This window comes from Pristiophorus japonicus, chromosome 3 (genome assembly GCF_044704955.1).
Source record: "Pristiophorus japonicus isolate sPriJap1 chromosome 3, sPriJap1.hap1, whole genome shotgun sequence".
In the NCBI taxonomy this organism is placed as follows: domain Eukaryota; kingdom Metazoa; phylum Chordata; class Chondrichthyes; family Pristiophoridae; genus Pristiophorus; species Pristiophorus japonicus.
Genome location: NC_091979.1, coordinates 273,499,877 through 273,621,772, shown reverse-complemented (window position 1 = coordinate 273,621,772; position 121,896 = coordinate 273,499,877). Strand labels below are relative to the sequence as shown.

General features: G+C 43.1%; 1 protein-coding gene across 1 annotated transcript; it reads left to right on the top strand.

The window, feature by feature from the left end:
* The first annotated feature begins 22,121 nt into the window (after positions 1-22,121).
* chst15 (carbohydrate (N-acetylgalactosamine 4-sulfate 6-O) sulfotransferase 15) lies at positions 22,122-112,583 on the top strand. Its single transcript, XM_070876718.1, has 8 exons — positions 22,122-22,514; positions 69,236-69,966; positions 72,651-72,990; positions 89,833-89,976; positions 93,256-93,412; positions 97,937-98,093; positions 102,635-102,782; positions 111,504-112,583. The coding sequence occupies exons 2-8, from the start codon at positions 69,466-69,468 to the stop codon at positions 111,689-111,691; spliced, it is 1,635 nt and encodes a 544-aa protein (XP_070732819.1). The 5' UTR covers positions 22,122-22,514; positions 69,236-69,465; the 3' UTR covers positions 111,692-112,583.
* Positions 112,584-121,896: the final 9,313 nt, after the last annotated feature.

Genomic DNA, 121,896 nt, shown 5'->3' with positions numbered 1-121,896 from the left:
TATGAAATGGGCTTGGCAAACCTCACTCTCCAAGCAGTTAGAAAATACTGAACAGTGTATTATTTCCTCAATTCCATGTTTTGCTCCTCCCCTCCTCCCTTTTCCCATGCTCACTTGCACAACGAGCACACAGGAACTGAAAATCTCCACTTTATTTTCTCATAACTTGGAGTTGCTCATGTTAAGTGAGGATAGGTGCTATTTTATAATGATAAGTAAGTATACAATGTACTACACAATGTATTATTTTTCTGCTATAATGCATTTAAGGCAGGGTCACAAGATCTAATTGCTATGCCTTCCTGAGATTAGTTCTGAGTAAAGGTCATCGACCTGAAACGTTAACTCTGTTTCTCGCTCCACAGATGCTGCCTGACCCGCTGAGATTTCCAGCATTTTCTGTTTTTATTTCAGATTCCAGCATCCGCAGTATTTTGCTTTTGTAGAAAGGATGTAGTGCTAGATCAAGTTCGGGGCAATGAAGTGGGGCATGTTTCTGTGGGAGAGTATTTGGAAAACAGTGATCACAAATTCATTAGGTATAGAGTAGTCATGGAAAAGAACCAGGAAAAATCAAATGGCCCAGGTGGATTGGAATCAAAGATTGGCAGGTAACACATTAAATAAGTATTGAGAAGCCATCAAGGAAGAGATAGTTCGGGTAGAGAATAAACACATTTCCACGAGGGAGAAAGGAAGGGCATCCAAAGCTACAGCTCCCCGGATGACTGAAGTTATAGGGCTAGAACCTCCACTTTTTTTTACATGCTTAATGACCCCTTAATGCCCATTTTACCGCTGAAATGATGTATAATGCCCATATATCTCCCATTTTGCACAAAATGGAAACTGACGGGCTTTTTTAGGAGACTTATCGTGGAGCGTTATTTTCCCAATGTGCTTAACGCCAGGAAAAAATATTACCTCCCAGCCACCTGTTTTGGGTGGAATCAGCAGATTCAGCCCATAATATCGCCCAGCGTTACTTTCCACATGGAATTAACGCCGAGATTCAATATGAACGCCCGCCCACTGTTTTTTGTCGTAAAGAGCATATTTACCCAAACTAGCAGCCATGGAGATCACCCATCGTCAATTTCATCACCTCGCACATATATCACCCAGAATATTGCTCGCTCAAAAAACTACCCACAAAAAATGGAACTAACCAGAACGATCGCCAGTGGTGTGGCTGGCATTTGTTAAATTCCACTCTTACGTGAGGAGCTGATATCGGAAAGATTTGCCTGAAAGAGTACTGATGTGAGTGACAACGCTGACACACTGCTGTGTGTGTGCAGCTCAGACATCAATGGTGCCCATCACCTTGGTACCAATTAAAGTTTACGTTGATTGATGTAAAGTTGTATTTAACCCTTTCATGGTAAGGAATCACCAGTGTGTAATGGTCCAGCTATCTGAGACAATGCACAACAAGGTTATGTTCAATAACAAAAGTTTAATACCAACATTGGTCTGAAATCATAAGTATCACAGCCAATAACACCCAACACCCGCCCACACCCCACTTTTTCCACCATTGACATAAATCACATGTTCAACATCTCCAGCAACACAGAATACAAAGGCAAAGCAGGAGCGTGGTCCCCAGACCCCATACATTACAACAAATTGCATACACCCAGATGGATATATAACACAGCCATCACCTACGCACATGCACCTCATTTACCTTGCCCCCCTCCTTCTTCCCACATCTACCCCTTCCCCTCCTCACTCCATGGCACCTGGCCAAGGAGCTCCTCAGGCGGTACCTCATTGGGGGCGATGAAGGCAAATGCGGTGGTTGCATGGGTACGGGAGCGGGGGATGCCGAGGGGGCAACATTCTCTGATGCAGAAGCAGGATCTAGGTCCTGGCTCTCATCTGTTGTTCGCAGTGATGGTGCGGAACCTAGGGGTGGAGTGCCGTGCTCGGGGACCACTGGGAGGCCTGTGCCAGCAGTGTACCTGGCTATTGCATCCAGGGACTCCGCCATGCACAGAATGTACTCGGTCATGGTGGGCAGCTGTTGGGATATGCCTCCCCAATGCTTTGATGAGCTGGTCACCAATGTCTACAGTCCTCCTGGACAACTGTACCATCTCTCTGCTGTCACGTGGCGCTCGTTGAACAGACCTGCCACGTCCATGAGGCCTCCGCAGGGTCAGCACTGTCCTGAGGACAAATGGGGTGCCCTGTGGAGAGGTGCTTGGGGCCGGTACCTCCAGAGTGGAGGCAGGAATGATTGGAGGACCACTAGATGGCCTTGGGGTGGAATGGGTTCTGGAGCGTGGTGATGCAGGTTCTTCGAAGTCCGTGCTCTCATCCGTCGAGAACAGACCAAGCAGATTGACGGGTGAGAATCAGAGCTCCTCAGCACCAGATGTAGTAGGATCATCTGCCGACTCCTGCCCCGGGCCCCCACCTTCTGGCCTTTGTGGTCTTGCCTGGGGCCGCGCTGCTGGCTGAGCTGCAAGACACAAATGAGGTAATTAGAAGAGAAGGGGTGCTAGGGTGACAAGGTGAGTCCAGCGCTACACACAGCATATGCACGACAAAAGCACCACCATTCTCAAAATCATCGCAGACATCACATTTCATGACCATCAACACATTGTGCATTGCAATGATTTTCATTAGGCCGGCATTACTTCTATGACACTTTTAGAAATCATCTATCATTTATGATTGTTTGGATATGAGTTGGTGTTGCATCTATTGACTTTACATCATGCAATGGTGTAAGCTTTACTCACGTGGCATCACTTCAGGATCTGCAGATGCGTCCGTGGCTGTCCGGGGGTTCTTCCCCACTAGTGCGAGCATTTGCTCCTCCATCTCTGTGATGTCGCTGGGGAATGCTGGCCCCCCACCCTCTGCATGGATCTCATCGTCAATAGCTTCTTCTGTAAAAGGTGACAGGAAGACATGGCATGAGATTATTGCATGATATCATTGCTAGGTACTGTCACAGAGACTGATACAACACATAACTGACAGATGTAATCAAGATTATTATGATTATTATCATTCTTTACCTAAAGCCGTACACTCTGACCACAGGCTTTGAGTAAAACATTCCTGGTAAAAGTGCAAGACCTCACATCTGCTGATAGTCACTCATGCCTTCTACAAATCAAAAGATATAAATACATAAGTACATGTAAATCAATGTAGTACGTACTCTTGTGGCTCCCACAAGATTGTTCCATCGTTTGCGGCACTGGTTGTCCTCATGCACCTCTTTGGTCACCGACGAGACCACCTCTGCTATCTCGGTCCATATCCTCTGGTAGGCCTTTGGAGTGGGCTTCGCACGTCCTCCCTGTGTCAAATCACCCCAGCGTAACTTGACCTCCTGCAGGAGGGAGGCATTTGCCTCGTCCGAGAACCTCCTGGCTCTTTTGCGGCCTCCAATGTGCTCCTCTCCCACCTCACTGCTCTCTCCAGCATCAGTCTCCACAGTGTGCTGTGATGTCTCCTCCTTTCTCTCCATTATAGGGCAAATTTGGTCAAATATCTGGCTGGTAACAGCTCATTTTTGTTTGCCTACTTGCTGTGAAGCTCTAAAGTCTCCTTCCTTCCTCCCAAAGCAGCCACACCACACCCAGACACGCTTTCTGTCTCTCTGAGCTCCCTCTCTCTCTGTCTTCTCTTCTGCACATGTCATGGTTACCCTTGACCTCCAGAATTACGGGAATCGAGCGTTGCCATGCCGTTGCTAAGGACGGCCACACTTTACAGCAGAAGGTCAAAAAAATTTAACGCTACCGCCCATTTAATATCGCTCGTGGTAACGCCCATTTTCAAAAATGTAAACTAGGTGTTTGAGAATAGGTGAGAAGCCGCTGATCGAAAACCCCTTTTTTAATGCCCACGCCGGAAATAACGCTCATTTTTGGCCGATAAGCACAAAAATGGGGGTTCTAGCCCATGGAGATTAAAATGAAATAGAAAACAGAGGTTATTAATAAATGTTGGGTTCCTAATTCAGTAGAGAACTAAGCTTAACACAAAACATACAAGGGAAAACTGAAAAAGGAAACATGAAGGGCAAAGAGAGTGTATGATAATAGATTAGCTTTAATCTTACTGATGATAAAAATACCTTCATGTCATCTTTTGAGACTATGATGAACAACCTGCAAGGGTTGTGAGAGAATTTGTAGCACAGCACATTTGACTTCTCTGCAGCAAACCGTCACAATTTGTAGGATGAGTATCTCGTAAATTAACAAAGTGTGCCTTTGAGCTTCCTGGAGGAAATACCTAAAATGAAGTTTTAGCTTGAAAGATGACCACACTAAATGGAGTTCAGCTGTTGAGCTGAATGCTGGGAAAATACTTTTAGCTAACACAAGACCTCAGCATATTCAAACCATCACCCAGGATTTTGGCCATGGAGTTTCCCAGATATAGGGCTCACGTTTCTGCCTGAGTTGCTCCTATTTTTTTGGAGCAACTAGTTTAGAATGGAGCATCTTAGAAATTGCAATTCGAGGCATTGAGTTTGCTCCAGTTCTAGTTAGTTAGAATAGTTTCATTTTAGAACAGATTTTTTTTTCAAAAGGGGGCGTGTCCAGGCACTTACGCCTGTTTTGCAAGTTTAGGCAGCGAAAACTTACTCCAAACTAACTTGGAATGGAGTAAGTGTAGATTTTTGTACGCTCAGAAAAACCTTGCCTACATTTTATAAATCAGGCGTAGGGAACAAGAAATGAAGGGGGGGGGGGAGGGGGGGGGAGGAGTGGGGGAAGTTTACAAGCATTAAACACTTCACTTTTACAAATAAAGAGCCATCATCAATAATAAATGATAAATAAATCAACCAATAAATCAATCAAAAAAATTAAAAAATTAAAAATTAAAAAAAAAATAATAAATCAATCAATAAATAAAAAATTAATTTTCTACTCACCTACTGCAGCACCAGGAACCCTCCAACAACCTGCTGAGACGGGCCCCCCCCAGGAGATGCCAGGCCGCCGCCGAGGACTTCGGGTGGGGCCCGCCCCCAGCGAGATGCTGGGTGGGCAGGCCCCACCGCCGACGAGGTAAGGGCAGTCAGGCCACTCAGCCTGGGATAGGGGTGACGTCCCTTCGGCCAGGGATAGGGTCGTCGCCCGGAGACAGGACGCGCTGGGAGGGCCAGGAGCTACTGCGCATGCGCGCGGCTGCCCGCTCTGTTTTTGGCGCAGGGCTGTAGCTCCGCCCCCAGCATCTCCTGCTGTGCCGTGCCGAGCTGGAAACAGGCCTACAGATATCGAAGAATCGCGAGGTAAGTATTCGGCGCAATTTCTGTTCTACAAATTAGGCGGGCCTCTCCGATGTGCGCCGTTCTAGCGGGATCAGAAACTTGAGCCCATTGTGACCAAAAATCTTCTAAGCTAATCCTTGAATTAAAGCCATAAAACCTCTAAGTTAATTGTACCAGAAAGCGCTGTATTTATACTACAGGCTTCCCTTACCAATATGAGAAGCCATTATCCCTAACCCGAAACACTTGGGTAACACCTCATGGAATATAATGGTGTCACCTCTTCCCACTTGTTGGTGAAAAAAACTCTTGAGAAATGCAAGATCAGTAGAGGGGGATGGATTCCGTAAAAATCGTAGGCACAAAGGCTATCCTGCTGGGGGAAAAGTTATGCTTCTGGGACACAATGATAACTACAGGCTCCACATTTAGCAGGTTTGATTGGAAGAATAGGGATCAGACTTTCTGGCGCCCATGTCACCTTAGTGTGTAGGGTGCCCTCCCTTTAAAATTAAGATTTAAAAATAAAGGGTTCTGCATCCCTCAGATTGATCAGTGTTCGGCAGTCAGGAGTAGTAGAAGTATCTGTTCATTCCCTTAAGTTCTCATTGTTCTGCAAGAACCTTTACCTAGCAGATGCAGAAAGCTGCCTTTACAGGTAAAGCATAATAGGACAAGGAGTAAAACATCGAGTTAGCTTGTGAGGCTGTATCAGCCAAGTGCAGGCAGAGAAAAATATTACTGAACTTTATAAGTCCCCGAGATCAGAGAAAGGTGAAAGTAAAACCACCTCAGATATCGTCGCTCATGCGCCTGATGGGTTCAGTTGGAACCAAAGGTCCAGGTGGAATGGATAACCCCATGGTCGAAAGGGGGTTCATCGACTCGACACCCCAGAAGCTAAAAGCTGCAGCCCAGGGAAGCAGGAAGAGTGACTCAAACACAATGCTCATGAGAATGGGACCATGTAAGCTCTGAACATTGTCAATCACATGTAGACTTGAGATATTTATTAACTGGCTAGTCAAATCTGTTAACTTGTCAGCTATGCAAGGAATTATTTTTAAAGTAATATCATCAATTGATAATCTTAGACTGGTTACTGCTATAAATGCTTAGCATCCGTTAGTGCTGATTTACAGTGATACATTGAATTGCCAGTGTAACTTTTGCTACTCGTTTTATTCAGTAACCATATCCGTTAATGATTTTCCGCGCAACTGTTAGATAACTGATTACTCTTTTTGACGTCTATTAGGCATTCGTGTACCCAACTATAACTTTAAATTGTGATTTGTAACCAATAAATGGTGTTTACTGCATGACTTGTGGTCTGGTTTCTTTTTTGATGATTTGGCAAGAGATATTTCACTCACTCAGCAGCTTGAGGATAACCTAACCAAGGGTTAATAACTGGGTTAAATGTGAGACAGTTCGGGAGCCAAGTCACGCATCACTCACCCCTCGACTTACACTGGGAGATCAAACCTCAGACGGATCCTTGATGAGGAGTTAAAGGAGGTAATTAAAGATTTGTCTTGTTCCTCGGCATGTATTTGTCAGGATACAGAAACCCAGCTTTCTTACAAATTTGACTGTACCTTGTGCATGTGCCAACTACACAACATCTGCAGGAACGCCCCTAAGGTTAGATGGACCAGGCCCAGACATACATTTCCTCACAAACGTTTAAGAGTGTTTCAAAGATCTTTGGCTGCCACTTTCAGGAGGCAAGTCTGTTGGAGCTGCATTGGACAGGCTGGAGATCAGCTTGACAGATTCACATTGATGAGGTTCAGACTCCTCAATGGAAACTTTGTCTGCTTTCATGCAAATTTCTAGTTAGGAGTACCCATGTGACAAAAATTAGGTAGCTTTATCTCACGCTAACTGAATATCCAGCCTGCCTCCTCAGAGGATTTATTAAGTGCCAGTTCGTGGGCAGGTGCTTTCAACTAATGCTGTCTCAGATGTGGTCCAGCTACAGCAGGGCCAGCTCATGACGCCTACACTGGAAGCACTCTATCATCGCCATCCTTTGAGGCAAGGAACAACAGGCTGCCACCACACACACACCCACCAACACAACTCAGAGCAGTTAGACACTGCATTAGAAGTGACAGTTGATTGGCTTAGTAACCCCTAAATTAGTTTATCAATACTACTCTAGTAAAAGGTAATGAGGTTATGTTACATAAACAACACCTTTTCTGCTTTTTGAAGATGCCCTAGTTTTGTGGGCATTTTGTAATGCTCCTATTCATCATACATTTTATTGTGATGAATATGTGTGGTCATATTTTGGGCAATTGCAACATTATTAATGTAAACACAAATTGCTTCTAGGACTTGTCCTTCTTTATAAATCTCACTGTTTTCTTTATTGGTCAGAAGTTGAAAAGTAATATTTGATGCAAACCAGCAGTCAAACAAGTAAAATTATAATGGCGGTACTTGCTATCGGTTGCATGTCACTGTAGGGTCTATATTATATACACAGCGTGGCAAAGCTCAATCGTTTCTTAAGCAAATGCATTAAGGATAATTACTAGAAATATCTATTGTGTGCAAATTATATTTTAATCCTCTCAGTACTCAGAAGCTCTCATTCACTTTTACAAATATGCATAACTTTTTAGATGGAGTCTTTGGCAGCATGGGTAACAATTTACATATGCACAAGTCCTCAGGTAACCAGTGAGGCATGTTAATGATATGAACGCTGTGTATCCCTCGAACTACCTAAATTTGGTTGTGGAATTCTTTTGAAGGTTTACATCTGTGTATCAGATGTACTAGAGCTGCTGTATTTGTGCTGTAAATTTGGGGAGACCTAGTCATGCCTAAATTGAATTTGGAGATGGTTTCCTTTCTGAGGTAAACTTTATCCCACAGATTCCCCAAATACATGAGAGCCCACATAGGCCAACATCTTTGCTTGATTTAATGGAACACTGTTAATGTAACTAACTAGTCATGGTCTGTACAACAAAATGCCATAACACAAAAGATGCTTTACTTGCCATTGCTTGGTAAGAGTAGCCGTCAATTGTTCTCAATGGTTTTAATACATTAGACAATTGTCATTACTAAAGATCAAATGGAACAGTGGATAACCAACCCTCAGGTTTAAGCACTGGACTTCATTTTCCAATATTCTAATTCACTCTTACTTTAGCACTAATTATGTGTAGGCTCAGAATCATACAACACAGAGGGCACCCATTGTGGCTGTGCCAGCTCTTTGAAAGAGCTATCCAATCAGTCCCACTTCACTGCTCTTTCTTCATAGCCCTGCAATTTTTTTCTGTTCAAGTATATATCCAATTCTCTTTTGTAGGTTATTATTAAATCTTTGAAGACAAAGCTTCTCCCTCTCCATGACCAAGCACTCCCTTTCTCCTGATGACTCCTATAAGGTGTCCAATAAAGTGGAGTAGCCCAGCATTTACTCTTTTTAGGTGAAGTCTCAGAGAATTTCCAGAATAAATTTTGATAGAGTGTAAGTGGAGTCTTGACAAAGTGTCCCAGAAAGTCTCCCGATGTGTTTCAAAAGTCCTCTTCCATACCTCCAGCAGCAAGTGAACAGTATAAGTAGTTCTTGAAATCCTCAGCAATGATTTGTTTATTCCTATGTAGCTGGTCGCTGTTAGGAGAAGGAGTTAGGTCAAGTGCTATCCGCCAAAATGCTATGCAGCCTTGTTAATAAGCAATAGCAGGCAATTTAAATGTAAATCAGCCCCTTACCGGTCCTTCGGGTGGCTGTTTCTAGTGCATGCTTCAACACCTTTACCAAGATGGTGTCTTGTGCTAAACCATGGCTACATTGCTGTTTCAGCTCAAGACCCCATCTTGGCCACCTTGCCTAAATGAGCTGGCAAAAATTGCCCCCATCGTCTTTTTTGTAGTTGTGACTAATTCTCGTTGAGCATAGAAAACTAAAAAGAGGTTTAATAAAGGCTTTTAAAGTTAAGAGTTTTGATATAATGCATAGAGAAAGGCTACTTCCTTTGTCTGGGGAGTTAGTAATAAGCAGTCATTGACTTCAAATTATCACAAAGTGAAGAGAGAGATTTGGAGGCAGGGTTTACACAGAGAAAATAAAGACTTGGATTTATATAGCGCCTTTCACGGCCACCGGATGTCTCAATGTGCTTTACAGCCAATGAAGTACTTTTGGAGTGTAGTCACTGTTGTAATGTGGGAAACGCGGCAGCCAATTTGCGCACAAGCAAGTTCCCACAAACAGCAATGTGATAATGACCAGATAATCTGTTTTTTTGTTATGTTGATTGAGGGATAAATATTGGCCAGGACATCGGGGTTAACTCCGCTTCTCTTCTTCAAAATAATGCCATGGGATCTTTTACGTCCACCTGAGAGTGCAGTTTCATGTCTCATCAAAAAGACGGCACCTCTGACAGTGCTGCGCCTGCTCAGTGCTGCACTGGAGTGCCAATTTAGATTTTTTTGTGCTCAAGTTCTTGGAGTGGGACTTGAACCCACAACCTTCATACTCAGAGGCAAGAGATGCTACCTATTTAAAAAAAATATATTAATAGTTATTGAACATTAAGAACACTTACAACATCGTGATCATTCCATTGTATCATACAAATCTATTTCGCCCCTCTGCACAGCCGTTCCTCCAACACATATTAACATCAAAACCTGAAGTTTAATTTGTCTTCTGTAACATATAATAATCTATTGTACTTTACAAATTGATCATAGACTACTATATTTAAATTATTTTCTGAATAAAACATCCACAGAGCCTTTAAAATACTTTTAGGTTTATTCTCCTCCCCTTAAAAAACAGAGCATTCCTTTTTTGCATAATCACAAATCTAGCCAAATTGAACATTACATTAATTGCCGCTCCGCTAGACTCGGACAGACTCTCCTGCAATCCCCATCTCAAAATTAAGTCCCATGGGATTCCCATTCTTGCTCTTCGGTCCTCACCCAGCAAGAAAACCTCACACAACTGTCGAACATAGGACTTAAAATCCTTTAACTGCGGACATAACACCATCAAATGGGACAGAGTCTCATCCCACGTCCCACTCACTGGGCAAGTTGCCACCTCTACTCGCCCAATCTTACACAAGACTATCATGGTAAAAATCTGGTTATGAGCCAGTTTGAAATCCAGTTCAATCCACGCTGGACATTTAAAATTTGCCCACACTCCTTTCCAAATCCTGTTGAAATCCAGCTGTGGGTATATATTCTGCCAAAACTCCTGACCAGCAGGTGTCTTAAATCTCCATTCTCTAAATACCCCATAGAAATCTCGAGTATTACAGTTGTCAACTTGAACCAACTCCTCCCCTTTCTCTAGCAGAAAGCTTAGAAAAGCGGGATGCATTATACCTCCTTTGGAGATTTGCGTATTTATTTCTTCCATCCAATCCTGTGTCATCGCCCTCACAATCTTCTCATACAGGATCTTAATTGCTTTTTCCTCTACCTCCTGATCCTCCTCCCAAACTATGTCCCTCACTACCGCTTCCGGCAACCAACCTGGAATTACCTCATAGAATACATCTTTCACATATATAATGCAAGCTTTTATAAAAGCTTGATTAAATAATACCTCTCCTTCAATGTTGATCCACCTGTTCAAAAATAAGGGCTGTTCTAAAAATTCCTCAGCACCTTTGGGCATAAACTGCACACTTTTAAAAAATTGGGCCCAAGTGTCTACAACCTCCTTATAAAACCAAGGGAGAGATTTAATCGATTTCAAAAACATATTGTTGTATTCCATATAAAATATTGCCTGTCCTCCTATCCCATTTAAAAAAATGCTGGACACAATTCTTCCAAAAACATGTATTTGACTTCTGAAGAAATCTCTTCACTCAATTAATTCTAAAGGATTTTTTCTTCAAATCAATATCTGGGAAATTGAGTCCTCCCTGATTTTGCTGTCCAATGATGGTATTGTAAGCAACTAAGACTGGTTTCCCGTCCCATAAAAGTTTTACACAAGCCACCCACCCAAGAATATCCTCCATCGTCAATAAGTACCATAGTTTAGATAGCAGGAGAGCTGACATGACTGGCCTCTTCCTTGCACTTTCAAACATCTTCTTTCCAATCTTCCCAAAATTTTCTTAATTTTCATAACCTTCGGTTCCCTATTTAGTTGATCCATTTCATCCCGATCCTTCTTGCGTCCCATATGCACCCCCAGAACTTCTAAAACCTCCACCCACTCCCCCTGTTATATATGTAAATTTGTATTTACTCTGTACAGCCACCAGAGGGCTCATCCCTTGGAGTCCCAAGGGATCCCACAATCCCTTGGGACCGCAGGTATTTAAGGAGGCCTCACAGGTTGGAGAGGCACTCTGGAGACCAGCAATAAAAGACTAAGGTCACACTTTACTTTGAGCTCACAGTGTTCAGTCTGACTCTTTCTCCATACATAACAACTGGTGACGACATACAGATAGCGAACCCAAAGATGCAGAGAACAGTGGGCATCCTGGAGAAATTCTCGGAGAGAGATGATTGGGAAACTTTTGTGGAGCGACTCGACCAATGCTTCGTGGCCAACGAGCTAGATGGGGAAGAGAGTGCTGCCAAATGAAGGGCGATCCTCCTCACCATCTGTGGGGCACCAACGTATGGCCTCATGAAGAATCTGCTCACTCCAGCGAAACCCACAGAGAAATCATACAACAATTTGCGCACACTGGTCCGAGAGCATTTGAACCCGAAGGAAAGTGTTCTGATGGCGAGGTACCGGTTCTACATCTACAAAAGGTCTGAAGGCCAGGAAGTGGCGAGTTATGTCGCCGAGCTAAGACGCCTTGCAGGATATTGTGAATTTGAAGGACATTTGGAGCACATGCTCAGAGACTTTTTTGTACTTGGCATTGGCCACGAAACCATACTTCGTAAATTTTTGACTGTAGAGACCCCAACCTTGAGCAAGGCCATAGCAATAGCCTAGGCATTCATTGCCACTAGTGACAATACTAAGCAAATCTCTCAGCACACAAGTGCTGTTACAAGTACTGTGAACAAAGTGATGTTGTTTTCGAATTGCAACGTACAAGGCAGGTCACACATGCCTGCAGCTGCACGTCCACAGATGTCTCAGAGCCCACCATCAAGGGTGACGAATGCAAGGCCATTAACACCTTGTTGGCGCTATGGGAGTGATCATCATTTCCATTCGTGCCGATTCAAAGGGTATGTTTGCAAGGGCTGTGGAACAATGGGACACCTCCAGTGTATGTGCAGGCGAGCTGCTAATCCTGTTAAACCTGCAAACCACCATGTTGCAGAGGAGGACAGATCCACGGAGGATCATGACGAACCAGAGCCACAGACAGAGGAGGCAGAGGTACATGGGATGCACACATTCACCACAAATTATCCCCCATAATGCTGAATGTTGAACTAAATGGACTCCCGGTGTCAATGGAATTGGATACAGGCGCAAGCCAGTCCATCATGGGCAAAAAGACTTTCAAAAGATTGTGGTGCAACAAGGCCTCAAGGCCAGTCTTAACTCCAATTTGTAGAACTTACATGAAAGAACTGATTCCCGTAATCAGCAGTGCTAATGTAAAAGTCTCTTATGATGGAGCGGTGCACAAGCTACCACTCTGGGTGGTATCAGGCGATGGTCCCACACTGCTCGGCAGGAGCTGGCTGGGAAAGATACGCTGGAACTCAAATGACGTCCGAGCGCTATCGCCCGCCAACGATACTTCGTGTGCCCAGGTCTTAAACAAATTTCCTTCGCTGTTTGAACCAGGCATCAGGAAATTCCAAGGAGCAAAACTGCAGATCCAACTAATTCCGGGGCACGACCCATCCATCACAAGGCGAGAGCAGTTCCGTACATGATGAAAGGGTAGAGATCGAGCTAGACCAGCTGCAAAGAGAAGGCATCATTTCACCGATTGAGTTCAATGAGTGGGCCAGCCCGATCGTTCCTGTTCTCAAGGGAGACAGCACCGTCAGAATCTGTGGTGATTACAAAGTAACTATCAATCGTTTCTCCCTGCAGAACCAATACCCACTACCAAAGGCCGACGACCCCTTTGCAGCACTGGCAGGAGGAAAGACGTTCATGAAGCTGGATCTGACTTCAGCCTACATGACGCAGGAACTGGAGGAATCATCGAAAGGCCTCACCTGCATCAACACGCACAGAGGTCTTTTTATTTATAACAGATGCCTGTTTGGAATTCAATCAGTGGCGGCGATATTCCAGAGAAACAACGAAAGCTTACTGAAGTTGGTCCCGCACACCGTGGTCTTCCAGGACGACATCCTGGTTATAGGTCGGAACACAGTTGAGCATTTGCAGAACCTGGAGGAGGTTCTTAGTCGAAGTGCTTGAAGTGAATTTTCCTGGTGCCTGAAGTGGAGTTCTTGGGAAGGAGGATTGCGGCGGAGGGCATCAGGCCCACCAACGTGAAGATGGAGGCAATTGAGAACGCACCGAGGCCACAAAACGTGACAGAGCTGCGGTCGTTTCTGGGACTCCTGAACTACGTTGGTAACTTCTTACCAGGCCTCAGCACACTGTTAGAACCATTGCATGTATTACTATGAAAAGGGGATGACTGGGTTTGGGGCAAAAGCCAAGAAAATGCCTTTGTAAAAGCGAGAAAATTGTTATGCTCAAACAAATTGCTTGTGTTGTATGATCCATGTAAGCGTTTGGTACTAGCATGTGATGCGTCGTCATATGGCGTCGGGTGAATATTGCAACAAGCTAATGATTTCGGGAAACTGTAACCGGTTGCTTATGCATTCAGGAATCTGTCTAAGGCTGAGAGAGCCTACGGCATGATTGAGAAAGAAGCGTTAGCGTGTTTCTATGAGGTAAAGAAAATACATCAATACCTATTTGGGATAAAATTCGAAATGGAAACTGACCATAAACCACTTATATCCCTGTTTACCGAGAGTAAAGGGATAAATACCAACGCATCGGCCCACATCCAGAGATAGGCACTCACGTTGTCCGCATACAACTATGCCATCCGCCACAGGCCAAGCACAGAAAACTGCGCCGATGCTCTCAGCAGACTGCCATTGCCCAACACGGGAGTGGAAATGGTGCAGCCCGCAAATTTAGCCATGGTAATGGAAGCATTTGAGAGTGAGCAATCACCCGTCACTGCCCGGCAGATCAAAACCTGGACGAGCCAGGACCTCTTATTATCCCTAGTCAAAAGCTGTGCGCTTCACGGGAGCTGGTCCAGTGTCTCAGTGGAAATGCAGGAAGAGATAATGCCGTTCTATCGGTGCAAAGATGAAATGTCTATACAGGCAGACTGCCTTCTATGGGACAATCGAGTAGTGGTTCCCAAGAAGGGTGGAGACACCTTCATCAATGACCTCCACAGTACCCACCCAGGCATCGTAATGATGAAAGCGATAGCCAGATCCCACATGTGGTGGTCCGGCATCTTAGAGTCCTGCGTTCACAGATGTAATACATGCTCGCAGTTAAGCAATGTACCCAGGGAGGCGCCGCTAAGTTTATGGTCTTGGCCCTCCAAACCGTGGTCTAGGGTACACATCGACTATGCAAGCCCGTTCTTGGGTAAAATGTTCCTTGTGGTTGTAAACGCGTACTCCAAGTGGATTGAATGTGAGATAATGTCGGCTAGCACGTCCGCTGCCACTACTGAAAGCCTGAGGGCCATGTTTGCCACACACGGTCTACGCGATGTCCTGGTGAGCGACAACGGGCCATGTTTTACCAGTGCTGAGTTCAAAGATTTCATGACCCGTAACGGGATCAAACATGTCACATCTGCCCTGTTTAAACTAGCATCCAATGGTCAGGCAGAGAGAGCAGTGCAAACCATCAAGCAAGGCTTGAAGAGGGTAACTGAAGGCTCACTGCAGACGCGCCTATCCCGAGTCCTGCTTAGCTTCCGCACGAGACCACACTCACTCGCTGGGATCCCACCTGCTGAACTGCTCATGAAGAGAGCACTTAAGACAAGGCTCTAGTTAGTTCACCCTGATCTACATGAACTGATAGAGAGCAGGCAGCTTCAACAAAGTACATACGATGATAAAGCAAATGTGTCACGTGAGATTGAAATCAATGATCCTGTATTGTATTAAATTATGGACAAGGTCCCAAGTGGCTTCCCGGCACTGTCATGGCCAAAGAGGGGAGCAGGGTGTTTCGGGCCAAACTTTCAAATGGACTCATTCACCGGAAACACTTGGACCAAATCAAACTCAGATTCATGGACTATCCTGAGCAGCCCACCTTGGACCCCACCTTCTTTGATCCCCCAACATACACACCAGTGGCACCACGGTTGACCACGAAGCAGAGCCCATCATCCACAGCAACCCAGCAGGACCCAACACACTATGCAGCCCAGCAAGGCCAGCTGCACAGCAGCCCAGCGAGGGCCTAACAAATGATCCAACAACACCAGCTTTTACACCGAGACGAATAATCAGGGCAAGAAGGACCCCAGATTGACTCACATTGTAAATAGTTACACTATTGACTTTGCGGGGGAGTGTTGTTATATATGTAAACTTGTATTTACTCTGTACAGCCACCAGCGGGCTCATCACCTGGAGTCCCAAGGGATCCCACAATCCCTTGGGAGCACAGGTATTTAAGGAGGCCTCATGTTGGAGAGGCACTCTGGAGACCTGCAATAAAAGACTACGGTCATACTTTACTTTGAGCTCACAGTATTCAGTCTGACTCTTTCTCCATACACAACACCCCATCCCTACTCCTTCCCACAACCTGGCATTGGGGCTTACTATAATTTATTCTGGTTCCTGAAGCTATACAATACTCCTCCATTACTCCCATAGCTTTCCTCACTGACTCCCCATCTGTCAACGTTAAGGTTGTGTCATCTGTATATTGGTAGGTATCACCGACACCTGCCCGGAACTGGGTACCGCAATCCTGACTACGCCTTGCTCCTTTCACATCATGTAACCTAATGGTTGTGCTGCCAATGTGTACAACAATGGGGACAGGAGACAAACCTGTCTCACTGATCTCTGTATTGGAAAATACTTGGATAAAAATCCATTCCATTTAACACTGCTATATGTGTTTGAATAAAAAATCCTTATCCACTCAATGACATTTTTCCAAAAACCAAATGCTTCCAAAACCATCAATAAAAACTCATGAGAGACTCTATCAAAGGCTTTCTCTTGATCCATCTTTAGCACATAAGCTTCCCTCCCACTCTCTTTTATGAGTTCTATCGCATCTCGGATTGAGACCACAGAGTCAGCGATGTCTCAGCCTATGACTTCATAGGACTGACAGGGCGAAACTATCTGCGCCATCACCTCCTTCATATGATTTTCCATAACCCTCGCCAAGATCTTATAATCCACATTTAATAATGTGATGGGTCTCCAATTCTTCAGATCCTTTCTATCCCTTTTATTTTTATAAGTTAAGCTTATACCTCTCCTCATAGATGGGGACAGGCTTCCCTCAGTTTTAATCTCCTTAAAAACCTCTAAGACCAATGGACTTAAAATCTCTAAAAATTCTTTATAAAATTCTGCACTTAGTCCAGCAGACCCTGGGCTTTCCCCCCCTATTCATTCGACTTATTGCTACTGTTATTTCCAATAATCCTACTTCTTTGTCACACATGCTTCTCTCATCCTCCTTTAAACCTTCTATAAAAGCACTAACCTTTCCATCGCCAATTTGGAAATGTCTCCTTTTGTACACAGAGAAACATAGAAAATAGGTGTAGGAGTAGGCCATTCGGCCCTTCGAGCCTGCACCACCATTCAATATGATCATGGCTTATCACTCTTAATAAAAGCTACTAGCTGCCTACATAATCTCCCCACTTTCATTAATGATCTTTTCCCCAACCTTCAATTCTCCAATTAATGATAACCTTTGTTGCAACTTCTCTTGCTCTAGGAAATATCTAGTGCATCTTTCTCCCTCCAATGCATCTTTAGCCTTTGCGCGGAGAATGGCCGCCTTGCATTTTTCAGCTTGCAATAATTCCCACTCTTCCTTTAAAATCTTCCACTTAGTCTCTGCTCCCTTATCCCCTGTCAACTGCTTTACAGATATCTGTAAACCTTCTGTTTATATTCTCTTCTTGACGCCGTTTAGCTGTTGCTCTTTCTTTCCGGTAACGAAAACACTTTTACCTCATATTTGAAATTGTCCCACCAAACTCTTTTTTCTTTCAAGAATAAAAGTTCCTTCCGAGCATTCTTTATTATATTTCAGGTACCGATTGTTTAAAATCCACACCCCTGGATTGATCTTAACTCTGCTGTTCCTAATTTTAAGAACCAAAGCCGAGTGGTCACTAAAAAATACTTTTTTTTAATAATAAAGTACCATCACCTCAGAACTTAACCCTTCCCGCATTAACACAAAATCCATTCGGCTCAGTTTTAAAACATCACTCACACAACCTCCTCTGGAAAACTCCCTTTTTATGGGGTTGCGATCCCTCTTTCAGTCTCTCAAATTTAAATTTGCCATCATTTTTACAATCATCTCTCTGGACATCATCCTTAAAGGTAATCTGGGCTGAAATGTCCATCCGACATAAAAATACATTAAAATCCCCCACTAATTCAAGGGTTTTCCACCTCTGCCACTTCTGTGAATAATCACCGTAAAAACGCACGATGCTTGCAATGGTCATTCGGCGCATAGATATTAAAGAGATCACAATTCAATTCATCCATTTGTACCTTTAGCTGTAAAAATCTCCCCTCAATGTCCTTGTCCACCAATGCAATGTTTTCTTTTATGGACAAACTCACTAAAACCCACCCATCTACAGTTATGATTTGCGCAACTTGCAAACACTTCTCCCTTCCAAACCTTCCAAACTCTTTCTAGGATATCCTCAACTCAAAAGGTTTCTTGCAGACACAACAGGTCAGTCAGTGCCTTATAAACATTGCAACAACTGCTGCAATTTCTTCTCCCCCCTCAGTCCGTTCACATTAATCGAGCCCAATGTAATCATTGCTCCTAATAAAAGCAATATACCTGATAATCCCCCAATCATCATTTAATCTCTGGCCCTTCCCTCCTCTCATGCTCCTTCCCAAACTTTTGGACAGCTGCTGCTTTCTGCTGCAGCCTATGGCTCTTTTTCATCTCCTGTTTGAACTTTCCCTGCAGTTTCAGCCTCTTCCTAACATTAAATTTAGGCCGCGGAACTGCCCCTTCTCCCTCCTTCTGCCCCTCACTAACCTTTTCCTTTCCACATGATGCCCACCCCCCAATTCCATATCTCCATCCTCCTCCGACTCCTCACTCTCGAGCTCTTCTGTAATCTCCCGTCCCTGTACCCCGTCAGATACAGAATCTCCCTTAGAGAGTCCTGCTAACATGGTTTCTTCAACAGTGCCACTTGGCTTCACGTCCACCACTGACCCTTGCTCCCCGTTTCTTCTATGTCTAGGACAATGGCGCATCTCCACCCATCTTGCTCCCTTTTGCCGTCTTTGGCTCCCCGCTCCCATCCTGCTGCCCCTTTAAGGCTCCTGCCTCTTGCACCCTTTCCTGGTCTTGCCCCCTCCTGTTCCCCAAGATGTACAACTCCCCGTCTCTCTTTGGATTACTTACACTTACCTCGCACTCGTCTCTGCTCCCCCCACAGACACCTGAAGGCGAGCCATATTATGGCTCGACTCTGTCCCTGACCTATGATGTCCGCCGCTGACTTTGTCCTTTTCCACCATACTTGGTGTATTTTCCACCATCCCCATCTTGTTTTCTGCTCCTTCTTGTGCTCTTTCCTCATTCCGTTCGGCGGCTGTGTCCTCCGCCTGCTCCGCTCTTCTGGCCACTCCACTCACACCTCCTTCTCCCATCTCCTTGTCACTCAAGGAGCTTCCTTCTGCCTCACACTCACAGCGGGTGGGGCCTTTGCAACAAACTGCACAGCTCTCTGCCTTGCAGTTCCGAGCGATGTGTCCAGACTTGCCACAGTTATAACAGTACAGGTCTGGACAGCTACTTACTAAATGGTCGTGTCCAAGACAGTAATAGCAAACCTTCACCTGGTTATCATGCAGAACCCGGAAGTACTGCACTCCTTCCATTGTCTCAAATTTCATGCTGTAGGATAATGTAACTTCACCCCCTCTGGGAACCGTACTTTTACATAACGGGATCCATCGGCTACCCGTGTTCCAGGATAGTATCTCCTCTTTATTACTGAGCAAAGTTTAATGTCCCACGACTCCAACTTTTTTATCAGCACATCGTCCTCAATATAAACTGGCAGGTTTAAGAATGAAACTACCACCTCTTCGGAATACAACAAAGATACATCCAAGTACTTCTCACCAACCTTCAGGCTCAGTAAAAGTCTTTCCACCTTCGCTCGGCCACTGACCATCACTTCGAATCCAATATTCTGCTTTGGTCGGCAAGCAAAGTAACTTCCCTCACTGCAGTCCTCATGCACTGCCTGGATAATATCCCAAGCTCGCATCTCCTTATCCAGGCAGTGAACCACCAGCGTGTTTTCTTTTCCAAACCTCCTGGGGTGCTGGCCCAAATCTTTGGGTTTTTTATTCTTCCTTCTCAAGACATTCTCTCCCCTGATTAAATTCACATTGGGAGCACTGTCCTCTGAGACCCCCGGCACTCCAGGCCCCTCAGCAGCTATCTGGTTGATGTTTATGGGTCAAAAAGGCCCTAAAATTTGAAAAAAAACCCCTAACAATCCACCAGCAACTTTTTACAAATTCACTCCAACTCCTGCAGTATTCAGCATCACCTGCTCACTCCTAACCCCTCTCACCTAGAGAGTGCTACCCACTGAGCCACAGCTGACACATTGGTTAAGGGTTGTTGGCGTATGGGCGAGAGGTGGGCACTGGAGGGACTGGAGTGCATCATCACCTCCGGCAACCAAATTTTAATTTGATTTCAGTTTACTGTCAAAAGTTTAATTTGTTTAATGTGTTGGTTTTAGTGCCCCCTTTAATCAGGTGGCACTTGATTTATGGTTATCAACTAAAATAGTTGTTGGAGTATTGAACTGCTCCTGGCCGTGGCCATCAACCGTTCCAGGCAGCGAGTGGTCGAGGGGGTCATTCAGCCCGACTGCCTGCCTTTCTTCCGCGGTTACATTCGAGCCAGGGTGTCCCTGGAGATGGAGCATGTGGTGTCCACTGGTACGTTTCCATGAGAGGTGGGCGCCAGAGGGTCTGGCATGCATCATTTCAACAAGGAACAGAATTTTAATTTGATTTGATTTGATTTGATAAAGGTTCCCTTAATGTTCAATTGTTAATTTATGTTTTTTGGTGCCCTCAAAAAAAAGGGGTACTTGATTGAAAGTTACCTTAAAATAGTTGTTGGGAGTATGGATTGCTTTGCCATAGGGAGTGGACTATTGAATCTTTTAACGGCAAATTGGATACATTTTCAGGGAAATAAACATACCGGTCTATGGGGAGAGAGCGGGGCAGTGGAATTAGTTATGAATTGCTATAGCAAAAAGTTGGGACATCTACATTACCAGCTCCTATTGGCAGGTTACTGTATCACACAGGGTATACATTTTCATAACTTTACTAATAACCAACCCTTATAAGCATGTAATGTGTAGGTACCACAAGTTTGAATAAAACTACCCAAAAAACAGAGACAAGTTCCTACCTCAGCATCTTCCTAATTCTCCAGACTTTTAAGACTGAACATGGTTATTTAGAGGTCAAGAGCCATGCTTAAGTGTCCAATGCCATTAATTACTTGTCTACAATTACTCCATGGCTTAACTTTCAACCAGGGTGAATCAAATCTTGATACAGTCAAAAATGGGGCAGATACATTGATATCTACTGCAAATCGACATAAAGTGTCTTTGTGGGGGAAAGTTTGAAAATTAGACCCTAGTAGTTTAGTATTATGTCGTATGACTCTTAACAGGTTCGACAGAGGACAAACAGTTGGCTGCTTATCTATTGGGTGGGGAGACTATGAGTTAGTTGCTGGAGCTGTGTAAGGAGGACTATGAGCCGGCTGTCTGTTGTCAAGTTGTGTCTGGAGGACTGTGCCTTTTTTGATGGACCAATAAGGGTGACACTGGGTCACCAAACAAATATCATCACAAGTCCCTCTTTTGGGGCACCACTAATATGGGATGGTCCAATCAAAGGAAAAAGATGTGCAAATAAGCATTGTGCCACCGAAACAAATGGATATCTTCCCAACTAAATCAGGGTTTTATTATTGATGTCTTCAATACACTCTCTGTACCCTGCGGTGCCCACTGCGGAAGGTGTCTGCTGTGGGGTTGTGTCTGGGAGCGCTGGGAGCTATGGGGTTGTGTCTGGGAGCACTGGGAGCTGTGGGATTGTGTCTGGGAGCGCTGTGAGCTGTCTGTCTGCTGTGGGGTTGTGTCTGGGAACACTGTGACCTGTCTGTCTGCTGTGGGGTTGTGTCTGGGAACACTGTGACCTGTCTGTCTGCTGTGGGGTTGTGTTTGGAAGCACTGGGAGCTGTCTGTCTGCTGTGGGGTTATGTCTGGGAGCACTGGGATTGTGTCTGGGAGCACTGGGAGCTGTGGGGTTGTATCTGGGAGCACTGTGACCTGTCTGTCTGCTGTGGGATTGTGTCTGGGAACACTGTGACCTGTCTGTCTACTGTGGGATTGTGTCTGGGAGCACTGTGAGCTGTGGGGTTGTGTCTGGGAGCACTGTGAGCTGTCTGTTGTGGGGTTGTGTCTGGGAGCAGTGGGAGTGTGTCTGGGAGCACTGTGACCTGTCTGTCTGCTGTGGGGTTGTGTCTGGGAGCACTGTGACCTGTCTGTCTGCTGTGGGGTTGTGTTTGGGAGCACTGTGAGGCGGCTGTCTGCTGCTACGCTGGAGGTAGGTGGAGGAGGGGGCTGTGTTGCTGCTGTATTTGGTGGCTGGACTGCTGAGCCTGTGACTGGAGATCGGCGAGCCGGGCTTTGCCGGGGGAAAAAGCGAGTGCCGCTGCACAGTGAGGTGGAGGAGTCGCCGGATACCGGAGCTCACCGCCTCTCATTCAGGAGCAGAGGAACAACCCCCACCCGCCACGGGAAGTTTAGACAGAAAAAGCCAGAAGGCAACGATAAAAAGAAAGAGGGGACAGAAATACAGGGAAATGAACTCTCCTCTGCCCTTATGCAGCGATGTGGAAAGCTCCTGAGACGAGGACTTCACCGGGAGAGGGACATTATTGAGAAGGTGAAGGAACGGTTCTCAAAAAACCAAAAGGGTGAGTGAGTGTGGCACCGCGGATGCGGCGACTTGGATCGAGTTATTGAATGAAGTTGTTAAACGGGCAGCTCCGGGGCTGAGGAAAGTGCCGGGAACAAGGCTGGGTTTTGTTTGAAGCGCTCTGTGAATGACCGGGCTCCACACCTTCCTCATCGCTTCTCTCGGCCATCCCGCCTGACAGACAACCAGCCCGGGACTGAGCCTGGTCCCCCGGTCACTGAGCCCCCGGGACTGAGCCTGGTCCCCGGTCACTGAGCCCCGGCCCCCGGGACTGAACCCGGTCCACAAACCCCCGGGACTGAGCCTGGTCCCCGGTCACTGAGCCCCCGGGACTGAGCCTGGTCCCCGGTCACTGAGCCCCCGGGACTGAGCCTGGTCCCCGCTCACTGAGCCCCCGGGACTGAGCCTGGTCCCCGGTCACTGAGCCCCGGCCCCCGGGACTGAACCCGGTCCACAAACCCCCGGGACTGAGCCTGGTCCCCGGTCACTGAGCCCCCGGGACTGAGCCTGGTCCCCGGGACTGAACCCGGTCCACAAACCCCCGGGACTGAGCCTGGTCCCCCGGTCACTGAGCCCCCGGGACTGAGCCTGGTCCCCCGGTCACTGAGCCCCCGGGACTGAGCCTGGTCCCCCGGTCACTGAGCCCCCGGGACTGAGCCTGGTCCCTGGTCACTGAGCCCCGGCCCCCGGGACTGAACCCGGTCCACAAACCCCCGGGACTGAGCCTGGTCCCTGGTCACTGAGCCCCCGGGACTGAGCCTGGTCCCTGGGCCCCGGGACTGAACCCGGTCCACAAACCCCCGGGACTGAGCCTGGTCCCCGGGACTGAGCCTGGTCCCCGGTCACTGAGCCCCCGGGACTGAGCCTGGTCCCCGGTCACTGAGCCCCCGGGACTGAACCCGGTCCACAAACCCCCGGGACTGAGCCTGGTCCCCGGTCACTGAGCCCCCGGGACTGAGCCTGGTCCCCGGTCACTGAGCCCCCGGGACTGAGCCTGGTCCCCGGTCACTGAACCCCCGGGATTGAGCCTGGTCCCCGGTCACTTAACCCCAGCCCCCGGGACTAAGCCCGGTCCCCGGTCACTGAGCCCCCGGGACTGAGCCTGGTCCCCGGTCCACAAACCCCCGGGACTGAGCCTGGTCCCCGGTCACTGAGCCCCCGGGACTGAGCCTGGTCCCCGGTCCACAAACCCCCGGGACTGAGCCTGGTCCCCGGTCACTGAACCCCCGGGATTGAGCCTGGTCCCCGGTCACTTAACCCCAGCCCCCGGGACTAAGCCCGGTCCCCGGTCCCCAAACCCCCGGGACTGAGCCTGGTCCCCGGTCACTTAACCCCGGCCCCCGGGACTGAGCCCGGTCCCCGGTCCCCAAACCCCCGGGACTGAGCCTGGTCCCCGGTCACTTAACCCCGGCCCCCGGGACTGAGCCCGGTCCCCGGTCACTGAACCCCCGGGATTGAGCCTGAGCCCCGGTCACTGAGCCCCCGGGACTGAGCTTGAGCCCCGGTCACTGAACCCCCAATCCCCGGTCACTGAGTCCCCGGGACTGAACCCGGTCCACAAACCCCCGGGACTGAGCCTGGTCCCCGGTCACTGAGCCCCCGGGATTGAGCTTGAGCACCGGTCACTGAACCCCCAATCCCCGGTCACTGAGCCCCCGGGGTCTGGGGTCCCGGGACTGAGCTCGGTCACTAAGCCCCGGGGTCTGAGCCCCCGGTCCCCGAGTCCCCGGTCACTGAGCCCCCCCATTCCCCTGAGCCCCCAGGACTGAGCCCGGCCCCCGGTCCCCGAGCTCTCCCCGTACAACCCCTCGCAGACTAGACTTCCTCACACCACGGCTCATTACTTCAAACGCTTTTAATTCACCGTGAGAGGGATACCAAAAATAAAGTTTCATCCGTATTCATGCTTCCAAAAGAATGATCCGGTAAAGCTGTGCAGGGACATTACATAAAGGGACTGGCCCGTTATAGCCAGAGTCAGGGCGTGCCCAGGTGTTGGGAATGGGGAGGAGGCAGTAACCAGGGGGAGGTGGGTGGGGAGAAGGGGCAGTAACCAGGGGGAGGTGGGTGGGGAGAAGGGGCAGTAACCAGGGGGAGGTGGGTGGGGAGAAGGGGCAGTAACCAGGGGGAGGTGGGTGGGGAGAAGGGGCAGTAACCAGGGGGAGGTGGGTGGGGAGAAGGGGCAGTAACCAGGGGGAGGTGGGTGGGGAGAAGGGGCAGTAACCAGGGGGAGGTGGGTGGGGAGAAGGGGCAGTAACCAGGGGGAGGTGGGTGGGGAGAAGGGGCAGTAACCAGGGGGAGGTGGGTGGGGAGAAGGGGCAGTAACCAGGGGGAGGTGGGTGGGGAGAAGGGGCAGTAACCAGGGGGAGGTGGGTGGGGAGAAGGGGCAGTAACCAGGGGGAGGTGGGTGGGGAGAAGGGACAGTAACCATGGGGAGGGGGGGAGAAGGGGCAGTAACCATGGGGAGGGGGGAGAGAAGGGGCAGTAACCATGGGGAGGGGGGAGAGAAGGGGCAGTAACCATGGGGAGGGGGGGAGAAGGGGCAGTAACCATGGGGGGGGAGAAGGGGCAGTAACCATGGGGAGGGGGGGGAGAAGGGGCAGTAACCATGGGGAGGGGGGGAGAAGGGGCAGTAACCATGGGGAGGGGGGAGAGAAGGGGCAGTAACCATGGGGAGGGGGGGGAGAAGGGGCAGTAACCATGGGGAGGGGGGGGAGAAGGGGCAGTAACCATGGGGAGGGGGTTGTGGAGTGGGGAGAAGGGGCAGTAACCATGGGGAGGGGGTCGTTTCCCTGCCTCCCCCCTTATCATCACAGATGGTCAAAAGTTGTCCTTTGGCCCCTTCAAGCAGTTTTTTTACTTTGATGTAACTTGAGAGCTATTTTTCCAGCTCTGGCTGGAAGCAACTAGCCATTATATTAAAATGTGATCGTTTGCTGGAAATGAATGTCTGCCTGTTTGTGGATCACAAGGCTGTGATAGAAGCCGCTGAAGCAAAAGTGTCTTGCAACTGTTTCATAAATGTAGCAATTAGATTCCCTCCCCAACCTCATTAATTTTTAACAAAAGACTTAAAATGATTTTTTGGGGTAAAATTTTCATCAGAGACTTTTACTTATCATCTCAGTGTGTCTACTTTTAGTGTTCATCAAGGTGTTGGTCAAAAGTTGTCAAGAAACCATAATGTTAACCATTACAACTAGAACTTTGCTACCTTTTTTCAGTTTGTTCGTTTAAAGTGGAACAAGTGCGAATGAGAGTTGCCCGCTATTTTAATTATGTTCATCTTAGGTCCTGTTACATTGCTGTATAATAATTTTGTTTTAAAAGTTATAGAATTGGAAATTCAGTCGTGCCTCAATTGGGGCGGTGACTCGGGCGGAGAGGTCAATTTTGCGCCGACAAATGGTTTGCGTCTGTCACCGCAAAATTCATCAGCTGGGCCCGGAGTTTGGAGCGGGGCACTAAAGGAGGTGTTGCATGCATCTTTTAGGGCACTATGCCGGATGAACAAGGGAAAATGCCGAGCTAAACGGCCGGCCTCGGAGTGTCATATCAGAGGCCGGAGGGGGAGGGGGTGGGTGGGGCAGAACCTGAAAAAACCCACCAAAGACATTCCCAATTCATAGCTCACGCCACCGCAACATAAATCTCAAAATAAAAAAAAAACAATCGCACTTACCTGAGGTCAGCATTAATTACCTCACTGCAGCCGCTACAGCTTGGAACGCCTGCTTTCACGGAGCGCTAAGGGTCGGGCAGCAACCAAAAATCGAGCCGGTATCGCAACCAGAGTCGTTGCTCACTGGTTCGCCTCTCCCGGGCAGTAATGCTCCACGCCCCGTCGATACCGGCACCGAATGTCTCTGTGGGGCACTAGAAGCTGGCCGCCTGGGCGCAAGTGCTTTCCGCCGCCACTGCCGCCCCTCCGGGGCACTAAGAGGGGCGGCAGCAGACCGAATTTCCACCCCATGATCTTTTAAAGACACTTATCATTGGCATGCATTACATAACTGTTATGCATTAAATAAATGTTATGCATTGCTATTTTTCCGTTCCACAGAACTTTTCTTGTAAATGGTCCTATCCAGATGATGTTCACTTTCCCATTCAATTCTCCATGTATGTGTTCCTCTTCCAAAGCATGTCCTTCCAATTGTGCCCTCTCTTATATTACTGTACATGTGCAATCTATAACATAAAGTGGATAATTACATGTAATGCAAAGTAGACATCATTTGTTAATTAAAATATGATAGATACTAGATGTATCAATAATATTTCATAGAGATATATCTAGGTACGTTATTTTTAAGAAGCATTGTAAATTAACCTGTTTTTTAAAATATCAAATTAATGTTCTATTGGAAGTGAAACTATCCTCTATTATTATAATCCAAAATATCAAAGACAATAAAATAATTACTAATGTAACTTCAGCCCTGATCATTTGGTTCATACATGGAAGACACTTATGATTGGCATACATTATATAATTGTAATGCACTTAAATAATGCTATTAGATAAACTATTCTTGCTCCTACTCTGAAAACAACAAAAACTGTGAACTAAATATGGAATAAATTTAAGAAATTTTTGTATGTTATACCGAATAACACACTTTGGACTGTACCCCAGGGTAGTAACAGATTGCTAAGACAACTGAGAAATGCAATGCCATTTTAGCCATCTGATAATCCTGTAGCATGAAACAGTCTGTGTTATCCTGTGTATAAGTATTACAACCCAGTAAAATGAGGTGAATTTTTAGTCTGAGGGGAAAATGATTCCTCATCATATCAGAGACTGTTTTATTTTCTAGTGAGACACCTGATCCAACAACATTTTCTTGAAAGTAAATCATTTTCTTGTCCATTTTGCACAGTCAAACAGTAGCAGTCAGAGGCTGTGTAGGCAGCAAAATATATTAACTATTCTTAAGTGCAGTTTGCGCTCCTCAAGATAAGGGATGTCAGTGCTGGCAATAGAACAGTTGAAATTTTGGGCACCCAGTATCTGCATCAATCGAGCAACAAGTAGAAAGTCTCCCCAACATGCAGTGAAGTAAATTATATAAATGAGGGAATGTGAACTATTAACTTGCTCCTAATTTTGTTTGCTACACTTGTACAAAAACTGAATAAATAACGTGAGATATTGAGAATTGTATCAGTTAGTTGCTTTTAACCAAGATTAATATTTTAAAAATTGAGTTTATTCCTTTTTAAATAATGATGCTTTTTTCCCTAAATGCAAATGATCAGCACGTTAATCACAGTATTGTAGGTTCTAGTCTTGAAAGCAGTTAGATCTTCAACCTATCTGTCGCATGGAATATGTGGTGAACTTTAATCATTCTACATCATTATCCAACTCACCCCTTCCACTGATGAAACTCTTACCCATGCTTTGTCATCTCCTGACTTGACTATTTTAATGTCTTTCTGGCCTCCCCTTCTTGATTCTCTATAAACTCCAACTTGTCCAACCCCTGCTGTGCTTGCCCTGCCTTGCACTAAGACCTGCTCACCCACTAGCTCAGCATTCCACAATACATTAAATTCAAAATCTTGTCATTGTTTATAAATCTCTCCAGAGCCTTGCCTAGGAATACCAACCTTCCCGGATTGTTCTGGAGTTTCCCGGAATTAATCTCTTAGACACTCCTGCGAGCAACCAAGAGAAAAATCATAGAGGTTTATACTTCTCCTATCTTGCTCTGGCCGGACTCTCAGCAAACATCAGCATGCCCAGGATTCATTGCAGGTCTGGCACATGTGTGCTCTAACTGGTATAAAACACGATGGATGGAGCAGTTTCTGGGACGCAAAGTATTGTGGATATTGTAACTACTATTATTGACTAATGGCCGCAAGGATTGATGTGTAAGGTGACCAATGGCAGGAGCATGGGGGCAGGGTGGTATGATCATGCCTCCTGAAATACGGTCCAACAGAGTTGGTACTGCTAGGCTTGTCTTGCCCCACACTCTGCAATCTCCTTCAACTCTATATCCCCTTCTGAATGCTCTTCTTCTCTGGCTCTGGACATTTGTGCCTCTTCCACCCCCACCCCCTCCAATTGGTGGCAGAGCCTTGAGCCAACTTAGTAACAGTCCTACTCTCTGAAACTTCCTCCCTCAAGCACTCCATCACTCGCTCCTCCTATATAAGCCTTCAACAATGCTTTTAGCCACCCGTATAATTCTCTCCCTTCTTGACTCGGCATTCATTTTCCCCACAACTATTTAGAACATTTTTTAATGTTAAAGGTGCTGTATAAATCTTTGTTCTGGTTGAGAATTAACGGGAGCCTAACCCCTTTTTGTCCCCGCAGATGTAACCTCTACTGTTTACCTGGTGCAGCACATGCTTAAGCTCTGTGGAGCTACATTCTTACTATTCCCACAGAGGGTTTATATAAGTGGGAAAGTAATAGAGTGCAAAGTCTCTTGCTGAGGGAATATATATGACCATCAAAAATGTTTGAAATCTCAAAGGAGCCCATTTTTGCTTAAGGAGCTAGCATTTTCCGTTTGTATTTCAGTCACAATGCATTAATTTTGTAATAACTTTGCTGACGAGGCCATACTTTGATTCAATTGAACGACCAATATCTGTATATATCCGTATTTTGTTCAATTTTGGTCTCCTAATCTGAGGAAGGACGTTCTTGCTATTGAGGGAGTGCAGCGAAGGTTCACCAGACTGATTCCTGGGATGCCCGGACTGACATTTGAGGAGAGACTGTATCAACTGGGCCTTTATACATTGGAGTTTAGAAGGATGAGAGGGGACCTCATAGAAACATACAAGATTCTGACGGGACGGGACAGGTTAGATGCGGGTAGATTGTTCCCGATGTTGGGAAAGTCCAGAACCAGGGGACACAGTCTTAAGATAAGGGGTAGGACATTTAGGACTGAGATGAGGAGAAACTTCTTCACTCAGAGAGTTGTTAACCTGTAGAATTCCCTGCCGCAGAGAGTTGTTGATGCCAGTTCATTGGATATATTCAAGAGGGAGTTAGATATGGCCCTTATGGCTAAAGGGATCAAGGGGCATGGAGAGAAAGCAGGAAAGGGGTACTGAGGGAATGATCAGCCATGATCTTATCGAATGGTGGTGCAGGCTCGAAGGGCCGAATGGCCTACTCCTGCACCTATTTTCTGTGTTTCTATATTTCTAAAAGGCATTTTGGGGAAGTGAGAAAAGCTGGGGTGATTTTGTTGCAATAAAGTTGCATGCAAATGAGGCAGTGATGGGTTTTAGTATAAAAGCAAAATGCTGCAGATGCTGGAAATCTGAAATAAGAACAGAAAATGCTGGACATACTCAGCAGGTCAGGCAGCATCAGTGGAGAGAAAAACAGAGTTAAAGTTCCAGGTCGATGACCTTTTGTCAGAACTTTACGGGTAATCGTATGATTTATGTCACTGTATAATCAAACAACAAACGTTTGCTACATTTTTCACAAAAGCAGAGTCCTTTAACAATTGTGTGCATAATATTTCCCCAGAGTTTTCTCTCTTGAAATCTGCACCTACACCTCCCTCCTCCCCCAACCCAACCCCCCCCCCCCCCCCCACCCCCGGCCTCCCACAGAATCATAGAATGGGTACAGCATGGAAGAAGGCCATTTGGCCTGTCAAGCTGATGCTGGCTTTCTGCAAGAGCACCTCAGCTAGTCCCACTCGCTTGCCATTTTCATCGCTTCATGGAGCTATTTGCAACACCTTGTCCTCCAGTTGGCAGCTGGGAATATTTGGATTGTGCACTTTATCATAGGGATCGTTAATGATGTACTATGGCTTTCAAAAGTTGGAAATCCAGCCAGGGAGGTCAGTTATCACAGTGCACTCATTCTGAAATCCAATATCTTATTCCTGCATAGTACTCCATCTAGTAACCTTGTCTAGAACTGATAAAAATCACCCAACTGGTGCTGGCAGATTGGAGAGACGGGCAGTCTGGAAATTGAGCCATCGATTTTTTTTCATAGGAAATAAAAAGAAAGGCTTGCATTTATATAGCGCCTTTCACCAAACGTCCCAAAGCACTTTACAGCCAATTAAGTACATTTTGAAGTATAGTCACTGTTTTAGGAAACGCAGCAACCAGCAGGCTCCCACAAACAGCAACATGATAATGACCAGATAATTTATTTTGGTGATGTTGATTGAGGGATAAGTATTGGCTCGGACACCGGGGATAAATTCCCTGCTCTTCAAAATAGTGCCATAGGATCTTTTACGTCCACCTGAGAGGGCAGACAGGTCCTCGGTTTAACATCTGAAAGGTGGCACCTCCGACAGCCCAGCATTCTCTCGGGACTGCACTGGAGTGTCAGCCTAGATTTTTGTGCTCAAGTCTTTGGAGTGGAACTTGAACCCACAAATAGCATTCTGCTATGATTCATATTGTTAATAATGGCAATCCATGGAAGAGTAATTCAATATTGAGCTATGCTATTGTTTCATCTATAATACAGAAACTCTTAAATGTACATTATTACCATATTTAAGCACTGTACTTTACACAGTTAAAGTCATAACACACAAGTCCAGATAAAGCTGAAATGATCTGGGACAAGTCCAGCGGTCTTAATTGGAGCTGAATCTGCGGCTGCTTTTTATGGCATTTTTTCCTGTTTTGGAAGAAATGCACAGTATACGGTGAATAAAGTTCACATTGAAAGAACTATTGAAAATGTAGTCGGGTAGACTCCAGTAATGGCTATAATTTAAGGCTGGATGCCCCCAGCCTGCGAGCACTATCGGAGCAGGCCAGCAAGTGGAAGGAGCAGCTTGGTGGCCTGGTCCAGCAGTCTGAGCAGCCCCCGGCCTGCGAGCACCATCGGAGCAGGCCAGCGAGTGGAAGGAGCAGCGTGGCGGCCTGGTCCAGCAGTCTGAGCAGCCCCCGGCCTGCGAGCACCATCGGAGCAGGCCAGCGAGTGGAAGGAGCAGCATGGCGGCCTGGTCCAGCAGTCTGAGCAGCCCCCGGCCTGCGAGCACCATCGGAGCAGGCCAGCGAGTGGAAGGAGCAGCGTGGCGGCCTACGACTCTAGGGAGCTGGAGCAGGAGAGCAACGACAGTGAAGAGGGATGTCACCAAGATCCAGGTCGGTGAGTGGGCAAGTACTGCAGGAGCGGCGAGGGAGCGGCGAGAGATTGTAGAGGGACGTGATCAGGGCCCAGGAGAGGCACAAGTTCGGGGCCCAGAAGAGGTGAGGGCCCAGGGGCAGCACGGGCCAGCCCACACTGCGATATGTGTGCGCGTGCAAGGTCCGTGCAGCAGAGCTGGTCTCCAGTCGTCTTGGTTAATCCTTGCCACTGGACCAAGACCTAGCTCTGTCAAGCCCGTGTGGTGGCTGGTGTGCAACGGTCACCACACGTTAAAAAAACAATCCAAGCACAGGCATCTTCCACCCTTCAAGATTTAGTTCGGACCTGGAATTTTAGGTGCTTCATTGAGACACCTGTGAACTTTTTGACGTGGAAGTAAGTCATCCTCGATTTGAGGGACTGCCTATGATGATGATAGTTTAATATAAATAATTTTCTCCACATATATACATTTAACCCTTTTCAAACTTACAATTTACACGCTGTTACAAATCTTCGGGTGGACAAGAGTTTAACATGCTTTGCTTTATGGAAGTACATCTCCAACCAAGCTTTTTTTTAAGCTTGCTATTTTAACTCGCAGTTTGCACTTCTCCCTTCTTGGTTACCGTTCCATGGGTGTCAGTTGCCATCTGATATACTTCCCAAGTGGCCATTATTCATGTGAGGTTATACCTATCAGGCAAAGATGAACAGCTGAGTCTTTTTTCTCTTGAAAAGAGAAGGCTGAGAGGTGACCTAACAGAAGTCTTTAAAATTATGAAAGGTTTTGAAAGAGTAGACACAGTATTTCCACTTGAGTGAAGAGCAAAATAAATATTAATTAAGTATAAGTTAATGAACTAATTTTGAACTAGTGCTAGAAAATCACCTGCCTATAATGTCACTATTGTATTGTGATGATTCGTGCAGAATTTCCTGCCACAGAAGTGTAAATACATCACAAAATCATAGAATTGAGCTGCAAAATCTCACCCCCATTTCAGGTTCACTGCACCAGTCAAGTGTGATCAACCCACGCAAGATGGTGGTCTGCTGGTGGCACTGGCTCCAGTATAGGAGCTGAAGCTGACACCGTTCCTGGAATCTAATGCATGCTCTGACTACTGAGACCAGTAGATGTGAATGGGCCAGAAATTCTGGGACATCACTCTGCTGCTGGAAGGGTGGGACTTGTAGCTGTCAGTCTGCTGCAACCTTGAGGTAATCTCAAGTCTCATTTACATGGTGGTGGGAGGGGGTGCCTGCATCATTTCCATCATAACAGGCCAAGATTTATACCAAGCCAAGCTGTATCTTATTGTTGCGATTCATGGGAAGCTGAAGAAAGCCTAAAAAATAATCTTCAAAAAAGAAATCCTGACCACACCAACTTGTATTTATATGGCTCCTTTAACATAGTAAAACGTCCCAAGGCGCTTCACAGGAGTGTAACATTTTGACACTGAGCCACATGATTTGGTGCGAGTTAGGACACAGGCTGCCAAGTTTTGGATGACCTCAACGTTACGTAGGGTAGAATGTGGGAGGCCAGCCAGGTGTGCGTTGGAATAGTCAAGTCTAGAGGTAACAAAGGCTGTGTTAGTTGTCTCTTTCTCAGTGTTAATCAATTGTTCTATCAATTTCTTGCCGATTTTGAATATTTGACCAATTACATTTCCAAGATTTCCAGAATTTTTTTTGCCTTAGCTTTAATGACAAAAAATAGAATGCAATCAGTTTTTAGTCCACTCTGACACATTCTTACATTCATCTCTTCCCTTTTAGGTCTTGCTACACCATTCATTATACCAGTTGTCATAGTACAGGAGGGCAACCTGTGGCCGGGCGTTTACTAGCATTTCTTTTTGTAACTGTGGAAGATTCATGAGAGTAGCCTAGAGTGACTGCCCTTGTTATTCCTCCCTGCCTGTACAAAAGTCGCAGGCATCTACTGCGCCACTCCCCAGTGGCAGAGCTGAGATTGGGAACTCGCCACATGGAGAATCATGGGCATGCACTCACATCTTTTCCTCACCTACTCAGAACATTTGAACAAATAATTTGTCAAAACGTATAAAAATTAAATCATTGCATAAATGCAGAAGAATCATATTAGTAACTTGAGCCCCAAATGCTGCAGTACTGCTGCAAAAGTATAGCCACAGGGGTTAACTGTAAAGCTTTAATAACACACTGTGTTTCTTTAAAGTGGTGCATTGGACTGAAAGGGGATGGTTGTGATGTGGATGACATGGGCATAGTGATTTACTTGGTATGCTAATTAAAGACTACCACATGTGTCCCGAGAATAAATCTCGACTGAGCTACATTCAAAACCCGTGTCATTCTCGCATTGTACAGAGTCCCCATTTAAGAATAACTGGGTGTTGACTGCATATCCAGTTTCTCTATATTTAAATCTGCAGTAACAGAGGCTTACTGTCGACAGTAAGTAGATAAATGCAACACAATGTTTTCCTATTTGTATTCTGTATTTGGGTACAATAATCAGATCACTATTGTGTAACTACAAAAGAAACTTTAATGTTGTATCAAAGTGCAAAGTGATTAATGCAACGATAGGTTTGAGGAGTAAAAGCGCTGCCCTATGATGTAAATACATTCTGACCATGGTCATTTTGATAGTTTGAGTACTTAACTCAAGCTTTGGATATTCTGCTCTTTTTTTTTGTGGCTCCATCTAAAGGAAAAAAAATCAACTTTCACCACAAAAGGCATCAGGCCCAAGTTCGATGTGTTTTTTCCTTTTTGTTTTCCTTGGGTCTCCAGGATGTGGCTTTGCAGTCTGGATTGCCAGACATTTGGACAGCTCTGCTGTACAGAATCAGCTTGGTGTTGGTTGGTTTGCAAACAGACATGTACTTTTAAAGGGCAGTATCCAGGTTGGAGATTCCCATACGATAGGTGGGAGGTGGGAAGCAATGAGGTTATCGGGAGCACGGTGTCGATGACCGCTGCTTTCCATTAACAGATTAAAGGCCAGAACTTGCTGGGAGGTCACATAATCATGACTCATTAACGTCACTCGCCATTATTTGTAAAATAACCAGCAATTTATGGAGTAAAAGGAAAACGGCATGAGTTTTCGACTCTACGCAAACTGCTGTACAGTTTGAGCTGCTCCGCCGTTGGCCTCGACAAAGCCGATGAAAGTTTGTATTTGCTATTAGGCTTCCCATTGAACAATGGCTCGGATTTTGCAGTGCGTAATGATGCTGAATTGTCAGCGTTTGGGTCATGTCCCCCCTGAAACTGACCGTAACTTCAGGATTTAGCGCAGGCGCGTCTAAACGCGGAAATGCTGAAGTTGCGCTCAGTCATTCACTGCTCTGACACTGGCTGCCCTGTGCCCACCCCATAGCCGGCAATCAGTGAAATCAATAGAACTGACAAAAACCTGAGTTTTTCTGCACTAATATTGCTGTTAAACACCCCATTAAATGTTAAGCCTTGTTGGAATATGTGTAACTGTGGTTTTAACAGTGCATTGACTGCTAAATAACTGTTCGGGCCCTGAAAAACTCATTTTTTATTTATCGTGTCAAATTTTTCCATTCTGATTAAAAATTAAATAAAAAAAAAAAAAACCATAATAACATTTTTGTTGAATTCGGTAACATCTCTGTCCTGGAATTACCTACCCTCCCACCCCTCCCCGAAGATGCATCAATATTGCAGGAGTTTGAGTTCAACTGTGATCTCAATGTTTTAATCCAATTTCTCCAAGGACTGCCAACCTCTGTTTTCACAATCCCTTTCATCTCTCTCCCTATATATATTTTATTTAACATTTCATTTTTCATTGCTACTTGTCTATTTAGTTTAGTATGGATGAGCTTTTTCTAAGTACACAAGATCTACTTTTTGTCCATCAGTAGTCCATGGAGGATCAACCAGCTCGTGTAATTTGAAGCTGACATTACCAGTGTGTTACTCCAGCACATAAGATATGTATGCATCCTTCGTGACTTTTAAAATCTGTACTTTAGTGACTATAAGTTCATGAAGAATGGCTGTTAACAATCTTTTGTAGATATGGCACCACCTACTGGAGCTTATGTTTAACCCTACGTTGAATGCTCATCACCCCATACGAAACTGAAATCGGATTTCAACACAAAATGGTCTTTCAACCTGTTTGTTTCTTTCTCTTTTTTAGATTTTGAAAGGCATGTGTTCATTGGTTCCCAAGATCACCTTGTGATTTGTAAATGACTTTGTAGTTGATCATCTCAGAGCTGGCCTTTTATTTTTAGACGTTTTACTGTAATGAAAGCGATGGTACTTGTGTCAAGTTGCTGGTTTTGTTATTGCATTAACAACCGAAACCAGAATAACACGGCAGGTCTCTCTCTATCTCAACGTCTTCCGCTTCCCACATCTTCTCAACAGCAAAAGCTTCAAGATGAACAAAGAACCACAGCAGAACTGTTTCCTGTGGTGTGATTTGAGGAGGTGAAGTACAAAAAACATTGATGAATCAAGTTATGACTCTTTGCACTTGATCCACTTGACGTGTTGCTTGGCTTTTTCCAAGATGCTCTTGACTCACTGACTATAATGCATGCCAGGGTTGGCCCCCCTACCATTCCTCCCTATGGGGATGTATCTGCTCACCATCGCAATAACTTGAGTGAAGAACTATTGATGTTAATATAAGAACATAAGAAATAGGAACAGGAGTAGGCCATTTGGCCCCTCGATCCTGCTCCGCCATTCAATAAGATCATGGCTGATGTGATCATGGACTCAGCTCCCCTTCCCTGCCTGCTCCCCAATACCCTTTACTCCCTTGTCACTCAAAAATCTGTCAATCTCCACCTTAAATATATTCAATGACCCAGCCTCCACAGCTCTCTAGGGCAGAGAATTCCACAGATTTACAACCCTCAGAGAAGAAATTCCTCCTCATCTCAGTTTTAAATGGGCAGCCCCTTATTCTAAGACTATGTCCCCTAACTTTAGTTTCCCCTGTGAGTGGAAGTATCCTCTCTGCATCCACCTTGTCGAGCCTTCTCATTATCTTATATGTTTCGATATGGTCACCTCTCATTCTTCTGAACTCCAATGTGTATAGGCCCAACCTATCCTCATTAGTCAATCCCCTCATCTCTGGAATCAACTTAGTGAACCTTTTCTGAACAGTCTCCAATGCAAGTATATCCTTCCTTAAATATGAAGACCAAAACAGTATGCAGTATTCCAGGTGTGGCCTCACCAATACCCTGTAACGGTTGTTGCAGAACTTCTCTGCTTTTATACTCTATCCGCCTTGCAATAACGGCCAACATTCCATTTGCCTTCCTGATTACTTGCTGTACCTGCATACTAACTTTTTGTGTTTCATGCACAAGTACCCCCCAGGTCTCTCTACTGCAGCACTTTGCGATTTTTCTCCATTTAAATTATAATTTGCTTTTCTATTTTTTCTGCCAAAGTGGATAACCTCACATTTTCCCACATTATACTCCATCTGCCAAATTTTTGCCCACTCACTTAGTCTGTCTATATCCCATTGCAGATTTATTGTGTCCTCCTCACAATTTGCTTTCCCACCCATCTTTGTATCATCAGCAAACTTGGCTACATTACACTCGGTCCCTTCATCTAAGTCATTAATATAGATTTTAAATAGTTGAGGACCCAGCACCGATCCCTGCGGCACCTCACTAGTCACTTGCCAACCGGAAAATGACTCATATTTCCTGAGTTTCTGTTAGTTAACCAATCCTTTGTCCATGCTAATATATTACCCCCCAACCCCGTGAGCTTTTATCTTGTGCAGTAACCTTTTATGTGGCACCTTATCGAATGCCTTCTGGAAATCCAAAAACACCACATCCACTGGTCCCCCCTTATCCACCCTGCTCGTTACATCCTCAAAGAACTCCAGCAAATTTCCCTTTCATAAAACCATGCTGACTCTGATTAAATTATGCTTTTTCAAATGTCCCGCTACTGCTTCCTTAATAATGGACTCCAGCATTTTCCCAACGACAGATATTAGGCTAACTGGTCTGTAGTTTCCTGCTTTTTGTCTGCCTCCTTTTTTAAATAGGGGATGTTACATTTGCGGTTTTCCAATCTGCTGGGACTGTCCCAGAATCCACGGAATTTTGGTAGATTACAACCAATGCATCCACTATCTCTGCAGCCACTTCTCTTAAGACCCTAGGATGTAAGCCATCAGGTCCAGGGACTTGTCCACCTTTAGTCCCATTATTTTATCTAGTACTACTTCATTAGTGATAGTGATTGTATTAAGTTCTTCCCTACCTATAGCCCCTTGATTATCCATTATTGGGATATTCTTAGTGTCTTCTACCGTGAAGACCGATACAAAATATTTGTTCAAAGTCTCTGCTATTTCTCTGTTCTCTATTATTAATTCCCCAGTCTCATCCTTGCAGGGGACCAACATTTACTTTAGCCACTCTTTTCCTTTTTACGTACCTGTAGAAACTCTTACTGTTTGTTTTTATATGTCGTGCTAGTTTACTTTCATAATCTATCTTCCCTCTCTTAATCATGTTGTTAAAGTTCCTTGTTAATTTGGAAACATTGCTACTGATAATGCGTGGTAAGCAGAGGATGGGGGTAAGAAGAATAATGTTTTGTACTGTTTTTGGTTCAAAAGTACACTTTTGCTGTTTATATGTCAAGAAATGATTTCAGGTCAAACATATATTGTTGATATATTAACAGCATACAGACATTCATGGCTTTAGCTACAGGTTTAAAAAAAATGTAAAATATGCTTTCAGTTAATGGCACAGCACGTGAAAAATGACTGAATCATCCGTCCATAGAATGTTTTTAATTTTATTTAACCTTTTATTTATTTTTCCTTTTATTCTTTGTTTTTTTTTAATGTATTTCATGCCTTTGCAGGTACTTTTCCATAATGACCTGCTTCATTGCACCATTCCTGATTAATGAGAAAATAAAACAAAACATGAAAAATTAAATTCAGACCCATTTGCTTCTGCAGTCACTAATGAGCGTTGTGCTATCTAAGCAACAACTCTTATTTAAAGTTGCTGGAGAAACATTTGATTTATATTTTACAAATGTTTACAAAAATTGAATACCATGAAAAGACCCTTTTCGTCAGTTGCTCCTCAGACGAAGCTGCTTTCTTTCAGTTGCCTAGCACCTGCATTGTATTCGTCTTGCAACTCGATGTAAAAAGGTTAGACCATGAGCCATTTTGCTACCCTTTTTCAGTGTCAATTAATACATTGCTATAACCTTTCTTTCAAGGGGCCATCATAGAAGATAGTCACTAATAAATCCAGTAGGGAATTCAGGAGAAAGTTCTTTACCCGGAGAGTGGTTAGAATGTGGAACTCGCTACCACAAGGAGAAGTTGAGGCGACTAGCATAGTTGCATTTCAAGGGGAAGCTAGTTAAGCACATTGGGGAGAAAGGAATAGAAGGTTATGCTGATGGGGTTAGATGAAGAGAAAGAAGCTCGTGTGAAATATAAACACCGATATGGGCTAGATGGCCTGTTTCTGTGCTGTAAATACTTTGTAATACTTCCCTCATAACATTCAACATACTCCTAGAATTGTTTTTGTGCACACATGCATTAAAACAGTGGAGCCTTGAGATTAATAGCTTTCAACCAAAATGATTTGTTCAGCCTCCCCAAAATGAATCAGTTACTCAAATTCTCATTGAGAAATCTTAGGAACTTGTGTCATATCTCATACAAGTTTGGTCAAACACTCAGCAAACGCCCTTATTTATTCTAGAAACATCATTGTTTTGTGTTCTTTAAACTTCTAATATCAGAATTTATATTTTTCCTGGCTGGACTGGCTGGCCTCTGACTGGATAATATTTAGCTGAATTAAATGAAATGTTAGTGGCAAGTCACAGAAGGGAATAATTAGCACCGTTTCTGCCAAATTGGAAACTGGGGTAGAACAAAGGCAGGATGGATTCTGGCTTGAGTTCTGATGTTTCTGTTGGTGATGAAAAAGCAGACTTTCAGTGCCTGGTTGACAAAATCTCTGGACAGCCAATGTAAAGTCTAACAATGTCCAACAAAGCTGGACAGGAGACAGCCAGTACAAGAAGTATTCAAGATAATTGGGTTAGGAGTCTGTACCTAATGAGGATTTCTAGGTGCTGACTCAAATATTTAGGCATTTTGGGAGCCAGAAGCATAGTTAGTATGAGCTCTGCCCATAGCAAAAGGCTTCAAGCTGCCGATGTGGTCTCGGCTCCTAAAAATAACTGAACAGGGTGTAGCAGATGGATTACAGATACTTTACAAAAATTAGAGTAGATAAAAATATTTTATGCAGAGACACACTAGAAGAATATCAGCCAATAATAGGCAAAGACCAGTCATCCTAGAACGTTTATAGACAACAAGGAAAGTTTTTAAGTGACAAAAAGAGCTTGACTGAGATTTTAGCCACAGATATAACCATGGCAACATCTCAATGTACTGTTCCATCCCCCAGGTTCAAAAATAAATTGAACAATAAGTCCTGACTGCTCTGTATTACAGTGACATCACCATACTGCACATTATGAATAATTCACAACAACTGTACGGTCACTAGGACTGTAACCTGTCTCGTAATTTATTTAATCTAATTTATCATTTCAATACTCATGGTAGAATACACAGAATTTCAGCACACGTTTTCAGATTATTTACTTCACTGTACTTTTAATTTAGCCATTGTTTTCGGTTCCCGCCACAAACTCCGTTCCCTAGCCACAGACTCCAACCCTCTTCCCAACTTCTGTCTGAGGCTGAATCAGACTGTTCGCAACCTTGGGTGTCATATTTGACCCTGAAATGAGCTTCCGACCACATATCCACAGCATAACTAAGACTGCCTATTTCCACCTCTGTGACATCGCCCGTCTCCGCCCTTGCTTCACTTTATCTGCTGCTGAAGCCCTCGTCCATGCCTTTGTTGGCACCAGACTTGACTATTCCAACGTGCTTTTGGCCTCTCGCACACTACCCTACATAAACTAGAGATGATCCAAAACTCGGCTGCCCGTGTCCGAACTTGCACCAAATCCCGCTCACCCATCACCCCTTTGCTCACTGACCTACATTGGCTTCCGGTTAAGCAACACCTCGATTTCAAAATTCTCAACCTTATTTTAAAATCCCTCCATGGCCTCGCCCCTCCCTATCTCTATAATCTTCTCCACTTCCCCCTCCCCCCGAGATGTCTGCACTCCTCTAATTCTGCCCTCTTGAGCATCCCTGATTATAATCGCTCAACCATTGGTGGTTGTGCCTTCTGTTGCCTAGGCCCCAAGCTCTGGAACTCCCTGCCTAAACCTCTCCACAGCTCTACCTCTCTTTCCTCCTTCAAGATGCTCCTTAAAACCTACCTCTTTTACCAATCTTTTGGTAACCTGCAATAATTTCTAATTATGCGGCTTGGTGTCAAATTTTTTGTCTCCTAATACTCCTGTGAAGCGGCTTGGGATGTTTCACTATGTTAAAGGTACTATATAAATACAAATTGCTGTTTCAAACTTAAGTTGTGTGGGGAAATGCAGCTTTAAGGCTGTGGTATATGTAAAAGAACATACTGTCACATGTTTACCAAAGCACAACTGCTGCCATGTTAGGTAGATGTGATCCTGCAGGGTTAACCGGAGTGAATTTGTATATGTATGCACCTGGAGTTTAATGGCGGAACAGGCTTGAGGGGCTAACTGGCCTACTCCTGTTCCTATGTAAAAGTTCAGAGTGAGATATAACAATGCAGTTCCAAATATGAATAGCATACTATATAGCACTTTCAATATGTTGAACTGGAGCGATGTAACACAAGTTACTAATGTGAATCATAATGTGTACATCCCAGCAGTTTGTCTCTGTATCAAGTAAGTGCGAAATGTGATGACATTTCATATGTAAAAATGTCTTTGTCTCCCACTTTGTGGTAGATGAAACTAGCAAGACATGAGGCTTTATCACTTTATTGATGGTAGAGCCGACAATGTGAAAACTGATTGGTCTGGTGTCAGTGATGCAGTATCACTACTAGATTTTCTTTTAAATTACCTTTTTATTTGTGGATTTTACTTGATTCTTTTAAGGCATTGCCTGAGCAAAGAAATTTAACTAACTATTATTTTGATGTGTATGCTTCTTGGGTATTCCTTACGAATATTCTAATGTCAGCTGTGGCTCAGTGGGTAACACTCACGCCTCTGAGTTAGAAGGTTGTGGGTTGAAGTCCCACTCCAAAAAATCTAGGCTGACACTTCAATGCAGTGCTGAGGGAACGCTGCACGGTCAGAGATGCTGTCTTTCGGATGAGATGTTGAACCGAGGCACCATCTGCTGTCTGAAGTGACGTAAAAGATCCCATGGCACTATATCCCTGGTGTCCTGGCCAATCCCTCAATCAACATCACTGAAACAGATTATCTGGTCATTATCACATTGCTGTTTGTGGGAGCTCGCTTGTGGGCAAATTGGCTGCCGCGTTTCCAACATTACAACAGTGACTATACTTCAAAAGTACTTCATTGGCGCTTTGAGACGTCCAGGCACTATGTAAATCCAAGTCTTCCTTTCTAATATGTAATATTGTATTTTCTCTGTGTAATTGAAGTATCTGCTCATCCTCCAAAACCAAAAGATTGTTTCAGCTACAGTAGTATCTACTTGTCAGTTTGTCAATACAGTATACATCAGCAATTGGCTGCCCTTTAGATTTTGATACAGTACTGGTCATTTGTCTGACTGACAGCTCGATCATTTACTAGTAATTCACTTTTAGTCGCTGGTTAAGTTATTTCAGAGTACGGGCTGAATGACATTAACATCTACAGTTCGAAATATCCTGAATTATTTAGAATTTGTAGTCGTGCAAAGAATTAGCAAATGCACTAGTAATCCTGGCCTGCAATGCTTTTGGTAAGTGTGAAACATGCAGATTGCCCTATAATTACTGTCATTTTGAGCATTCTGAAATGTGATTTTATTCAGTTGACCTACAGTCATTAATACTTCTGGAGTAAGAGAGTACAAAATAAAATAGCTGAAGAGCCGATTTTAGCTTTAAAATTACTGCATTGAAGCTATATTATAGCAAGATTTATTTAAAAAAAAGGAAAACAATGTTTTCTAGGACTCTGCCAAGTGATTTATATTTTGGACTGGAATAATTTTGACTCTTCAAAAAAACTGATTATTCTGATAAAGTAAACAATGTGTTTATTGCCTTTCAGTGAGTTGTATACTTTGGTAACTACTATATAGGTCAACTGTTCAGCTTGTGAGCTATATAAAAGGAAAAACAGGTTACACTTTTGGGGGTTTGAACTAGATGGAGCAGAACTCCAGTTTGGTGTGGTAGCAGGATTTAAAATTGCTCAAGGAATACTCTGGACCCCTTGGGTACCTTTTGAAACTTAACAGAGTTTGGGCGCTTTTTCAACTTGTTAACATTGAAAGAAGTCATTGTGGAAACATGCACGAAGAGAACACTCTACTGGCAGGCAGGGTAGACGTTAAAGCCCACAGTACTACTGCTATCCCAGCTGAGATCGCTAATTCTGTACAGAGAGGGAATCAAACCTGCGACCTTCCTAATTTGTATTACTGAGCTACACAATGGATGAATGAGTTGGGCTATTAGGAGAGCTTGTTTTCTTGATTTTCAATGGGAATAGACCATATGAAAACTTATTATGAAGTTAAAGAATGTGATCCAGGACTGAACCTTTTGAATGTCAGTTGAAGTACTACTATCTCTTTTTGCCCCAAACAAATCATGCCTAAGATTCAACAAAATATCCCAAATCATGTCTGGAGGGGTATAACCATCATCATCATAGGCGGTCCCTCGAAACGAGGATGACTTGCTTCCACACCAAAAAAGGATGACTTCACAGGTGTCTCGATTGAAGAACCCGAACTACATCTTCAAGGGTGGACGATGCCTGCGCGTGGATTTTTTTAACGTGTGGTGGCCGTTGCACACCAGCCACCACATGGGCTTGACAGAGCTAGGTCTTGGTCCAATGGCAAGGATTACCCAAGACAACTGGAGACCTGCTCGGCTGCACGGACCAAGTGCGAGCACATATCGCAGTGTGGGCTGGCCCGTGCTGCCCCTGGGCCCTTGGCCCCAAACTCACGCCTCCCCCGGGCCCCGATCACGTCCGTCCACAGTCTCTTAACAGCTCCTTCACCCCGATCTCGCCACTCCTGCTGCACCTGCCCACGCTCCAATCACCAACCTGGACCTCGCTGATGTCACTCTTTGCTGCCGTCACCCTCCTGCACCAACTCGCGCCCTACCTTGCAGTAGTACGCCGCCACACTGCCCATGACCGCTGCTCGCCACTCCTTTTCTGGCCCCGACCTGCCACTGATGGTCTCTCAAGGGGTATAACAAACCATCACAGACAAATAGAGTATGGCATTAGCTAGATTAAAGATGTCTTACTGTAATTATATAGGGCCCTGGTGAGATAACACCTGGAGTATTGTGTACAGTTTTGGTCTCTTCACCTAAGGAAGGATATATTGGCCATAGAGGGAGTGCAACTAAGGTTCACCAAACTGATTCCTGGGATGGGCGGATTGTCCTGAGGAGAGATTGAGAAGACTAGGTTTATATTTCCTAGAGTTTAGAAGAATGAGAGGTGATCTAATTGAAACATACAACATTCTTACAGGGCTTGACAGGGTAAATGTAGGGAGGATGTTTCCCCTGGATGGAGAATCTAGAACTTGGGATCAGTCTCAGAATAATGGGTCAGCCATTTAGGACTAAGATGAGAAGAAATTTCTTCACTCAGAGCATGGTGAATCTTTGGAATTCTCTACCCCAGAGGGCTGTGGAGGCTCGAGGGGCTAAATAACCTACTCCTGCTCCTATTTCTTATGTTCTTATGTTTTACATTTGCTCACTTAAATACACTTGCCTATTTTAGGATGGGCATCCTTGGAAGTGGAGGGAAATGCTGTCAGAAAATCAGAGAGATTATGGCTGCGATTTTGCCAATGGTGGTGTGTGGGAAACGTGCTCCCGGCTCCATCCCGCCCTCTGACAGCAATCTTCTGTTGATAGGGTTTGGTAAGCCTGCCCTGCGGGGTTCCCGGTCAATTAACAGGAAGCGGGTCTGATTACATCATCTGATGATGCGTCATCAGCCAGTTTCCTTAAAGGGACCATGGCCAACTTTTTTCTGACTTCTATCAGTGTTCTACAGCATTGAGTTGCTGCAAACACTGACAAATACTGCGCAGAGATTCACGGCTGCACCCTGACTCTCGCTTGACTCCCTCCAGCCACAGGGAGGTTCTTATCCCTTCCAATGGACGGAAGAGACCTCCCCAGGACACCAATGCAGCTTGGGTGCACATTGCACAGGAGGGCACAAGCAGGGATGTCGTTAGGAGGACCTGGCTGTAGTGGGGCAAATCTTTCAATGATCGCAATAGATCACGAAACATTACTGCAAAGCCACACTCAACCTCATCCTGCTGTGCCACTCATCACATCCCCATCACTCTGCACTCCCTACACTACTCCTGCTCATACTTACTTACACCAACTTACCTTGCCCCCCCCAAACCTCTGTCTACATTATCACTTCCCCATCTCACTAGCCACCCCTCACACTTGCCCTCATCCTTGTCCAGTCATACCAACGAATAACACACAAGGGTGTTTTAGCCAATGTTCAAGTAAAGTTTCTGTTAAAGTGTTGTCAAACATTGAAATCTTTACTTTGAACACTTTGTGTTCTTACAGATTTGTGTGCACCTTTGGAAATGGCTTAGTGAGTTACAGTGAATGGTCAGACATAAAGGTACCCTGCACAATGGTGATGAGTGTGAAATGAATGGATTGGGCTTTGTAGGGATGCTTTATGGTGCTGGTGTGGGGTGGCGCCAACCTGGCACACCATGTGGCAGCCAGGGTGTAGTGTCAAGTGAAGTAAATCTGGCCATGGTGAGGTTGGGTACTGATGCTGCACACGACACAGGGCATCAGTTGATTGTGGAGAAGGTTGGTGTTGGTGGTGCTGCTGGTGTGTCTGGTGCTGATGGTGTTGGGGCTGATCGTGGTCGGATTCTGAGGACCAAGGTGAGATGTTGTTAAGGGCTGCAATGCAGCTGAAATAGATCGCAGGTGAGGTTGAAATGACACTTCCAAACTGCATACAGCTCAAAAGTGTGTTCCATATCCTGAAGGCTTCAGCTTCTGAGATTGGAAAGTGAAATGGTAGCTTTTATACCACTTCTGCAGCTGTCAACTTGCCAAAGCATTGGAGAGTCACTGAGAACCCGATACACTTAGCTGGCATGTTCCCTGAGAGACGGCAAACCCGTCAAAATGTTGGTAAAATTGTAAATGGCTGCTTTTAATCATAAATAGCATTAAACTACAAGTACCTTAATGCAGTGGCCCGCCGCTTGGTGTCGGGTTTGCGCTCCGCACGCCGATCTGACAGCTGAGAAACTGACACCGAGGCGGGTTCAGAGAGGGATCCTGACCCGCTGTCAATCACGGCCATTTTGACAGTGGGCCCGCCTCCAAACCCACACTCGCAGGGCTGGGAAGGTTCCGGCCGAAGTGTGTGTGAGGATCCAACATTATGTATCCTATCCTAGGCCACCTGAAAATTGCACACCAAGCATCAGAAAGTCCTGCCACGCGTGCCAACATCTCTCCCAGTCTGCAACGTTTGGAAAATATAAGGTAATTTCTGATGCAATCTCAATATCAGCAACAATTGTTACCGAGGGGAACTGGCTACACTGGATGCCCCTGCCCCGCTCCTCCCAGGAAATGTGGGTAGCAAGTTTTGAGTGTTTTTTCTCCCCATGGCGCCAGGGCAAAAAAAAATCTAACTTGGCCGCAACTCGCTGAAGTCGAATTTAAAATTGATATTCTGTGTAAAATAATATAAAAATGACATGCAACAGAACATTTCCTGTTTGAGGCATGATTGAGCTCGGTTTTGATTACAGTGCAGTAACCAATATTTTACAGACACCTTTGACTGTAAAATGTTTACATTCATTTGGAAGTACAAGGTATTTTTTATTTACTGATGTTTTATGTGACTTCAACAGAAAAAAAAATAAACTTCTGTTTCCAGTGCCTTTTATGTCTCCTGCAAATCAGTGCTCCAGTCACATTTCATGTTCATTTGCAAAACAATAGCGTGGCTCTTGTTCGCCTTCCTTGGCATCACTGTTACTGATTCTAGAAATTTCTGTCACCCTTTGTGCCATTATTTTTGTCATGTATTCAACTATCATTGTAACCCATGTATAAGCTGACCTTGAGAACACTGACCACAGGGGGCGAACTTGTGGGAGACACTCCTAACCTGGACTTTCCGGTATAAAAGGGGAAGCTCCACCCACCGTCTGCCTCTGGAGGTCTTGGTAATAAAGGTAACTGGTCACAGAGTGATCTTTTCTCAAGTTTTGGGCCTTGTGTGCATTTATACTGTGTAGTAAAGACCTATTAATTTTCTCTCTTATTCTTACATATTCATTCAAAGTGTATGTTTGTTTATTGTGATATCTTCACAGAGCACAGCACACGCAGCTTCCTAACATGGCAGGCAGCTCTCTCGGAAGTCTCCGGAAATCTGCCTGGTTCTGTTTATTATTAACCCTGCACTTGCAGTACACAATAAGTCCACATCTACAGTGTGGAGCTGCAAACATTACAAGCTTACACACATTACACTTCTCCCTCCTTAATGAAGAAGCCATCATAACAAACATCATACATAACTTTCATGTTTATACATAACACAGGATATAAACTTTTTTTTTTCCATATTTACAAATTTAACTTTACCACTTGTTTTTTGTTTTGAAGAGGATACCTTCGCTCTCGAACAGAACCTTCCAAACATGGTGTCTAAACTCATTTGAGGCTCATCCTGAGGAACGTTTTCCTCCACGGAATTTCCTTGATTTTATCATTTGAACTCTCTCTAACTTCAGGCTCTTTGTTTTCCTGAGTCGGACTCAAACTTTCATTCTGATTCTCTCCTGGATTTGTTTCCAGTACATTGGATTTAGGATTTGCTACTGGTATATCAAAACTATCTGATGAGTCAGAAATAATTGAATCATTCCCACCTTCAACTCCTTCCATGTCTGTAGGTAAAATATGATCAATATGAACAAACCTAACCTGGCCATTATCAAACATCTTTACCAAATATGTGCGAGGACCACATATCTTCACCACTCTTCCTAGTAACCACTTTACCCATTTATGGTGATGGTTCTTCACTCTCACCTTCTGGTTTAATTTCACACTTATCTCTTTTACTCTACCTCTATCATGATTCTCTTTCTGTCTTAATTGTGTCTCTTCTATGGACTGTGCCAAATTTGGCTTTAACAACGAGAATCTGGTTCGTGGCTGTCGTTTGAGAAACAACTCTGCTGGTATTCTACCAGTAGTTGTATGAGGAGTATTTCGATATGTATCAAAAAATTAGACAATTTGTGATCCAATGACAACTATCGTTTCCTTGGATTTGGATCTAACATGTGTTTTATGAGGGCACGTCTTACAACTTGTAAAGTGCGCTCTGCTGCACCATTCGAAGCAGGATGGTATGGTGGAACCTTGGTATGTTTCACACCATTTTTGCTCGTGAATTGTGCAAATTCTTCTGAACGAAATTGTGGTCCATTATCCGAAACAATTTCTTCAAGGAGGCCAAATGCAGAAAATAATTTTCGTAAAATGTCCAATGGAATTTGTTGTTATTTTCCACATTGGAAACACCTCAACCCACTTCGAATGGCTATCTATCACAATGAACAATTGTTGTCCTAACTCAGCAAAATCAATATGTAGCCTTTGCCACACCCTGGGAGGCCATTTCCATGGCTGCAATGGTACTAGTGGTGGTTGCTTGCTTACCGATTGACATGACTCACGATGTACTCTATATCTTTATCAACACCTGGCCACCATAAATAACTGCGTGCAAAATTCTTGGTCAAGCACATTCCCAGGTGCTGGTCATGGAGGTCTCCTAATAATTTGGACCTGAATTTATTTGGTATAACCACTCTTGCACCCCACATGATACAATCTTTATCGACTGATAATTCATTCTTAAGAATGAAGAATGGATGTGTATCTTTGTCTGTTACCTGGTTTGGCCATCCATTTGCAATATACTCCTACACCTTTGACATCACTGGGTCATGTTTGGTTGCTCTACCAATCTCTTTAGCTGTGACTGGCAGTTCTTCAATGTATGAAAAATAAAACACTTCTTCCCTATCGGGTGTAACTTGTGATGAGGAAGGCAATCTAGACATTGCATCAGCATTACTGTGATCAGTTGATCGTCTGTATTCAATATCATATGTATATGCTGACAAAATCAAAGCCCATCTCTGCATTCGGGCTGCAGCTAATGTTGGAACTGGGGACTTTGGATGGAGGATTGCTGTTAGGGGCTTTTGGTCTGTAACGATGGTAAACTTACAACCATACAAGTATTTGTGAAACTTCTTGACCCGAAAAATTAATGCCAAAGCTTCCCTTTCAATTTGCGCATAATTACTCCCACTGGCACTGAGAGTGCGTGAAGCAAAAGCAATTGGTCTCTCCTCCCCACTACTTAATACATGAGAGATTACTGCCCCAACTCCATATGGAGAGGCATCACATGCTAGCTTAATCTCCTTCGATATGTCATAGTGAACTAACATGGTGCTCTCTACCAATTTGCTATTACACTCCTTGAATGCTGTATCGCATTCTTTTGACCACTTTCAATGGACCTGTTTTTTCAAATGTTTATTCAGTGGATGTAATACTGTAGCCAAATTTGGTAGGAATTGCCATAATAGTTCAAAAGACCAAGAATGAACAAAGTTCAGTGACATTCCTGGGAGTGGGTGCATTTCTGATTGCATCCAATTTTTCCATGGTTGGATGTAAACCATCTTTGTCTACTCTGTACCCTAAGTATTCCACTGAGTTTTTAAATAACTCACACTTACGAGCAGACACTTGTACTCTGTGCTTCTCTAGCCGTTTGAGGACTTCATTCAATATGTTATTATGAATTTGCCTATTTGGTGCTGAAATTAGTATATCATCCAAATAACATACTACCCCTTCAATACCTTGCAAAATCTGGTTCATCACCCCTTGGAATATGGCAGGGGTGGAAGACACTCCAAACGGTAGCCTATTAAATTGATATAGGCCTAGATGAGTATTTATAGTCAATCATGACTTGGACTCCTCATCTAGTTCAAGCTGTAAGTAGGCATTCGTAAGATCCAGTTTTGAGAAGATCTGACCACGTGTCAGTGTTGTGAACAAATCTTCTATATTCGGCAATGTATTGGGGAGATTACCCTCTAGAACCTGGTTTATGGTTACTTTATAATCACCACACAATCTTACCTTACCATCAGACTTAGGTACAACAACAATGGGTGTAGCCCAATTACATCGATCTGTCTTACAAATAATGTTCTCAGTCTCTAATCTTTTGAGTTCTTGCTCAACTTTCTCCTTGAGTGCATATGGTATGGAACGTGACTTGTAGTAAACCGATCTAGCATCCTTCTGTACCCTGACACTCGCCTTGAAGCCTTGGATCGGACTGCCTGTTTCGCAGAACACCGTCGGATACTGCTTGATAACCTCATCCGTTGATGAAAATCTCGCTTCCACACAGAAAATCTTACTCCAATCCAGCTTCAGTGAGCTCAACCAATTTCTTCCTAGTAAGGCAGACTTGTCTCCTTTCATTACTATTAGAGGCAAGTTCTGAAATTGATCTTTATATTTCACCGGTACTGTGATACGACCTACCACAGGAATTTTCTCTCCCGAGTAGCCTCGCAGCTCTATCTTGGATTTCTCCAGTTGGAAATCACGCAATTTGTCAAGGTACAGTGACTCCGGTACTACATTCACGGATGCACCGTGTCGATTTCCATTGATATCTTGAATCCCACAACATCTATGTGGATTTTGATGCTTTCCGAATTGTTGTCCGTTAACCTCGTGCTCCTGATGACGTGTAACTCTAACATCTCCTCGTCCTGTTGTTGTTCTTCTATGCTATGTAGTCTCTTGGGATTTCTACTCATAGCTTTGAACGCTGGACTCATAGCTTTGAAAGCTGGTTTACCCTTCAGTCGGCATGCCTTCGCAAGATGCCCAGTCTTCCTGCAGAAGAAACACTCTGCCTTCACATATGGACAACTTTGAGCAATGTATTGTCCCAGGCACCCATAGCACGACTTCGACGTTCCATTAGAATTTCCAGTTTCTGAGACTTTGGGCCCCCACCGTCTTTTACCTTGAACCTGCAGATGATTTACCTCGGTTGACTGACGACCGTAATCATTATTTAATTCTCGGGAATATTGTTCGGCCATGCCCATCGACCTCGCTGTCTGACAAGCAATCTCTAAAAAGTCAAGTCATCCATCGTCAATAACTTCCTTCTGATCGCATCATTTTTCACCCCACAAGCAAAATGATCCCGTAATGCGCGGTGTTGAAAGTTTCCAAAATTACAGTGCATCGATAGGTTTTTTAATGCTACGATGTAATCACTGATACTTTCATCAGTTTTTTTATTCCGAATCCTGAAACGATAGCTTTCAGCAATTTCTAACGGTTTGGGGTTATAGTGCTGCTCCAGCTTTGTTAAAATCTCTTTAAGCGTTGTGTCCTTTGGCTCGTCAGGCACAAGCAGATTTACATGAGTGTCATATAATGCCGGACCTGCCTCCGATAAGAAGATCGCTCTCTTACGTTCCAACACAGCCCAGTTCTGGACTGCATTGTCTGGAACTTCGATTATGTTATTTGCAATGAAATACATTTCTAGCCTATCCACATACGCTTTAAAACTTTCCCGGTCGTGTCTGTATTCTCCCAAATGTCCCAATACACCTGCCATTTTAATCTCTAGCTGTTCACCTGCAGGTTCAAGGTAAAAGACACCGTGTGCTGTATTTAACCTTGGATTTTGTAGCTTTTTTCCAAAGACAGAAACTTCCAAAGTCTCTCTGTCGGCTGGCTGAATCCTTCACCAACAAAATTTAAGCTTTAAATCATCCGAAAAATCCCAACTCAGTCGCCAAATATGATATCTTCACAGAGCACAGCACACACAGCTTCCTAACATGGCAGGCAGCTCTCTCGGAAGCCTCCGGAAATCTGCCTGGTTCTGTTTATTATTAACCCTGCACTTGCAATACACAATACGTCCACATCCACAGTGTGGAGCTACAAACATTAAAAGCTTACAGACATTACACTTATGTTGAAATGTTTTATTTTCTGCGCAATAATCGCTGGCTGGCCTCCCATTTGCCACCTTCCATAAATGCAAGTTCATTCAAAACGCCACCGTATCCTAACTTGCCTCGTTCCATTCAGTAGCTGTCATCCTTCGATGTTTCTGTTCGCACCTGTACTCACTGACCTCCCGTGCCTTGATTTAAAAATTCTCATCCACGTATTCAAATCCCTCTCTATCTCTGTAACCTCCTTCAACAATGCAACCCTCCATGCACTCTTCGTTCCTCCAACTCTGGTCTTGCGCATCCCCCACTTCCTTTGCCCCAGCATTGGCAGCTGTGCCTTCAGCTGACTAGGCCCTAAGCTCTGGAATTCCTACCCTAAACCGCTCTGTCTCTCCACTACTCTCTCTTTTAAGATGCTCCTTAAAACCCATCTTTTCGCTGTTCTAATCTCTCCTTCTTTGCCTCGGTCACTTTTGTCGGATTATGCTCCCGTGAAGCACATTAGGACGCTTTACTACGTTAAAGGCACTATATAAATGCAAGTTGTTGCAATTTTTCCATTGAAATCTTTTACTCAGTTTATTCAGAACAATGCAAAACAAGTCAGTTGGTAATAAAACCTGGCCCTACTTACAAAGCTAGCAGCACAAGAACTTTGAAGAATTGGAATATGCAGAATTACTTGTTAATTGGATCTGCCTCTTAATAATTGGCTAAATGTGTTTGTTGTTGCCTGGCGTTCGACATTAGTCACTGTGTTAAACCTATATTAGGTAATTCCACAGATTCTGATTGCTGCTGAACCTCTTTAATCTCCAGAATGCAATGATCCGTCTGCTTTTAATTGGTGATTACTAACTGTACTTAAATCCTTAGTTCTTCCAAAATTGTTTGAACAGTTTAAGTTGCATCACTTTCCATATCCCCATTTATGTCTTTTATGTTTCCATCAAGAGTGTTTTGTGTGCATGCGACCTTCTAAGATCTTCATACCCTATTAAAGGGTATAAATCATTTTAACTGAAGTGATTTTCATTGGTTGAGGCAGTGCACATTAATCAACAGTTAGTCAGTATTTGTATTTTTTAAATGTATCTTGAGAGATCAAAGCAGAGGACGGCTTCAGACAGTGGTCAGACATTGAATATTAACGCTATGTCATAGTCTTATAATGATGCTCAGGCAACATCTTGATAATTTAATATAATGACTTTGTTACAGCTCTGAAATATCAAGCTATATGACATCTTTTACAACAGGATTGAATAAAGCTGGGAATTCTCGGTTTGTCTTGTATAAAAACATGAACACAAGAACATAAGAAATAGAAACAGGAGTAGGCCATACGGCTCCTCGAGCCTGCTCCACCATTCAATAAGATCATGGCTGATCTGATCATGGACTCAGCTCCACTTCCCTGCCCGCTCCCCATAACCCCTTATCCCCTTATCGATTAAGAAACCGTCTATTTCTGTCTTAACTGTCCCAGATTCCACAGATCTCTGAGGCAGCGAATTCCACAGATTTACAACCCTCTGAGAGAAGAAATTTCTCCTCATCTCTGTTTTAAATAGGTGGCTCTTTATTCTAAGATCATGCCCTCTAGTTCTAGTCTCTCCCATCAGTGGAAACATCCTCTCTGCATCCACCTTGCCAAGCCCCCTCATAATCTTATACGTTTCGATAAGATCACTTCTCATTCTTCTGAATTCCAATGAGTAGAGGCCCAACCTACTCAACCTCTCCTCTTAAGTCAACCCCCTCATCCCCAGAATCAACCTAGTGAACCCTCTCTGAACTGCCTCCAAAGCAAATATATTCTTTCGTAAATATGGAAACCAAAACTGCACGCAGTATTCCAGGTGTGGCCTCACCAATACCTTATATAGCTGTAGCAAGACTTCCCTGCTTTTATACTCCATCCCCTTTGCAATAAAGGCCAAGATACCATTGGCTTTCCTGATCACTGGCTGTACCTGCATACTATCCTTTTGTGTTTCATGCACAAGTACCCCCAGGTCCCGCTGTACTGTGGCACTTTGCAATCTTTCTCCATTTAAATAATAACTTGCTCTTGATTTTTTTTCAGCTGAAGTGCACGACCTCACACTTTCCAATATTATACTCCATCTGCCAAATTTTTACCCGCTCACTTAGCCTGTTGCAGATTTTTTGTGTTCTCCTCACTCATTGCTTTTCCTCCCATCTTTGTATAATCAGCAAACTTGGAAACGTTACACTCAGTCCCTTCTTCCAAGTTGTTAATATAGATTGTAAATAGTTGGGGTCCCAGCACTGATCCCTGCGGCACTCCACTAGTTACTGGTTGCCAACCAGAGAATGAACCATTTATCCCGACTCTCTGTTCTCTGTTAGGTAGCCAATCCTCTATCCATGCTAATATATTACCCCTAACCCAGTGAACTTTTATCTTGTGCAGTAACCTTTTATGTGGCACCTTTTCAAATGCCTTCTGGAAGTCCAAATACATCACATCCACTGGTTCTCCTTTATCACCCTGTTCGTTACATCCTCAAAGAACTCCAGCAAATTTGTCAAACATGACTTCCCCTTCATAAATCCATGCTGACTCTGCCTGACTGAATTTTGCTTTTCCAAATGTCCTGCTACTGCTTCTTTAATAATGGATTCCAACATTTTCTCAACCACAGATGTTAGGCTAACTGGTCTATAGTTTCCTGCTTTTTGTCTGCCTCCTTTTTTAAATAGGGGCGTTACATTTGCAGTTTTCCAATCTGCTGGGACCTCTCCAGAATCCAGGGAATTTTGGTAAATTACAATCAATGCATCCACAATCCCTGCCACTACTTCTCTTAAGACCCTAGGATGCAAGCCATCAGGTCCAGGGGATTTATCTGCCTTTAGTCCCATTATCTTACTGAGTACCACCTCCTTTGTGATTGTGATTGTGTTAAGTTCCTCCCCCCCCCCTATATCGGTTTGTATTGACGAAAAGGGTGGAATGCACCTTTTAAATCCTACTGGTTGGATGAAGGTCAGTGGCACTTTTGATCCAGTATGAGTGGCTTTTTACCATTTGCAGCATTTCTCATGCATGTGTTGTTGCCATTTTCAATGCCCAGTCTGGCATCCAATACCAACTGTTCTTGGCCAACCAGTTTTGTGCAGCCCTTTGAATGGACTCTTAGCAGGACAAGCATTTTTCTTCATCTCTGGATCTTCAAGGTTGAGGCCTTCTCGGGAGAAGTACATTGTTATTATTTTACAAAAAAAGATAGTATCCTGTGTCTTTCCAAATGATGCCTTCTATCTATGTAATTAATCATGAAATGTAATCATGAACTTACCTGTCCCATTTTCTAATATCTCTAAATCCTTTCCCTCGCACAGATCTCCTCCCTCTGAACTTCAGACTTGCCTTTTGTTCTTTTCCTGGAGCTGAGAACTTTCATCTGGGTGCACCCCCTTTTGTTTTTGCCACTCTGCCTTTTTTGCTGGTTCCTCAATCTGTGCAAAATATTAATACCTCGTTGCCATTACTCCCCCCTGTGCCCCCCAAGACCTTAGATCTGTCTCACCTACGTAACTTTCGTAGTGGCATATCCACATCTCCAATTCTGATGCATCAATACTTGCTCCCAGATCTCTTCAAACGCTGGTCTCTGGGTGCTTTGAGGTCTTTCTGGACCCATGACCTGTATATGTGCCCAAGCCAAGGTCAGGAGACAATAAGAAGATAGAGTAAGTGGAGATTCCGAGATCTGATGGGCCACTCATCATTCGGCTCAGGTAGTATGACTACAGTTTTGATGTAAATGAATGAAACCGAGAGCTTGCATTTTATATAGTGCCTTTCATGACCTTAGGCCATCCCAGGGCGTTTTGCAGCTGGTGAAGTATTTTTGAAGTGTACTCGCTGTTGTAATGTGGGAAATGTAGGTAACTTTAAGCGTTGTAAAACAAGAAGGGTGCTTCGCCACGTCATTTACGCAATAAGTTTCAAAACTGTATCAATAGAAGGATATACTAATAGGGTGAGATGAAGAGGGGGTGGGAGGAGGTTCATATATGGATCAGTTGGGCCTAGCGGCCTGTTCCAGTCCTGTAGACGCTATGCAAGTAACCAAAAAACAGAGGAGGTAAATGACATGCAATGGAGGGGGGGCAAAAAAATGGTGGGAGCGAGAATAAATAGGTGGATGGACAAACAGAGGAAAAAAGGAATGCATGGGAGGAATTTTGGGTAAGAAATTAATGAATTAAGGAGAGCGAAACAGAGACAAATTAAAGCAGATATGACCATAGCAGGAAGCGTGAGAGTCAGACAGAATGAATTGACACTGAACGAGTGGAAGAAAAACAACTTGAAGGTAACAGGATTACAGTGGAGCAGAAATAGTTACAGGAAGAGAGAGAATCGCAGTATTAAAACAAAAGTTTTCTCTGTTAGCAATGTTATGGGCGGTCAATGACATCACATAATATCGCACCAAGTATTCTGGGTAGTAAACACCGAAGTCCAGCTTTTGGCTTAAACATTGGCTCTAGCACTGGCCACCAGCAGCAAAGAGAGAGAAGTGCCCAATCTGCATAGTTGTGTGAGCAATGTTACGGGATATCCAGTAGTAACCCTTTCATGTTTTTTGCTTTGAATAATACTGCTTCATGAGATGTACGAGTGTAATCTGGGAATTTTTCAGTGTTTCTGTGAAAAGGCATGCCTCCACTGTCCAGCTCCCCACACTGATTGTGAACTCAGTGGCATGGATGATTAAACCCGTTTGCTACCACTCCATGGCACTGCAAATTATTCCACCATCTCATACTGATTTGTGTATTGCACATAATGCAATATTTAAAAATTCGTACTTTGTAAGCAGCGAGCTTCACTTCTGTGTTGTATAAGGTATCAATTATTTGCTTTCAAATCATAGGGTGCATTCCACCCTATGCATCTGGTTGGTGAGTTTTGAACCACTTATTATCTTCTAATATGTAATTTCTCTTGTGTCTAGAAATATATCCAATAAATTTTGATTACTGAGTTTCATCCTTTTATGACAATGTATATATTACTTTTTCGTCAAATCGGTGCAGATAAGACAGTAAAAAGGCAACTTGAGTTCTTAAATGATAAAGGAAATGAGCCATATATAACAGTAATCAGTAGCTGTCTTCCTTCTATGTTCCTCAGAACAGTTTGAACAATTCCAACAGTTGAAATATTACTTTGAAATCTTATAAGTGAGTGGGTGTAACCTGAAAACCTTTGCAGCACAGAGTTCACTCCCAACCAGATGATCACAGGCTTTGAATCTCGAGTATAACATTCCTACAGTACAATACACTACAAAAGTACTTCATTGGCTGTAAAGTGCTTTGAGACATCCGGTGATCGTGAAAGGCGTTATATAAATCCACGTCTTTCTTTCTTTATAATGTCATCGACTTAGATCAGAGATACAACAGTAGGGAACTCGATTAAGCCAAAAAATGCAATATGTTCTTGCATGCAGTGTCTGACCATTCAAAGTCTTGCGAATATTCTTGAGGATGTGTTGGGACAAACGCTACAGATTTAACAATCCATTTTTATGTAAGAAAAACTTCAAGCTTAGTTGTCATTGTCTGAGATCTAAAAGGTATGTGACTATGATTATTGTTTAAGCACCATTCTCTAAGTAATCAAACAGTCAGGATAAATCTGAACATGTTGGCTTTTAAAAAGTTAATGGAATGTAGAGTGCAAACTTTGACTTGTTAAATATGCACAAACCAAAATTAAAAGAACCACTTTTCCAGGTGGTGGAAAAATAGTCTGATGGAAATGGGATAAGAAAAACAGCTGACGTTCCACTCAGGAAACCACAAGAGCAGTCCTGAATTCTTGCTGTGTGTGCGCAGTGAGGCAGCTGATCTGAAGAAGAAAAGACCATTCTGCACTGAATTAGCATGGAGAAAAAAATACTCCTGAGGTTGATGTAACATTTCCTGTTATTGTTGGATTTTAAAACGATCTAGGTAATCCTGATTGCGTTAACAGGGCTATTTCTGCAGTAACTGCCCAGAAAAATGCAGGCATCAAACTAAACACACTTTTTTTTTCAGGTATCGGGCAGCTTTATGCAATGACGTCAATCTTTGAAACAATTGAGCTACTCATGCATTTCAGCATCATGTATCTTTAATGGGATCCAAGTAGCAGATAGTACCATCTGGATTGAACTAAACCACCTTGAGTTCTAACATCACATCGAGAGAATAAAAATGTGATTTTAATCTCTTTCACTTTTTTGAAGCCATTGACTAATGCTGGGTCGGGTTCTATCGGTGCTGGGTCCTCTTCGGTATTTGTTCCAGATGGCCATTCTTTATATGTCTAAGGCATTGAGTGTTGGCAGGTTAAGAGCCAATCATGATTATAAACTCCCATCCAATAGAACGACCTGACATACACATGCACACTATCCAACAGGCTTTACTGGCTAGTGATCAGCTACCCTGACAGATTTTTATTTTTTCCTACGCCCCTTCCTAACTTGGCGGCACTGACACTAATTGTGGAATTGTCATCAGGTAAATCAAGAATTGACACTTGGTTGCCCATCTCCGTCCCTGCCTCATCTCATCTGCTGCTGAAACCCTCGTCCATGCCTTTGTTACCTCTAGACTTGACTTCCAACTTGCTCCTGGTTGGTCTCCCATGTTCTACTCTAAGTAAACTTGAGGTCATCCAAAACTCGGTTGCCTGTGTCCTAACTCACACCAAATTCTGTTCACCCATCACTCCTTTGCTCCCGGTTAAGCAATGCCTTGATTTTAAAATTCTCGTCTTTGTTTTCAAATCACTCTATGGCCTCGCCCCTCCCTATCTCTGTAATCTCCTCCAGCCCCACAACCTCCTGAGATCTCAGCACTCCTCTATTTCTGGTCTCTTGAGCATCCCTGATTATAACTGCTCAACCATTGGTGGCCGTGCCTTCAGCTGCCTAGGCCCTGATCTAGGGACAGGTTGGAAGTCCCTCCCTAAACCTCTCCACCTCTTAACCTCTCTTTCCTCCTTTAAGATGCTCCTTTAAACCTACCTCTTTGACCAAGTCTGCCCTAATTTCTCCTTGTGTGGCTCGGTGTCAAATTTTGTTTTATAGCGCTCCTGTGAAGTGCCTTGAGATGTTTTACTCCGTTAAAGGCGCTATATAAATACAAGTTGCTTTTGCATGGCTCAGTTACTCATAGCATCAATTCAAGGAACACCAGCTAACCATTGAATGGATAGATTTTTGGATATAAAGGGAATCTAGGGATATGGGGATCGTGCAAGAAAGTGGAGTTGAAGTCGAAGATCAGCCATGATATTGAATGGCGGAGCAGGCTCGAGTGGCTGAATGGCCTACTACTGCTCCATATCCTTATGTTCTTATGATTGAGCTGACTGATGAGTGTCAATGTACACAGGCAGATCGATTAACATTTAGCAATGTATGACAATTCAGTAGTATATACTTTCAATAAATATTTAAAGTTGAGAAAATATCAAGTTAAGAGACTTTGGACTTTTGGGAATTTTGTCACCAGACAATTATGTAATGATTAGTCCATATAATTATTGCCAAAGTGGGGACTCTATATACTGACCAATGATTGTTATTGTAATATTGTATGTTTGTGACAGTTAAGGGTGGAAAGGAGAGACTAAAGTCAAAGTGTAAACATATTTTTCAGAAGCTAATTTGAATAGTCATCAAAAATTAAAGTTCCTTTTTATGGCACAAAATCAGTTCTCCCAACCATCAAAAGGTGTGAGTTATGATAACATATAAAGTCGCAGCAATGAAAGCCACCTTCATGTTTCCTGTTTATCTCTCTGGGTTTTTAATTTCTTGAATGTGATGCGCTCTCATCCAGTCCTATTTACTACCCTTAATACATTAATGTAGGAGGTATCGTGACACGTGCTGACTGCAAAGGAGAAATTATTTCCTATACGCAAACTTTCCACTTGCTTTTGGGTTTGGTATATAATTAGGTCATTTACATATTTGTCTGACATCATGGGGGTTGGTATAGAAGCATGCCGTGGACTCCAGCAATAATGAATACAGCTGTTACAGGTCACTAACAGTGAGCAGTACCTTTGTCAGAGGAACACTTCTATGGTTAATATCTATCAAGTAGAATCTTAGGAAGATGGGGAAACAACTTGTCAGTGAGTTGCTTCAGTCGATGAGGTGCAAATACAAGTTTGTAAGATGACGTATGCTTACATACATAGGAATGAATAATTGTAGATGTAGTTTTATAATAGTAATCGTGTATACATATACATTAGCACATTTGTTTTGATTTTGTTCTCAATAAAGTAATGGCTTGTGATTTTGTGATGAGGCACCTGTTTGTGTAATTTGAGCTGCCAATTGTAAACTGGAAACTAGAAAGTCAATGATTTCACGTAATCTTAACAGATGTTAAATGCGATACCCAACATGGGGTTGAAGTGCACAGGGTAAAGTAGAGTGTATAGTACTGTTTGTACATTTGTAGCCATTTTATCATATTTGACCCTGAAATAAGCTTCCAACCACATATCCACAGCATAACTAAGACCGCCTATTTCCACTTCTGTAACAGTGCCCATCTCCGCCCTTGCCTCAGCTCATCTGCTGCTGAAGCCCTCATCCATGCCTTTGTTACCTCTAGGCTTGACTCTTCCAACGCACTCCTGGCTGGCCTCCCACATTCCATGCTAGAGGTAATCTAAAACTCAGCTGTCTTTGTTCTAACTCGCATTATGCCCCGCCCACTCATCAGTCGTGTGCTCGATGACCTACATTGGCTTCCGGTTAAGCAATGCCTCGATTTCAAAATTCTCATCCTTATTTTCAAATCCCTCCATGGCCTCGCCCTTCCCTTTCTCTGCAATCTCCTCCAGCCCCACAACTCCACGAGATGTCTATGCTCCTCTAATTCTGCCCTCTTTAGCATCCCTGATTATTACCGCTCAACTATTGGTGGCCGAGCCTTCTGTTGCCTAGGTCCTAAGCTCTGGAATTCCCTGCCTAAGGCCCTCCACCTCTCTACCTCTCTTTCCTCCTTCAAGGCGCTCCTTAAAACCTACATCACCTGCTCTGATTTCTCCTTATGAGGCTCGGTGTCATTTTTTTATTTCAAAATACTCCTGTGAAGCGTCTTGGGGTGTTTCACTATGTTAAAGGTGCTATATAATTACAAGTCGTTGTTAATATCCTAATGCTTTGATTGCATGTTGTAACCATTTACTTGAAGGTTAGAAATGTTTGGGCAAACTTATTTATACAGTTCCCATCTTCATATATACTTTTTTTGCTTCTCCAGTTATATAAGTACTTTTCTTTATTAATGGAGCATAATTTGTCTGTTAATCGTGGTTACACACTTAAAAATTAGAGGTTAACATTCTAATTGTACGACAAAGTAATTGGAGAGCAGAATACTTCAAATAGTGATCTAGTATACATTGGAACTTTGAAAATCCAGTATTTAATTTTTTTGAGGTGGGGAAAATCAATACTGGGTAATAGAAATTGATGCACACTGAGTCAATATCAAGAGCAAAATCCATCAATTCAATCCAGTATTGTTCCTTATCTTCAGCCTCAAAGAGCACTGGACTGGTGTGTCATTTCACTTTCTCTCATCAGCCATTCCTGTGGCCTCAGAGTAAGATTATGCAATTAATGGTGAATTACCAGTAATTTTGTGCAGCAGCTCATAGATCAATCTTAGCATTCTTGCAATCATCCGACAGGAGATTTCGAATCTGGTCAATCTGCATTGCATCTACTCTGGTCCCGGAGCTGCTGGCCCATTGTGCCCTGTGGAGTTGATCGTCCTTTAATTGTTTTACTTTTATTGATCTATGGCTCTGCATTATGCAAAGCATTTTCTGCTACTGTTTGATTACTTATGCAGCCTTTACTTATTTATATTTATTTGCTTTGTATCGTTATTTACAAATAGATAACTTCTGCTATCTGGTACAGTTAAAGTGCACTGTTTAATTTTTAATTGTTTGATCAAATGTGTCCTGTTTGAGTTTGTTTTTTATGTTTAATTTAAAATAGCAGCACATAAACAACTGTCAAAAACCCCTGAAATTTCAATATGGAACTTCCATAAAACATTCCACTGTGTTTCATAGACTGATTCTTAGATGGATGCTTTATCCTGATATGACTCTTAAACAATTGGACATTAACAATAGAAATAAAGGAATGGTTGTATTTATATAGCATCTAATCACTTTGTCTAAATGTCTCAAAGTACTTGGATTACCTTTTGAAGTGGCAGTAACTGTTATGTGGACACGCACAACGGCAAAGATCCCATAAACCGTAAAGTTCCAATAAACAGCGGTATATTTCAACAGGAATGCCAAGGTTGGGAAGTATTAAAGGAACTACGCAAAATTGCTGCAGAAACTGGAAACTCCTTTCTTTTAATAGTAGGAAAAATCTGTATAGTTTTTGGCAGAGATAGATGAATTTACCAAAGTAGAGAGGAGGAAATATAATTCACTCATGAATGGGAAGTAACTATGATATTAAAAAAAAGTATTTGAAGATATTCTTCGAGGAGGCATTTTTTTTTCTCATTCATTCACATTTACATTAAAATGGCAACTCCCTTCACTCTTGGGGAAACTGCCCCCTTTAAATGTTCACGCTCCAACTCAACTGACTTTTTTCCCCCCACTGTCCTCTGCTAACTCACGGCTCACTCATGTTACTTTGATATTACTAAATCAATTCAATAATCAAATTGATTTCCATTCCTAGCATGCCCTTCTTACACCATGGGGGAGGGAATTTGGCAATAATAGGTTGCCGCGTTGACATCACAACAGTGTCTACACTTCAAAAGTATTTTAAGTGGCTGTGAAGTGCTTTGGCATGTCCTGGGGTCGTAAAATGCACATTCTTTCTGTAATGAAAAACTGCATACATAGAGGATTTGTACATGGCTCATACATGACAGCAATGGTGAAAGGGGATTGCAGAATGGTAATGGTGGGATGAAAGATCAGCAGTTGGTGTCAAGGTGGTGGTGATGATGCTGTCAATGGGAGGTGGCACTGTCCACCAAAGGCATTCAGCAAGAACTCCTCAAGTGGCACTGATGCTGTGCCTTTAGTCTTCAGAGATGATGCTTAAATGCAAATTCTTCCTTTATTTCTCACTTTCTAACAACGCTGTTGCAATTTGGGGCAACCATGCAATGTAAAGGATGCAGTTGGGCATGTCCTTTATTACTACTGTTTACTCTGTAATGATAGTCCACTAACAAACTTGGGAACGCAAGGCTTTGGAATAGACAATTTTCTAAGAACGTGATTTTATTAATTACAGAGAAAAGCAGACATTCTTTCATTTTAGTGAGAGAGACATTTTCTTTCCTCAGCTGTTATACAATGCTTATAGAAAATTGAATGCAAGGAGGCTGCAACTTGCTCAGGTCAAATCTCAGAATCTCTAGGATCAATTTTTGCCCTAAAAACACAATGAAAGGAATTTTGACTCTGTTTGTACATAGGGGACTCAATTATATGTTTTGCAACACAATACTATTAACCACACATCCAATTGTGCCTTTTTTTTCTCTCAATAGCTTAATCAAAACCAAGATACAAATGTGAACTCCAAATTCCAAAACTTTGTGGTGCACCAGGTGCAGTGTCTGCTGCGGTGCCCAGTACAGAATGTCCCCAGCATAAACAGCAGCAGCAACATCGTCAGGGCAGCTACTTCTGCTAATGCAGGGGGCTGAGTCTGCTGCAGTGACACCACCCCTGTATGATATGGTCTGACATTGTGCAATAATTACACGTTCATGTTTTAGAGCCGTACAGGATGGTAGATCAGCAATTGAATATATTTTAAAAGCAGACTGCAAAAGTTACATAATAAATGTCATTTAAAAAAGAAAGAGGCTATACTTCAAGTCTCGGAATGGATAAATAGAGGCTAGAAAGAAACTACAATTGAAGAGGGCATATGGAACCTATAAGTTCCGAGATTTAAAAAGAATAAATATATGAGGAAATAGGGAAAGAGTTAAGTATAAGGAAAGCAAGAAATGGGTAAGGGTGCTGTCTCTCGGATGAGACGTTATAACCGAGGCCCCATCTTCTCCTATCAGGGAGCATAAAAGGCCAAATCAGACTATTCAAAGCAGAGTTCTCCTGGTACCTGGCCAATATTTATCCCTCAACCAACATCACTAAAACAGATTATCTGGTCATTTATTTCATTGCTGTTTGTGGGAACTTACAATGCTGTGCATTTCACTACTTCATTGGCTGTAAAATGCTTTGGCACATCCTGAGGTCATAAAAGGCATGATGTGAATGCAAGTTTTTGTTTGTGATTTGAGATTTAACAAAGCTGTTAAATGCTACCGATTTTCACAAAGGAATTCCATCTAAGCCATATTTTACCTGCCAGGATGTATGATTTCGGTTTGGTGCACCAACTATTGTGTGACTTGGTTCAAATGATTAGGATTCATATAGCATGCAAATATATGTCCTATTGATACCAGGATCTGCATGTGCTTTGTGTCCAAGAGGATGCTGTGATGTTCCGTGTCAGAGGAATGGTAAGATGGGGAAGTGATGAGCAACGGGGATCTGAGGTTTTGTTCTGATGAGGCGCTGACATGGGGAGCGGGCAGGGAAGTGGAGTTGAGGCCAAGATCAGCCATGATCTTATTGAATGGTGGAGCAGGCTCGAGGGGCCAAATGTCCTACTCCTGCCCCTATTTCTTAAGTCCTTATGTTCTATCTAGTCAGTTCAATGATTGGTAAGTCTACTTCTTGAATTGAATCTACATAAAACACGTCTCCCTTGGGGATACCATTTCAGACATTTGATTGGTCCTTACTTTCTGGGACAGCAATGGATATTTGGGAGAAGGGTATTGAAAATGGGTCATAGAATGTATTTTGCTTCACCAGTAGCCATCTGGTGATCAGCTTTATGATGTAATAAATTTCATGTGCTCATATTCAAAGGGTAAACTCAAACTTAAATTGTAAAGCTACCACATGGATTAATCCTTTTTCTTTTCAAGGGTCATTGTATTATTTAGATGTGTGACGAGAATATACTTTTCAGCATGCCAACCCTTTAATGCAAAACTTGAGATCAAATCATATTCTATTTTGGGCATAACATGAGATTATCCGCACTGGAATGTGGTGGTTCAATGTAGAAGAGGGAAAAGGGGTTACCAACCTTTTGCTAGTTCATCTTTCAGAGACCTCCCCTAGTTCTGTTTCTAACTGATTTGAAGTGCAAAATATGATTTCTTCGCTGCTTGTTGTTTGTTCAACGATTGGTAAGTGGTCTGGGTATAATATTGAAGGGAAGGGGTGCATCCCATGATATCTGCTTGTCTATCATATTTAAAATTCCTGAAAGATTATGTATGCCCCACTGATTTCCTTCCTGGATTATTGAGCCTAATCCATTGATTTGTGGAGGGATAAATTGCACTGAAGAATAGAATGTCTGTACTGAAAGTAGGTAGGCCACTTGCTCCTTTTTGTGTTGTAACACAAGCATTACTGTTAAAGGATTTGGGTCAGATATAGGACTGAGACACATTTGTACAGCAAACAGCTGAAACACCTCAGTTCATACTAAGGTGACATTTTTGAAATCTGTCTCACTGCAGGAGTATGATTTAAAAATGGTTGCTGAGTCAGATATTTCAATTCAGTGGCAACATTCTGACTTAATACAAAATTTATTTGAGATTTGTAAAACAGTAAGCTGATTTAAAGGTTGCAAACTAGTATGAAACAGGACAAAGATTGCATTGTGTTTCAATACAGAGTTTTAAGCAAAGCTTTGCAAAGCATTCAATGATTTGCTGGACTTTTTGTTGAAACGCAACCTGTCGGGTAGTTTGAATGCAAGTGCTTTCTTTAAAATGTGAATTAAGCTTGTGGCAACTCTTGTGGCATAGAAATAAAATGTTCTGCGGCTGTTGATGTAACTAGATTCGACTCCAAAACAATATTTTTCATAAACAGTATCAAAGACCAAGGCAATCTTTCAATGCTCCAGCAACCCATAATCGTCCAAATGCTCTATTGGAACTATACATGTCCAAGAACATTGTATTGTATTTATGAAGCTGTTTAGCATTTTTTTGCCACCAAATCAATATTTTAATGTCATTTTTAATTTGTTAGCTCCACATTAATTAACTCCACTTTACTCTGAGGTACTTCTAGCAAGTTAGAAAGTTCACTCAGACCAGTTGTCGATATACTTGCTGTGCTTTGAACTTCTGTTGCTGTATTTTTGGTTTGTTGTGACTTGTGATTTTGCCATTTTTGGGGTGGAGGTGAGGGGTGGGGCTATGGGGAAGGAATGGGAAAATGTATATCCTTTTGATTATACAGTATTGCATTTTGTCTTTTTTCTTGGACATTGCCATGGTTAGACAATCAAATTTGAGCTTGGTTTCATGTCAGCAAGGGCTATGAAAGTAGCTAACGATAAAGTTAAAGTTTGTAGAGATTTGTCGATAATGACGTAATCCTCATCATCATAGGCAGTCCCTCGAAATCGAGGAAGATTTGCTTCCACTCCAAAAGTGAGTTCTCTGGTGACTGAACAGTCCAATATGGGAATTACAGTCTCTGTCACAGGTGGGACAGACAGTCGTTGGAGGAAAGGGTGGGTGGGGAGCCTGGTTTGCCGCACGCTCCCTCCGCTGCCTGCGCTTGTTTTCTGCATGCTCTCGGCAACGAGACTCGAGGTACTCAGCGCCCTCCTGGATGCACTTCCTCCACTTAGGGCAGTCTTTGGCCAGGAACTCCCAGGTGTTGGTGGGGATGTTGCACTTTATCAAGGAGGCTTTGAGGGTATCCTTGAAACATTTCCTCTGCTCACGTGGGACCTACTTGCCGTGTAGGAGTTCCGAGTAAAGCGCTTACTTTGGGAGTCTTGTGTCAGGCATGCGAACAATGTGGCCCGCCCAACGGAGCTGGTCGAGTGTGGTCAATGCTTCAATGTTGTGGGATTGCCCATAGCTATTTTGGTGGTCTGGAGCATGGTGTGATAATCCATTGATGTCACTAAGTATTCCTTGAGGCCATCTAGATAATTAACGGCCAATTAGAGATCTATCTCTCCCTTCTTTTTTTTCCCTATCTTTCTTTCACTCACTGTCTCTCACACAAAGTTTACTTGTGGTCTTGTCTTGGCACCTCTTGTCTCTCTCATTTTGAACGGAAAACACCTTTTATCTAATGAAAATGTAACTGTAACACGTGGGGGAGGCAGTGGAACATCAAGGGGGCAGAGCATTTGGAACCAACAGAGAAACTGCAAGAATACAGCATAACTGAACCATCATATCTGTATTTTCTTAATTGACTTTTCTGTAAACAAAGTGAGGGTTTTGATCTTCTTCCTGAATAGCAATTAGCTTCTGAATGAACTCAAGTCAGTGTCTGCTTGACTTCAATCTGACAATTAGATACAGAACTATACTTTAGCGACACAATAATACATTGTGTGTTACATGTTAAAATGCTCGACCCTTATTAAACAACACATCAACTGACTTGCCGAGAACAGTGGCACAGGAAATGAGTGCCTGTAATATTATAAAAACTTCCTGTGTCAAGCTTTCAGATCAGTAGCAAAATACAGCGAATGCTGGAAATCTGAAATAAAAACAGAAAATGCTGGTAATACTCAGCAGGGCAGGCAGTGCCTGTGGAGAGAAACAGAGTTAACAGCTCTGAATTTGCGGTCAGAGGCTTCCCGCGGGGAAATGCCTCCGATCCCCAACTAAAATGCCCGTGTATCTGGTGGTCCGGGAGGTACGGGGACTCTCAGTACTGGGCCTCTCCAGGTACCCGCGGGTAGAGGCCCATGTATCCCGGGCGCACGCGGTTCGCAAGCGTCCCCGGGATCATGTTGGCCAGCCCAACCCATGAAAGAAGGGAAGCCCCATTCATGCTTGTGGGGATTCTGTATGTACAGGAATACTCTCCAAAATACATCCATATTTAAAATTAAATAATGCCATTTAATTAAATATTTAAAACAAAAATTAAATTTTTTGAAAAATAAATGTAAATGTTTTATAGGGGCTAAAAGTAACCTTAACTTATTGTACAGGTTTTTAATGTTTAAATGATTTTTATGTTCATTTTAACTCTTGCACTGGTAAAAACAGGCCTTACACCTGTTTTTCCCAGGAGTAAGAATTTCACGGGCATTCACTGGGCAGAAGTTGGGCAAATAGCTCAACTCTCTGCCTGTGGATGCCCTTTTCCCGAGGATGCGTCGGATCTGCCAATAAGATTTTTGACAGATCGCAAGTTCTGGGTTTTTGTGCATGTGCTTTGCGGGCGAGAATCCGGAACTTGCCCGGCCCTTACAGGTGCATACACCCCTCATAGGTACCCGTAGGGCCGCAAAATATGGACCATTGTTTCAGGTTGTTGGCCTTTCACTAGAACTAGCAATGATTAGCGATGTAACGGGTCTTAAGCAAGTACAGAGGCCGGGGCTTTCCTGTTATTAAACCTCCGCGCAGCTTGTGATTTGCCATGAGCAGCAGCTTGGGACATTTTGCTAGTAATATAAATGCAGTACAGTTTGCAAGTGTATCAGTCACATTTTAAGCATCAAACTTCAAAATAAAATATAAGATAACATAGGCAATGTACAGAGAAAATACCAAATTATTGCAGCTTCTTAATTGATCTTGGTAATCATATTTTTTAATAAAGGAGACAGTCATATCACGTGCAGAATCATGCTTCCGTGCCACAATTATAAGTTAATTATTTCAGGTAAATTTCTTCCAGTTACAACATCCACAAGCACTTCATTGGCTGTAAAGTGCTTTGAGACGTTCGGTGGTCATGAACGATGCTATATAAATGCAAGTCTTTCTTTCAGTTGATTGGCTTGAATGTAAATTCCAATAATTTTCTATTTTTTAATAAAAAGGAAACTAGTATTTGGAATGTAGAGAAACTCACCCACTAACAAAACATGCCTCGGCAAGAGTCCGAATGATTATAGTCTATGACCTTAGTAATCACACAACTTCATCCTAACAGAATAATTCATTATATATTATATGGTATTCTGTCCTAACAACATAATGATTGCCGTGAGCAATGCTATTAGATGGATATGCATAACAAAGTTATTGGCATTTTCTAATAACTGAAGGAAATAACGTAAAAATACTGTCATTTTGTATTTATTGCATGCTTTCTATCTTTCCGTAGGTATGTTTAAATGCAGACTGACTACCTCCACTAACTCACATCGGAAAAGTGTCTTCATGGCTTAAGAGCAAGATTTTGTCAAACCACTTATCAACTGAGGTTGACTTTTTTTTTTCAATGCTAGGATGACAAAAGAAATTAGTCCAGGACATCAATTGAAGATGTAGTTATTTAATACACAATTGCTGTGTACTTTTGCTTTACTTTTACAAGGTACATGACGGAGCAAAATGCATTCAGGGACTGATCGTACAGAAAATAAATTTGCTTCATTTACTTTCAACAAAGACTTTCAAAAACCGCCTCGACTATTTTATGAAGCTGAGCAGCAGCCAATGAATTTACTTGCAACACTGGAGGTCAAAGCAGAGCGCAGATTTGGTTGGAGTGGACACATTTTTGCTTGGAAAGCAAAACTGGGCACGCTGTTCCTGGGAGTAATAATACTATGCCTAGTGATGGCATCTTATATTTTAACTAGAGACCAACAGAGATTACTGCTGACTCCATCCCCATTCCAGTACAGTACAACCACAAATAATGAAGAATTTCCAGAATTGGACTCTGCAGAAATTGAGGGTGATGCTGACGGGCTATCGTCGCCACTTAATTGGTTAGAAAGAACCAATTATTTAACATCTGAACTTATTATTGAAACTAGTGATTCCAAACTTCAGCTCATGCCAAGAAGACTGCCACGGTGGGATGATCTTGTAAAACAAGAGGCACATGTGAGTTGGAATATATTTTTCTATACTGAATCTGCAATGTTTTCCATGAAGCCTTCAGCACACATTACTTGAGTATTTTTGCAACTTTTTGATGGGTTATTTTTAAATTAAAAATACATAGTGCACAACGCTTTTCCACTTAGTATGTTCATTAGTAATTAAATTATACTATTTTAATGGCATCGCTCGTGTAATTTAAGAATCTTGCTCTCGGGGCTGCAGTCTAGACTAATACCATACATGCCAGGTTTACAAGTTGTCCCGTGTAGCTAACAAGTTAGAACCACTTTAATGAAATACAGTTTGTGCTAATGATCGTCTGTTCCAGACATTGAAAAGCATCTTTCACTGGTGTGCCAACCAACCACCAATAAATGCTGAAGTGCAATACATTTACCTTGTGCTGGACTTAATATTGGCAGTGATGTTTGTTTTCAACACTACTCTTTAGAACTGAAGAGGGTCATTCATTTAGTTAGGGAATGATTACTGCCATTTCCTCTTGCACAGTTTGAAGTATTAGATTTTGAGTATTAATACAGTTATTAGTTGGCTACCCCGAAGGTTCATTGCTGTATGGGGTGGCATTAAGACATAAATGAAGATTCCAAGTTCAATCTTCGACGTATGATGCATGAGTTAATCTTAACCAGTGCAACAGTAGGATTTCTACAGAGTCCTGAAAGCTGTGCAAAGTATTTGTCACTTTACATAACCAACAATAAATGCCTGAAATGAGAAAATCTGTCTGGCCCATAATCATGCTACTTTCCACACATATTTTTCTGTACGCTCTTCCATTTTATGGTTCCAACCCCACCTATTTAATTACGCCAAAGTCAAGTTGCACATAAATATATCATGACCCTCTTTCCTCCCCGCCCCCCCCCCCCCCCCCAATGATGAGCAAAGGTTCAGAATGTCCATCAATCACTACATCTGCACTGTTCAATCCTGGTCATTGTCCTCTTCAACATCCCAGCCAACAACACGGAACAGTATCCTATGGAGTATTTATTTACCTAAGTCTATACTTAATACTGTAACCTTCAATGAGGATTATGTAATTTATATACACAGAATTTGAATACCATGATGCATATTATGTAATCTTGAGATTTAGAAAACTAAGTATGCTTTAACCTGGAAAGATGCAAAGTGCACCTCAGTTTTCACATCTATCCATTGAGAATTTCCCAAAATACTAAGCGTCGCTCTCTCTCTCTCTTGCTCTCTCTCTCGCTCTGTCTCTCATATATACATATATATATATATATTGAATCAGTTGCCAAGAGATGCAGAACCATAGATAGATTCATCTGCTTCATGGAGGTCTACAAAGGAATTATGGGGAGGATTATAGAATTATTTTTCTTTTATTTAAAAGGAAGAGTTTCCATTTAAGCAGTGACTTATCACATCTCCCAGAAATGCCTCCAAGCGCTTCACATTGAATGAATTATTTTGTGCGGATGCTGCTGTTAAGTGGGTAAATTTAGCAATATTTTACATACAGCAAAGTCCCACAAATCACATTGAGACAAATAACCAGTTTGATGGTGGAATGTTGGCCAGAACACTGAATGCATTCCCTGTTCTTCAATTAGTTCCTTGAGATCCTTAATATTGACCTAAAAGCAAAACAAATTAATTAGGTTATTACATTTTCAAGTGACCCATAAATATTCCGACTTGTCGGCGAGACTGCTGCCACTGAGCCACTCTGATGCTTGAAAGGGCCTTTGGGGTAGAAATTGGTTATGGCCCGTTTTCCGGCACATGACAAATGGCGAGCACACAGCATGTGCCCAAGCTGGGAGACCCAAGGCTCACCTGAAATTGGGCCTCTGATCTCATTTCAGTAATGTGGGTGAGCTGTTGGCACATGTCATGCCCCCTGAGCCAGCACACTCAGCTAATGGGGTTAATGTTGTCTGTGCGATCGTGTAAAACGGATGATAGTGAATCGACAGCCCTTTTTACCTTTCTCCTGATTTTTACTTCCATTTAAGCCTATGGGAATAAAAATCAGGAGAGATGCAAATCGGCTTTCCACTTTTTATCTCCCATTTTACACTATTGCAAAATGACCCCCATTGTGGTTGTCTGCAGCCTGAAGGTTAGGTTGCTATAAAGAGATTGAGTATAACATTTTGAGTTCTGATAGGGTTCAGATGGAGACTAGTTGTGCTGTGAGTGGATTGTTCCTTGACAGCATATGTATTTGTGGAAGTTTTGTTTTAGAAATTCTCAAACACTGTAGCTGACTAAAGAAAAAGCCTGAATTTGCATTCACTTCACTTTAACCAAGGTCTGTGCTCAGGAGTTTTACACATGACGCTCTTACTTATTCATGCTTTCTACAATTCCGTGCATGTGATGTTAAAAGATACAAAACCAGTGGGTAGAAAGAACAATGTTAAATTCTTTATAATTTACATTCGTAGCTGCAAAGATCACACTGAACAGAGTATTGGATAATATCTAAGTTTTTTTGTTTATAAATGTTTTACAAGCTTTCAAGATGACAGTTTGTGCCGTATGCCATTAAGTCACATGGTCAATTCAGCCATTCCTTAAATAACATTGTGCAATTAAATATCTTGCAATGTGGGGTCAAAATGACTATAGAATGAAAACTAGGTATTGGCTTCCTTCAATATTTTGTTATTTTTACATTACAGATATTTTCTGTCATTCCAAGAAAGTTTCTTCAAAATGTGAAGAACCATTGTTGGTATACAAGATACACAGGGACTGCATCCATGGACCCTTACAAGAATAATGCATATTTTTTACACACAAAGCATTTCCAAACTATATTTGATTACTTGAGAAAGGTAATTTGGAAATACTTGCAACGCCGTGGTGACGAGCACTACCGCCTCCGCTGTCTTCCTTATTTCTACATTATAGGACAGCCAAAGTGTGGGACTACAGATCTGTATAACAGACTCAGACTGCATCCTGAAGTGAGCTTTTCCATAGTCAAAGAACCTCACTGGTGGACAAGAAAAAGGTTTGGTAAGTGGCAGAATTGTTGCTTACTCCCATTGTAGAGCTAAGAAACTATGAACAAAGGTTACATTAATGGAACCAACTTGTCAAAGTTGGCATCACCATTTGGATTACAAGCATATGAGGAACTGTCAGGACTAATACTGCTGACAGTTTCATGAATGAGAGGAAACTGTTGCTGTAAAATAGATTTAAAACTGGGCAAGGCATGGTGTAGTTGAGTAATGAAAGACAAGAGTTAATTTCCAGTTTTAAGAGTATATGTCACATTTGAACTGTCAAATATAAGAAAGGCACTGTCAAATTATTTGCAATATTGCTGAATAGTGTGTGCAAGATAATGTGACATAGAAAACTTTCAGACTGAGCACTTAAGTGGCAAATGAACTTTAACATAGATAAATGTTAAAGTGATGCACTTTGGTAGGAAACAAAACCATCATCTATAGCTTTGAAAATAAAAAACTGAATAGCGTAGAGGTGCAAAGGGACCTAGGGATACAGGTGTACAAATCATTAAAAGCAGCATCGCAGGTCAGCAAAGCAATTAAAAATGCTAACAACGCACTGGGATTTATTTTTAGAGGTATAGAATTCAAAAGTAGTGAAGTTATGTTAAATTTGTATAGCATGTACACAGTTTTGGTCTTCATACTATTAAAAAGATATAGAAGCACTGGGGAAAGTGAAAAAATGATTTACAAGGATAGCACTAGAACTGAGAGACCTGGGAGTGGGTTGATCACAAGGATTGTTGGCCATTCAGGGGTCTGGAATGAAGGAGTTGGGCAAAGAAACGTGTGTGTATATGTATATCTATATCTATATGAGCCATTTGCACAGTTTGGCATGATCTGAGCCTTTTGCATTATTGTCTAATTACAGATTTCAACCTATCTATTATTCTATATTTGCATTTTAAATATGGGCGTACAAGTTGTGGGATGTTATATTCCATGGTCTCTAATTTGGGTAATTTAGTCAGCTGTTGGAACTGGTAATACTTTGCTGCCACTCCCACAATTACCGCAACTACTACAATCAAAGCTTAAAAACAAATGATTTGTCACAAGGGTTTGTTTAAAATTCTAGCTCTGAGAGTCTGTAAATATTAAATTCTATAAATATGTTTTTAATTATAATTCTGTGCTTGTGCTGGTAAGGGGAATGTGCGGCATACTTCATGTCCCCATTCAGCAGCTACATGGAATGCAACTAAATGTGAACTGGAGTAGTTCTATTTACTGGTGAGGCCACACAATGTTAACCATCCCACTGAGTTGCAGAGCTAGAATGTAAAATGACTCCATGTTATCTTATTAAGTGTTTTGTAAATTGTATTGCTCCTAATTTCTAAATTCAGTCATTTTGTGGAGAATTTTCTAACACCCATGACATAAGGACAGTAGAGAGAAAGAGGAAGGTCAGGAAGTAGAATTAGTATGGGTGGAGATAAGGAATAACAAGGGGCAGAAAACATTGGTGGGAGTAGCATATAGGCCCCCTAACAGTAGCTATACTGTTGGACAGAATATTAATCAAGAAATAGTAGGAGCTTGCAACAAAGGTAATGCAATAATCGTGGGGGACTTTAATCTTCATATAGACTGGACAAATCAAATTGGCAAAGGTAGCCTGGAGGATGAGTTCATGGAATGCCTTCAGGACAGTTTCCTACAAAAATACGTCATGGAACCAACAAGATATTTCAGATCTTGTTTTGTGTAATGAGACAGGTTAATTAGCAATCTCATAGTAAGGGGTCTTCAGGTGTAGAGTGATCATAATATGATGGAATTTCACATTACGTTTGAGAGTGACTTGCCTAAATCCGAAACTAGAGTCTTAAACTTAAATAAAGCCAAGTACCTAGGTATGAAGGGTGAGTTAGCTAAGGTAGATTGGAAAAATAGATTAAAAGGCATAGCAGTAGATAAACAGTGGCTAGCATTTAAAGAAATATTTCATAATTCTCTAGCAAAAATACATTACGTTGAGCAACAAAAACTCCATGGGAAAAATGATCCATCCGTGGCTAACTAAAGAAGTTAAGGATAGCATTAGATTGAAGGAAGAAGTTTATAAGGTTGTGAAGATGAGTAGTAAGCCTGAGGGTTGAGTGAGTTTCAGAAACCAGGAAGGATGACCAAAAAATTGATAAAAAGGGAACAATTAGAATATGAGAGTAACTAGCAAGGACTATAAAAACAGATTGTAAGAGCTTCTACAAGTATGTAAAAAGGAAGAGAGTAGCAAAAGTAAACGTGGTCCCTTAGAGGCTGAGACAGGAGAAATTATTGTGGAGGATAAGGAAATGGCAGAAACATTAAACACATATTTTGTATCTGTCGTCACAGTAGAAGATGCAAAAAGCATACCTAAAATGGTGGGGAACCAAGGGTCTAATGAGGGTGAGGAACTTGATGTAATTAATATAAGTAGAGAAGTAGTACAAGAGAAACTAATGGGACTAAAAGCCGACAAATCCCCTGGACCTGACGCCTACATCCTAGCGTGCTAAAAGAACTGGCTGCAGGGATAGTGGATGCATTGGTTTTCCAAAATTTCCTAGATTCTAGAATGGTCCCAGCGGATTGGAAGGTAATAAATGTAACACCGCTATTCAAGAAAGGAGGGAAAGAGAAAACAGGGAACTGACAGACCAGTTAGAAAGACAGAAAGCTAAGTTGGGTGGCAGTGTGAGCTGCGAGGAGGATGCTATGAGGCTGCAGAGTGACTTGGATAGGTTAGGTGAGTGGACAAATGCATGGCAGATGAAGTATAATGTGGATAAATGTGAGGTTATCCACTTTGGTGGTAAAAACAGAGAGACAGACTATTATCTGAATGGTGACAGATTAGGAAAAGGGGAGGTGCAACGAGACCTGGGTGTCATGGTACATCAGTCATTGAAGGTTGGCATGCAGGTACAGCAGGCGGTTAAGAAAGCAAATGGCATGTTGGCCTTCATAGCGAGGGGATTTGAGTACGGGGGCAGGGAGGTGTTACTACAGTTATACAGGGCCTTGGTGAGGCCACACCTGGAGTATTGTGTACAGTTTTGGTCTCCTAGCTTGAGGAAGGACGTTCTTGCTATTGAGGGAGTGCAGCGAAGGTTCACCAGACTGATTCCCGGGATGGCGGGACTGACATATCAAGAAAGACTGGATCAACTGGGCTTGTATTCACTGGAGTTCAGACGAATGAGAGGGGATCTCATAGAAACGTTTAAAATTCTGAAGGGTTTAGACAGGGTAGATGCAGGAAGAATGTTCCAAATGTTGGGGAAGTCCAGAACCAGGGCTCACAGCCTAAGGATAAGGGGTAAGCCATTTAGGACCGAGATGAGGAGAAACTTCTTCACCCAGAGAGTGGTGAACCTGTGGAATTCTCTACCACAGAAAGTTGTTGAGGCTAATTCACTAAATATATTCAAGAAGGAGTTAGATGTAGTCCTTACTGCTAGGGGGATAAAGGGGTATGGTGAGAAAGCAGGAATGGGATACTGAAATTGCATGTTCAGCCATGAACTCATTGAATGGCGGTGCAGGCTCGAATGGCCGAATGGCCTACTCCTGCACTTATTTTCTATGTTTCTATGTTTCTAACATGCAGGTACAGCAAGCAATAAGGAAGGCAAATGACATGTTGTCCTTTTATTGCAAGGGGGTTGGAGTATAAGAGTAAATAAGTCTTGCTACAATTGTACAGGGCCTTGGTGAGACCATACCTGGAGTACTGTGCACAGTTTTGGTCCCCTTATCTAAGGAAGGCTATACGTGCCTTGGCAGAGATATAACGGAGGTTCACTAGATTGATTCCGGGGATGAGAGTGCTGTCTTATGATGAGAGATTTTGTAGAATGGGTCTATACTCTCTGGAGTTTAGAAGAATGAGAGATTATCGCAGTGAAACATACAAGATTCTGAAGGGGATTGACAGGGTAGATGCTGGAGTGTGTAGAACTAAGGGGCACGGTCTCAGGATAAGGGGTAGGCCATTTAAGACAGAGATGAGGAAGAATTTCTTCACTCAGAGGGTTGTGAATCTTTGGAATTCTCTGCCCCAGAGGACTGTGGATGTTGAGTCTCTGAATATATTCAAGGCTGAGAGATTTTTGTAGTCTAGGGGAATCAAGGGATATGGGGATCAGGCAGGAAAGTGGAGTTGAGGTCGATGATCAACCCTGATCTTATTGAATGGCAGAGAAGGCTTAAGGGGCCGCACGGCCTACTCCTGCTCCTATTTTTTTATGTTCTTGTGTTCCTATGGCATTACCATTGCCGAATCCCCCACCATCAATATCCTGGGGTCACCATTGACCAGAAACTTAACTGGACGAGCCACAAATACTGTGGCCACAAGAGCAGGTCAGAGGCTGGGTATTCTGCAGCAAATGTCTGACCACCTGAGACCACACCTGGAGTACTGTGCACAGGTTTGGTCTCCTTATCTAAGGAAGGATATACTTGCATTGGAGGCGGTGCAACAGAGGTTCACTAGATTGATTCCTGGGATGAGAGGGTTGCCTTATGATGAGAGATTGTGCAGAATGGGCCTATACTCTCTGGAGTTTAGAAGAATGAAACATACACGATTCTGAAGGGTATTAACACGGTAGATGCTGAGAGTTTGTTTCCCGTGGCTGGAGTGTCTAGAACTAGGGGGCGCAGTCTCACGGATAAGGGGTAGGCCATTTAGGGCAGTGATGAGGAGGAATTTTTTCACTCAGAGGTTTGAATCTTTGGAATTCTCTGTCCCAGCGGGCTGTGGATGCTGTGTCTGAGTATATTCAAGGCTGAGATAGAGAGATTTTTGCTGTCTTCGGGAATCAAGGGATATGGAGGTTGGGCGGGAAAGTGGAGTTGAGGCCAATGATCAGCCATGACATTGAATGGTGGAGCAGGCCCGAGGGGCCATATGGCCTACTCCTGCTCTTATTATCGGAGCAGGAGTACAGGCACGATGGGCTGATGGCCTCTTTCTGTGCTGTATCATTCTATTATTCTAACATACTGTGTCAACCGTGGCTCATTTGGTAGCATTCTCGACTCTGAGTCACTAATAAAAGATTATCTGGTCATTATCACATTGTTGTTTGTGGGAGCTTGCTGTGCGTATATTGGCTGCCGCGTTTCCTACATTACAACAGTGACTACACTTCAAAAATACTTCATTGGCTGTAAAGCACTTTGGTATGTCCTTGGATCGTGAAAGACGCTATATAAATGCAAGTCTTTTTTTGTTTTTAAGCACCTCACACAAAGTCATGGAGAATAATGAGGGCCTCTGTAATGTCAACAGTTCTCTTTTTTTTAATCAAATGCAGTTCTTTTAAATTGGGTCTGCTGTTGATATCTCCTCTGGTTCAATGGTGTCAGTCACTCCCATAAGTGGTCTGAATGCACACCAAGAGATAGGAGCCATGGACTGGCAATGATTCAGGAGGGGGAAGGAGAGGGGAGAAACTGGAGGCAGTACTGAGGGGAGAGGAGACGAGTTTCAGTATTAACTGAGGAGGTAGGCGGAAATGAGAAGAGCACCAGCATGAACTGGTGGCACTGGAAGGAAAGAAGAATCCCGATGAATGGGAGGACAGAGGAGTGTCAGCTTGAATTGAAGGGGAAGAGGAGAGTGCCAACACAAACTGGAGGGAGATTGGCAGAGGAGATGAGCTCCAACCTGAGTGTGGGTGATGGAGAAGAGGAATGCCAGTTTGAACTGAGAGAGAGGAAGGTGGGTTGGAATGCCAGGCTCAGTTGAGGAGCGGAGAGGGAGAAGAGCCACCAACGAAAGGGAAAGAGAATGTTTTTGTGACCTAAGTGGAGAGAAATTTGATGGAGTACAATGTTGCTGTGAACTCAGGGCCTGAAGTGCTTGTGAGCTGCAGGAGGTTAGAAGGAGAGAGCCCCTCTGTGAAGGGGGGAAGCTTCATCTGATTGGTCCGTTGAAAATCTAAATGTGAGTTTATTTTTCCTACTTCTTTGGTTACAAATCTAGCAATTGAGAAGTATTTCAAATTAACCAGAATGCTCTATTTTTAATTTAAACATTCAAATGTCCCTGGAAAGCATACCACAGACGTTCCAACAGTAATAGATTAGTGTAAGAGAAACTGAAAAGAAAAAAAAATCAATGGCAAATAGAGTACTGTACAATAAAATTGAGCAAATGACTACCTTTTTAAATGGAAAAAGTTGCAATGCTAATCTTGATTAAAACATCCACCAAATAAAATAACATAAATCTAATTTTTCTGGGTGTCATATATCAGATCTCGCTAGAAAATGCATCTTGTGCCTTCAACATTGTGTCTCCCTTCAAACTATGATGTACTTTTTTTTTTCTCCAAAAGAAGTGAAGGAATATCATGTATTCCTCCACATTACAATATATGCTCATGTCCCACTGCATTTCCAGTCTAATCACTTCTTCTCCCGTGTCATGGCGCCATATTTAGGGTTGTTGTGTAATTTTCCGTATTTTTGAAACTGTTGATCAGCTTTAGGTAGTTTCCTCGGTCACCAACAGCTTTGCCATCTGTTTTGGAGGACTGCATTTTCACTCCATCTTGAATGTCATCACTGTAGTAGAGGTGATCTGCATGGTAGCGTTGCACCTCCATGGTGTCCCCTGATGTGACAGCCTGTCCGCTAATGTCATGCTTTGAGGAATTCTGACACTAACACTGCTTCAGAGAAAGTCTGTTTTTGATTTTTAGATCCAAGTTTTTTTTCCTGGTTCTCCTGTTGAACACATGAAAATTGGATACAATGGTATGTTGTACATGTAGCTGGAAAAATACTTTATTATTTTTGACATTTTGTGTTTGAGCCAGATTTGGATGTGTGCCCTGATTCCTGAGAGGCTAAAAGGGCATTAATGTTTGGCAGGCAAGTATAGGCACAGCATTGTGTCTGAAAATAACTGACAGCAATTCAGTTAGGATATAATCTGTTTATCATGGTATGATTTCACTGCTGTCTGATGAAATAAAGTCAGCAGCACGCTCCAGTTTATCTATATCTATTTGACTAATATTATTATTGAATGCATTTGTGTTCCAATTTTTCTTTAATTAGCCTGTTAAAAGTTTAGGCTCTTGCCGTAGAGATTTTCTCAGGTACAGCAGTGCCAGTAACTCCTGTGAGTGGTCTAAGGGAATTCAGAAGAAACCTTTACCCAGAGAGTGGTGAGAATGTGGAACTCGCTACCACAGGGAGTGGTTAAGGCGAATAGTATAGATGCACTTAAGGGGCGGTTAGATAATCATATGAGGGAGAAAGTAATAGTGGGTTATGCTGATAGGATTAGATGAGGAAAGAAGGGAGGAGAGTCGAGTGGAACATAAACACTGGCATGGACTGGTTGGGCCGAATGGCCTGTTTCTGTGCTGTATATCCTATGTAAGTATCTTAGAGGTGTTGCCACAGTCCCAATATCTAACTATAGGATAGTGTCATTTAGAGGTGTAATAACAATAACCTCTTGTGATCTAAATCTCCCCTCTTGATCTTTCTGAGCTCATCCTGTCCATCAGACCCACTTCCTGCTCCCTTGACCCTATTCCCACCAAACTGCTGACCACCCAACTTCCTTTTCTGGCTCCCATGTTAGCTGACATTGTTAACTGTTTACTCTCCTTGGGTACTGTCCCCCTCTCCCTCAAATCTGTTGTCGTCACAGCTCTCCTCAAAAAACCAACCCTCGACCCCTCTGACCTTGCAAACTACCACCCCATCTCCGACCTCCCTTTCCCCTCCAAAGTCCTTGCAAATTCGGGAGATTTGTTGCCTCCCAAATCCATGCCCATCTTTCCTGCAATTTCATGTTTGAATCCCTCCAATTCGGTTTCCGTGCCTGCCACAATACCAAAACGGCTCTCATCAAAGTTACAAATGACATTCTTTGTGACTGTGACAAAGGCAAGCTATCGCTCCTCGTCTTTCTTGACTTGTCTGCAGTCTTTGACACGGTTGACCACTCTATCCTTCTCCAATGCCTCTCTACTGTCGCCTAGCTAGGTGGGACTGCACTTGCTTGGTTCCATTCTTATCTATCTAACCGTAACCAGGGAATCACCTGCAACGGCTTCTCTTCAAGCCCCCACATCGTTACCTCTGGTGTCCCCCAAGGATCTATCCTTGGCCCCCTCCTATTTCTCATCTACATGTTGCCTCTTGGCGATATCATCCAGAAACACAGCGCCAGTTTCCACATGTATGCTGATGACAACCAGCTCTACCTCACTACCACTTTTCTCGACCCCTCCACGGAATCTCTTAAGTTGTCAGACTGCTTGTCCGACTGGATGATCAGAAATGTTCTCCAATTGAATATTGGGAAGACCGAAGGCATTGTTTTCAGTCCCCGTTCCCTAGACATTGACTCCATCCCTCTCCCCAACTGCTGTCTGAGGCTGAACCAGACTGTTCACAACCTTGGTGTCATATTTGACCCTGAAATGAGCTTTTGACCAAATATCCACAGCAAGACGCATATTTCCACCTTCGTAACATCACCTGTTTCGCCTATGCCTCAGCTCATCGACTGCTGAAGTCCGCATCTATGCCTTTGTTACCTCTAGGCCTCCCACATGCTACCCTACATAACTAGAGGTGATCCAATACTCGGCTGTCCGTGCCCTAACGCACCAAGTCCCACTCACCCATCACTTCTGTGCCCACTGACCTACATTGGCTTCTGGTTAAGCAACGCCTCGATTTCAAAATTCTCATCCTTATTTTCAAATCCTTCCATGGCCTCTCCCCTCCCTATCTCTGTATCTCCTTCAGGCCTACAACCCCCTGAGATATCTGTGCTCCTCTAATTCTGCCCTCCTGAGCATCCCTGATTGTAATCGCTCAACCATTGGTGGCCGTGCCTTCTGTTACCTAGGCTCTAAGCTCTGGAACTCCCTGCCTGGACCTCTCCGCCCCTCTACCTCTCTTTCCTCCTTCAAGACGCTCCTTAAAACACACCTCTTTGACCAACCTGCGCTAATTTCTACTTATGTGAAATTTTTATCGCATAATACTCTTGTGAAGCGCCTTGGGATGTTTCACTACGTTAAAGGTGCTATATAAATACAAGTTGCTGTTGTTTTATATTTCTGTCTTTTGCACATGTGCTTCTTTGATCTCTTTTAAGATGGACACATAAAACACTTGGTACAATAAGACTAAATATGAATCGAAAAGCTATTTTATTTCAGAACCATAGAGCATTCAAAGCAACACAGTATGATATCATTAAGTTAGATGGACTCTTCAACATGTCAGATTATCTCCTTTCAACAGCTCAGAGACACATTTTGGGCCTTCCAACAGAACTAATATTACTATCTCTTAAATACCTGTCCACCCTGCAAAGTTCCAATTTGAACAGGTGTTCCTGCCCCTTTTCCCCATTCTGCCCACACACACACACACACACACACACACACACACACACACACATCAGAACTGTAGCTCCAGTCCTGAACAGATCTCCACAAAGCCATCTCCACTCTTTGCTCCATGTTTACCTCCAGATCAAAATACAACACAGAGCCTTAAAGGAGTAGGAATGAGACATAGGCCATGAGATAGAATAGGAATGGAGATGGGTATAGATCTTCAAGACACTACCTGCAGTAGAACATATGAAAGCTTTGGGTATTTTGGGGGCAGTTTTTTTGTCTGACACATGGAGAATACCAGAGTCTTGAAGCTGTACTTTTTAAATATTTAATCTCGGGATGTGGGCATAACTGGCCAGGCTGCATTTATTGCCCATCTCGGGTTACCCTGAGAAGTTGATGATGGACCTTTGTGAACGGTGATATCCTTGTGCTGACTGTGCTCCAACAATGCTAGGGAGTTCTAGGATCCTGATCCTTTAACAATGAAGGAATGGTGCCATATAAAAGGTTGCTATGCAAGATAAGGGCTCCTGGGGTTGGGGTAATATATTAGCACGGATAGAGGATTGGTTAATGGACAGAGAGCAGAAATAAACGGATGATTTTCCATTTGGCAGACTGTAAATAGTCGGGTGCTGCAAGGATCAGTGCTTGGGCCTCAGCTATTTACAATCTATATTAATGACTTCGATGAAGGGACCGAGTGCAATTAAGCATTCACTCCCACCACCACCAGCGCACCATGGCTGCAGTGTGTACCATCTACAAGTTGCCCTGCAGCAACTTGCCAAGGCTTCTTCGGCAGCACCTCCAAAACCCGCGATCTCTACCACCGAGAAGGACATTGGGGCAGCAGGTGCATGCGAACACCTGTAAGTTCCCCTCCAAGTGACACCATCTTAACTTGAAAGTATATTGCCGTTCCTTCATCGTCGCTGGGTCAAAATCTTGGAACTACCTCCGTAAGAGGACTGTGGGAGTACCTTACTACATGGACTGTAGCGGTTCAAGAAGGCGACTCACCACCACCTTATCAAGGGCAATTAGGGATGGACAATAAGGAAGTCTTACTACAATTGTACAGGGCTTTGGTAAGACCACACCTGGAGTACTGTGCACAGTTTTGGTCTCTGTATCTGAGAAAGGACAAAACACAAACATGCTTTCGAGGCGGTGCAATGAAGGTTCATTAGATTGATCCCTGAGATCAGAGGGTTGTTGAGGAGATTGAGTAGATTGGACCTATACTCTCTAGCGTTTAGAAGAATGAGATGTGATCTCATTGAAACATATAAGATTCTAAGGGGGATTGACAGGGTAGATGCTGAGAGGTTGTTTCCCCTGGCTGGAGTGTCTAGAACTAGGGGGCACAGTCTCAGGATAATGGGTCGGCCATTTAAGACAGAGATGAGGAGGAATTTCTTCTTTCAGAGTATTGAGAATCTTTGGAATTCTCTGCCCCAGAGGACTCTGGATGCTGAGTCGCTGAGTATACTCAAGGCTGAGATAGATAGATTTTTGGACTCTAGGGGAATCAAGGGAAATGGAGATAGTGCAGGAAAGTGGAGTTGAGGTCCGAAGATCAGCCATGATCTTGAATGGTGGAGCAGGCTCGAAGGTCCGTATGGCGTACTCCTGCTCCTAATTCTTATGTTCTTGTGTTACAGCCCCAAGTCAGGAGGAGGGTGTGTGATTTGGAGGAGAGCTTGGAGGTGATGGTGTTCCCATAATCTTACTGGTTTTGTCCTTCTCAATGGCAGATGTCACAGGGGAGTGAGGAATTGTTGAAATAACCTTAGTGAGTACATACTGCAGTCGCAGTGCACCAGTGGTGATGTGGTGCATACTGAGTTCAGTGACCGACACTTTGATCAAGTGAATTGATTCGTCCTGGATGGTGCCAAGCTGTTGCCGCTGCACTCGGGTGAGTATTTCATCACATTCCTGACTGGAGCCTTGTAGACGTTGGGGAAGCTTTGCGTGGTAAGGAGTGAGCGAATCATCAGAGTATCTAGCCTCTGCTGTACTCTTTTATAGCCACATTATTGATGTGGCTGCTCCAGATAAGCTTCCAGTCCTTGGTGAACCCAGAATATTGATGAAGTCTCCCATGATGGTGATGCCATTGAAGGTCAGGGAGGTAGGGTTGGGTGTTTTCTTGTTATAGATGGTCATTACCTGGAAATTATCTAAAAGAAAAAAGAAAGACTTGGATTGATATAGCACCTTTCATGACCATTGGATGTCTCAAAGCGCTTTACAGCCAATGAAGTACTTTCGGGGTGTAGTCACTGTTTTAATGTTGGAAACGTGGCAACCAATTTGCACACGAGCAAGCTCCCACAAACAGCAGTGTGATAATGTCCAGATAATCTGTTTTTTGTAATGTTGATTGAGGGATAAATATTGGCCAGGACACTGGGGATAACTCCCCTGCTCTTCTTCGAAATAATGCCATGGGATCTTTTACGTTCACTTGAGAGAGCAGACAGGGCCTGGGTTTTACAGGCTCAATTTTGCCCAACCTCTTTTTTAAGTGCACCGACTATGCGCACTGGAAACAACGCCGGAACAAAGTCGCCCCATCCTGGCTGCTCTTCTGAGTCCCCAGAGTCCCAGCGTGGCGTGCATTGTGAAGTGGGGGGCGGAGCAACAGGCCAGTGCCGAAAACAGTGCCGGCGTCTGCGCGCATGTTCCTGCCTTCCCAGCATGTCCTGTGGGCTGTGAGCAGGACCCGATGCTCGCAGCCCCTATCCCTGGCCGAAGGGACTGCCTCGATCTCGCCGCATCCTATCCCGGCCGAGTGACCTCCCGCACCGGCCGGCCGGCCCGCTGAGTTCCCGGGCCGAGCTAGGACTTCAGTTTTATTTTTTTATTCATTGATGGTTGTGCTTGAGAGTTTTGATTGGGCGGGGGGGAGGAGGAGGAGAGTTTTGGGGTGGTGGGGGGGGAGGGTGAAGAAAGAGTGTTTTGGGGGGGGAGAAGAAAGAGTGTTTTGGGGGGGGGAGAAGAAAGAGTGTTTTGGGGGGGGGGAGGGGGAAACTTTAAAATAAAAACTTGATTCTAGCATAAAGGCAGGACTTTTATTTGTTATTGATTGATTGCTTATTACTTTTTGTGCTTTGTTTAGTGCTGTGCAAGTCCTCAGCTTCCTTCTATTTTTTATTTGTTATTGAATGCTTATTTTTGTGCTTTGTTTAGTGCTTTGTAAGTCTTGGTGCTTTGAATGTACTAACCTGCGCCTATTTCTTAACTGCCCGCAAGGTTTTTCAGAGCTGGCCACATACGCTGACTTAAGTCGATTTGGAGTAAGTTTTTGCTGGCCAAAGTGGCATAAATGGCCAAAACTGGCATAAGTGTCTGGGAACGCCCCCTTTTGGGGAAAAAAAACTGAACTAAAAAAAATCGTACCTAACTGACCTACTCTGGAGCAAATGTTTTGGGGAAAATGGCATTTTTTAACTTACGCCAGAAAAAACAACTTACTCCAAAAAAATTGATGCAAGTCATGGCCAAAATTGGGCCCAACGTCTCGTCTGACAGATGAGTGCAAACCCTGGTGTCACTTGACAGTCCAAGCCTGGATGCTATCCAAGTCATGCTGTATGCTGCCATGGGTTGCTTCATTATCAATGTTTTTAATGGCGCTGATCAGAATAGAATCATCAGCAAACAGCCCACTCCTGATCTTGTACTGGAGGGAAGGTCATTTATGTAATAGCTGAAGATAGTTGAGCCAAGGATGCTGCCCTGAGACAGCATTGTCCAGGGGCTGCAGTGGTTGGGCCTCACCAACCATGACCATCATTTTTTTGTGTCAGGTATGCATCCAGCTTTCTGCATGACCCCCATTGACCTCAGTTTTGCTAGGGTTTCTTGCTGCCATTCTCAATTGAATGCTGCATTAATGTTGAAAGCGATAACTCTTGCCTCTCCTGTGGCATTTAGTTCTTGCTGAATAGTTTAAAACCATGACAAGATCTGGAACTGAATGATTCTGGTGGAAACCGCACTGAGCATCAGCGAGCAGGGTATTGATGAGGAGGTGTCAATGGATGGCTCCTTCCGTTATTGTGCTGATGATTGGGATGAGGCTGATGGGGCAATAATTGGTTGAGTTAGATTTATCCTGCTTTCTGTGGGTAGGACATCGCTAGGCAATCTTTTATATTGTTGTGTAGATGCTAGTGCCATATCTGCACTGAAATAACTTGGCTAGAGGTGGAGCTAGTTCTAATGAGCAGGTCTTCAACACCATGGCCAGGAAACTGTGAGGACCTATTGCCTTGTGTGCCTAGCTCACTCAACCACTTCTTAATATCATGTTATTTGAACCAAGTTGCTTGGACATCAACATCTATGATGATGTGGTATTGTTAGCTCAGCACGTTTGGTGGAAAGTGTTAGGAAACACTTCATGAAAAAAAAGAATATCCTCAACATTATTTTTTCACAGTGACTGACCTAACTCGTGCTTCTGCGCATGCGTCTCCTGAGAGAGCCTGGTTTGGGGGAGGGGGGAGAAGAGAGAGATCCTTTTCGGGGAGGGAAGAAAGAGCTGGTTTTGGGGGGTGGAATGGGAAGAGAGCCTATTTGCGGGGGGGGGGGGGGGTGTGGGGGGAAACGGGATGGGTTGTGGGCAGGAAGCGGAATGGGTTGGGGGATGGGGGGCTGTGGAGAGAGAGGGAACTCAGGGAAGACAAATCACGTTCTTTCAACCCCCTTTGCACCCACACCTGACATCATTGGAGTGGATGAAATCCAGAAGTCATGACACCGACACTTCATACCCAATCAACCGGTTAACAATCCGCGCACAATGCCCCATCTATGGCGGGGTGGGGTTAAGGTCATGCACTTGCGCATGGGTAAGGGACTTCGGCTGGGGGAGGGATGCACTTGCACTGGCGTAAGGGGGATGGACATTCTGGGGTAAGGAGGGATTTTGGCTGGGGGAGGCAGCACTCGTGCTGGGTTAAGGTACTTTGGCTTGGGGAGGGATGCACCTGCGCTGGGGTAAGGAGGGACTTCGGCTGGGGGAGGGATGGGGCCTTTCTGACTTCTGAAGTCCAAATGGATCATGTTACAATGTGCAAAGTTAGACTGGGCAGTGCCATTTACACATTCCAGAGAAACTTCAGGGTGTGGCTTATCCTCCAAGGGAAACAATTATCAATAGGTCATGTGATCATGGCGAGCCAATCAGAGAAACGGCTGTAATTCAGTTAGTACAAATAAACGCATCCTAATCTTTTAGTGTCATGTGCTGGGCTCCACTATGTTGATGATAAAATGTTGATGGGCCTTCTCCCCCGTTATCTGTCTGATTACCACCCTTCTTGACTGGATGTGGTTGGACTACAGGACTTTGCTCTGATCAGTTAGCTCTGTCTGTAACCTTTGCTTTTTATGTTTCGATGGCCCTATTTGGCAGCTTCACCGGGATAGTGTCTTGTTCTAAGGTAGACCCGGTGCTGGTATACTCTTCTTCCCTCTCATTTGCACTAAGGTTGGTCCTTGGCTTGATAGTGATGGATCCATGAGGTTACAAATCGTGGTACAGGTTGAGCGTCCAAAATCCGGAGTTCCGGAATCTGGACCGATTTGGTGGCAGGATCGTCCGGAATCCGTAAAATGTTCCGGAATCCAGACCCGCTGAACCTGCCGACCTCGAGGTCCCGCTGCTGCCCGACGTCGGGCCTCGCCTCACTGTCCCTCGCCTCGCCGCTGTCCAACCTCGGGTCTTGCCTCGTCGCCCTTACCTCGGGGCCTCCTCGCCGGCCCGCACAAACACCTCCTCTGCGATGGGGCCGCCCGACCAGCTCTTCGGCGGGCCCTGCTGAACTCGTCCCCTTGCGGTGGGGCCCCAGCCAGCGACCCGAACAGCTCCTCGACAAGAACCCTCCCCCTTTCCCCTTTCTGACGTTCTGAAATCAGGAAATACCCAAACCTGGGCTCGGGTGTTTCTGGATTTCGGACGTCAGAAACACGTTCTGAAGTCCGGAAAAACACGAAAACCGGCTTGGCCGTGGTCACGAGGTTGCCGGATTCAGGATACTGAACTGTACTGTAGTATACAGTACTGGTGTTGAAGGGCCTGTTGCCTAATGGATGTCCAATTTTGGACTGCAAGATTTGTCCTTGGTTTGTCCCACTTAGTACAACGATTGTGCCACACTACATGATGGACGGTGTCTTGCTGTGAAGACGAGACTATCTTCTCAAGGACTGTGTAGTGGTCATTCCTATCGATGTTATTCTGGACAGAAATGTCTGAGACAGATAGGTTGGTAAGGATGTGGTCAAGTAGATTACTCCCTTGTGTTGGTTCCTGATGCAGGCCCACTTTGGCAGCTATGTCCTTCAGAACTAGCCCAGTTTAGTTAGTGGTGGTACTACTGAGCTATGCATGGTGGTGAACATTGAAATCCTATATTCACATTACCTTTTGTGCCCTTGCGTCCCCTTAAATGGTGTTCAACATGTAAGAACATTGGTTCATGGGGGTGGTAGGTGGTAATCAGTAGATTTTTTTGATCCTGTATGACCTGATGCCATGAGACTTCATGGGAAATCAGTGTTGAGGACTTGCAGGGCCAAACCCATCCAATTATACAATACTTTGCTGCCACTTCTCATGGGTCTAACCTGCTGGTGGGACAGAATCTATCCAGGAATGGTGTTGGAGTCCAAGATGTTGGCTGGTAGATATGATTCTGTCAGTATGATTCTGTCAGTATGACTATGTCAGGCTGGACAATAGTCCCTAGATGTTAGTGAGGAGAATGTTGCAGGGTTGACAGAGGTGGGATTGTCTGAGCATTGTCTTGATCTTATGCCTGGGTCCTTGGTCCATTCAATATTTTACTTACAATTGTGTCTTGCAGTGATTGTTCACAACTGAATTGCTTGGTAGGCCACTTCAGAAGGTATTACAGGTCAATCGCAAATGGTGGTACTGAAGTCACATATAGGCCAGACCAGGTAGGCATAGCTGGTTCCCTTCCCTGAAGGACATTAGTGAACCAGTTGGGTTTTTACAACTGAACGGCAGCTTTGATGTTTTATGGTGCAATCCCATAAATTACCCAGCTCAGTTGAATTAAATTTCACAACTTGCTACGGTGGGGTTTGAGCTCACAAACTCTGAATTGCTAGTCCAGTATCGTATATTACCATTACAGAGTAAAAGCAATTCTTAGTCAGGTATGCAGAAAGGTGAAGAAGTAGCAACTCCTAGTGCTTTAAAAATGTGATTCCTCCTGTTGGTTTTCTCTGCAATAGTAAAACACAATTCCGAACAGTTGACAGGATTTTGAGTGAGTAACGTTGAAATTTAACATTATATTAATGGAGTAGAGAACCAATTTAATGAGAAGGGACGATCAGTTTAAAATTATGTGGTGTGTTATGATTTCTGTACTGAAGCTTGCTTTTGTTTGCAGGGATTATTCAACCCTGGAATGGGTTCCATGACCGATATCTAGTTGAAGATTATCTGGATCTGTTTGATCTGGCAGCACATCAGATTCAGAGTCAGATAGCCAATTCATCTGCAGAACAGCAAATTAACAGCAACATGGTCATTGGTGAGATACTTTAAGTACCTACACTGTATTTAAAATGATTAGTTGAGCCCCCACAAAATGAACTTGTTCTCTAAATCACAGGTGAGCCTGGATATCAACACCACTTGGCATAGTGGTGTTGATATCCATTAATGAGCATCTTTTATGGAAATGTTTTTCTAAACTGATAATTTATTCAGACAGTGGTTCAATGATGGAAAATCTGATAATTTGTTGGAACAATGCAGTCTTGGTTTGTAATGTGAAAGCCTTGATTCTGCTGCAACTGATCGTTTACTGGATTACCACATGAAAGTAATTTGAAATAAAAGCAGCGGCCAAAATTTCCTTTGTCTGTACTTGATTTTTTTTTAAGTTCCCTTTCCCCTCTTTTTATCTCCTTGATTTTGCACCAAACTCAAACTAAGAGAGCAGGGAGCTGATTCATTGCAGGCCTCCGGCTATGCTTGCTTTCATGGCAGAGGTGAGGTGTAATGGAGAATTGTGTACGTGAACTGCATCTAAACATTCTGGCACAGTCTATTGGAGTTGTGATGTGAGGTGCTCCTGCTCAAAACCTGCAAATGCTAGAATTCTTTACAAACAATGATTTGTGTTTTCTTCAACTGGAGTTCAATGTCAGGTGTTAGAATGTCTAGGAACGCATGGTATGCCCCTGAAGTGTTAATTTGACCAGACCCTTTTTATTTATCTTTGTTCCTCCTATCCAATGTTCCTCAGTACTGGATTGTGCCTCACCTTTCAACCAGTGTGTGTGTCAGTCAGTGTCTCAGTGGGTAGCACTCTCACCTCTGAGTCAGAAGGTTGTGGGTTCAAGTCCCACTCCAGAGACTTGAGCATAACAATCTAGGCTGACATTCCAGTGCGGTGCTGAGAGAGTGCTGTACTGTTGGAGGTGCGGTCTTTCAGATGAGACTTTGAACCGAGGCCCTATCTACTCTCTCAGGTGGATGTAAAAGATCCTATGGCACTATTTCAAAAAAGAGCAGGGGAGTTCTCCCCGGTGTCCTGGCCAATATTCATCTCTCAATCAACATCTCAAAAATAAATAGATTATCTGATCATTATCACATTGGTGTTTGTGGAAGCTTGCTGTGCGCAAATTGGTTGCCGCGTTTCCTACATTACAACAGTGACTACACTCCAAAAGTACTTCATTGGTTGTAAAGCGCTTTGAGACATCCGGCGATTGTGAAAGGCGCTATTTAAATGCAAGTCTTTTTTTCTCAGAAAGCGGGTCACCAAACTTTACGATGCACGTCCTTCTCCCCATTTTGAATAAGCTACAGGCACAGGAAAACTTGCCCAGAGAGCTTTGCATGTAGCACTGTTGGCTGGGAAGCACTAAATCTGTCAAAGCAGCAGCTCTTAAAGGACAGCATCTCACCATAAAAAAGGAAGTTGTGGGAGTGGCAGATAAATACGCTGATTCTTCATAATGGCACAGCAGAAACATGTAGGAAACCGTGCTTCCTTCACATTCTTTGATAGTTCACACTGTACACACTTCCTTTCATCCAGACTCTTTCCCCCCCGCCCCACAATCCCACAACCCCTCTTGCACACACTTGCTGCTTCTTCCTCTCTGCACACACACTATGCTAAGCTGCCTCTCACATTTTGGCAAGCCTTTCGCAGGCTGCACACTCACCCACCACCACTCTTCTTGAGAGCTTGCTGTGTGTAAATTGGCTGCTGCGTTTCCTACATTACAATAGTGACTGCACTTCAAAAGTACTTAATTGGCTGTAAAGTGCTTTGAGACATCCAGTGGACGTGAAAGGCACTATATAAATGCAATTTTTTTTTTCTTTTTCCACTTTTGGTATTGCCAGATCCAGAGAATGCAGCTATATCCCAATTTTCCATGTGTTCTGAGCCTGGTATGCAACCTAAGAGTTGAGCTCCTAAGCACTTCTATTTTTTTAATATTGCTTTCACGTGGGATCCTTATGAACTTCAGCCAGTTGTAATAGAAATAATTCTAGCTCAGGATACACAACATTCAGGCAGCTTATGAGTGAATCCTTTCAAATTGTTAAATGTTCTAATCTTGGTTTTGATTTTGGTAAAAGAAATACTACAGCAAATATCTAATGGGCAAGGTTAACAACACAACTACAACTAGTCTATTTGTCTGAACAAAAAGAACCCACCACTCTTGTAGTTGTTTAATTGTCCCAACTGCCAAATCAGAAAGAACATTTACAAGATTATTTTGACATGGTTTCAGATAAGGGGTTAGATTTTTATTATTGCACTTATGAGTCAACAAGTCGTATGGAAGGGAATCCCTGATCAAATAAGCACACGTGGACCCTAGATGGCCCAAATGGCCTTTTCCTGCTCTGGATTTTCTGTTTTGTTTATCCTTCCAAAAGAGACTCACATCTCATCCGGAAAATTTACTATTTGGATATTAAGATCTATTGGACGTGCAAATAAATTGCACGCTGTTGTGCACTCAATCAGTGGGAATAGACATGTAGTTATGTTGCCTGAGGTGCTGTGGTGTTGGGACCCTATATCATTAACCATACGTCCAGTGCTCTCAGCGTTCAAAAAAACGGTTGGCCAACACTAAATATGCGCATGGTTTATAAAGGCCCCCAAATAAAATGTACATAATACAGCCAGAATGTCCTGGCAGTGTTCAGCTGCACAGCACCCGTTTCCAGGTTATCACTGCAATGATAGCTTATTTTGGCTTGACGAGCACCCTGTGTCCTACCTCCAATCTGCTGGGACTGCATAATCAGCATCATGGAGTCACTCGCATACAAGTTGGAAAACAATTTTGTTTTGTTTTTTTAAGAAGAAAAAAATCAGTACCTCTCCCATGATGGGCTCTTTTCTCCATAGTGACAGGAACCGGTAGTTGAATTTTATAAGTTTTTCATATGCTAACAAATAAGATGCAGGCAAACCTAACTCTTGATTATGTACAAAGCTAGCCTGTAAACCAAAATATGAAAACCAGCCATGAGCAAACAGTTTGGCTAATGTGTTTTTCATTTTCCAGTCATATAGGCACCACAAGTGCACGTGCATAAAAAGGGAGAGATGGGGAAATAGGGCGTTTTAGTTACCATGTACAGATTTAAATATGCGCATGAAAATAGCGCAAATGTATATTGCTTATGTACCCAGTCAAGTATTTTCACCAGGGCTTTTCAATTTGTGTATTTCTTTTTGCTTCTCATCATTCATGGGAAAGCGAATCTCACTTGTTCCCAATCTTTATTTAAAAAAAAAATTTCATTCTATCTCTTTTTATAGGTGAGGCAAGCGCTTCCACAATGTGGGATAATAATGCTTGGCAGAATTTCTATGGTCGCACTGCTAATAACGAACCGCCATATTTAATTCAGGACTTCCTTCACGCAGTTCTGCCAGCTGCAAAACTTATTGTTATGCTGCGGGACCCTGTTGAGAGGTTAGTCTGTAGCCTTTGTTCATTGTGCAGTGTTTTTTTATTGCCAAACTGGAAATTTGAGTTCTTGCAAAGGGTAGCACTTGTGCATTAATGACAGTTGTAAACTCTGATTACTGAATTTCCACACTGTATAATGTTTCTGCTGCTCTGATATTTCCATTCAAATAAATGTGTGATTCAACTTTCCTGTGACTGAAAATTTGGCTTAAATAATTGGAAAAAAATGATACGAAGAAAATTTTACCTCAATAGATTCTCAGCAATAAACATTTTTTAGAGTTACAGTCTATGTTTATTATTAAAGTTCAATTTTTTTAGAATCAAATTCACAGTTTTATGTTATGTACATTGCTTATATCAAATGGCTAGAAAATAGATGATTTATCAGGAGTAGACTATAGAAAAGTCTATGATAAACAGCAACATTATTTTGGGTTTTAGTCTGTGATTGCTTAAACTGCAAGTGATGGGATTCGGAAGATTTAGTAGATAACAGCAGCATATGGGTGAGGTATTGAACCCTACAGTCCAGAAAGGCCCCAAAGTTTGATTCCTGTTCTATGCTAAGCTAACTGATCTCAGCCAGGGCAGTGCCGGGGCCATTATAATGGGCCTCAATGGTTTGAGGGTGGTGAAAGGAAACTTAACCAAAATTGATGCATCTTATTGCAGTCCAATGTCCATGCTAGGTGTGTGGATGTTGCATGAGGGCTGTTATTGAGCTCTGCTATTTAGCTCCCCAGCCTATTGACCCCAGTTGTCCAGGTTCACACGTGACAAATGACCACTTGGACAAGGTATCTTTGGAATTCTACCCTAGTAAAGGTCAGGGGTATCTGGAGAAATATCAACATTATCATTGGCTTGAAACAGTTAACAAGCCTAAACATTTTGGAGAGTTATGGCAATTATTGCTGAAGTACTTAAGATGAAATAACCGGTTATGGATTTTGCACTGAATTGACGCCAGCACTGTGGTAGGAATTTGGCTTGCAATTGATGGTGTGTAACCACTAAGTCTGAAATTGGCACACCTGTGCTAGTTGTCTCTGAGATTCATCCAAGTTGGTGGCTTGGCACTGAAATAATGCTGTGCCAGCGCTAGTATTTCAGCACCAGTCAACGTGGCAGCCAAAAACTTGGTGTATTTTTGTGATGTGCAATGGCATTACAGGTTTCAGAGGAAACAGGAGCTACTGTTTGTGGGCAGTACAACCTGGCTAATATAAGTGAGGCAAATGCACCTCTCCCATCCCAATGCCATTAATGTAACAAAGGAACAACTGTGCTGAAAATTCAATATCCCTCATACAGATACCCTGAGTATCCATTTCAAGCCAGTATTCAAAACCATTGATGGGAATAGACACAGTAACCAAAGTACAAAAATGTGCATTCTAATTCTTTGCAATTACAAATGCAGTCATTTGATTATTAAAATGGTCTATTATGGTGAGACTTTCACTTAAAAAAAAAAAATTATTAACTTGTATTGCTTCATTTCATTTTTAAAATTAAACATAATTGCTCCATCTATAATCATAAGTCCAATATTTCTGTAGTGATATTGTTGTAATTTATGTCCTGAAAGTTCCTCACACACAATCTGTTACATCACTAGTTACAAAATGTCTTCTAAATTTATATTGCACTCTTGTGACTTGAGTGCAGTGGCCACTAATTAAAAATCTTGCATGGCTTTTCTTCAATTTTATCACATGTACTTTAATGGTTTTAACTTGAAATGTTTTGGTGAATGTTTGTACTCACCAAGGTGAAGATATCCATGCCAGCTTTTTGAATACTTGTTCTACTTTGGCCAGCAATTGTAAGCATCACCCAATACCAGGTCAGATATCATGTGGCTAAATGTAAAGTTGTTTCTGCTGAGCTGCAACAGTGTGCCTTAACCTTTACCTCAGAAGAGTGCTCCTGTTGCACAACATTCATTTTTTCCATTTCCCATCCCAGTCATTTCTATTGCTATTTTTGGAGTTCAACTGTTAATTGGTGTATTGTAGGGCTGCCATGGACGAAAAATCATTTAAAGTTTCAAAACCAAAGCAGACATCTTTCTGAGCTAGAAATGAACCCATGTCCTAGAGAGGTCCAGATGCTAATGCATCGCCACATCCAGTTCCACAAAAATACTGCTTTTGAAGACATTCATTGGAGAGGACAAAGAAATGTAAAAAAATTATTTTGGAAACTGAGTCGTCAATTACATTGGCAATGGCGAACTGGTGAGCTGCTGGTATGTTAGGTCAATTTGTGATGTGAGTTGGGAGCAGGTAGGGAGAGATAGCCCATCAGGAATGTCTTGGATTTGAACTGGATTCATGGGATGTATCCCCTGGTCTCGATGACACCCTAGAGGTTACAAGGTTTGTCTATCTTGAGCTTCCTTGAGCCTAGCTGCATTGTGGGCTCATGGATTGAATGTATTACAGCACATAACTGAAGTAGAAGTGCCCATGGATCTGCTGTAGCTCATTGGGCTTGTCCTTTATGGGGTCGGAGAAGGACACAATCGCAAACTGATCCACATACACTGGCCATTACCAGCGTATCAGTTTGGGACAGAGTAGATCCCTTAAGTTCCAACGCCACCTATGCTTCTGCTAGCAAACTTTGACCATGCAACACTTCCTTTTTTCTCTGCACCGCAGATTATTTTCTCAATTTCTGTTTCTCCTTCCTTTGACTGTTTCATGTCTCACAGTTGGATATCATGGGGCTGAATTTGCGACCCCTATGGGCATGTATGATGTGCGCATGTACCCGTAGGAGCTGTACAGGTTCTGGGTTTAGGCATGCACTGCGCATGCGCTAATACCCGGAATTTGTGATCTGTCAAGAATTGTCTGACAGATCGCACACATCCCGGGAAAAAGGCCTCCACGGTGCAGAGTTGGGCTACTTGCCCAACGAATGCCCGTGAAATTCTTACGCCTGGTAAAAACAGGCCTTGCGCATAAGAGTTTTAAAAAACATAAACATAATTTTTTTTCATTCATTTATACATTAAAAATCTGTGCAATAAGATTTTATTTTTAGCCCCGTTAAAACATTTACATTTATTTTTCAAAAAATGACATTTTTGTTTGAAATATTTAATCAAATATCATTTTAAATATGTAATGTTTTTAAAAACATTAATTTTGTGTAGAGGTATTTTTTATATGATCCCCATTCTTACATATGGGAGTTCCGTACATACGGAATCCTCATAAGCATGAATGGTGATTCCTTCCCTTGATTGGTTGGGCAAGACCACGTGATCCCAGGGGCACTTGTGAACTGCATGTGCCCCTGTGATACGTGGGCCTCTATGCAGGCCTACGCATAGAGGCCCAGGAGCGCAAATCGCTGCACCTCTGAGACCACAGGTCGGTTCGTAGATTTTTGCAGATCGGCGGAATCCGCCCACGGGAAGCCTCTGGCCGCAAATTCAACCCCAGTAACTCTTGCAGGGTAATCCTGTGTTTTATTTCCTTCTGGTGTTTTCTTCATCTTATAATGTTCTGAACTAACTGAGGCCTGTTTTATTCATGTCACCTGATATTTGAGGGTCAACCAATTTTCATTATAAATGGATATGCTCTCCTGATGTAATGGGCGTAATGCTGTAATCCTCCAACTGTGTGGATATAATGAGAATTTCTCGTTACTTGTGTGTGCCATTTGATTTCTTTGCTTTATATGTTTATTTGCTAAGTGTCACGTTTAAAACTTTTGAGTAGGAAAGGGAACATAAGGGCATCGGCTTAAAACTTTACTATTCAAATCAATCAAACATTTATGAAGGATTATGACTAATTTTAAAATCATTTTTCATTACTTTTTATTAATCTTTATCCTCAAGCTTCTTTGAAGCGATGAGTGCTAATGACCCCGGCGAACCGCGTCTGAAAATGTGATGGCTTGGAGTTCAGATTCATTAAAATACAGTCATTTACATTGGGTCTTCCAGCACTCCTGTTGTTCAGCTATGTAGCACTGTTGGTTCAGTTCCCTCACACTACCAAAGTCAACGCCCCTTCACGATAAGTTCCCCTCAAATAGAACAGATGTGCTGAAATTTGAGTTCTTTTAAGCAACCAGCAGAAATAGAGAAAACGACGCTGATTGCAGTTGGTTGTAATGTAATTTTAAAGAGGGTACTTCACATTGGTTTCTTGTATATTCTGAGCCCACAAAGTGCTACCAGAGCTTAAATGAGATGTCTGTGGCACACAATGATAATGTCAAATGTAGGCAATAACTAACTTTCCTTATGCTTTTAAATCAGGGCTATTATTTGAATACTAGGAAGTTTACCATTCCATTCCTGAGACTGCTAAACTGATTATTGTGGCTGTAGAAGCAATTAGTGTCCAAATAAAGTTACCATAGTAAGGAAAGGCAGTAACATAGAAAAATAACACTAGATTTTGTAAAATAGTGTGTTTTGGTTTTCTGCTAAGGGTATGTCACTCAATTTATACCCTTGTACGACACTAATATATTCACACTTTTTTTTAGGCTGTATTCTGATTACTTGTACTTCATAAGTGCTAACAAATCTGTGGAGGATTTTCATGAAAAGGTAAAAGATTCACTGCAAATCTTCGACGGCTGCTTGATGCACTCTTCTCTTAGATCCTGTGTGTACAACTGCACTGTGAACTCTGCCATGCCCGTAAGTACCTTTTTTATTGACAGCTATTTAAAAGGCTGTGTTATATTGGATGTGAATTAATAAAACAATAATATTTCTGACAGTAACCTAGCAGTAATGCCATTGGATATCTTGTGCTATGGTGCTGTGGTTAGGTTACATTGCTGTATGTCAATTAAGTTCATTGGCAAAGTTGAGAGGGACTTTGCAATTCTGAGCTTGTTGGTTAGAATTTGGAGCAACTCATGCTGTCACTGCATTTGGCAACATTAAAGATCCCACCACACAAACTGAAAGAACCTTTGAGTAGGCAGGTAACTTCGAAGAAAATAGGAGATAATACATTTTTCATGGCATATTATTATTAGTAACGAGTGATTAACTAGATTACCATGGCATTATTATTATTCCTAATAGTTTTGATACCACAGCGTATAATAATTTACTAGCAAACACGTGATATTCGTTCAAATTAGCTCAGTGCCATTTTTCTCCATTTTCATTTTTGCAGTTCCATACTCGGGAAGGAAATGGGCATTTCAATTTTCTGTGCAAGACCATTTTCTGCTTGGTCTACAGATTTATGTATCCGCAACTAAACTAAATGTACTGGTGGGAATCCCTCAAATTGGGCCTTGCATCCGGTTCCCTTCCTGGCTATCTCCTTGGCACTACTATCCCCTGTGGTATCCCAGTGGCCCCATAAAAGGGACATCAGTCGGTACAAGCAACAGAATGGAAGTGACAAGCTCCCTGGCCCCAAGTCCCACAGACGATAACCACCTACCCTCTCTGCAGAACCACAGCTAATGACATGCTCTGAGCCTCTGGCACACATTGCAGCCCAGCCATGTGCAGTTTTGCCAACACACTTAATGCACATCTGTAAGATATAAATGCTCAAACTACCAAATGAATATAATCGAAGCTGAATGGATCTAATGTACAAATGCATGTTGACATTTTAGAAAAAGGGTAAAATTAGCATTTGAATATTTGGCATGCAAACCTATACTTCATTTCATCAGAAAGACTCCATTTCTCTTTTTACGCCATTATTCATGAATCCAATTTTACATGGGCAAAGAATCAAATAGCACAAATTAAATTTAAAAATTTTAATTCTAGGAATTATACATTATCCATTTTTTTTCAAAACTTGGGTGTGCACTGCAGACCATCTGTCCTTATCAAGGTAAGGAATATTCACTGTTGCATAGAACACTTTTGCTCCCAATTATCATGCACTCGTAGCTCAGGTATAGAACAACGAGAGGCAAAGTAAATCTCCCTCCACTGTGTTCCAGCCTTTGAGGAGACTCTCTTACTCCACCCGTGTTACATCTCTGTTTGTCCCAGCAGTCATCCTATGCCCTCACTGAGTGTAATTATCGATTTAGTGTTCAAAACCCATCATCCAGAAATGTGCTAAGCCATAATGTGCCATCTAGTCCTTTAGTCCCTAAATCGTTTGAGGTGTTTTAGTTGATAATTTAGGGATAACCAGATTAGAGGACAATGCAGGATTTGCCAAGCCATTACAGTTGATTCTTAGCAATTTGTGCTGATCTCTAACAATATTTATTTTCCTTTACAAATATTCTTTAGCAGGTATGTATGGTGACAAGAGAATAATAACCAGCTGACACAGTTTAAAGAGTTTTAGAAGATGTAGTGACACAATGCGTTAGAATACACTTTCCACCTCTAGGACACGTATTAGAATCCAGCCCAGAGAGAGTAAGTCTTCTCTGACGGCTATTAAGGATCCTAAATAAAACACATGTGGCAATGTAAAATCCTCTGACAAAACAAAGGCTTTTCATATCTTCACTGGAATTTTAAAATAATACATTGAAATTTTGCATATACTGAAATAAAAAGGTCGTGTTGACATTATTGTTTTTCTGGCACTAAAAACTTGGGGTATATTGATCCTTTACTATGAGCAGATATTAGCTTGTGTCTCCACCCATGCTATTTCCTGCTGGCCAATTGAAGAAGCCTCAAACTCACTGCTGGCACAAATTGGTCTTTATATTCTTGAACTTATTCACCTCACTGGTGAAGTTAAGGCCAGTTACTGAGCCCGAGGTAACACGTTTTGGTTTGACTAACTGTGAGAACATTTTTGTTTGGAGCCATCCTCCCAAGAGGACACGATTCCAGTTTGCATTGCTCCTGATCACAATCCAGTGCAGTAAAGTGCGCACTTGTGGATGTTGTCTGAGTATCGGCTCAAACTTGTGATACCCTCCACATTCTAACTACTTGCCCACCATTTAGGCTCACAGATGGATTGGCAATGAAAAAAAGCTGGTTCTAATTTGGCTTAACAGTACTCCGAAACTAACTGCAGAAATTGGGAGCGTTGGAATTATCAGCACCCACTGTTCCTGGAAGCATAAAGTGCCGCATTGGGTTAATAAGATGATCGGAAACACAAATAAGGAGCCTTTTAAACTACTGTGTAATTTACAGCATCTGCAGTAACAAGTTCCAGTTCTGCCTTTACTAGTACTTGAATTCTTGCCCAGACACATTGCAATTGATGCACCGAATTTTCTATTTCCCCTCAATTTTTGTCAGTTTACTTTTTTCTCCCTGTGCAAAGTCGGCAACTATATATCATTTAAATGCCACGAGTAAGTGGTGTCGATCTGCTTCTATGTGCTCACAGAGGAGCTGTATGTCTTCACCTTGCATTTTAACGGGTTAATTTTAATCTTTTTTTTAAATAATTTATATTAATTAAAATTCCTAATCCCGTTTACCCAACCTCCCTCTAGGTCATCCAGAAAAAAAAAAATGGTAGCAATCCTGATATCTCCATTATTACACCACAGGCTTACCTGGAGTCATTCGGGTTAAGGTGCAGGTGGGTGGGAAAAAACAGCTGTAATCTACTTACTGTCTCCAGTTGCAAAATGGTGGTCTTGTTGAGGTAACAGGAATGTTAATCTGCCTTAAGCTTGCAAACAAAATGTCTTTATCTAAATTACTTTGTTCGCTATTTGGACCAGAAAATAAAATTACTACTTGAGAATCACTCCTTAGTAATCACAATTTTTCTGTAATAAACTATTGGTATGCATTTTATTTTAATTCTTACTTTCTTTCCTCCCACCCCTTCCAAATGGTGTCTGTCATAACAGGTATTGATACCATGGACATTTCATACAGTTGGTGCCTAATTATGTTCCAACTATATTGTAACATGACCATTGCCAGCTTATTGAGTGAAAATCTGCATTTGATTACCAGGGAATGACCAGTCTGGGAATATTATTATTTGGCAGTATTACTGTTTTGACCACAAGTAATGCCGAAATAAAACAAACTGCATCTCAAGTGTATCCGACTCCATTGCTGCAATTTATTATCTCCATATTGTTGGTGGAAACGTTTGCCACCTTCTCTTTAATGTGAATTTATTTTGTTTCCCTCTCCAGAGAGACTGGGAGTTAGTGTTCGAAACAAAATAGTATGTGTATGGAATTTGTAGTCACACTGTGAAATCTATAGTTCTTTTCCCTTCGATGCCTCTCAATCCTCTATAAAAATCCAACAGAGACTGATAACTGGTCCCATATTTGGGTAGGTTCCACAAGCACCTTTCTCGCACTCTTGGACAGGATTCAAGATAGGCCGAAAAGCAATCCTTTTCTCACTTCCAGCTACCAACCTCTCATTCTACAAGCTTTCGTCTTTCCATCTTAATTGTGTTAAAAGACTCATTGTACAGTCTCCAACTCTCATTCTTTGCCAGGACTCAATCCTTTCTACCCGCTGCTTGGTGTCCCCTACCTATTATTTCTTCATTTCTCTTATCTTAGCTCTTCACGTGGGTAGTTTCTGGGGTCAGATGAGGAATGAGCTGCCATGTGATTTTTTTTTAAAGAAAGCAATTAAGAACATGGAGCCATGTGTTTTTATTTACAGTGTTTGATATTGAAATGTGATGGTAACTGTAGCATCCCCCAACCGAGAAGACAGTTAGGTCATTTCTTTCTTCGCCTTTTGTCATTATTTCTTTCCAATTGATCAACAACAGTTGTTTTTTTTAGGGTGGCGTTAGTTGACTCGGCCAGTTAAGCGTGGAATTTCTGTAGGGAATTCTCCCGACGTCTTGCCGTAACTTCAGCAGAAGGTCGCCGGAACCCTGGAAAAATGGTGTAAATGGCTAAATGCAGCTATTTACACCATTTCTCTAGGATTTCTTTTGAAGTTACAGTGGGAGATTGGGAAAACCCCGCAGAAATTCTTCCCTCGGCGTCTTATTCCTGCCTCTGTTTGATGTCTTCTCCATTAGGAACTCCTAGTGTGAGGAGTTAGAGGGAAGGCCCTACATTCACCTGTAGTGCTGTGTGTCAGTGCACTCGTGCATTGTGCCACTGATCTTACAAAATGCTTAGCTTATAATTTAACGAGGAGGAGCTGATCTGAATCCTTTCAAAATATTCGGTACTATGGACCAAATAAAGTGATTGGCCACAAAAGAAACAGGAGATGGACCAGGGTAGGATTGCCAAACAATAAGTCGTCTTTTTTTTTCTTTTCAGGTGAGATTGCAAATTGGGTTGTATGCAGTCTTTGTGTGGGACTGGTACGCAGTTTATAACCGGAACCAATTCCTCATTCTCCGACTGGAGGAACATGCCGCTGATTTGAAGAACAGTATGCACAGGGTCTTCGAATTCTTGAACTTGGGTATGATTTCACTTTGAGTTGCATTTCTGTGCTAAAAGCCTCAATTAATAAAGTATTAATCTAGAGGACATTAATGAATGTGCTTCATAAAGTAAACTGGTGAGAACTCTAGGGATCAGCAAATTTAACACTAACAATTCATTCAGCAAATACTCAAATTAATGACAGTTTGGACACAATAGGCCAAATTTCAACGACAGGATAAAGTCACTTTTAAATGGTTTAGGACTCGTGCTAATCTCCCTTGAATGGTAAAATGCAAATAGCACTTAAGATATCCTTAATATCTATTTGCCTTTTAAAGACCCTCCTGCCTGAACATTGTTCTTCACCCCACCCCCTCTGGGACACCCTTTCCATATCCTTTTGCATATTGCATTGAATTTCCTCGCTTCAAAGGTCCAGTCCTGTAGGGTTGCCAATCCTTCCGGATTGTCCGGGAATTTCCAGGAATGGAAATTGATCCTAGCCAATGCTACTAACAAGCCGGGGGAAAAGTCTGTCGCATCCACGGTATGCGCTTGTTTAAATTTACTTCTCGTATGATGGCTGCTGGCGCGAAACCTTTCAGGTGTCCTTCCCCCACCATCCTACCCACCTCCCTGGCACTCGGGGCTCCGCAGTTACAGCTGTCTGCCTTCTGTTGACAGGTTCTCAGCCATTCTCTGCCCCCATTTCAAGAAATTGCCTGGAATTTCCTGGTAGATGGTCCTGTCTAACGGCAGTTGTGAGGAAATTACTGAAATCTATCGGGAAAGAGCGACTTAGCATTTGAACAAATATGAGTCAGAGAGTCAGCATGGAGCTGTGAAGTATAGATCATGTCTGACAAATCTAGCTACATTTTTTGAGGAGAGTGGTGGACAGGAGGATGTCTATCTGGACTTCCGTAAGGCATTTGGTAAGATTCTGCACAAGAGGTTAGCAAAAGTGAAAGCGCATGGAATTGGGGGTAACCTTGTGACATGGGTTAGTGCTAGATTGGGAGGTAGGAGACAAAGTAATGATAAAGGGAATGTACTCCAATTGGCTGCTGTGACATAGAAAATAAGTGCAGGAGTAGGCCATTCGGCCCTTCGAGCCTGCACCGCCATTCAATGAGTTCATGGCTGAACATGCAACTTCAGTACCCCATTCCTGCTTTCTCACCAAACCCCTTGATCCCCCTAGTAGTAAGGACTACATCCAACTCCTTTTTGAATATATTTAGTGAATTGGCCTCAACAACTTTCTGTGGTAGAGAATTCCACAGGTTCACCACTCTCTGGGTGAAGAGGTTTCTACTCATCTCGGTCCTAAATGGCTTACCCCTTATCCTTAGACTGTGACCCCTGGTTCTGGACTTCCCCAACATTGGGAACATTCTTCCTGCATCTAACCTGTCTAAACCCATCAGAATTTTAAACGTTTCTATGAGGTCCCCTCTCATTCTTCTGAACTCCAGTGAATACAAGCCCAGTTGATCCAGTCTTTCTTGATATGTCAGTCCCGCCATCCCGAGAATCAGTCTGGTGAACCTTCGCTGCACTCCCTCAATAGCAAGAATGTCCTTCCTCAAGTTAGGAGACCAAAACTGTACACAATACTCCAGGTGTGGCCTCACCAAGGCCCTGTACAACTGTAGTAACACCTCCCTGCCCCTGTACTCAAATCCCCTCGCTATGAAGGCCAACGTGCCATTTGCTTTCTTAACCGCCTGCTGTACCTACATGCCAACCTTCAATGACTGATGTACCATGACACCCAGGTCTCGTTGCCCCTCCCCTTTTCCTAATCTGTCACCATTCAGATAATAGTCTGTCTCTCTGTTTTTACCACCAAAGTGGATAACCTCACATTTATCCACATTATACTTCATCTGCCGTGCATTTGCCCACTCACCTAACCTATCCAAGTCACACTGCAGCCTCATTGCATCCTCCTCGCAGCTCACACTGCCACCTAACTTGGTGTCATCCGCAAATTTGGAGATACTACATTTAATCCCCTCGTCTAAATCATTAATGTACAATGTAAACAGCTGGGGCCCCAGCACAGAACCGTGCAGTACCCCACTAGTCACTGCCTGCCATTCTGAAAAGTACCAATTTACTCCTACTCTTTGCTTCCTGTCTGCCAACCAGTTCTCAATCCACATCAGCACACTACCCCCAATCCCATGTGCTTTAACTTTGCACATTAATCTCTTGTGTGGGACCTTGTCGAAAGCCTTCTGAAAGTCCAAATACACCACATCAACTGGTTCTCCCTTGTCCACTCTACAGGAAACATCCTCAAAAAATTCCAGAAGATTTGTCAAGCATGATTTCCCTTTCACAAATCTATTCTGACTTGGACCTATCATGTCACCTCTTTCCAAATGCGCTGCTATGACATCCTTAATAATTGATTCCATCATTTTACCCACTACCGATGTCAGGCTGACCGGTCTATAATTCCCTGTTTTCTCTCTCCCTCCTTTTTTAAATAGTGGGGTTACCTTGCCTACCCTCCACTCCATAGGAACTGATCCAGAGTCTATGGAATGTTGGAAAATGACTGTCAATGCATCCTCTATTTTCAAGGCCACCTCCTTAAGTACTCTGGGATGCAGTCAATCAGGCCCTGGAGATTTATCGGCTTTCAATCCCATCAATTTCCCCAACACAATTTCCCGACTAATAAGGATTTCCCTCAGTTCCTTCTCCTTACTAGACCCTCTGATCCCTTTTATATCCGGAAGGTTGTTTGTGTCCTCCTCAGTGAATACCGAACCAAAGTTCAATTGGTCTGCCATTTCTTTGTTCCCCGTTATGACTTCCCCTGATTCTGACTGCAGGGGACCTACGTTTGTCTTTACTAGCCTTTTTCTCTTTACATATCTATAGAAGCTTTTGCAGTCCGTCTTAATGTTCCCTGCAAGCTTCCTCTCCTACTCTATTTTCCCTGCCCTAATCAAACCCTTTGTCCTCCTCTGCTGAGTTCTAAATGTCTCCCAGTCCCCGGGTTCGCAGCTATTTCTGGCCAGTTTGTATGCCACTTCCTTGGCTTTAATACTATCCCTGATTTCCTTTGATAGCCACGGTTGAGCCACCTTCCCTTTTTAATTTTTACGTCAGACAGGGATGTACAATTGTTGTGGTTCATCCATGCGGTCTCTAAATGTCTGCCATTGCCTATCTACTGTCAACCCCTTAAGTATCATTCGCCAATCTATCCTAGCCAATTCACGCCTCATACCTTCAAAGTTACCCTTCTTTAAGTTCTGGACCATGGTCTCTGAATTAACTGTTTCATTCTCCATCCTAATGTAGAACTCCACCATATTATGGTCACTCTTCCCCAAGGAGCCTCGCACAACAAGATTGCTAATTAATCCTCTCTCATTACACAACACCCAGTCTAAGATGGCCTCCCCCCTAGTTGGTTCCTCGACATATTAGTTTGGAAAACCATCCCTTATGCACTCCAGGAAATCCTCCTCCACCGTATTGCTTCCAGTTTGGTTAGCCTAATCTATATGCATATTAAAGTCATCCATGATAACTGCTGCACCTTTATTGCATGCACCCCTAATTTCCTGTTTGATGCCCTCCCCAACATCACTACTACTGTACACAACTCCCACTAACGTTTTTTGCCCTTTGGTGTTCTGCAACTCTATCCATATAGATTTCACATCATCCAAGCTAATGTCCTTCCTAACTATTGCATTAATCTCCTCTTTAACCAGCAATGTTACCCCACCTCCTTTTCCTTTTATTCTATCCTTTCTGAATGTTGAATACCCCTGGATGTTGAGTTCCCAGCCCTGATCATCCTGGAGCCACGTCTCTGTAATCCCAATCACATCATATCTGTTAACATCTATTTGCACAGTTAATTCATCCACCTTATTACGGATACTCCTTGCATTAAGACGCAAAGCCTTCAGGCTTGTTTTTTTAACACCCTTTGTCCTTTTAGAATTATGATGTAGTGTGGCCCTTTTTGTTTCTTGCCTTTGTTTACTCGGCTTTCCACTATTGCATTTTACCTTTCTACCATCTGTTTCTGACTCCATATTACTTCGCCCTATCTCACTGCATAGGTTCCCACCACCCTGCCATATTAGTTTAAACACTCCAGAACTGCATTAGCAAATGTTACCCCCAGGACATTAGTTCCAGTCCTGCCCAAGTGCAAACCGTCACTTTTGTACAGGTCCCACTTCCCCCAGAACTGGTTCCAATGTCCCAGGAATTTGAATCCCTCCCTCTTGCACCATTGCTCAAGCTACGTATTTATTCTAACTATCCTGCTCCCTCTACTCTGATTAGCACGTGGCACTGGTAGCAATCCAGAGATTACTACCTTTTGAGGTCCTACTTTTTAGTGTAACTCCTAGCTCCCTAAATTCAGCTTGTCGGAACTCTTCCCACTGCTTACCTATATTGTTGGTACCTACATGTACCACGACAAATGGCTGTTCACCCTCCCTCTCCAGAATGCTCTACAGCCGCTCCGAGACATCCTTGACCCTTGCACCAGGGAGGCAACATACCATCCTGGAGTCTCGGTTGCGGCCGCAGAAACTCCTATCTATTCCCCTTACAATAGAGTCCCCTATCACTTTAGCTCTCCCACTCTTTTTCCCGCACTTCTGTGCAGCAGAACCACCCATGGTGCCATGAACCTGGCTGCTGGTGCCTTCCCCTGGTAAGTCATCTCCCCCAACAGTATCCAAAACGGTATATCTGTTTTGGAGGGAGATGACCTTAGGGGACTCCTGCACTACGTTCCTGCTCTTGCCTTGTCTCTTGGTCACCCATTCACTATCTGTCCTAACCCTTACCTGCGGTGTGACCAACTCACTAAATGTGCTATCCACAACATTCTCAGCATCGTGCATGCTCCAGAGTGAGTCCATCCGCAGCTCCAGTGCCATCATGCGAAAAGTGGGGTTCCCCAGGGATCTGTACTGGAGGCCTGAGCTTTTTATCATATAAATAACTTGGATGAAGGAATAGAGAGCTGTATATCCAAGCTTGCATATGACACTAAGTTAGGAAGCAGAATAAATTGTGTAGATCGGAACAGGAAGTTACAAACGGACATAGACATGTTAAGTGAAAGGGCAAAACTGTGGCAGATTGAGTTCAGTGCAGGGTGAGTTCATCTACTTTACATCCAAGAATGACAAATTGGAATATTTTCTTAATGGAAAAAGACTAGAAACTGTGGAGGATCAAAATGATTTGAGCATCGAGGTACACAAATCACAAAGCTAGGTACAGAAAATAATCAAAATGGCTAATGTTGACCTTTATCTCTCGGGTTGGAACAGAAAAGGGAGAAGTAATAGTTTAGTTGCACGGAGCCTTAATCAGACCCCTTCTAGAGTTGTGTTCAGTCTTGGGCACCACATCTTAGGAAAGATATATTGGCGCTGGAGAGGGTAAAGTGCAGATTCACCAGAATGATACCGGAGCTTAAAGGGTTAAATTATGATGACAGGTTGCATAAACTCTTGAGTTTAGGAGGTGGAGGGGCGATCTAATTGAGGGGTTTCAAATGAAATGAAATCAGGCGGGGGGGAGGTGGGAGAGAAACTATTTCTTCTGGTGGAGGAATTGAGAACGAGGGGGACATAAGCTTAAAATTAGAACCGGACCATTTAAGTGTGAAATCAGGAAGCACTTTTTCACACACAGGGTAGTGGAAATATGGAATGCTTTCCCCCAAAAGGCTGTGGTTAAAATTGAAATTTTCAAGATTGAGATTGACAGATTTTTATTGGGCTTGGGTAGCAAGAGATATGGATCAAAGGCGGGGTAAATGGAGTTAAGATCAACCATGGTCCAATTGAATGGCGGAACAGGCTTGAGGAGCTGAATGGTCTACGACTGTTATGTTCCTAGTACTGAGACACTCAACTAAGGTACATCCAATAAGATTTGCAAAAAGTGGACAAACGTGTGATGAAAAGTGCAATTCAGACAAACCATATACTAAAATTGGCTCCTATGGATTTGTATATTCCAGCCCAGCTTCAAATCTCTCAAATGAAATGTGTCCTGCCATAAAATTTCTGTTTATTTGGTAGTTTAGGAAGTGAGCATCTACAATCACAGCAAACACAACTATGACTTAAAAACTACTTATAAAGCAAATTTCTATATAGTAGTCCACTAGGAGCCCAGGCCCTAGCAGTCTTCTTAGGATGGCCATGAGTAAATGAAGAGGCCAGCATCCAATTCGGAGATGTCCCAGCAGAACAATCATTTAATCCCTTTTTATTTTTTTTATTATTTCTGGTAGTGTGGTCAGGGAGCCTGATCCCTGTTGGCCTAACAGTGGATATGCATTCATACTGGGACAAAGTCATAGCAACATAGCTGATTCTATGGCAATTTAATGGTAAGCATATGTCAATGGGGCTGAAATTGAGGTTGGAGGCAATTGCCTCCGACCTGAAACATTTCTACGAAATTACCTGGTGGTCCCAGAGGCGCCTGCGATTGCGTTGGGGAGGGCCTTCTCTTCCTGAGCTGCACAGCACGCTCCTCCAGGTTCCCATGCAGAAGGTGCAGTCACGTGTGACTGCTCAGCCAATCAGGTACCGTATTTCACAGCATTCTCATTAATAGCAATGAGAACTCCATATCTGCGCATTGCTATTAATGAAAAAAAAACACACTAAACACATAATAAACAAAAAAAAACACACCTCACATAATTAAAACTAATTGAAATTAAAGTTAATAAATATCTTGGAGAACATTTTTTTTTCTGAGTTTTTAAAGTTTTTTTAATTATGGTTAAAAATAAATGTAACATAGTGGGCAGGGTTTTTAAAAATGTGTTTTTTAAATTTAATTTAATATTTTTGTATGTTTTAAACTCTGACACCTGTAAAAGTAGGCTATATGCCTGCTTTTATCAGGCGCAAGAGTTCTGAGGACATTTGCTGGGCAAGATATGGGTAAATACCGCAATATTGCCCTTGCAAATGTCCTCGCACCCGATGTGCATTGGATCTGTCGAGCTCCAGCTTGACGGATCGGAAAAGCTGTTTTTCAGCACGTGCGCATTGTGCGCTGAAAACCGGCTTTTGCGATGCCTCCCCGGGTCCGTGTACACTCCGTACGGACCTGGGGAGGCCGGGATTTCCAGCCCAATATTTCCTGGTGATTTGGGAGAGCAATAGATTTCTAACTTTCACAATGACTTAGCATGGTTTGTGCCAGTCTGTGGTTCTCAGGACAGTATTTTTCATCAGCTTTGTAAATACCTAAATTTGAGAGCCTTCGTGTTGAAATGCTTCCCTTCCTAAAATCCGGACAAGCAGAAAGTTTCTGCTTAATTGATGGCCAGCAGAATTCTGAATGTTGATTTGATCGGATTAACTAAGTTTATCGGTGGGTTCAAATGATTTAGCTTTGATAACATGATTAATATTGGCCTGTTTACGTATTTCCTGACAAATTCCCAAATTCTCAGACAATGGTGCACATTTTTCTGATGTACAATTTTAGCTCCAGTTGAAACTTTCATTGGTTCCAGGAATAAAAACAAGGTTTTCTAAACTGGCTCACAGAAATACCAGCCTTTCAGCCAACCTGCTTTTCAGTTTGAAGTTGAAGCTGTTCAGCCGCTTTGCAGTAAATTCCTGAACACGTCTTTCCTGGTACTTGGATTAACCAAGCTATTGGAGAAGTTTCTAGTGCAAATAATAAGGATGAGTACAAACCTAATGACCTTGGTTAGGGCATTTAAAAAAAGAATACTTGATTAAACACCACGGGGGGGGGAGAAATTCCGTCGCGCCTCAGTTGGGGCGGTGTCCCGGGTGAAGCGTTAAATTTTGCACCGCAAATGGTTGCGTCTGATGCCGCAAAATTCATCAGCTGGCCCGGAGTTTGGAGCGGAGCACTAAGGGAGGCGCTGCACACCCGCGCCAGGCCGACTGTGCAAGTGAAAATCCTGAGCTAAACAGCCGGCCTCAGAGCGACCCAAGAGGGGCCTCGGGAGAAAAAAAACCCACCAAAAACATTCCCAATAAATAACTCTCGCCACCACAACATAAATCGCAAAAAAAATCCCACTTACCTCAGCTCGACATTACTTACCTCACAGCAGTCGCAACAGCTTGGAATGCCATTTTCCACAGCTTTCATGTTATCAGGTGCTCAGGGTTGGGCGCGATCCAATTATCGAGCCAAGCCAGTGTCGCAACCAGCGGCGTTACTTACAGGCGGTAATGCTTCGCGCCCCCTCGAAACTGGCACTGAATATCCCGAAGCTGGCCGCCTGCCCGGAAATGCTTTACCACCGCCATTGCCGCCCCTCTAGGGTGCTAACAGGGCAGCAGAAGACCAAAAATCCAACTTCAAAGCAGTCTATGCTTCAAATTACTGGAGTATGTTTTAAATCATTGGCAGTTTAGGTCAGTGAACCTTAACGAATATCTAGGTGCTCGTTTTAGAAATGACTCTGATAACTGCATTACGCCATGGTATTTAACTCAAAGGAAAACCTTTTCTTTCCTTCAGTCACATTTGGCCTCAATCTTCCGGCACAAAAACCATCGCAGTATATTTTCTCTCTCACTTTAAATCAGGGTGGAACAAGGAGCAAAAATAAAAGATGACTTTCTGAGAGAGGAAAGAAAAGGGTGGTCGGATTCAGAAGGAAAGGTGTAAAATTGCTGTGCCAATATTAGATTTTTTTTTCTAAAGCTCTACTGTTACTTTCCAACAGGAACCTTAACGGCACAGCAGGAGGCAGCCATCATAAACAATCCTGCATCAAACACCAGACGTCCCAAAGACAAAAGCCTTGGGCCTATGTTGCCAGAAACCAGGAGGATTCTAGAGGATTTCTACGGGCCATTTAATGAAAAGCTGGCTTCGCTACTTAACGATGATTCTTTCTTATGGGAGAAATAAATACAGACCAAATTCACAGCACTGTAATATATCTCATGTTTTGTATAATGCTTTCTTCACTGTCCTGGAATGTTCAACAATACTTTGATGTTCAAGTTCAAAAATTATTTTTTAAAGTTTATTTTTAAACTCTTACCTGAAGACCTGTCCGAAATTCAACAAAAGGCTCATTTGAAGTTTAACCCTGATTATAAAGAAGAACATTATCCATATGCCCTCATTTAACTTTCCCATGGAATATGTAGGTTCATAATACTTGACACTGTGTAAATCATAATAAATCAGAATCCCTAAGTTTGTGTAAATAATTAAAAAAAATAATAATTCCCCATGTGGCTGTTCTAACTATTTTGCAGGATTTTCAATTACACTTACGTATTTGGTAAAAATGAAATCTTTACAGAATGTGTTTAAATATTGCTGCCAAACCTAATGAGAGATTTCACTAATAGTGCCTACTTTAGTCTTCCAATAATTCATATACCATAATTATGGTTTGGTAATGGTTACAAGAGCAAGTATTTTTAACTTATTTTTTAATTGCTTCCCTCCCTGTTGGTTTATATGTTGGAGCTAAAGATTGTGAAGGTATATCTCTGACAATTGTGCTGATAGTTAATCAAACCCCATTATCTTCATTTGTCATCAGTCAAGAATATTTGTCAACATTTGTTTCCTGTCCTGTTTGCACATTCTCAATCAAATAATCAAGCTGTCTTAATTTGCTTACTTCTAGACAGAACTATGACTGGTGAAATGTTAATTATTACGTCCATGGGATCGATTTGCACAAAAATTCACAGCGTGTTTTCAGGGTCCATGTGCACAGCAAACCTATTTTTGTGTGTAACATTCAGTTACTATTATAAACAGGAGCATACACTGCATATTATATGATGAATCTATGACTTGTTTTTACTGGGAATTGCTTTTCTGTCCACGGTCTCACCATCTGCGTTTGTCAAGAACTATGTTGGGAAAGATTGTGTAGCAGTGCCCCCTATTGTCAAGTGGTTTACAATTAGAAAGTTCATACAGTTTAACTCATAACATATGCTGGCTCAAAGAATCTCATGTGGTCATGAATCTAAATTTGTAATGAAACATCAAACTTCATCAGAAAGGAGGTTTTCCAAAGTTTGGCCTCGTAAGCTTCATCAGGAAGAATATGGTTTAACTGGTTGAAACCCATGGGCACTTTTAGCAATGAGGACTGTTAGTCTGTCGAATAGTTATATATTTGAGAATACTAATATTTTTCTAAATGAATTTTTATGCTCCAGGTGAGAGTACAGGGTAATTGGACAACTTTGACCTTTGTTATCTAGTCAGTTACTTCCAAGTCAGGTATCATCCAGTCATTTACAGAACAAAGCAGGTTTTCACTAGCTCAATAGGCCTCAACCTTACGATCGTTAGTCTGTTTTTAATGCCGATTTAATATCCTGTTTTTTTTCACTTTTTAGTTCTAGTGTTTTTAAAAAAAAAAACAAGGAGAAAATGAGTGGAGAGGATTTGAATCAAAAATAATTTGGGTAAATTCAGAGAAAAATAGTTTTTTAAGTTTTAATTTTAAATATCTCGAACTCAAAAATAAAAGGGAGTTAAAATAGCATAGTCAAGCTAAATATCCACCTACAATAATTGTCATACACCATGGACAGTATGGGTCTCACCATCAGATTCTCACTTAACTTCTAAATCATTTTTAAAAATTAAAAGTAAAATGTGTATTGTCGCTCCAATTACTTACCTGCCATTATGATGATGGGATAATAAAAAAAATGGAAAATTATGCACAGAGAAGCAGTTGTGATCTTGCTTTCAGCAAACAGTGCCTTTGTGTGTGACTTGAGTCAGCCTTTGATGACTTCAGTCTTCAAGCGACTCTGTGGTAACTTGTGTTTGTGTGCATTGTTGTCGTTGCCCCATACAGAACTCTGAAGGAAACACCCACACATGCTGCTGTGTAAAAAATATAATTCCGACTGCTCTACCTAAAGAAGGTGCAGATCCTCTTCAAAACAAATCCAAAATGCACAATATTTGTTACTTTTCCGACCAGATATTGGGCCCACAGATATGTTTACATCTCATCTTTGATACCAACATTACTGCACACATTGTGCATGCTCATGTTACGGATTCAATGCATCTATGCACTAGACTTTTGTTTTAAAATAAATGGAAAATGTGGGGTCGGAGCGCAAATCTGAGAGGAAGTTGGGTTTTCGCAATTCTTCACCCGAATATAATCTGGGAATTGATCAATGGAAATTGGTTAAAAGAAAAGATTTTAATAATCCCCACTTAACCTTCACTTCAGAAATATACTCTGTACTGCAGAGTTAAAATGCATCCATTTCATCCACCAGCCAGGCTTGTGGTTTGTCTGAGTGAGGCTGACCATTTAGTGGCCTTTTGTGCTACATTATGGACCGTTTTTTTTGTGCTATGGATTCATAAGCACTATGTACTGGAGACTGCACAAGTTCATGCTTGGCCCTTGCAACTGGTAGAGTGTGATGATTAATCCATTTGTCTGGTTTTGATTAGAATGCAAGTCCCATAGGTAAAAGCACAGTAGGGGGAGATTTTCTGATCAGTTAAAGTTGATTATTGGGGCCAAAGTGGGCACAACAGATTTTTACCAATTTTGCACGCCATCCAAATTAGGCTTTTTTACTTGTCAGAATCATCTGCCAGTTTCCAATGAATGATATGAAAATAAGTCTCCAGTCACCTCATTTAGATGTCCATGCAATATTCTGGTGTAGCACTCAATCATTGCCTGACCGTAAAGATGGGTGTCCACGGCTTTTATGGTGCACTGTTTACAAAAGTACATTTTAAAGAACTCTATAGTAAAATTAGTTACACCATTTTGAGGCTGTTTCTGAATCCTCTCTTTCTCCCCCCCCCCCCCCCCATTTCCATTTAGTTTGGCAGGGGCCCTTGTGCCCAATGTTCTGGCTAGATTGGTTGGCATGTCCACGATATTGGGCAGTGGGAGCCACCTGTTACTTAGGTTTTTAGTTGGAGGAAGAAAGGGAGTAAAAGATATGCCAGACACTGGCCCACTGGGAGCCTCTCATCCTCATTTACAGCAGAGGTGGTTCTGTTTAGCAATGACTGCAGAACTGGCTGCACAGGCTCCGGGCCAGTCAACATCTACTCTGCAATCTGCTGGGTGAATTCCTGCAGCTAACATGCACCATAGGACTGGTGATACCACTGACAGTAACGATCTGCTGTGCCATGAGGGATCACTCTCCTTGCTACCATCTCATTCTGTGCCACCACCACTTCACCTTGGAGTTTTGCGGCACTCCATCACTTGACCACGGATTCTGTTCCCTGCCTTTGCATTTTATTGTGGCAGCCACTGAGTTTTAACCAGTTATTTTTAGTACTGAAACATGCAAACCCTAAGATGTACATTAAGAATATTAGCTTTTGTAAAGGCCGTTTTTAACTATTTAAGGATTGCTTACAGTTAATTTCCCACCCTCATGGTGAGCTCCTAGTATCATTCCCAATATGAGGTGTGAGCTAACCCCATTTTGAGGGAGGTTCACCAGTTATCTTCAGCAGTGAAGCACTAATAGACGCACTAAGTATTCTATTTTCTATATTTAAAGTATTTTTCAGGTTTAAAATCTAAAAGCTGAAAAGAAATAATTGTTGAGAACCATTGGGTGACATTCTGCAGTGTTACAACTATGCAAGAATATGATGTATAACCACAATCGCCACCCTACAAATATGTGTTTACTACATTCACAGTACTGTGAAAACCACTTTAGCAATGCACTTCTTGTCAAAACACCAAACCATTTCCTATACATTTCTATGTAATTTACCATGTTTTCTGTCATCATAGATTTTGTTAATTGTACTGCATATTTTTCTACAATAAACACAATTAATCTGAATCTAATGTGCTAACACTAAAATATTTTTGGACAGTATGCAGGATTGGAATGTTATTGCTCCCATGAAAATAGGCATGTTTGAATTACAAGTTTGCCTTTTAAATCTCTTTGTTACTGTTTTCAACATCTCTACAAACCCTCTTTATTTTAGCTCATCATAATCTCCCTTCATTCTCTTTTCAGATCCTTCTATACTTTCAGTTTCTACACCCTTGCCACTTAAGAGCATAAATATAGTTCCAAAATAAAGTACAATAAGACTTCATGGCACTTTGGGAAAATATATAAATGCAAGTTGTATGTTTTGTCATTGCATGGAAACTTTTGCAGTCATTGCAGGGTTAAGCGGTACAAACAGAAAATAATACTCCGATGTGTGTGCTAATTACTAGAATTCAGTTCAATTCAAGATAGTGCGTGTTAAGTGAAAGTGTAAGCCAAGTGTATAATGAGAACTGCCCAGTCAGATTTCCTTACCAACTATGGGCCCATAACTCAATGGCCTTTCAGATGCATTCTTATTGTAAATCCAGGCAGGAGCGTGGCAGAGGTGCTGCAAATTGGGACATAAGCCGGATCTTTGGGGTCCAAGGCTTCCCCCACAGTTTTAGTGACCGTGTTTGAGGTGGAGCTTGCCCCAAAACATGCAGCAGGTAGGGCGTGGCCAAGGGAGAGGAGGGGACGGCAATGCCCGGTGTTTTCTCGTCAATGGCCTAGCAATGTCCTAGTGGCTTAATGAGTCAAGAAAAGGCAGATTACCAGGCAGCAGACGTAGGAGCCATCTGGAGGTCCAGGCTGGGATGTGGCCCCCTCTACAAGGAAATTCAGCCTCCCGTAACTAATCCGGGCCATTATTTGCTTAAACTTATTTAACTGGGGTTTTACAACTGTCTGTTTCTAATACTAGCCTTTTAATTCCAGATTTATTAAATTAACTAAATTTAAATTACACAGCTGCAGTGGTGAGATTTGAACTGTGTCTCGGAATCATTAGTGTAGGCCTCTGAATTACTAGTCTAGTAACATAACCACTATGACACCACATATGTTGGCAGATTCAGCATCAAAGATCATTTACAAGAACATACTGGTATTGTCATCTACGAAGGGTGACCCATGGATTTTCGAGGACTATATTTTCCTCACAATTTGTAAATGATGCTAGCATTTTTGAGAACAAATTATATTTTTATATAATGGCCCAAGGATGCAGGTGGTGCGGAAGCGTGCCTGGAATCATGTAGGCCCGGTCCTCCAATCAATAAGCAGAATTTCATTTCAATCATTTACAAAGGGAATCCCCTAATGATATGCAATGGAATCCCCAACTCTAATAATTATACATGATTTTTGCAGCGCAACAGCTGCAGGAAAAATGCAGGGAACAGCACCAGCTCTTATACATGGCTGCCTTCGACCTTACAAAGGCCTTTGACACTGTCAACCGCGAGGATCTATGGAGCGTCCTCCTCCATTTCGGATGCCCCCAAAAGTTCATCACCATCCTCCGCCTGCTTCATGACGACATGCAGGCCGTGATCCTTACCAACGGATCCATCATAGACCCAATCCACGTCCGGACCGGGGTCAAGCAGGGCTGCGTCATTGCCCCAACCCTCTTCTCAATCTTCCTCAGCAGTGCCCTGGGCTACTGCAAAACTGCCCAGTTCAGGTAACAGGTGACAGTTTGCTCCAGAGGGTTAAGTTTGTAAGATTTTTCAGAGTTCTTGGCCAAGACATAAAAATAGGCAGCAACTAGTGATGTTCGAATAATAGATCAGGAGTTTAGTAAATTAACTGTGATATACTTAACAGGCGATAGTTTGCAGAGTTGCTCGCAGCCCTTGGTTTCTGGAGCCCCTCGAACACAGATAACGACGTCTTCAATCTGTCCTTTCGCTGTTGGATTTTCGCGGTAGATATGTGTGAAGTTCCCCTTTGTGTGCCAGGTTTTTATCCTTTTTCTTGCGCAATGTTTGATTAAATTAATGTCCACATATGGGGCTCAATTTTCCCCAGTATTTGGGCCATTTTCTTTGGAGTAGGCTAATTTTTCTGGCCTAACGTACAAATCCCCAGTTTCCCAATCAATTTGCACCAGCGTAAAACTCATTTAGTTACATTTTTTTCATGTAAGTTTTTCTTTCCTCAAAAGGGGGCGTAACCAGCCACCTACGCCAATTCTGGCCATTTAGGCAACTCTGGCCAGCTGATAGTTACTCCATTTCTACTTAAGCCAGTGTATGTGGCCTTTCGAGAAAACCGTTGTGGAGAGTTAAAGAAATCGGCGCAGGTAAGTACATCGGAGGCCATTCGGCCTGGGCTAGGGGCGGGAAGCGGAGTGGACCTGGACCGGCACTCACTCGGGATCAGAGAGGCTCGGCGGGGGAGGGAGCAAACTCGAAGTACAACCCCTAGTAAAGTGGAGAGTTTACAGACACTAGAATTGTTCTTGCATAGTAGAACATCACTGTTGCTTCCATTTTCAGTGAAACTCTTTAGGCTACAAGGAAATACTTCAGTTGCTGCGTTAGATTTGCTTCACTGATCTTTGATGGTATTGGGTGGTAGTTATGAGTTCAGTCTCTTGAGAGATGCATCAGTTGCCTGGTATTGTAATCGTAATGCCATTCCTCTCAAATTTGTTCTATTCTATCTCATAGCCTCCCTCTCTCTCCCACTAAACTGTCAGACTTATTTCCTGTAATGCTTTCCTGCAAATAAAATTCTCATCATGCTTGCTTTCTGTCATAATTGCACTCCCTATTCAGTTTACCTACCTCTGACTTGAGTCCTTTAAGCCCAGTCTCCAAACTAGGTGGTGATGTTACTTACCACTGAGCAGTCTTGAAGGACCTAAAATGAGTCCTGTGGCCTGAGGCTGACTGTCCATTCCCTGTTGCCACCTCTCATGGCTGCCATCCACAAGCCAACACTGCCTGCCATTTGCCTTTCTCTGAGCTTTACTGCGCATGCGCGGTGGCCACTTCAGCGATGTCAAGAACGTCAGTTTCTTCCCCCGCGCAGAAGACCCAGCTCCTTTTTCCAGTGCAGACCGCAGGCCCCACCCCCCGGCGACTGGCCACGCTGCGCGGCTGCAGATTACAGCCCAAACTTTGGAGATTTTTTTCTGGCACATTTATTTACCTAATTAACCAGCACAACTCCGGCAATACGCCAGAAAAGGGGCTCAGAGAAAATTGAGCCCATGGGTTTTAACAAGATCACATCATCCTGGCTGCCTTTGAGGTTTCATTTTAAGCAAACCTTAGCATTTCATATACTGGTTACCACAGGTCATTCAGAATCTTAAAAGTTAGTTATAGATACTTGGTCAATGGGAAGTTTACTATTCTATGCTCACACTTATATACGTATTATTACTAAAAACATCTGAGTACCAGCCTTTCGCACAGTCCCCACCTCGAGGATGAAATGTTTTGAACCTTGATTCCTCGACTAGTTTAATCTATTCTTCAACAAGTGTTGCTGTCATTCTAAGTTATGGATGGTAATAGCACATCTAGAAACTCTACGGCTTATACTTCGCAAATAACATATCACAATTAACACAATAATCATCAGGATCATCTGGATAGGTAAAATCATCATAGAAATTGTTCTGTGCAATGGATGTTGTCCTACATTATATGTAGTCTCCCATCAATTGCTACTCCCTAGGGCCAAGATCTCTCTCTGGGTTTTGTCATTGCTCTGTCACATTTGAACCAAGTGCATCTGTGAAGTCGAAGTTCTCTCAACAATCGCCTTAAGGTTCAGAGAGAGAGGTGGGACTGGATGCCCAAAATTATCGACTGCCCTCAAGGCTTCGCCCTGCATCGAAAAATTTGCCGTTAGCTTGGTAATATTACTACTGATAGGAGGGTTTGACGTCCTATCCATAACATCTGTGTGGGTTTAAAGCAAAAGTTGGGATAAACTATTAAGCATTCAATCTGCCCATGTTGGTATGATTTAGCATGAGTGGTGATGCAGTGGGTGCCCTTTGAAGAAAGACGTAATTTATCTGATCCAGTGCCCACCTTTGTACATTCATGTTACAAAGGGGTGAGTCAAGATCTATTGTAAAGGCAGGTTGACTCGATTTGCTGACATCACCCCTACACATATAGACCCCCATTTTCCGTACAACATTCCATATCACACCTACACATAGATCCCCTTTTTCCATACAACATTCCATACTTGGACTATCCCGGGTATTGTTTTGTTTAATTAGGATTAGGGGAGGTGATGCACAGGACTTATGGATTTCTCCCTCTAATATCCCTATCGATTCTACCTCAACCTCTCAGTGTCTTTTACTTATTTTGGGCCAATTCAGCGTATCCAAGCGTTGTCCTAGATATGGAATCCCCAAACTATTTAATGTAATTATAACCATTTCTCTAAATCGAAACCCTGGATCTGTGCAACTTCCTTTCCCTAACCGAAACCTCAGAGTTACCTGAACATTGTTTTTAGTACACTAACACTCTATTTTAACCCCTTCACCCTCTTGTGCTTGTATACAGGAAGTTTCATTGCCCAGTGTTTCCTGTTTACAATCATCACAGAACACAGTCATATCACATCCGTTCCCTGATGCCGTGCCCCATTCAGGTAGGAATGTATCTGTTGTGTATGTATAATATATGTATATACCCTGTACACCCAATGTACAGTTACATAAGACCACTGAATGTACCTTCACACTGTATACACTATGCCTGTACCACCAGAGAGTGCAACTGGTAGAGACCTAGGGGTCACCTGTACACTGCAGGTAACCAAGTATAAAAAGGAGCTCACTTTACTGTACCCTCATTCAGGAGCTGCAATAAATGGACTAAGGTCACAACAATTCAAGTACAATACCTTACCTCGTGGAGTCATTACAAGAGTGCTTTCAGACACAATAACTGGCGACGAGATTACGAATTTCCATGTGAAAAATGGCTAACCTTGGCAACTTTTGACAATTCGCTGATGGGGAAGATTGGGATGCCTTTGTGGAAAGGCGTGAACACTACTTTATCGCGAGCGACCTGGCTGGAGACACACCGACCTCGCTGGCTGATAAGTGCAGAGCTAACCTGCTCAGCAGTTGTGGACCCACCGTCTATGGCCTTGTCAGGGACTTGCTAGCCCCAGAGAAGACAACAACCAAAACGTACACGGAGCTCGTAACGATGATACAGGAACAACTCAAGCCAAAAGAGAGCATCCTCACAGTCAGACACCGGTTCGACACTCACCGGCGACCCTAAGGCCAAGAAATTGCAAAATATGCTGCAGACCTGAGACGACTGGCTGTACCGTGTGATTTTGGCAACCACCTCACCGAAGCACTGAGGGACATCTTTGTTATTGGAATTGGCCTCGAGGGCCTCCTCCACAGGCTGCTCTCTGTGGACACCACGGTCACCCAGCAGAAGGCAATCAACATCAGCCAGGCGTTCATGGCCTCGGCCTACGGCCCAGGACTCTAACCCGGCAAGTACCATGAACCGACTGGCACCCTTTAGAGGCAAGACTGCTACCCCGAGTCCCGTAACCCTGAGTCCGCCACATGGGGCAAACCGGCCAGCCCATGCTGGCACTGTGGAGGACATAGGGCCCACCAGTGCTGATACAGAGACTATACTTGCAAAGGCTGTAACACTAAAGGCCATCTCCAGCGAATGTGTAAAAGAAATTTTACTCACCGAGTCGCTGAAGAGTTGGCCGATCATCTGGGCTCTAGCACTGACGAAGACGAAGAGAGAGTCCAGGAGGCAGCTCAGCCCCAGGAAAAGGTGTACGGAGTGTTTACCTGCTCCACCGAGAGTTCTCCGTTGAAAATGGAAGTCGAAATCAACGCTATTCCAGTCTCGATGGATACAGGGGCGAGCCAATCGCTGATGAACCAGGCAGCCTTCGAGAAACTCTGGGACAATCCCGCCCAACAACCTTAAATGCTCCCGATCCAGGTGAAGCTGCTCACTTAATCAAACGACACCATCCCAGTTGTTGGCAGCGTGGATGTCCAGGTGTCCTACGGCGGCGCGATGCACAAGCTACCTTTGTGGATCCGGTGATGGTCCAACTCTGCTAGGAAGAAGATAGATGAAACAAATCCAAATCTGTTGGAGCTGGGAAAGCATCCAGGCCCCAGCGATCGACGTCCTATGAGGCCCCAAATTTGGATCCATCACAGCACCTGAAGATCCTACCATCCAACTCAACTGCATGGCGATGACACAGACTGCACTACCCAATGGCGAGATG

Coding starts and splice junctions, on each gene's coding strand:
- chst15 (XM_070876718.1), top strand. CDS start 69,466: ATGCATTCAGGGACTGATCGTACAGAAAATAAATTTGCTTCATTTACT. Junction 69,967..72,650: donor TTGTAAAACAAGAGGCACAT/GTGAGTTGGAAT, acceptor TTTACATTACAG/ATATTTTCTGTCATTCCAAG. Junction 102,783..111,503: donor CTTCGAATTCTTGAACTTGG/GTATGATTTCAC, acceptor ACTTTCCAACAG/GAACCTTAACGGCACAGCAG.